General features: G+C 42.8%; 3 protein-coding genes, 1 long non-coding RNA gene and 10 other non-coding genes across 14 annotated transcripts; 3 read left to right on the top strand and 11 right to left on the bottom strand.

Annotated features, from left to right (window-relative positions):
• Positions 1-34,990: 34,990 nt before the first annotated feature.
• On the top strand, positions 34,991-82,269 carry CEP295 (centrosomal protein 295). Its single transcript, XM_065407725.1, has 29 exons — positions 34,991-35,027; positions 36,134-36,267; positions 38,016-38,216; positions 40,062-40,186; positions 41,013-41,106; positions 45,249-45,362; positions 46,542-46,682; positions 49,921-50,104; positions 50,382-50,555; positions 51,865-52,089; positions 53,609-53,715; positions 57,436-57,645; positions 58,476-58,573; positions 58,702-59,836; positions 61,615-61,795; positions 61,942-62,094; positions 64,194-64,412; positions 67,496-67,605; positions 68,641-68,782; positions 69,974-70,216; positions 71,026-71,180; positions 71,471-71,636; positions 73,404-74,083; positions 74,702-74,875; positions 76,634-76,754; positions 78,343-78,546; positions 79,315-79,414; positions 80,988-81,087; positions 82,208-82,269. The coding sequence occupies exons 1-29, from the start codon at positions 34,991-34,993 to the stop codon at positions 82,244-82,246; spliced, it is 5,766 nt and encodes a 1,921-aa protein (XP_065263797.1). The 3' UTR covers positions 82,247-82,269.
• On the top strand, positions 68,306-68,388 carry LOC135873177 (small nucleolar RNA U2-19). The gene has a single exon (XR_010561112.1). It is a non-coding gene; the product is annotated as a small nucleolar RNA U2-19 (small nucleolar RNA).
• Positions 82,270-85,843: 3,574 nt separating the features above from the next.
• Positions 85,844-92,528, bottom strand: LOC135895661 (uncharacterized). Its single transcript, XR_010562474.1, has 4 exons — positions 92,445-92,528; positions 91,181-91,272; positions 88,246-88,339; positions 85,844-86,125 (listed from the first exon to the last, which is right to left on the bottom strand). It is a non-coding gene; the product is annotated as an uncharacterized LOC135895661 (long non-coding RNA).
• On the bottom strand, positions 88,065-88,195 carry LOC135873169 (small nucleolar RNA SNORA25). The gene has a single exon (XR_010561105.1). It is a non-coding gene; the product is annotated as a small nucleolar RNA SNORA25 (small nucleolar RNA).
• On the bottom strand, positions 88,783-88,903 carry LOC135873171 (small nucleolar RNA SNORA32). Its single transcript, XR_010561107.1, has one exon. It is a non-coding gene; the product is annotated as a small nucleolar RNA SNORA32 (small nucleolar RNA).
• On the bottom strand, positions 91,386-91,526 carry LOC135873167 (small nucleolar RNA SNORA8). Its single transcript, XR_010561103.1, has one exon. It is a non-coding gene; the product is annotated as a small nucleolar RNA SNORA8 (small nucleolar RNA).
• A 52-nt stretch (positions 92,529-92,580) lies between the features above and the next one.
• On the bottom strand, positions 92,581-92,712 carry LOC135873175 (small nucleolar RNA SNORA18). The gene has a single exon (XR_010561110.1). It is a non-coding gene; the product is annotated as a small nucleolar RNA SNORA18 (small nucleolar RNA).
• A 1,420-nt stretch (positions 92,713-94,132) lies between these two features.
• On the bottom strand, positions 94,133-94,205 carry LOC135873165 (small nucleolar RNA Z40). The gene has a single exon (XR_010561101.1). It is a non-coding gene; the product is annotated as a small nucleolar RNA Z40 (small nucleolar RNA).
• Positions 94,206-96,105: 1,900 nt separating this feature from the next.
• LOC135873170 (small nucleolar RNA SNORA1) lies at positions 96,106-96,241 on the bottom strand. The gene has a single exon (XR_010561106.1). It is a non-coding gene; the product is annotated as a small nucleolar RNA SNORA1 (small nucleolar RNA).
• A 1,100-nt stretch (positions 96,242-97,341) lies between these two features.
• Positions 97,342-97,481, bottom strand: LOC135873168 (small nucleolar RNA SNORA8). Its single transcript, XR_010561104.1, has one exon. It is a non-coding gene; the product is annotated as a small nucleolar RNA SNORA8 (small nucleolar RNA).
• A 797-nt stretch (positions 97,482-98,278) lies between these two features.
• Positions 98,279-98,405, bottom strand: LOC135873178 (small nucleolar RNA SNORA40). Its single transcript, XR_010561113.1, has one exon. It is a non-coding gene; the product is annotated as a small nucleolar RNA SNORA40 (small nucleolar RNA).
• A 2,767-nt stretch (positions 98,406-101,172) lies between these two features.
• Positions 101,173-101,245, bottom strand: LOC135873128 (small nucleolar RNA SNORD5). The gene has a single exon (XR_010561078.1). It is a non-coding gene; the product is annotated as a small nucleolar RNA SNORD5 (small nucleolar RNA).
• Positions 101,246-102,927: 1,682 nt separating this feature from the next.
• TAF1D (TATA-box binding protein associated factor, RNA polymerase I subunit D) lies at positions 102,928-111,866 on the bottom strand. The gene is made up of 6 exons (XM_065423844.1): positions 111,782-111,866; positions 108,881-109,162; positions 105,858-106,302; positions 105,271-105,446; positions 103,467-103,521; positions 102,928-103,089 (listed from the first exon to the last, which is right to left on the bottom strand). The coding sequence occupies exons 2-6, from the start codon at positions 109,141-109,143 to the stop codon at positions 102,928-102,930; spliced, it is 1,101 nt and encodes a 366-aa protein (XP_065279916.1). The 5' UTR covers positions 109,144-109,162; positions 111,782-111,866.
• Positions 111,867-111,939: 73 nt separating this feature from the next.
• C1H11orf54 (chromosome 1 C11orf54 homolog) lies at positions 111,940-141,573 on the top strand. Its single transcript, XM_065405939.1, has 9 exons — positions 111,940-112,074; positions 121,888-122,033; positions 124,927-125,025; positions 126,174-126,247; positions 127,107-127,208; positions 128,558-128,734; positions 129,465-129,614; positions 131,754-131,870; positions 141,152-141,573. The coding sequence occupies exons 2-9, from the start codon at positions 121,976-121,978 to the stop codon at positions 141,323-141,325; spliced, it is 951 nt and encodes a 316-aa protein (XP_065262011.1). The 5' UTR covers positions 111,940-112,074; positions 121,888-121,975; the 3' UTR covers positions 141,326-141,573.
• The last annotated feature ends 1,500 nt before the right edge of the window (positions 141,574-143,073 follow it).

Below are 143,073 nucleotides of genomic sequence, written 5' to 3'. Positions count from 1 at the left end.
AACTTTCTACTGATAACTAACTGCATACAATTGATAGTGTTCTTATGGTATGTTAATGCCAGGGATGTTAAGGATGAGTGCTTATTCTCTGCACAACTTGAAACAACCATAATAGAACAGGACATTTTCAATAAGGCGAATGCCTTTTTAGAAAGCAATGGCATTGAGTGGAAAAATCTTTGTGGTATATGTACTAACGGTGCTCCAGCCATGATGGGTGTGCAGTCTGGCTTTCAGAAGAAGATAAAGTGCATGTCACCTAATGTGATTGTCACTCATTGCAGAATCCATTATCAAGTCCTAGCTGCAAAGACATTGCCAATATGCCTGAATGCTGCAGTGGACGTTGTTATACTAGTAGTAAACTTCATTAAAGTGTATGCTCTGAATATTTATCTCTTTCGAGAGCTCTGCAGTGAAATGAGGTGTAGGGGGAAACAAAGTTCTGCTTTTCAACAATCAAGTCCAATGGCTTTCTAGAGGACATGCCTTAAAGCACGTTTTTATACTTCATGAAAAGATGGTGGAGTTTGTCCTGCAATATAGTTGGGGATTGGTCCTGCTTTGAGCAGGGGGTTGGACTAGATGACCTTCTGTGGTCCCTTCCAACCCTGATATTCTATGATTCTATGAAAAAGAAAAACAAGAGCTGAACAAAAAGTTTAGTGACAAAAAATGGCTTCTCTGCTTGGCATATCTAGTCAATATCTTTGATAGACTTAATGACCTCAATCTGTCGCTTCAGGGAAAACGTTCAACATTAATAGACCTGACTAATAAAATCAGAGCCTTCCAGATGAAGTTGGATCTGTGGTGCAGTAAGTTGGACACAGACAGATACGGCATATTTCCAACACTTTCCTCATTCAGCCAGGAGAAGGAAGTCAACCTTGATAGTGCTCTCATGTCAGCTATCAGTGAACATCTGAGAGACCTTCACAAAGAGTTCCTGCACTATTTCCCAATGCTACCAGAAGCACTTCATTCCCTGGTGAAGAACGCTTTCAGTGTGACGGCTGAGCAGTTACCTACTGAGGATATTCACGCACAGGAACAGTTTATCAACCATGATAAAGTGAAAGCACAATGATGAAGTGTAAGCAAAACTCACACAGCTGCCTCCAAACCAGTTCTGGTGCTCAGTTGCAAGTGAGTACCCACCGGTGTCTGAAATGGCCCTGAGAGTCCTTCTGCCATTTTCCCACTACCTATGAATGCGAGAGTGGATTGCTGTCATGTTTTCAAATGAAATTTTACTTAAAGGTAACTATTTAAAAAATAACTTTTCTGCTTATGACAATAATTCAGTAAAAATGTGTTTTGTCTTAATTTAAAAGCGGTGAGAAAAGATAAATTCATTGTAAACAATAGGGTTATAAATTTAGCATTTAAAATAGTGTTAAATATAAAAAGTGTGTTTTTAATTTATATAGGGAGTTGCACTCAGAGGATTGCTGTGTGAAAGGGGGCGCCAAAACAAAAAGTTGGAGAATCACTGCCTCATATGCTTTCTCCATGGTCAACATCATCATGGTGGTTTGTGTCAACAAAGAGGGAGGGGCAAGATCTTGTCCCCTCTGCTCAGAGGGAGTCAGACTACAGAACTGGTGTCTTAGGAACCAGGTTGTCATACAGGCCGCATACCTCCCAGGTGCTCAGAACTGCCTAGAGACAGACTGAGCAGAACGCTCTGCACAGACCACAAATGGGAAATACACGACAGTTCTGACCAATCTTTTTGCACAGTGGGTGCTTCCCTCAGGGATTTTTTTTGCATCCCAGACAAACAGAGAGCTCCCCATGTACTGCTCGAGGGGGGCCGCAGGCAGTGACACGCAGGGCAATGCTCTCCTGCTCCCCTGGACTGGCCACCCTTGATACTCTTTCCCCCCATTCCTCTTACACCTCAAGTTCTTCAGAAAGTTTGTTGGGACAGAACCACCGTCATCCTCCTCGCGCCCAATTGGCCTGGAGGCTGTCCAACCGCCGAACCATCAGGATCCACCCATTCCCGAATCTCCCCACACAGGACCATGTGAGGCTCAGACACCCCAACCCAAGCTTCCTCCAGCTCACGGACTGGTGTTTGGATGGGCGTCAGACATAGAATGTGCACGTCCTACCTCAGTCCAAGAAATCCATACCCCGAGCAGGAAAGAGGTCAATGACAGAGCCTGCTACCAGGGTAAGTGGCGCCGCTTCTCAGCGTGGGCACACTGCCACCATCATTCTATTGACACGGTGACCATTCCAATTATCCTCAACTATCTCCTCACCCTAAAGACATCCGCTTTAGCCCAGAGTTCCCTCCATGCTCTCAGTGCCTTTCTTCCCCCAGGGGAGGAACACTATCTTCATGCACCCAATATGAAAGGCTTTGTCAGAACCTTCCCACCAGTCATCAGACCCCAGTGGGATCTTAACCTCATCCTGTCAGCTCTCACAGGGCTGCCCTTCAAACCTATGGCAACCTGTGCCATGACCCACCTCTCCATGAAAGTGGCATTCTTAGTAGCCATCACTTTGGCCACATGGGTCAGTGAGCTAGCGGCCATGATGGTTGACCTTCCCTGCACGGTTTTCCTTTCCTTTACAAGATCTCCTTGCGGTTACACCCCAAATTCCTCCCCAAGATTGTGTCCAAATTCCATATCAACCAATCAATTCACTTATCTGCAATCTTTCCAAAACCCCATGCCTCTCTTGAAGACAAGAAACTACACTCCCTCGACGTCAGACGTGCCCTGGCATTCTACCTGCAAAGAACCAAGCCCATTAGAAAGTCTCAGAGACACTTTGTTGCCATGGCAGAAAGATCAACAGGCCAAGCCATATCTTCACAGAGAATTTCTAAGTGGGTTTTGGGATGCATACTTGAATGCTACAAGATAGCAAACCTTTCCAATCCCAGGGGGTGTTACAGCTCATGCTACATGGGTGCAGGCCGCCTCCACAGCATCCTTGTCCAATGTGCTGTTGCAAGACATTTGCAAAGCTGCAAATTGGCGATCTGTCCACGCATTTACAGCGCACTACACCCTGACTCAAATGGCAGCCATAGATGCAGGCGTAGGAAGAGCCGTATTGCAAACTGGTCTGCCACTAGCCTCCTTGCACTTGCCTGTACAATGATTGCTGATCGCATGTTACCCATGTGTGGAATACACATTGAGACCATGACTTGAAGAAGAAACGGAGCCCTCCTTTTCCTCTGCTTCAGACTCGATTACATTGTGGTAAGAGGAGAAACTGGAGAGGTGTCAACTTGCACCGCCCCTTATACCCTTGGTCGGGAGCACAAGGGGAGACACTGTGTATGTGAGAAAACTTCCAGACTCAGGCACAGAGCATGCACACATGCCCATGTGTGGAATACAGATAGGCACCACACATCTTGTACACTGCCAAACTCAATGGGGTATTGGACTCTAAAATAAAAACAGGTATTATTTCTCCTTGAAAAAGTCTAAAATGATTCCCCCAAACACACTTGATGCACGTTATTGCCCAAATTCTCTTCAAGCTTGGGTGCAAAATCTGAATGTGTAAAAAAAATAGCATTTGAACATACAAACTATTTAATGAAATTGTAGAATTTTTAGATTGTATAAGACAGAGGGCTACAAACTTTTGCAAAAAACTGCCTTCCATTAATTCTTATGGGTCATGATAGTTAGAGTTCTATAATGGGGTACTAAAGGAAGATTTAAAAGTTCGGGGGGATAGAAAGAGAATGACAGAACAAAATAACATGAACCAAAACATTTAAAGCAATATGATGTCCCATGTTATTTGCAAGGACCTGTTGTCATTACTATTGAGAAAGACTAGATGCATGCAGGAGGCATCAGCACCTGCCCACTTGATGTGAAGGACCTCCTCTCATCCCAGCAGAGGGCTGTATGTGGCGGCCACTGTTGACCCAGCAGAAGGGCTTCCACACACTGCAAACTGTTTTGAGGTGGTGAAGCTGATGCTGCTCTGAGAAACCAACAGTTCTGAAGATGTAAGCTACAGTTGGCCTGAATACCACTGATGCATCATCACCACGTCACCTCCAACAGTGTTCCAGGGGCGGTGAATTTCATCCTATCCTACCAACAGCTCTGTTTCAGGTGATGGCAGCACCCCCTTCCTGACAGTGCTCAAACAGGGACACACCTCGGGAATTTCTCTACAAGCTATTGCAATCTTTAGCCACAAGCTTGCTAGTGAGGAGGGCCTAAATTGCTTATTGCTAGAGGATGGCAGATGACATACAGCTCTTCCTTCTATACTACAACCCCAGTTCAACAAACTTGCACTGCAAGGAGAGTTTCACTCCCCACATTTGAACAGGCCTGCCGTTTTTGGAAGGAAAGGAATGTAGCCTTTTATTTTATTTAATGTGAATTTTGTTTTAATGTGAATTCACTGTAGCCACCATGGGTTTGGCTCTGGTGGCTACAGTTTCAAGCTTAACAGAGTGAAAGTTGCCTCTGCTACTTGCTTCGCACTTAGAGTCTCTAGGACACATAAAGACCAAGGGTAGTGACCACACAGACATTCACAAGAACAAGGTCTAGTCTATTTTACAAGTTTTATTAAAGTTACAATTAAAGTTATGATTACCCAAGCATATAGAAATTCTATACAGACCTATGCACAAGTTACAAACATAGTTATACTCACATCCTCCTAGAGCGTGTTAGGCTCTGACGGGTCTCTCATGGATTGAGCATCAGTAGACAGGGCCGGCTCTAACTTTTTTGCCGCCCCAGGCAAAAAAAAAGAGCGCCGCCCCGGCGTAACACCCCCCCCCAGTGCCGCGCCGCCGAAACCCCTGCCCCCCAGCGCCGGGCCGGGCCGGGCCGCCGAAACCCCCGCCTCCCATCCCGAGCGCTGCGCCGGGATGCGCCGCCGAAACCCCCACCCCCCGCAGCGCTGCGCCGGGCCTCTGAAACCCTCGCCCCCCATCCCGAGTGGCGCGCCGCGCCGGGCCGCCAAACCCCCCCCCCAGCGCCGCGCCGGGCCACCGAAACCTCCGGCCCCCCGAGCGCCACGCCGGGCTGGGCAGCTGAAACCCCCACCCCCGAGCGCTGCGCCGGGCTGCCGAATCCCCCCCAGCGCCGGGCCGCCCAAACCCCCGAGCGCCGCGCCACCGAAGCCCCTGCCTCCCCGAGCGCCGCGCCAGCCCCCGCCACCCCCGTGCCATGCCGCTGGGAAAAAAAACCAAAAACCCTGAGCGCCCCCCGCCACCCCAAGATTGGCCGCCCCTTCCGAGGTGCCGCCCCAAGCACATGCTTTGTTGGCTGGTGCCTGGAGCCGGCCCTGCAGTAGAGGGATGATTCCTGCTGGAGTTTCCCACAAGGAGCTCAATTTTCCCACTCTGTGCAGCCCCTTTTTATAATGCGATTCTGACTATGCTGTATTAGCATTTATGCACATTGTGTACCCTGTGGTTAGGGCATGTGTTAGAAAAATCTGTCTACCGGGTATCTTGCAAGCAAAAAATACTCTTACTATTAATTTTTCACAATATCACCCATTAGTACATCTTTTCTCATAATCTTAGGGCATTGGGTTATTCTTCGGTCACTTACTTATATCAGCATTTCTTATCTCCAAGGCCTGAAATAGCTAAGCTAAAATCTTGCAGGCCTCAGCCTACAGGCCTTGCGTTTCAACCCTACTTACTTAGATACCTAATACATGACTATTCCCTCTACATACTGATCAATCTTATACTTCTATAATGCTACAACTTAACTCTATTTAGCATACAATTATTATATACAACATAACATGTTAGTGAATTATAACATCACACAATAAATGAACAATAAACTGAAATCATTGGCTACAGGAAGTAGTTCCATCACTTATCAGATATTACTTTTCTGTGCTTGAGCTAGTTTTGGGACATCCAGAGAGACTGTAATAACTAAAAAGGCAAAGTGCTGTAGCTGGTGATTCTTCAGTAAACCGTTGACAATGTATATAATTTACATACAATATATTCCATGTTTTAAATGCATTTGGTACTCATTTAAAAAATAAATTATTGAATGATTTAATTATTTTCAGTTTTATTATAGGAATCTGTTGCCTTTAGACATGATTCCACCCCACTCTGATTGGTCCTCCCAGAGCCTTTTGGCTGAGGATTTGATCTTGCAAGGCAACAAGCATCCTCAACTCTCATTGAAATCCAAATGAGGTTCAGGACTTAACACCTCTGAAAATCAAAACACTTTTTATTCAGGTGACTGAGTATAGTTAAGTTTTGCTTTAATCAGCCAAGTTTGAAAATTTTGGCCAAGTTTTCATTTTAGATGCAGGGTTTTGTCACTAAGTGCTTCAGCTAGCCCAGCGTTTCTCAAACTGAGGGTACTCCAGGGGGTCCGTGGGCCCCGCTGACAACTCCTCCCCCTCCCTCCCAGCACCTCCTGCATGCCGGAGAACAGCTGTTCTTGGGGGAAGGGGTGGAGGGGGTGAAATGGGGGCAGGGCCTGGGGCTAAGCAGGAGGTTTGGGGGTCCGCGAAAAAAATTAAATCAAAATGGGGGTCCTCGGGTTGCTAACGTTTCAGAACCACTGAGCTAGCCCATGATTTAAAAAGACTTGAAAACCCAAACCAGAACAAATAAAAAAAATCAAATAAAGTTTCAAATATTTTTATTTGTAAAGTCATTGTAAGTTTCTGGAAAAAGTAATTAAAGTAATAAAGCAATAAAGTTTTTAAAACATTCAGAGTTTCAATGTGTGCTATTCTTACAACATCTTTATTGCTACAAATACTAAACACGAAATTTCCTAACATATATTGAAGCTCAGGGCTGAAAAAAAATGACTTTATAGCTTATTTAAAAAATATATATATATTTTTTTATATAGTAGGATTACCACTATCTCTGTGGTCCAGTTTGATTAAGCAATTAATGGATCATCCTGAATTGCAAAAACAATTACAAAAATCTCAGAAAAATGCCCAAAGGGTTATGATTACTTTTCACCACTCTACTAAACAAATGGAACAAGTGATGGAGCATATAAAAAGTGACACCAAACATAGTTGGTGGGAAGTCTTTCGGGGATGGTCTCTCACAGCAACAGGATTCTTTAACGTAATTTTACATTCTATTGTGATAGTCTTAGCAGAATAAATTAAGCTAGTATTGGAGTGCCTTGGGTCCAAATTTTGGGGTAACAGCTAATGAAACAAGCCATGATGTTGTTATGAAGCAAGGGCAGAAGATAGCAGACCTCTGAGTCCAAAACCATTGTGAGACCCCAGTGTGAAACTGAAGTTCTAGCAATAGATCCTGCAAAGTTTGACATCGGAGATTCACCATTGTCTGAGGAGTGGAAGGATCGCCTGAGGAAGAAATTTTCTGAAAGATCCAAGGTATTCTCACTGCATGAGTGGGATGTGCAAAAGGAGTGAAACCCATCAGACTACAAGACTCCTGACCCTTTAGGGAGAGATCTAGGAAGATTGCTCTCTCAGAGATGGAAGATGTGCGAGCTTCAAGAGCTGATTGTGAATTGCAACATTACAGAGTCTCGCAGGCCGTACGCCTCAACCAGTGTGGTGATCCATAAAATGAATGGGAAAATCTGGATGTGTATTGACTACCGCACCTTAACAGCTGCACTGTAGTTGACCAGTACACTATGCCTTGAGTACAAGATGCCTTGGATTGTTTGCTGGGGAGCCAGTTGTTCTCAGTATTGGATCTCCAAAGTGGATACTACCAGATCCCGCTGGGAGCAAAATATAACGAGAAGAGAGCCTTCATCTGCCCAATTAGGGTTTTATCAGTTTTAACGCATGCCTCAAGGGATTTCTGGAGCACCTGCCACATTTCAATGTCTTATGGAGAAAGTTGTGGGAGACATGAAGTCTTAGTTTATTTGGATGACCTGAATGTATTTGGAAGAACCTTGAGGGAACATGAAGAAAGAGTTCTTAAAGTGCTTGACAGGTTGGAGGCCTATGGACTGAAGCTTTCAATTGATAAATGCCAGTTTTGCAGAACATCGGTGAAGTATGTGGGTCACATCGTGTCCCAAGAGGGTGTGAGTACTGATCCGGATAAAATAGAAGCACTCATTACGTGGCTGTGCCCAAGTAATTACGTGAAAGGGCTTTTTGAGAAATCATTAACTGCCTTACTCATGTTTCAGTCCTAGTCTTTGCTGACCAAAGCAAGCCATTTATCCTTATATACTGATGCCAGTTTGGAAGGTTTAGGAGCGGTCCTATATCAGGAAGTTGAAGGCAAACGTAAACCTGTGGCCTTTGCCAGCTGAGGGTGTCTGATACTGAGACTTGCTACCCCATCCACAAGCTGGAGTTCTTGGCCTTGAAATGGGCCATCACTGAGAAGTTTTGTGACTACACCTCTACCCCGATATAACGCGGTCGTGGGGAGCCAAAAATCCCTACCGCGTTATAGCTGAAATCACGTTATATCGGGGTAGGGGCGGCAGGGCTCCAGCGGTGATTTAAAGAGCTCCGGGCTCCAGGCGCTACCGGGATCCCCAGGCCCTTTAAATCGCTGGTGGAGCCCCGCTGCCACAGCCCCGAGGTAGGGGCGGCAAGGCTCCAGCAGTGATTTAAAGGGCCCGGGGCTCCCCGCAGCAGCCGGAGCCCCTTTAAAGTGCTGCCGGAGCCCCGCTGCTACCGCGCTATACGCGAACCCGTGTTATATCAGGTCGCGTTATAGCGGGGTAGAGGTGTACTTGTATGGTGCTCAGTTTCAAGTGTGGACAGACAATTCGCCTACTTACCTGCTAATAAGTGCTAAGCTGGATGCCACAGGGCAGCGATGGGTGCCACCTTGGCTAGCTACAAGTTCAGCATTCAGTACCGATCAGGGAGAAAGTAATTTAGATGTGTTGCATTGTCCTAGCATCTGCAGGCATCAGAAGTTGCTCTGATTCCAATGGATGGAGTGAGAGCTATTTGCAGTGGGAGTTGTCAAGAGCCAGAGGCCCAGAAGAGTCTTTATGGTTGTGTTGCTGAAATTCTGGGCCTACCCCTTGAAAGTGTGCCACCTGCCTCAGTGAACTATATTGTGTTGGACCAATCTCTGTTGCCCGGCAATGCGGCAAAAACTGGCAAAAAGCCCAACTGCAAGATACTGACATTTGTGACATGTGACTTGCAAAAAGGAAGTGGCGAAATCCTGCTGCAATTATTCCATCGACCTCTGAGGATAAACTTTTGTTGAGGGAAATGGAGAAACTAAAACTGATATGGTGAGCGCTACACTGAATCACAGCACATCCTTTACAAAATCAACGAACGCAACTAGTGCTACCAAAAGAGTACAGAGCCCTGGCCATGAGGGCCCTGCATGACGACTTTGGACATTAGGGAGTGGAGAGAACACTGGAACTTATTCGTAGTAGTTCTATTGGCCCCAGATGTCTGAGGACGTTTGCAAGAAATATGAGTCATGCGCTCGATGTGTTCAAAGAAAAAACTCTGCCCACTAGAGTGGCGTATCTGAAGAATATCACCAGCAGCAAACTTTTGGAGCTGGTATGCATTGATTTCTTGTCTTTAGAAGTGGACAGGAGGAATGTTGGGAACCTTTTAGTAGTGACTGACCATTTTACCTGGTATGCGCAGGCAAAACCCACACGGGGCCAGAAGGCCAGCGCCATTGCTCAAGTGTTGTGGGAGAAATACTTTTCACGGTGTATGGATTCCCGGCTCGGATACTCTCTGACCAGGGACGGGACATTGAGAATCACCTTCTGAAGGAGGTGCTGATGTTACCAGAGGGTTTTTTTTCACTTACTTGACGCCTGTGTAAATTGCAGCACCCTGGATAGGGATACTGACAGCGGGGGAGTGGGGGAACATTGTGAGTAATTTACCTCTCCCAATTAGCATTTCAAAGGTAGTGTTAGCATCAGAGTGCTTTAGTTTGTAGGGGACAGTAGTTAGTTTTAGGCTAGATGCTTTAGGTAAGTTATAAAATGGTGAACACATTAACTTTCTATTAGGAATTCCCAAGATGGAGGTCACAGACTAAACTGACCAATAGCATGCAAGGAATAAAGGTTGAACAAAATTCAGGAGTATGGCTCAAAACACCTGCAGGGAGGGGGGCAGGTGGAGGAGTAGCTATGACAGGGGTGGCCAACCTGTGGCTCCAGAGCCACAGGCGGCTCTTCAGAAGTTAATATGCGGCTCCTTGTATAGGCGCCAACTCCGGGGCTGGAGCTACAGGTGCCAACTTTCCAATGTGCTACTGGGTGCTCACTGCTCAACCCCTGGCTCTGCCCCACCCCCACTCCACTCCTTCCCCCAAGGCCCCCGCCCCTTCCCTTGAGTCTGCTGTACCCTTGCTCCTCCTCCTCCCCCCCCCCCCCAGCCTCCTGCACACCACAAAACAGCTGATCACGGAGGGCAGGAGGCGCAGGGATGGAAGGTTAGGTGCTGATCGGTGGTGCTGCTGGCAGGTGGGAGACACTGGGGGCAGGGGGGCAGGAGCTGACAGGGGGGCTGCTGATGTGTTACAGTGGCTCTTTGGCAATGCACATTGGTAAATTCTGGCTCCTTCTCAGGCTCAGGTTGGCCACCCCTGAGCTATGATGTCAGCATGAAGCTGATTGGCTGAATGAGTTGCCACCCACGAAGGGAACAGGCAGCTTGAATGGTCAACCAATCAGAGAGGCCAGAAAACTGAATATAAGGAGACAGTTAGCAAGCTAGTGTGTGTGGTTGGAGAGAGAACCGAGAAGAAAGGAGATCAGAAGGTGAAGATCAGCAATAGACCAGCAGTAGCAGAGGCAGAAGATCATGAACAGCAATAGAATAGACAGACCCGAAGGACCATCATGATCAGAGGGAGTGAAAGAAGGAGTGTATGTCTGATTTCTGTGTATTTTAAAAGGCTGTGTGTGTGTGTGTGTGTGTGTGTGTGTGTGTGTGTGTGTGAATAAAGCTGGATGCCTGCTGCTGAGTGAGAACTGCTCCACCCCATCTTGTGAGCAGCTGGCCACTGCTTGCAGAATGGTAATTGTTAATTGTTTCATGTTTCTTTAATGCTATATTGTAGCACTGTTTTATGCATATGCATTGGGTACTTGTATGTTACACTTAATGAGTCTAAGTTTATTGTATTATAGGCCATATGCATATGTATGAAAGGTTCAGTGTATGCCGATATTACAACATGGTATTTGTTTTACAGTCTCTGTAGTCTCTTGTACCATTTAAATGCATGATCTTTAAAAAATAATCCAATTTTGCCTTATTGCCTACTATACATTTTAATTTTTTTCCTTTCTTTTTCTTTTCTTGCTTTACTAGATATATTGTAACCACCTAACTTTCTCTTAATAAATAAGGCTTTGTTTTCGAAGCTTTACTGCTTGTGTGCCTATTCTTGATCGGAGGGCTGTATCCGTGTCCTTTCCAGGGTTAGCAGGATTAACCTACTGTGGGGAGTCCTCTGCAGATCAGAGGCAAACTTCCTGGCAATATCCTGGAAATTCCCTTAGGGCGGGTCACTACCTTTCTCCCCATTTGGGAAGAATAAATTAACAAATCAATTTATAATTATAGGCAGACCAATACTGAAGTGCCTTGGGTCCAAATTTTGGGGTAACACTGAGGATTTCAGGAATTAAGAAGTCCAGGACAACGCCTTATCACCCACAAGGTGATCCTAAACCAGAGTGGTTTAATCGAACTCTGTTGGATATGCTGGGGACTTTATGTCCAGAGCAGAAAGCAATTGGAGCCATCATGTTGCGTTTTTGGTGCATGCCTACAATGCCACAAAGAATGATGCTACAGGAGTCACCCCTTACCTCTTGATGTTTGGGCAAGAATCAAGATTACCCATAGACTTGTGCTTTGGCATTTCAGAGGATGGAGATAGGTACAAGATGCATCAGCAGTATGTTTCCCGACTAAAAGAAAAGCTGCTGGATGCTTATCGCTAAGCTACGGCTGCTGCCCACAAGAACTCAGATCGTAACAAGCACTGATATGATGCTAGGGTGTATTTGCAGGATCTCCAACCAGGAAACGGAGTTTTGCTGCGAAATTTGGGTGTTGCTGGCAAACAGAAGATTGCTGACAGATGGAAGACAATATCTTACCTGCTGGTGAAAAAGCTGGGAGATCTGCCAGTCTACAAGATTAAACCTGAGATGGGGCCAGGGCAAATAAATACATTACATAGAAACCTCTTGCTACCTGTGGGGGAACAGGTAGGCACCTCTTATGGAATGGACCATGATATGGTACCTGGACGGAAAAGAGGTGCTAGACCAAATCCACCACCCAACATGTGCAGTAGGTCCCCTGGGGCTAACCTACCCCTATTTAGTGCATATGAGAGTGAGTCTGAAGAGGAGGACACTACCATGGTGTACCCTAAATTGGAGACCAGATTCTGGCCTTAAAGGAACGAACTGGGGGTGGTTGGGGACTCCTATGATTGGTGCAGCAGGGAGTCAACCTCCCATTCTTATAGCCAACCTTAACCCTCCTACGAGGATGGTGGATGGTAATAAGGTCCCGGCAATGGATTTGCTGGAGGGACCTGGATGGAAAAAGAGGGGGAGCTGCATGGAAGTAGCATTTAAGCCTGTTGCTGGCACACCCATACCAACAATGAGACCAGCTTGGGATAATGAGCTTGTTCCACCAACATTCCCAGACCTCCTGGAAGAAAAACAAGCCTGTGATGACACACCTAGGCTGTTGGACACTGGGGACATACAGATGGAAGGTGTCCATGGTGCCCTGGACCTTCCAGTCAGAACAGCAGATGCGCATTTGATCAAAATGTTCACAAAAGGATCAATTTGAGAGATAACCTTCTTAACCTGGCTGCAGTATGATCAGGTAGGATCTGATAAATACCTGTAACAAGCCTGGTTCTTTTCTACAGTGTAACAAACAAGTGATGTCAGATTTATTGTTGCTATCTTAGCTAAAAAAACAGGTTTTGGTTGGTTTGGGTCACTACTGGTGCAACATGCATAATCCTTCCTATTGTTTGAACTAGTTAGAACTGTCCTTGATAATTGCGGCCTTTTTTCCCCAAGAACTTTTCCTCTTACCTTATCAGTTATCTTTCAGGTCCAGTTTCTCCAAATAGGCCACATCCCAAGCCCAGTATTCCAATCAAGCATACCATCTTTCAAAGGCCTTCCGACTGCTAACTGCAAACCATATTTTTTCCCCCAAGCTAATTTAATCCTCTATATACCTATTTAATCCTACAATATACATAAAGGAAAGGGAGTAGAAAATCTTCAGAACTTTGAATGAGACAGACCCTTTAATTGAAACATCTTACCCAGCAGCACCAATTTCCTTATCTCAAAAATTGGACTCGATTGTGACCAGTTTCCTATAATATAATTCTAGAGCATAGCTTTGACCTCTTACATATATTTTTCAGTGAAGAGAGTTCCAAAAAAATCTATAATCTCAATTACTTCCTTAATAAATTATTCTCTGTTTATACCTGCTGAATTGCCGGAAGCAAGCTATTTAGAGAGGATAGATTAAGTGGAGAGCATGTCATAATGAGGAGTTTAAAGGACAAAAAAACCACTAAGATCTAAGGAGATTGGAAAACAGACAGCCATTTAAAAAAACACACTGTTCAAGTTTAATTTATAAAACATGCATATTGAACATCTGGTATCCTCAATGCACAATTAAGTATTAATAGCCAGCAGTTTGCACACAAGCCCCAAACACTCAATTCACAGTAAGACTCTCGCAAGTCACTGCACCTCATGAATTTTAATCCACAAATAAAGCAACATAGCCTGGTAGTAGTAAAAATAGGGAGGTAGCAACAGCTCCTCCACCTTTTTTATTATTCAATCCCAAGCAGCCTATCCTTCATCCTTCTCAGGCCTAACTATCTTACTTACATCTAAGATTTTGCAGGCCTATGTAATTCCAAGGCCTAACCAAGGACTGCAGCCCCATACAGGCTACTGCACAAGGATACAACCTCAAGTCCTTTTGCAGGAAAGTGGATAGCAACCCAGACTTCCCCTGGGGCAGGTGGGTGAAAGGCTCAGGCTGCTGGTGCAGGGTCAGTGGATCCACCAGTTAGAGGCTGGCTAGTAGCCTTCTGATGCAAGGATGATGTGCAGGAGCTGCAGGGCAAGCAGGTCTGCTGAGCCCTGCAGAGAGGAGCACGTCCGCACTTCATCTCCTGTGACTTCTCAGATCAGTGCAAGGAGAGCAGTGGTCAGCACAGAAATAACTTTTGCTACAAGAGGTATGATAAAAAGAACTAGCATTTTCCAAGAGGGGGAAACTAGGGTTCTTCCCAAGGACTGGGCCCCCACTCCAATTACACCTGGCTTACTCTGGGACCAGTACTACCCTGTTTTGTTTTGTTTTTATTGGTGGGCATGCGGCAGAGGGCTTCCGAGAACTCGGCCAGAGTGAGAGGCAGCTCTAGCTGGTCTTGGTCACCTGCACTGACCGTCGGGAGTCCGTCCCAGAGCACTCTGCAAGTGTCAGGATCGGTTAGATCCGGGGAGAAAAGGCCTGCGTAGAAGGCCCTGGCCCTCTCGCACATCTCTGCCGGATCCATGAGGGGGGGTGCCGGCTTCCACCAGGAGGCAGGTGACGTGCTTCTTGGCCCCCCTCTTTTTCTCCAGGGCATAGAAGAAGCGGGAGCCGCGATCCATCTCCCGAAGGAGGCGGATGCGGGATCGAACAAAGGCACCCCGGGCCCGATGGTCCTGTTTTGTTGATAGGCAATGACTTTTGTTTTAAGTTTTTTTGGAAAGAGTTCACAATACCATACAATGGCCCCAAGATTCATGTGGCTCAGAATGTTTGCACATTTACAGTTGGCAAGAGCTTGTGGGAACAGAGCACTGCTGGCAAAGAATGTATCCTGGGACCCAGGACTGATTGTAGAAGTGAGACGCCTCTGGGGACACTAGGATCAATGTAGTGGCTTCCTTCAAGCGGTTTTGGGGAAAAACTTCAGTGAGGATCCAGCCAGATTCCAGCTGGTAGGAGCAACTGCAGAAGCAAGCAAAGCAGGGACCTTTGGATGCTGATTAAGTCAGTTCTTTCTGCACGACGTCCCCTAATTAAACCTATCCAAAAACAAAAAAAGGAGGAAGTGGAACTAACATTCCATTTGCTGCCATTGATACTGGAGAAATTTTCTAGCCTTCATTTTGTGTGCCTAGTCTCTATTCTGAATATGCAGGAGTCACTCCACCCTACAATGGAAGCTGTAGATCATGAGCATGCTCGCTACAAATTTGGAGCATATGCCCAGTAGTAAAATTGCATAAAATGAGGTATGGCCACGAAATAAATGGCCTGAAGCATGAGCAGTAGGGTCAGATGAGGTAATCATGGCTCTGAAGTAAAAAACAACGTGAGTGAACATGTACAGAATGAGATAATGTATAGCGATGAGCATGTGCAGTCTGAAGATGAGGTAATGTGTGTAGGGTTGCCAATTTTGGTTGGACGAATTCCTGGAGATTTAATCACATGACATAATCTTTAATTAAAGATTAATCTTTAATTCCTGGATACTCCAGGGCAATCCTGGAGGGTTGGCAACCCTAAATGTGTGTTAGTGAGCATGCTCAACAGGGGTTAAGAATAGCACTATAAAAGAACACTCAAATAAAACAGTATATAAGGCAAACGATAGGCAGGCAGTTGTCCAGTTGGGAGCCAGTGAGAAGAGCTGCTGGAAAGGACTTACCAAGAAGACAGAAGAGTAGCTGAGAGAGAGAGAGAGAGAGAGAGAGAGTAATGGATTAGAATCCTAAGGAGAGCACTGCTGAGAAAAGACACTTCAGCAAGCAGCAACATTTGTGACAACACAACAGAATCAACAGATAGTGTAAGCCTGTTAATTCTAATTATAGTTAGCATAAAGTATAGTTTAGTATTAGTATGCGTGAGTATGTGAATGAATGGTTAATTGTAATTTTCTTATGTAAAACTTAAAATATAAGTTAAGAATTGCTGTCCAGGGCCAGCCTTTGGGATGGGCTGTCTGGGCCCCCGCCCAGGGCAGCCTGCCAAAGAAGGTGCCGTGCACAGGGTTTGGATTCCCACCTGACCTACTGAGGTTCAGCTGGACTGAGGGAGGCAGCAGGCAGGCAGGCGAGCAGCAGCGTTGGAGAGGAGGTCAGGGGGAGAGACCTGAGCTGCAGGGAGCAGTTGGACGACCAGCCTTCCGAGCCAGGTGACTCCTCCGGAACAGGGGTTCCCCTCCTCCCCCCTGCTCCACGTGTGCAACCGCTGCTGTTCCTGTCCACTGCCTGCTTCCTCCCCGGAGCCACCCCTGGCCACTCCGTGCTGGGAGCATCCTCCTGTCTGCTGGGGCAGGGGGGCTGATGTCGGGGCATCCTCCTCACCTGTGCACCCGATTTTCATTGAGCTGGGGTGACGGGACAGGGGGAATCTGTGTGTGTGTGCTGCTGCCTCTCTGGGTCCGGAGCTGCTGGCAGCTGCTTGTGTCTGAACACAAGACTTCAGGTTCCTGACCCTGAGTGCTTTCTTAAAGAGACAGCACACTCATACACTCAGGCACACACACATTCCCCTCAACACAACACACTGGGGTGATCACAGCCAAATACCTTAAGATGGCAGTCTTGGAGCAATCTGGCCTATGGCAAGCATGCAGGCTGAGGTTAGACAAAGGTCACTACAAAACCTGAAGGAGGGGTCAGTCAGGCAAGGCACAAGTTTACCGTTAGGTCCGGCTGATTGACAGACAGATCTAGCAGCTATGATTGGTTTATAAGAACGGATCAGTCAGAGAGGGTGTCAAGGTTCCTTCCCTACTCTGAACTTTAGGGTACAGATGTGGGGACCTGCATGAAAACTTCTAAGCTTAACTACCAGCTTAGATCTGGTTTTGCTGCCACCACTCCCAAGTGCTAACTCCCTTCCCTGGGTAGCCTTGAGAGACTCCTCCACCAATTCCCTGGTGAACACCAATCCAAAACGCCTTGGATCTTAAAACAAGGAGGAATTAATCATTTTCCTCCTTCCCTTTCCCCCCACCAATTCCTGGTGAGTCCAGATCCAATCCCCTTGGATCTTAAAACAAGGAAAAATCAATCAGGTTCTTAAAAAGAAGGCTTTTAATTAAAGAAAGAAAGGTAAAAATCATCTCTGTAAAATCAGGATGGAAAACAACTTTACAGGGTAATCAACTTCAAAGAGCCCAGAGGAACCCCCTCTAGCCTTAGGTTCAAAGTTAGAGCAAACAGAGGTAAACACTCTAGCAAAAGGAACATTTACAAGTTGAGAAAACAAAGATAAACCTAACACACCTTGCCTGGCTGTTACTTACAAGTTTGAAATATGAGAGACTTGTTCAGAAGATTTGAAGAGCATGGATTGAGGTCTGGTCCCTCTTAGTCCCAAGAGCGAACAACCCCCAAAACAAAAAGCACAAACAAAAGCCTTCTCCCCCACTAAGATTTGAAAGTATCTTGTCCCCTTATTGGTCCTTTGGGTCAGGTGTCAGCCAGGTTACCTGAGCTTCTTAACTCTTTACAGGTAAAATGATTTTGGAGTCTCTGGCCAGGAGGGATTTTATAGTATTGTACACAGGAGGGCTGTTACTCTTCCCTTTATAGTTATGACAGAGGGTTTGAAGATGATTGGAGGAAAGGTATGCCAGTGATGAGGATTGAGGGAATAACCAACCAGAATAGACCAAAACACGTATATAAGGCAGAGAGCTGACAGGCTTGGGTCAGCAGAAGGAAGAGGCCTGGAGTAGAAGGATGAAGTCAGCAGAAGTCAGAAGAGTTGGGGTCAGGAGCAGGAGAAGAAGAGGAAGATCAGAAGAAAAAGTGAAATCACTGAAGAGGGTGGAAGAGGGTTAGGTTTTGCAATGGACCAAGAAACCAGTGGCAGTAGCTGCAGTAGCCAAGAAGCAGCAGAACCACAACAAACAGAGCGGAAGGACCCTTCTGACAGACAAGAGGACAAGAAGACTACAAAAGTGAGCATGTCAACTATAGTATAAGATATAAAGAATAGGGGGGTTGAATGTGTATGTTTGGGATAATAAAGTTGGATGTCTGTGTATGTATATCTAACCAGGGTCTGAATAATCTCTCCCCTGATGGCTAGCTGGGGAGAGGAAAGGCTTCAGGAGCAGACTATATTCACATGAGCACACCCACTCTGCCTAGGTATCCAGCAGATAGAGCTGTGTTGCCAAATTGGTAAACTTTGGCTGGTGTTGGGTTACAGATCACTTTAGTACTGAATGCAGGGGGAGTGAAATGTTGTTATCAGTGTTATCTTTATTGTATGAGTAAAGAGCAGCAGAATTGTGCTTAGCCTGTCCTGTTTGAGGGGGTCACGCTCAACTGAAATGAACTCGCTAAGCTGGGGGCTCGAATGCCAGACCCCTATGAAAGTAAGAAGGGGTGGGAACAAGTGTCCCCGCTGGGAGGTGTGGACTCTACCAAAGAGTCCTAGGTATGGTTCAACCTGCCCCTCCCCACTGTTCAAAGATAGAGCTAATTAAGGCTCCTTGTGGAGTTTTTTGTTTTCTTAAGTGATCACTAAGGCTGAAATCACTTGCTATGGGACATGGTTTCTGCCCAGCCTTCTTCATCAAGGCAGTTCCCCCACTAAGAGCTGACAATCACAGAGAGCTGAAAATCACTAAGAACTGGGTGGAACCTCAAGAGACTGACCTACAGAGGTCACAGCAAAGAGGCAGGTGTTGGCAGAAGGTGACAGATGGCGGGCGGAGCAGAGCGGCGGGTGGAATAGAGCAGAGCAGCGACTGGCAGGGCAGCCAGCGGAATGAAGCGGAGGCTGGCCAGCGGAATGAAGCGGAGGCTGGCCAGCGGAATGAAGCGGAGGCTGGCCAGCGGAATGAAGCGGTGGCTGGCCAGCGGAATGAAGCGGAGGCTGGCCAGCGGAATGAAGCGGTGGCTGGCCAGCGGAATGAAGCGGAGGCTGGCCAGCGGAATGAAGCGGAGGCTGGCCAGCGGAATGAAGCGGTGGCTGGCCAGCGGAATGAAGCGGTGGCTGGCCAGCGGAATGAAGCGGAGGCTGGCCAGCGGAATGAAGCGGAGGCTGGCCAGCGGAATGAAGCGGAGGCTGCCCAGTGGAACAATGATGCTAGATCGAGTGCTCAGATGTCAGAGCAAGCAAGGTGCGTTCTTCCCTCCCACTCCGGGTGGGAGGTGAACACCGACAGATGCACCTCTGAACCATGGAGTCCTCACTGACCAAGGACAACCACTGTGAGTGGGGTGTGGTGAGGGAGCAGAAAGGAACATGGTAAAGGACCTTTTGGTTGTAGAACTCAAGAACCTGAGGCAGAAGACTCTGCCCCGTGCACTCTGGGGTGGTGTTCTGCTCACGGTGTTGTGTTTATGAATCCTGCTTGTGGCATTTTTCCTAATTAATGTCAGCTGACTTCCCTGCTTTCATTAAAAGTTTATTTTCTACACTCAGACTCTGTGCTTGCAAGAGGAAGCATTGCCTCTTAGAGGTCCCCAGAATGGTGTGTAATTTTCCCAGGTTACTGGGTGGAGGCTCGAGCCGGTTCTGTGTTGTATTGTTGAAAAGGGACTCCTAGATATTGAACCCAGCCCCGGTTGCTGCCGACTCCACCTGGCAGAAGGGTTACATGTGTTTGTTGCCATGCATAAAGTTAAGTGTTTAATCAGAATTGCTGTCAGCATCTACATGTGATTGATCACCACTTGTAGAACGTAATCACTTAAGCCACCTCTAACGGTATGACCAGTGGTGCAAGTAAGCCGGTACGGTCAGGCACGCCGTACCATTCAGGCATTTATTGCCGGTACACCATACTGGAAAGACACATTTTCAAGAATGAATAATAAATACTGTTTTTGTAAATTAACCATTGTCATGGACTATTTTTGTGTAATGTGCCAGGTGTCGTAGCCATCCCAGTACGCACTTCATGCAGTGTTTTAGGGCAGCTGCACAAGACTAGTCCGTGGACTAGTTTCTCTTGTTATCCACATAAGGATATCGGAAGAGTGCGCTGGCATATGTATATAATTGTGGGAGGGTCCCTTGCTAAAATAAGTCCCTTGTACGTGTTGTGTTGTGTATTAGGATGTGTTGATGTCAGTTAGGGCTAGTTGCTATGGGGATAGGTAGGAACTGACTGGGGGATTGGGTCAGCGGTTACCATGTGGGGTTAGAATATTTAGGTGTGGAGTGGAAGCTGCAGCACAGTTTAAGTTTAGTTTTGGAGTTGGGACTGAGGGTGAGTGAGAGAGCAGACGGCAGAACATGTCGGCGCTGCAGCCCTTCCCCCCACTGTGCGGCTGTATAATTTGTGTGTCGTACAATAAAAACCCATTCTCTGCACTGCTGTTTTCATGCTCCTGTGTCTTTGCTCCGGCCAGAAATCCCCTTTCCTTACATTTTCTTTTGTTTTTGTTTGAATTTTTTTTTTAAATATCCGTTTATTACTTCAAACATGTTCCGATGAAAACTAAAATGATGAAAAATAGTGCTCCTGAAAGGGAATGCCCCTTTAAATTTTGATGTCTTCTTGCATCACTGTGTATGACACTACAGTATTACAGTATTGAGTACTTTAATGTGTATACTTGTGCTAATAGGATTTGTGTTTCTGTTTCTTAATATATGCTTTTAAGATCCTATTCAGGCTCATTGCCTACTGTCTGGTGGGTGTTCCCCCAAGTACGCAAAAAATTGTAATTGTTACATAGTCAATATTCCTAACTTCAGATACAGAACTGAAACATGCATACAAATTGGACAAACACATTCAGCAAATCATAACCTTTGCAGTGATTCCTCACATAACCCATCTTGCATAAAACATATCTTAATTATGCCACATTTATATTATAACAATATTTTTATGAAGAATATGGGGTGCAGCGTCACAGTGGTGGACAAACAAAAATGGAGGCTCAGTCTCTTCTCCAACAAATTCAAAAGAAAAAGTTCTTGTTTTTATTAGTAACTTTGGGGAAATTGTTTGAAATGAGTGACTTTGCTACTAAAGGATTGCAGAGCGCAACTCTGTCCATTACTGACTGCATTGATCCGATAGAGAGGCTGAAAGAGTTTCTCTGATTTAAGAAGCAACAAAATAAATGGCTTCAGTCAGGTGCTGACGTTAACTGATGAACTAATGAAGAAATGTGGTATTGAGAACTAGGATGTAGCTTTTTCTCGAAAGAGAAAATTACCAAGCCATCTGGAAGATTCAGTTGTGAATTCATTTCTGGGAAAATCAATCAGGGTACGTTCTGACAAAGATTTGAGAGCAATGTGCCTGCCGCTTTCAAAATGTTACATGTGGCATCAGTGGCGTAGCCAGCTTCTCAGTGCAGGGGGAGCAAACATAAAAAAGGCGCCCCCCCCATGGCTTCTCCTCTGGCCACGCCCCCCCTTGGCTCCTCCTCCGGCCGCTCCACGCCCCCCCCTTGGCTCCTCTGGCCACGCTGTGGCCATGCTGCGCTCCCCCTCAGAGGGGCGCGGGGGCAGGGGTGGCGGGCGGGCGCTGCTCGCTTCTCCCGGGGGATTGGGGGGAGCAGAGCAGTGGAGCGGGCAGCAGCTGGCGGACAGATCCCCTCTCCCTGGCAGCTTCCTGGTTCCCCTTGGCCTGGGCAGCCCAGCATTTTTTTCAAAAGCGGAGCCTGCCAGGCCGCTGCTGGGCTCCTGCAGGCAAGGGGGCGGGCAGCACGGCCGGACTCCGGAGGAGCCATTTGGGGGGGCGGCGGGCGCGGCCGGAGGAGCGAAGCGGCTGGGCTCCTCGGCCATCGCGCCCCACGCTCAGCGCGGCCGCCGCCTGCGGCGGCTCAGGGCTCGGCGGCCGAGCGCTCTGCAGCTGGCGGGCAGATCCCCTCTCCCCGGCAGCTTCCTGCTTCCCTCAGCCCAGAAGCAGGAAGCTGCCGGGGAGAGGGGATCTGCCTGCCAACTGCGGAGTGCTCGGCTGCCGAGCCCTGAGCCGCCGCAGGAGGCGGCCACAGCGGCGATGTTGGGGCCGCGTGGGGCATGATGGCCGAGGAGCCGGCCCCTTCGCTCCTCTGGCCGCGCCCGCCGCCCCCCGCAATGGCTCCTCCAGAGTCCGGCCGTGCTGCCCCCCCACTTGCCTGCAGGACCCCAGTGGCGGCCCGGCAGGCTCCGCTTTTGAAAAATGTACGGAGGGGAAGCGGCTGCTTCCCCTGAACCCCCCTAGCTACGCTACTGCGTGGCATCATGAAAGCCGTGGGTGCATGCTTGCCAAAATCGGACACATTCGGCCATAGAGAAAGCCTCAGGGGTCGGCAACGTGTCCGTACACAGACACAAGTGTCTGTCGTAAAAATTTTGAGGTCTGTGGTGTGGGGGGTGCTCACCTCAGGCGGTGCTCACCTCAGGCGGCACAGCTCTCCGCAAACGGCTCCCCGTCCCTGCCATTGCTGGTGAACGGGAGGTGCAGCCAGGCAGCATGCTGCCTCCGTCTCCCCTCCCAGAGTGCTGACTCTTACTCCCAGCCCATTGGCTGGGAACCGCAGCCAATGGGAGCTGGGGGGGGGGGGCTGCGCCTGCAGACAAATGCAGCGTGCCTGCAGAGCTGCCTGGCCGTGCTGCCACCAGCAACAGCAGGGATGGGAAACTGCTTGCGGGGATGAGGAGCCGCCCGAGGTGCTAGAAGAAGCTGAAGAAAGAGGTTGTTTGTAGCTGTTGGCACTGCAGGTCTCTGTAATGAAATGGGTCCCTACACAATTATCCACTTTTACCCACTGTCCCATGTTGGTAGGCTATGTGGAACAGGCCATCTCAGCAGGAGCACCAGGAGGCACTGAACCTGATGGGAGCATAATTAATCCCAAACACACAGGGTTAAAACTCCCACTGCCCCATCCCTCCAGGGTAGTAGCTATGCTCTTCACCTCCTGCATCTGACCAGAGGGCAGGCCACCCATGACCCTGCCTCCTCTTCGGCCCCTTTTGTGCCCAAGGAGTCCCACAAGGCTCTACTGTCGCTGAACATGGAGTGTGTGAAAGTGGAACTACGTCGCGGTAAACCTTGTAAAAAGTAGTTATTTTTAAAAAGTATTCATAATTCAAAAGCATTTCTTCCATATTTAATAAGTGTATAAACAGTTTCTAATAATTGCAAGCCCAATAAAATGCAGTTGGGGTACCTTTTATTTTGCACGATGCTTTGATCTACCTACCTACCTATCCACACAACAATTTACTACACATGGGATACATTTCTGAGCGCCATCAACTTCAGCTGAAGTTAGTTAGCCCAGTCCTGAAAGGTCCTGAGTATCTTGAACTCACACTGCAGTCAATGGCTGTTGAGGGCCCTCAGAAGCTCAAAGCAGCTGCTCAGCCCCTTGCAGTATCAGGGCTTCATTTTCTTTCCAAACATCTCCCTCAGTACTTATATGGAACTCAGTAACATAGTATTTGAGTGCATCATAAACAATGAATTTAGCCTCATGCAACCTTTATGAGATTTCCTTATGTCTGCCTATACATATGCTATTATAGCCCAAATCTATAACAAGGAGCAGACCTGGCAACCACTTACATGGCACTGTTTCACATTTTCAATCTAAGCTTCTCTCATTGTCTCTGAATCTTTGATTACCCCTCCTCCCCTTTTTTTTGTTACTTATCCATTAGTGCTATATTATAGAAGCAGAACAGAACTAAAGCTAAAGAACTGCATTTATAATGAATTCCCAGCACTTGAAGTTTTCCACTTAACTTGTCTGGGTTATTTTCCCTACATTATGAAAGTAAGTATTCCACAGTAAGGGCCAAAATCTGTCCTTAGAGATGTGTGTAGGCAGAATTGTACATCAGCAGCAGCTATATGAAAAGGATGGCTGTAATAAAGAATAAATACAGAACACTGGGAAAGTCTGATTAACATAGTGTTAAACTGTTTTATATTGAGATGACTGAAGACATGGGAATAGGGCATCCATTTCTGATGCCTGTTTGCTGTATGTATGTACTATGTTAGGTCAATCAATCCCACCACGACAAGTTTTCCCTTCTTAGGGTCTTTTACTAGTATGGTACTTCCTGATCATAGTTTGTGAATATGGAATTTACATTACATGAAATTGGTTCTGCCTTTTCTTAGTGGAATCTAAATGTCCTCCTGTAGCAGGGTGGTCACCCGCTCCTGCCCTGAAGGGCTTAAAACAGCCCTTGGCAAGGACTAGGGTAGGGGAAACCTGGGCTGATTGGGGAAGTAGCCACAGCTGGCCCTTATAAGAGGGCAGTGGACCAGGAGCAGTCAGTCTCTCTCTACAACCCCAGTACCTGCTTTGGCCTTTAGCAAGGCCCGCAGCCTGGGGATTTGCCAGGCTGGAGCTCCCCAGCTCCTCTTGCCTTTCCCCAGCACTGCTCTACTCCCAGTACCCTGAGTTCCCAGGCAGCCTGTGGGGGTGCCATGCGGGTCGGATAAAGCACACGACCAATGTGGTTGCAAGCTGACTCAAGCTCTGTTTATTACAAGCTTTCTTTTATAGTCTTTCTTAACATTACATAACACAATTAGGCTATAATTACACATCTACCGATTGGACAAGAAGGAGAATCATGTGTTTATCACATGTACAGCCCCACACTGATTGGTTCAATTGTTCCTTACATAAGGCCTCATCTTATGTAACCACCAGGGGGCCTTACATAAGGCCATGATTTATTGCCAGGCAAGTGTCCCATCGTGACCCTTACCCTCTCATGGAACTTTACATCCCCACAGCAGCCAGGTCTGTCTCGCTCCACTGCTAGAGAGAGAGAGAGACTCTGACACAGCTCCTCCCTGAGCCCTTATAACATGGCCAGGTGTGGCCTGATTGGGGCATAGCCCCAGCTGTGGCTGCTTCCCCAATCAGCCTAGCCTTTTCCCACCAGAGTGGGGTAACTGTCCCGCTACAGTGACCATGTCACCTAGTACCGGAATCCATCTTAAACCTGCTGTTTTTCCATTTAGAAGGAAGGGTGGGGACCCAGAGAGACAATGGATTCCTGCCTTGTGCCAAAGCTATAAAAGGGGGTGGAACAGAACAAAGGGGTCTGCAGTCATGAGAAATCCCCTAGTTATCACCTGAGCTGGAACTAACAAGTATTGTACCAGGGGAAAGGATTGGGTCCAGACTAAGAAGGAGTCTAGTCTGTGAAAGAAGCTTATTAGAACATCTCTAAGGGTGAGATTTACCTGTATTCAGTTTCTTAAATGTATTCGGCTTAGACTTGTGTGTTTTGTTTTATTTTGCTTGGTAACTTACTTTGTTCTGTCTGTTATTACTTGAAACCACTTAAATCCTACTTTTTAATGCTTAATAAAATCCCTTTTGTTTATTAATTAACTCAGAGTCAGTGATTAATATGTGGGGGGAGCAAACAGCTGTGCATATCTCTCTATCACTGTTATAGAGGGTGGATAATTTATGAGTTTACCCTGTATAAGCTTTATACGGAGTAAAATGGATTTATTTGGGGTTTGGATCCCATTGGGGTCTGGGTGCTGGAGACAGGAGTATCTGTTGAGTGGTTTTCAGTTTAAGTCTGCAGATCTGGGGGCGTGGTTCAGACCCTGGGTCTGTGTTGCAGCCAGCAAGTGTGTCTGGCTCAACAAGACAGGGTTCTGAAGTCCCAAACTAGAAGAGAAAACAGGCTCAGGCACATCAGATAACAGGCCCAAGGGGGTCTCTGTGACCCAACCTGTCACAATATGTTTTTGACATTTCCTTGGCCTTAGTACTCAATAAGCCTAGGGAAGTGATCACTTCCCATTCCGTCATCTTTATAAATTTCCCACCTGCATTTACTAACTATAGTAATTGTTGCAGTTCCCAGATCCAAAACAGAAAAGGATTTCTTTGTTGAATTAAATTTAGTAGATGATCTTGTATTCAATATTAGGTTATGCATATCAATAAATTGTACTAAGCGTTTACCATTTCGGTCACCTTTCTTAGTACCCCATAGCTCATTATGATTATTAAAGTCTCCACAAATTATGAATGGGTTTTTGACTGTATTAATTTTTTTAGTTCTATCCCCCCCCTCCCCATTTTTACATAGAGCATAAACATTATAAGTAAGGCTAAAACTTTGTCACAGAGGTCATGGAAGTCATGGACAGCCGTGGGGAGCAGGGGGACCCCCGCTGCTCCAGCTGCCCGCTGCTGCCACTGTGGGGCTGCAGTGGAACTCCTGCAGCTCCTGACCCTTCTGGATGGCAGGGGGCACCCCGAAGCTCCAGCCGCCATGGGCGGCAGGGTGGCCACGGGGGGCTCCGAGCCACCGCAGGGGGGGACCCTGCAGCTCCCCTCTGCCTTGGGCAGTAGGAGACTCTGCAGTTCCCAGATACAGGCAGAGGGGGACCCTGGACCTCTGAGCCCCTGCCCCCACCCCCACAGCTGCCCAGCGGCTTCCCATTTTGTCATGGATATTTTTAGTAAAAGTCAAGGACAGGAGAGATTCCAGAGGACTGGAAAAGGCCAAATATAGTGTCAATCTATAAAAAGGGGAATAAGGACAACCCAGGAAATTACAGACCAGTCAACTTAAGTTCAGTATCCGGAAAGCTCGATTGGCCACACATGCTTAATGTTGCCCCTGTTTCCACAAGGGAGGTTAAACACATAGTTGCAGGAGCCGATCTTCCCACAACAGAGCTGGTCATGGACGTAGTAAAGTGGTCTCCTAGTCAAGCCAAGGCTATTGCTGAGAGACTGGGGCCACTGAACTGTGATACAGCTGTTGCATGGCTGGCCCATGTTTGGCAAATGTAGCCCTCTGCTGATGGCATGGACTTCACCCAATTGGCACAGTTATGTGCCTCTCCTTGTGATGCAGATGCTCTAGACATAGGCATAGGTTCTTGGGAGCGGACTGCCACTGGACCCCAGGAATGGATAAGTGCTCTTAAAATATTACTGCCTGCGTCTTCCCTTAAGAAACTGTATATAATGGAAGAGCAGAAACCAGGAGAGGCCCCAGAAGCTTACCTAATTCGAAAGAAAATGCTGGCAGCTCTCTCTGATTCATTACCCCAGACAGAAGAGAATGGGATTAGCACTTTCCAGTATCAGGGACACGAATCAGTACAGAGCATTTATGCAGGATTAAATTCGCAGACAAAGATGACCATGGGGACTGTTGATTTAGAACACCTAACCTGGAGTGAACTAGTGGCAAAAATCAAACAAGCAGGAGATTTGCTGCGAGAAACTGGTGTCTTAAAAAGACAGGTCAGCAAAAAGACTACCTCAGAGCCCGTGCAGGCTATCACATTTACAAATAATGGTCCTCACTCTGCCAGGCGCCCTCCCAATTCTAATCCCCCTACCTCCCACAACCCTCGGCAGCGCTGACCCAAAGAGACCCGTAGGAACATGATTTGGAAGGAGCTGTTGAATTTAGGGGAGGATATGGGAAAATATGATGATCAGCCCCTCAGCATCCTGATTAATGCTTTGTTTCAGGTCATGCGGAGAACGGAGTTAATACAGGGAGCTCCCTCACAATCCACTGCCCCGGTACGGAGTGCATCCCCCATGCCCACTCCCTGTCAAAGCCAGATCCCTGCCCCCTCTTCTGAGTGGAGGCGCTCAAGGGAGTCTGACAATCATTAGGGGTGCCCAGTTCCCCGTGGGCCTCCCCAACTGATCACAAGACTTCATTGCAACGTATGGGGGAGACCCACTGTGAGGGCTACAGTGGGAAACCCTGGGATATTAGCCCAATTACTAGTAGACACCAGAGCATCAGTAAATATTCTAAGTCCCCGGTGCGTCTCCGGAGGGAAACCCATCACTAAACGGGTTCAGCTCAGCAGGTATGGAGGAGAAATCCAGGAAGCTCCGGTTTGGCAGAATGTTCCCTTGCAGATTGACAGACTAAAGGGACAAGTAGAATGCTGTGCTCATGAGGGAAATGAGAAGAGAATCCTAAGTGTTCCTTTCCTCCAAGTATTTCAGCTAACTGTGGATCTCGCTAACGAGTGTTATGGAAATTGGAAGGAGGGCCTGCAGAAATCTCTGCTGTGCATCGTTGTGCTGCTACAAAGGCACCCACAGCCACTCTAACCTCCGTTAATGATCCCTGGGTACAAGAATTTCCCGGTGTATGGACTAAAAATAAGGCAGAGTGTGGGAAAATAAACGCTGAGGTTTTAATTGAGGGAAAAGATCCCCTTCCTCAAAGGCAATATAAATACCCAGCTGCAGCAGAGGAAGGCATTAAAAATACTGTAGACTGTCTCATGGAACAAGGGGTGCTCGTGCCTATGAAAAGTATTGGCAATTCACCAGTGTGGCCAATCCTTAAGGCAGATGGGGTCACTTACAGAACGACAATAGACTTCCGTGCATTAAATGCGGCCACCCCTGCAGCAGCCTTGGTAATAGCTAAATACAATGAAATCATAGCAGCGGTAGCAGCTGGCTCAAAATGGTTCTCTGTGATCGATTTGGCTAAAGCTTTCATGGCTATCCCCCTCCATCCTTCATGTTGGTATAAGTTTTCTTTTACCTATAGGGGACAACAATATGCCTTCACCCGGACCCCCCAAGGTTTCCATTCTTCCCCTAGTATTTGTCAGGCCCACGTCACTAAGATGTGGAACCAGTTGCGCCCTGACCACCACTCTCACGTAATTTCATACGTGGATGACATTTTAATACACACCTCCACTTCAGAAATGAACAGGGAAATCACCAGGGAGGTGTTGACTCTAGTGCAGGAAACTGGATTTAAGGTAAATAGAGAAAAGGCTCAGTTAGTACAGCAACAAGTAAAATACCTGGGTGTGTGTCTTGGGGAGGATGGCCGGAATCCTGATCAACAAAGGGTAGAAACGATAGGAAAGCTACCTGCTCCCACAGACACACAAGCCTTACGAGCTCTCTTGGGAACTTTTAATTTCTCCAGAGAGTTCATTGAAATGTTCTCTGACAAATCCAAGCCTCTGTACCAATTATTAAAGAAAAACAGGATTTAGGAATGGGGACCAGACCAACAAACTGCCCTGGCCACCTTGAAATGAGATTTGGCTAGTGCTCCTGCCCTGGCTTATCCTGACCTTGCCCTGCCCTTTGTGATTCAATTGGCCTCCTCAGAGACAAGCATTGGAGCCACTCTCAATCAAAGGCAATGTGACAAGTTCAGAGTTATCGCATATGCCTCCAGGCTCCTGGATCAAACAGAGCAAGGCTTTACCCCCTGTGAAAAGGAGTGTCTTGCATTGGTGTGGAGCCTCACGCATTGGGAATTTATTATTGGAGGGTCGAAGGTCATTGTTCAGACTGTGCACTCTCTGCTCAAGTACATCATATCAGGGAAAATACAGGACGGCCAGGTCTCTAACTCCCCCCCCCCCATTGCTCAATGGACCCTCGCCCTAATAAACTGAGGAGTCGAGTTTAGAACAGAACAAGCCGTTTCACCAGCCCCATGTGGGCTAATTATAGAAGGAGAGGAGCATACCAGCCCCCTCCCCCTGGTAAAATACCTTAAGTGGCCAGTCAAGGGAGGCATGAGGCTTGCAGATGCTAAACAGAAGGGGTTTGTAATTTGGTTTATAGATGGCTCAAATTTCTACCATATGGGTCATCCGCGAACAGGGTATAGAGCCATCCGCGTAAATGATGGGGAGATGCTCCAAGGACCAGCTGGCCCCCATTCTGCCCAAGCAGAGGTGGAGGCAGTTAGAGCTGTCCTTGCTTATGAATCTCGGGACACTTCTGTTGCTATTTACACTGACTCTGACTGGACAGCCAGAGCAATCACTGTGTGGCTCCCCCTTTGGTTGAATAGAGAGATGGTAGCCAAAGATGAGCGCTCCATCTCTCATTCAGACAAATGGAGACAAATTGCAAATCTGATCAAGGAAAGAACTGGAGACACCTGGGTGATTCACACAAAGGGGCATCAAAAAATCACTCAGAAGAAGCACACTGGAACAATAGAGCTGATGCCTTAGCCAAAGCTGCTGCTACTAGTAACCACACTGAAGACACAGACCAGGTAGAGCAAACAGAGGCAGTGTCCACCCAGGGAAAAACTTCAGGCCAAGAAATAAGAGTAATCCACCCAGTAGTTCCACTGGGATTACAGATTAACGATAACTCAGTAATGTACTGCAGAGATCCTAACACTTGGGCCTGGCAGAAAGATAATGTGTGGAACACAATAAATGTAAAAGGGTGTAAAAGAAAAGAAGGATTGGGCTATATCTGTGAAGACCAAGCATTGGAGGAACATGATGAATGCTTCTTCCCACAATCTGGGAATAAGTCTCACTGTTCCTTCGATGTTATCGAGGAAGAGGGGTCTGTTATTGTCTATGTTGGTAAAGCATGTGTGTGTGTGTAAGGACAAGATGTAATATTGTATTGATTAATGGACATTGGATCCAACCCATGGTGCTTTACATTAATCGCTGTTTCCGTAATGTAACCACCATTGTTAGTTGTGATATTAAGTTTACTGTGCCTATATGGACTGTACAATATTTAAATGCCTATCCTGAGCTCTACAAGAAGGTTTCCCCCATTTCAGCCAGTTAAAAACACAGGCCATCACTCCTGGTGGGAGACTTTGCTTGGGTGGAGCCCCAGTGCAACAGGTCTTTTGAATATCATGCTTCACCCCATTGTGATGATCATTGGTTTCCAAATTATACTAGCAATTGGTCTGGTTCTGCTGGTTTGTTGGATACAACGACTGATGTGGCGGCTGCAATGGATGGAAGATCAGACCCAGTACCACGGAGTAAGGATGTGATGGGGATACTCGCTCAGCGCAAGCACCCCATCAACGGGGGGACTTGATACCAGTCAGGTCTGTGTTTATGGGGAACCAGGGTGCAGTATCTAGCCTGTCTGACTCATGGAAGACACCCCGCCCCCAAGTCTCTGTTTGAACCAAAACAATCAAGAGAAAAGGCTTGCAGAGAGCAGTGAAGGGCATTGGGAGACACACCTAGACCCCTCCTGACAAAGGTGACCAGATTAAGACATCTCCATTAGTTACAGAATGGAGAACAGAGGCAACTCCCTTAGCCTCATCTGCATGAAAGATGGGACAGGGAGACATATCCATTAGCATACAGAATGGAGAACAGAGAACTGCACTGAACTCTGGGACCAGAAAAGCAGGGAAGCACTGCATCATGGGGGATCTCTGCTCCAGATGTTAATGAACCTACGCCTGCACACACCCAGCTCAGCAGTTATCAGACCAATTCTAGGAATGAATCCTTGATTGATATCCAAAGTACTGAAGCAGCCTAATTGCATTGTAAGCTCCCTGGAAGAAACCACCACCCATAGCCAAGAGTGATCAGCTCCTATTGTCTAGCCTAAAGAAAACCTTGAGTCATCACTTTACCCATAAACAAATCTAGTGTTCTCCCTTGAACCCTTGTTGTTTCCCTACAAAAACCCCTACCTATGTTCAAGTAAGTGTTCTGATGCATGGACCCAAACTCTGCATCAGTTGCACTTGGATTTCATCTTCTCTTGACTGATCATGCTGGGGGCTCTGCCAGTCTCCAGCACTCAGGACTCTGAGCTACCACCATCACCTGGGAACCCCGACCAGTTCAAGATTCAGCTAGCGGTGAGATCCTTCTCTCTCTCTCTCTCTCTTCTTTTCTACCTTGACCCAGTCCGCTGAGTACAGGGGCATATAATGGTGGCAGCCTGGAAGAGCTGTTCGACCCAGCCTGCTCAGGTTTACTCTATTCCGGTGCGGTACCTTTGGCACATAAAGGTGGCAGCTTGAAAGTGCTGATTGACCCGGTCTGCTCAGACTTGCTCTGTTAATGTATGTGTGTGTGTTCATCCGGTGCTGGGGCTGGAGGAACCCAGCCTTAGGGAACCTAGGTCCTGAAGGATAGCTCCATTGGGAGGGGACTTGCATCAGGCAGAAGTAGCGCTCCATATGAAAACATGCACGACACAAACAGTACATTGATAGAATTACAGAACACCCTCCCCCCCCGAAGAGTAACCCTAATAAATGAGCATACCCCAAAGTAACGGGCAAATCTGGTAACACCCACTTTTCCTAAGAGTGTCATTATTCTCTTCTCCGTTATTTCCTGGTTCCTCTTTTTATGGTGTGGTATCTGCAAACAAGGAAATACCTATTCCTGCACTCATCCTTTTTTGGAGGTCGTTTATCATGTTGAATAAAGTAGGGTTGATTACACTCCCCTGTGGAGTATTGTTTGTGATTATATATATGCTAGAGTAGGCTTTCCCTACTTTAACCTGCATAGTTTTTACTTAAGAAATCCTTTGTTTACCTATATATTCTTCTTTTTTATGTCCATGGATGCTATTTTATGCAATAAGCCCTCTCTCCAGAATACATCCGATGCTTTTTCAATATCTAGGAAAGCTACTTATTTCTCATACTTTTTTGTGTTTGTCTGAAGTCTACTATATAATCAGCTGTACTCCTTCCTCTCCTGAACCCACTTCGTATGTTCTCTGTAAGTACATTTCTCTTTATATATGTTGTTAATCTTTCATTCTTTCCATGGCTTTACCCATACATGATGTAAGGGCAATTGGCCCGTAAGCATCAAGTCTTGTTTGAAGCTTATGAGGTTTCCACACTGGGACTACAAACGCATGTTTCCACTCCATTGGTAGCTCACCTTTCCCCCAAAAACTGTTGTACAGTTTTAGCAGTATTTTCAGACTCCATCCAGATGTTTTACCATTTCATTACATATGCTATCCTCGTCTGGTGCAGACTTTTTGCTTTTAGCTATAACTTTTTGAAGTTCTCCCATACAGAAGTTTTCATGTTAATATCATAACCTCATCTTCCTCCCACCTCTTCTAGTTCTCATGATTCTCTTTCATGATCTCACCTCAGTCCCCCCCAGATTTCTATACTCTGATTTTCACCATTACTAACATTGTAGAATATTTCTACTAAGGCTCCCATTTTTTTTCATTGGAGCTTTTAATTCCTTGGCCTTCTACAATAAGCCCTAGTATAGTATTACTTATTCTATGCTCAGCTCTGCCCACTGCACTAGTGCAACCAGGGTCAGCTGCCGGTGAGCCTGGTGCCTGCCCCAGTGGGCAGGGTTGGGAGTGGTACAGCTACACTGGATTCAGAGTAGCAGCCGTGTTAGTCTGTATCCGCAAAAAGAACAGGAGTATTTGTGGCACCTTAGAGACTAACACATTTATTTAAGCATAAGCTTTCGTGGGCTACAGCCCACTTCATCGGATGCAACTACTGGAGAGCTACACTGGAGAAGCTGCCGGCGTAAACTCCTGGGAGCAGCCCCCCTAGGCTGCTGCTTTTGCCACTGTGATTCCTGGTAGAGCCCTGCAGCTCCATGGATACTGATTTATAACCACAGATATCCACATCCACAGATATAAATTTTGTACCTGCACAGGGCTCTATTGACCTGGGGGACCAGTTGAAATTGGGAAGCAGAAATTGGCTCTGCCTATTTCCTATTATTTGAAAAATGTACGAGGACCGAGGTGCGAAAAGAAGAATTGTTCTGGAAAACCAAGACAGATGGTAACCCTTTCTATCCTCTATCGCCACAGCCTTCCTTGACTAATGAGCGCATTGTTATAACCGATGACTCTTTCCTGCCTTTCTGCCCCTTGTTTCTTTTCTAGCTCTGCCACAGCCACACATTTATTTTTCCTAACTCTGACCGGCCCCTGCCCCTGGGCTAGCTCCTAGGAGTCCGTAGTCTCCCTCAGCGCTTCCACCGCCACACAACGCATAGCTCAGCCTCAGCCCACCGTCCTCCAGCCCAGCCTTGCCCCACTGGACCCCATCCCTGGAACACCCCAACCGGCCCCCCACCACTCAGCCTCTCCATTCACTCTCACACACCCTCCCCCCCTCCCCGGCCTTTTACACTGGCGCCAGCGCCTTCTTTTCCCGCCGGTGAAAAAGTGTCTCGACTACACCGGCCAGTCACCGCCCTTCTTAGCTACCATTGGCCAACAGGAGCCATGATGCTACCCCAGGGGCGTGGCTTATTCTCCTGGTCACCAGCCTGCAAAAAAAAATCCTCTGATTGGCACGTGAGCGGAACCAGCGACAGAGCTTCCCCCGCGCATGCGTAATGTAGGTTCATGGCCTAGGCTGCTGGGGTGGCTTCGCGCTGCTCTCTTAGCCATTGGCGGGCGGTTCGAACGACAGCGGATGTGACGACGTGGGCTCCTTACCCGGTGACCGGAAGGAGCCGTTTGAAACGACGGAGGCCGGGCGCGGGCAGGTCGGTAACTAGCGGGGTTATGGGGGAGCCTTTGTTGTGACTGCGGGGTGGGGAGCGGCGCGAGTCGGCGCCCGGCAGATTCGCCCCTTTCCCCAGCCTCGCCCCGCTCCCGTGCTGCTGTTGCGGCGGCAGCGGGGTGTTGTGTTCGGCGTGGGTCGGTCCCCCCTCCCCCCCAGCAATATGCGGAGCCCAGACTCCGCCCGCAGCTGGCAGAGCTGCGCCGCTGGGGAAAGGGAGTGGGCTGGCAGGGGGAGGCCCCTGGGGTGCCCGGCGGGCCGGCCTGCCTCGCTATAGACTTGGGGGGGGGTGTTTCCGGGCCTCAGGTGGCGGCCCGGACCCCGCTCTTCTGGGCTCCCAGTTTTTTGGGGGGGGCGGCTGCCCTATCTGTGAACCACTTTTAAGGGGAGGCAGGATAATTCTGGAGAGACGCTAATCCCTCCGCACCCCTCCGTGTGCTTTGGGGCCCCATCCTGAGAGAATCCGGACATGCAGGTGTAGGCTGAGCCATGGGGTAAAGCACAAACGCTGCCAGCCTGGAACAAATGTTTGGGGAGTGCCCCCTTCCCTTGTCTTCCCACGTGCACTAACTACCCTGCGCTGAGGGTCAGCTAGTGACCTCAAAGTCAAAAAGGCCAATGTAGACAGACCATGTGGGTAGACTGTATACCCATGGCGGATGTAAACTGGGCAGTTGGGAGAAAGACAATGAAGTCGGGTTTTAGAGGGCTTGTGTGGGGAAATGGTAAGACACAGAACACTAGAAACTGCCTCTCCCAAATAAGAGTGTGTGGTGCTCCCTCATTATAGTGAGTGGTTGGTTACTCCAGTGATGCCTACAATGCAGAATTCTACTGAATAGATGAATCTAGTTTATTTTCAACCTTCTTGCACTCACTTCTTGCACTACATTGTACCAAAAGCTGAAATATCAAACATTTAGAAGTGGCTTCTGCTTTACCGATTTAGTTTATGCTTCTTCCTCCTCCTGAAATTTCAGTTCTTCAGTTTTTGCACGGAAATTATCCTTTCCTATTTCAGTAGGAAATAGAATGTGTCACTCTCTTCTTCTCAGTGTTTTTCTCCCTCACTGCCTATGTCAGACTTTTGATTTATAATTTATTAGCATTGATGAGGGACAGATACCAGTAGCACATAAAAAAAAAAAATTTGTAGTTAAAAGGTCACTGAAAAACTGGTTATTTTCTAGTCATTTTTACAAGCAGACTGTTGCTGATCTGGCTCACAACTTCATACGGTAGAGATTCCCCATCTGGTCTGTGGAGAATTTACAGGTCATATAATCCTCACTCTCCTTGTTTCCAGTTGCTGAATTACATTAAAAGACAGTTTAAAATACTTTTTTTTGTAATATTACTTTTTCTTGAAAGTAATTGTGAAAGAGTGGGTAAGGTGGTCTGCATGAGGAGGAGGTAAGGGCCATGACGCGCCATTTAGTCCATCCACCGTTTGAAATATTCTTCCACAGCAGGAGGTCTCAGACTTTCAGTCCAAATAACCAGTACAATGACCTTTTATTGATATGTTTCATAAATTGAATGGAGTTGTAGCATGCATGCTTTCTGAGGCCCCAATCTCTCAGTGATTGCCATGTGAATGGAGTTGTCGTCCATGGAGAGCTTATTGCAGGTTTAGTGGCTAAGTGATAAATGCGTTTGATTGTAAGCTTGTAGCAAAGACTTATGCTTAATGCCATTGAGTTTTTTGGCAAAGTGCAATGAGCATGAGTATCTTTATAGATTTTTAGGATTGTGCCGAGATTTTTGATTTCCTGTAAGTATTTTTAAATACAGTATGTTTACTTCATTCTCTAATGTTGTTTTGATACAGAAGTCAAATATTCAATGTATGCAAAGATGAAAAGAAAAGTGGCAAAAGGTGGGAGACTGAGGCTTAGTCCTAATGAAGAAGCTTTACTTTTGAAAGAAGAATATGAAAGACGACGAAGACTAAGGCTGCAGCAGGTATGTCTGCATTATCAACAGTAGTTTTCATTTAGATGGTTGAAGAAAAGAACATCTGCAGTTTAGGAATACACTTCTTTAAACAGCGACAAAGAGTCCCGTGGCACCTTATAGACTAACAGAAGTATTGGAGCATAAGTCTATAAGGTTAGTCTATAAGATGCCACCGGACTCTGTCGCTTTTTACAGATCCAGACTAACACGGCTACCCCTCTGATACTTTTTTAAACGATACTGTCACACAGCAAAATTTTCAGTTTGGTAACATACTGTGTTGTGTTTTGCAGAGTAAGTTTGTGAAACGCTTTCATTGTCAATTAATTGTACCTTTTGTGGTGGCTTCTCTCTTCAGTGCTCTTTGCCCACGCCCCATGGAGCTCTGTCCTTGCTCCTTTTCTTCCTCTACACCTTACTCCTGAACAATCACATCTGAATGTCTCTCTTCAACTACCACCATTCTATGTTGACAATGACCACTTGGATATATTTTTCTACTCTTGAGGTATCACTTCCATACAGACTCACATTCTTGATTGCCTTTTAGGCATTCCTTCTAGATGATGCATTGCCAAATCGAACTAAACATGATTAAAACTGAACTTCTCCACTTTCCGCTTAAACTTCCTTTTTCTCCGTGGTCACCTTTGGGGAAATTCTATGATTCTCCATGTACTACAGCTTGGTGCCTTAATATAAAATTGAACTCTTCTCCCCTCTCTTTGCATCCATGTGGCTGATAAGTTCTGTAATTTTTTCCTAGGTAACATACTTAAAATCTATCTCTTTCTCTCCGTATCTACTACTCTTACTCTTATTTCATCCCTCATCTACTGCAACTTTCCTCTCGTTGGTTTTCTGGATACTCATTTTGTCTTCCTTCAATCTATCCAAAATGCTGCCATTAAATTGTCTACTTTAGCTACTGCTGTGTCTGGCCCATCTTTTAATGCCATTATTGGCTCCTCCTGGTACAAAGGAAATGTAAGCACCTTGCCTTTAAAGTTCTTCAGAGCCTGGCTTCTAATTGCCTTTCCACCCTTGTAACTTTCTGAAAAAAATGCTGCATTTCCTACTTCCTTGTACATTCTCTGTTTAGATTGTGTGGTCTTTTGGGCAGAGACTTTCTACAACTAGTAAATCTTTCATTCAGCAGTACTCACTGATTTGGCAGGAGTATGTTGTAACAACATGTGAGACTTGTTTGCTAGCCTCTTCTTAACTCTCTCTGTTGACAGGTGACTTTTGTCTTGTATGGAGAGAAGGATATTAAATTGAAATTAATGGAGATATCCCATCTCCTAGAACTGGAAGGGACCTTGAAAGGTCATCGAGTCCAGCCCCCTGCCTTCACTAGCAGGACCAAGTACTGATTTTGCCCCAGATCCCCAAGTGGCCCCCTCAAGGATTGAACTCACAACCCTGGGTTTAGCAGGCCAATGCTCAAACCACTGAGCTATCCCTCCCCCCTAATAATAATGCATAATGCATAATTCAATGCATCATTGAATTATGGCTGTTAATGGTTGATGAACTGTAGCTCATTATGAATAGTCTTACACATTTATTTAAGCTTTTTAGTTTGGAAAAGAGAGAAAATGGCAACTTAGGTATGCTCAGAACCCAATTAGGTTGATCTGAGTAGTCAGTAAGGTGGATGAGACTGAAAGAGTCACCAGTAAGTTGGTTAAGGGTCTGCGACAAAAATAAACTCTGGTAAGTCACTAATAAAATGTAATTTACTTGCTCAGGTTAGAGAGCAGGAGAGGTACATTGCCGTGCAGATAAGACAAGAAGTGAAGCAGAGGAGAGATGAGCAGCTACATCAGTTGGCAGAGGAACTGAAAGCAGAGTGGTGGAAAGCACAAAATCAGAAGATTAAAGCCTTGGAAAAACTTTATCTGTCAAGTTTAAGAGCTGTGGGAGATGGACACAGACAGGCAAAGGAAAATGTAAGTAAGCAAGTCACTTGATGTTGTGTCATCATCAAGGCTAACAGAAAATATTTACTGAACTAAAATTATAAAGATTATGGCTTACAAGTTTCTGTGACGCTTCTGACCTTGCACTTCTAATGCCTGAAGTGATATGTTTTAAAAAAAAGCCAATTTTGAAAACTTTGCAAAAATATTGACATACACCTTTATACACAAACATGTTTCCATGAGATAAGGCATGGTGTGTGGTACTATAAAAGTTTTTTATTGGTGTTTATAAAGCAATGCAAATGTAAATAAAGGATGAAAATCTTCAGGCCTCAGAGTGCAAAACAGCCTCTAATTGATACGTTTTAGGAAGAAACAGGGTTTCTCATGACTTCCTCTAAAGAATCTGGTACAGGTCACGGTCAGACAGGATGGACAACTGGTCTGATTCAGAAATGTAATCTTTTAGGCAAACTTCAGAAGAAACCTGTTTAAAACTCAGCATAAACAAAATACATGATGGTGTATGAGAGTATAAGTTTTATTGGTATGTGTTTGGGATGACTTGTTTGCTTCTTGTGTAAATAGTTATCCCAGACACATACCAAAAAAACTGTTATATAGTTATACACGATCACATCTTTTCTGAAACATACATGTGAATGTACGTGAACATCTTTACAAAAATCCTGTGCAGAGCCCATCACATAGCTCCTGTTATGGGCTGCAAAGGGCTTTATCTGGGCTTTCTGCGCTGTCACAGTCCCATCAGTGGTTGTAAACTGTTTGCACAAAAACTCGATTGTTTTTCCTCTGACTTACACTGGGCCAGATTCAGAGCTCATTGAAATAAAGGAAAATCTCTCCAATGACTTCTGCGGACTTCGGGTCAGGTTTGTAGAGAGGAAGGATTGTCATGCCCCTAGCTCCATGCATTAATTGTATGTCTAAACAGCAACTAGACACCTGTGGCTAGCCTGTGCTAGCCAACTCTGGCTTGCAGGGCTTGGGCTGCTGGGCTGTTCAATTGCTATGTAGACTTGTGGGCTCAAACAGCCCGAGCCCAGTGAGCGCAGGCCAGCTGCAAATGTCTAGTTGCTGTGTAGACCTACCCTAGAAGTCAGGAGACCTAGCTCTGCTACAGATTTCCTGCATGACATTTGGTAAGTCACTTAACCCTTGCCTCGGTTTCTCCATCTATAAAAAGGGGATTGTGCTACTTCACCTGGTGTTGAGACTTAATTATTACTGAACAGCTTTAATATCCTAGGATGGAATGTGCTGTAGAATTGCATATTGGTACTATAATCAGAGGAGGCAATTAATTACAAAGGATAGAGTTACTGTTGATGTATCCTAGGAATTGGCAACAGTGGAAAAGGAGGTACAAAAAGGATGTGGCGTTGTAAGGAGCTTTTGCTAAAATATTCCATTGTTGATAAATTGTGGTAATGGTTCTTTGAAATGCTAGTATCACTTTGGTATGAAATTGGTATTTTGAAAAATTCTTCTTGCTTCCAATAGATGAAGTTAGCAGTCAGTGAGTAGATGCAGAGGGAAGCTAAGCTTTTCAAACTGTTCCAATGAATGACATGGGGAGAGGAAAGGGAGAAGAGGGAGGGCACGGCAAATTTGTTACTATTGGTACAGTACCATACAAAGAGCAAATAAGAAAGGCAATAGAGTAAGGGAAAGTGATTATCCAGAATATTTAGATTCTTGCCGCATAGGATTAAACACAGTGGTGCATTTCTATCATATGAGTTGATATTTGTTAGCAGTAATACTTGAATTGTCATGTTGATAGTATTATAAGTAATTAGAATCTGGGTGAAGTGTTTATTATAACATTAATTGCATTTCATTGTAAAGGAACCTGATTTGGTGGCTCTGGCAAAGGAAGCAGAGGAAAGGAAACAAAGAGCAGAGAAGAGACATAAGGAAGCCCTGAAAGAACAGAAAAATCAAAAAGAAAAATTGTTGAAAGAACAAACATGGTATATAGCGGTAATTTATTTGTCTTTAAAATGCAGATTATAGTGTATAAAGAGTGAAATGCAGGACTTCTTGTTTGGTACATTTTTAGTTTAGGAATTCCATGTAGTGCTTGATGAAGTTATGGAGTTTGGTAAGAATTCTAGCTTGAGAAACAAGGGGATAAAATGGTCAAATGAACTAGATGGCTCAGGGAGCTCTCAGTGCGATGAAGGGCTTTTCACCCTCATCACTGGTTTCAGCCCACTTGGGTAGTTGACAGCTGTTCAATGACATATTAAATGAATTGATCTCGGTTCTGTTCCTGAGGGACAGATATCCACTTCATAAAATCCACCATCATATTTTTCACTGGCTGTCATGCTTCTTAGTGTTCTCAGCAGATGAGTTCAAATTTGAACAGGTGTGAAAAAATAAATGTGTTAAAAGATAGTATTACTAGAGGAGAGATGAGGCACTATAGGTAAGTTTGTGTACATTTGAAAAATTAAAGTGGGCTGACCAAAGTGACACATGCAGCCCAGTGATATTCAGGAAGCTTATTTGAAAAGAGGGGTTGATTTTGTTCAGAAGCTTGTGCACTCTGCAATTCTGATCACTTTTTGACCATCTGCATTATTTCAAGATATTGATTCTTCAGTGTTGCCTTTCATTTTCAGTTGCCTGTTCACTGATCAAATTACGTCTGTTCACTCACCCCTTGAGAGTTATTATAAGGGTACATACAAAGATTAATTAAAATAAATTTTTAGGTTTATCTTTGATTTTTACAGTGCTAGTATTCCTGTTTGAACACTTTTTCCCAACCATTCTTTGTTCTTGCCTAAGGCGAACAAATGCACGTAAGCATGCAATGTATGTGGAAAAAGAGAGAGCTGCCAAAATTGCAAGCCTGCCACCACCTCCACCCCATCCTTTTGAGGTGAGTATCCAATGTGTGGGGATGGTGATAATTTCAGGGTAAAATATAAGCATTACTGTGGCTTTATTCTGTCTTCTGGAAGCATAACATCTGAATTCACTATTTGCATGTTGTAAGTTGCAATAGTTCACCAAAGACTATTCAAGGGCAAATTAAAGAATTAATTTTTATGCACAAACATATTCCTTGTCATTAGGTTTTTTATATTTAATTTGGTTTGTGGTGGTGGTGGGTTTTTTTGTTTTGTGAGACTAATATGATTTTTCTTGATTAATGAGCTCTTTCAGTCTTTATTACCATTGAGGCAATTAAACAAAAGTTTAAATGCCCTTCCCCCAAAATACATATACAGCCCCAATCCCCTGTTTTAATGATTTAATAATATACTTTGGTTTGCATGTGTAACTGAGAGCTTTAAGATTCTGTTAGCTTTTCTTCTTGAGCTGTTTTTGCATTTTCTTTGTTATGCTTGTGGAATATGGAGTACAGAATATATGCTAGAACAATTCTGTGACGGTTTGGGCCCTTTGGGGTGTCACCTGATGTGCTGAGACATCACTGAGCCTGTCTATTATGCCAGCCTGGGTTCCCTTTACCTGGCCTTGCTGGGTTATGCTCACAAGCCTCTTCCAGCCAAGCACACAGGCAGGGTCACACCCAGCTGCACAGAGAGAGAGAGATCCAGTCTGGAAAGATTCAGCCTTAGGGGCTTGCTCCAGCCCTCTGATGCCCACTCCTTTTAAGAGGTACAAACACAAAGGTTTTATGAAATTCGCCCCCTGCCTCAGTGTGGAGGGAGATATGCACAACTTCTTGCCTCTTCCCGCCCTCCCCCTGTTAGAAATTACATAAACTGGGTTATATTATAAACAAGCAATAAGTTTATTAACTACAAAAGGTGAATTTTAAGTGAATATAAGGGATAACAGACAGAACAAAGCAGATTACTGAGCAAATAAACCAAAGTACGCAAGCTAAGCTCAATATACTTAAACAGGTTACACAATGTAATTTCTTACCCTGAATGTTGTTTTAGGCAGGTTGCAAAGTTTCCGTGGTTCAGAGTTTGTTATATTTCTTTTCAGACTGGACCCCTGTCTCAGTCTGAACTCCTCCCTTGCCTTCCCTTCAGGTGGCTTTTGCAGTCTTTCATCTTGGGCAGACAGGCCATGGAGAGGAGTCGTCCCATTTGCCTTCCTTCCCACCCTTAAATAGGATTTACATAAGGCAGGAATCCTTTGTTTCCCCAACTTGACCCTCTTCCTTTCCAATCATATCTCACATGAGCCATCTTGCATAAAGTACATCTCAGTTATGTCATATTCATATCATATGCATATTTTCATAAATAATAGGTAATGACACGTCACAAATTCATTTTGTTAAAACCAGTGGTCTAGAAAAGTGAATGAAAACTAAGATCCTGATCCTGCAGTAATTTTGCATGCACAGACATGTACATCCACTTGAAGTTCCATTGTCTGCTTTTGTGGGGCTTTTGTGCACCACAAAGGTCCATCTATTGTAGAATTGGGGCCTAAGGTTGAAAAATAACATGAGACATACTTTAATATTAGAGAAAGAAGTCTTTCAAAACTGTCCCTACCGTTAGCTCACTTAATATACCTGTTGACAGTATATCCACTTCTAATATTGAAGGATCACAGTATATTATCGTAAAGTGTATGAAAGCCTAAGAAATTACTCTCATGGCAGTGGCTTTTAGATGTGAATAATTTGGGCCTTGATCCTACAAAGCAGTTATGCACATGCTTGACTGTGAGCACACAGCTCAATTGACTTCATTGGGAATACTTACATAATTTAAATTGAGCAAGTGCTGTGCTGGATTGAAATCTTAGTAACTGGGGGTGGGGGGGGAAACTGCTGGGACCCATAATTTTTCCTTTGAAAAATTGTTATGGTTCTTATAGAAGCACAACAAATTGTTTTAAATTGGTAAACTCTTCTTGATTTCAGCACTCTTAAAAATAGCTTAAACTGTGTTTTGTTTTGTTAAAGTGCAGAAAAAATTGCTGCCTCTAAGATCAGTGTGCTGGAGTAGAGTGAATTTTTTTCAGGCTGGATTGTAAACCCCTAATAGAAACTCTGACAGATTCTTAACTCCAGAAGCAGTAATAACATTGATCACAAATGGAGAAATAGGCCACTAATTGTTTTTGCATCCTAAAGAGATTTTTTTGTAGCATTAATTGGAAAATTACAGCCTTGTGACATAACTTTCTCATCTTTGCAACAAATATTATTTGCAACTCTTGCATAAAATACTGGAGATTTGATTAAAATGTAATCTGTTAATGTTAAATTTTCAAATATTTCAAAAGAACTATATCTCATTATATTCCTAAAGTTGTAGGGAATAGGGCTAGCAATAGGTAATCTATCTAATTAAGTATAGTTATGGGAATTGTCTATTTTCAAAGCTATAATTAGTATCTATAAATATTTTAGTTTATGTGGGTTTGTTATAATTACTTCCATTTATTGTCCCAGATAATTCTGATAGCTCTTATTTTTATATTGTTTGACATTTAAAATAGTTAAATTGTCAGTGGGGCTATATTATTGATGCAACACCAATATTTCTAGACTAGAAAGCATGTGTTTTCAATACTTAGAGTAGTGGTAGTCTCATTCCATTGGGAAGGTTGAAACTGGCTCCCCAGTATAGCCAATCATCTCCCCACGCCTTAATACAAAAACAAAAAAACCTTGAAATTCTGCATGCTACATCTTACCCCGGGGTAGAAGTTTTTCTGGGAAACCTAGTAAAAAGCAGACAGCTTTGAAGTTATTGATATTTTGAAAACTTAGCTCTATTTTCTGAATTTTTTTAACCCTCTATTATTCATGATCTATCAGAAGTGGTTTGGCCTAGAAATTCCACATTTATTTTGTTGGCCTTGTGAGAAGTCTTTTTTTGGGGGGGGATGGGGGCATCTTGGAGGGTGGGAGAGCTGAGGGGAAACAAATAGAAGGGAGATGGGGGGGGGGGGGTTAAAAAGATAGGGTTTAAAGGGCCAACACTTATAGTGGAATATATATTGGCCACCTTGATGTTCAAAGTGCTGGGCTGTGCCAGAGGCATTGGAAAATATAAAAAGGTGTAGAGATGGGAGTAGAGGACTGGGGAAGGCATATGAAGGGGTGGCATGGAGTCTTGGAATGGGGGCCTCTGAAGGAGACATGAGATAGATGCACATGAAGGAGACAGAACACTGATGGGGCATGAGTGTGGATGGGGAGTACAGAGGACCGCAGGAGTAGAGGTACAGGGTATATATGCATGAGACATGGGGAGAATATGTTGAAGTTTTCAATGGGGATAAAGGCCAACCGTCGCCTCTGCTGCATTTGTTTGCATCATACCCTACTCAGGTATGACTCGCATCCTCTCACACACCATCTGTGGGCCCCTAACATCTGCAGGAGAGAAACCTTGCTTTGGTGGGCTGAGACCCCCTCCTGCAGATGTTATACACCAACCCAATTTAAACCTTTAGGCACTCATTTTAAAAAGCCCAGGGAAATTCAGAAACGAAGTTTGAAGATTTGTTTCAATTAAGTGTTGCTAACTCATCTGTTTCCCTTCCCTCCTCCCAATTGCACACATTTTGTAGGAACAGCGTAGACATTTGCTAATATAAGGAATGTCTTTTCTTGAACAGAACTTCTAGTAATTCTGACACCATCATAAGACATTTAGGCATTTGTAAACGTAGTCTGCAGTTGAGTGTATTTGAGAGATTTTATTTTTGCTTTGTTATTTGAAAGTATATTGTGTAATTATGGTTGTCCTACATTGTGACAGCTGCTATAATTGGGATCTGTATTAGTACATTAAAAACAAAGCACTTTTAAATTAAGGTAATACTGCTGAAAATTGGAACCATATCCTTAAGATTAATGACAGTTGGCAGGGAGGAGTTTGCCTTGGGCTGTTAGACCCTGTCAGTCATTAAACCCTCTCGATATGCCTCATATTGAATGTGGTTTGTTAGTTAATATATACATAAAGTTTGAAAATGCATGCAAATCATTTATTTATGTTCCATTTAGCTCATAATGGAAAACAGTGCCGCTGGTAAAGTAACTGATTATTTGTACTTTCTGCTTTTTAGAACTTTGAAGTGAAAAGACTGCCTACGGTGAAGGTCTATAATGCTGACAATTTTTCTGTTACTCATCACCATCTTTCTGAACCTTATGTGGATAGAGAAATGGACACACAGCAGGTGACTGATATCAAATATGCCTATGGTGTATGCTCCCTTATTTCAGTACTATTGTATTGTATCTATGGATTTTAAATCTGCTGCAACAAATATTCGTTTCACAGTACTTGTTTAAAATCTAGGAGTTGGTATCACATAATTAAAATGAAAACATGTCAGCTAATTTGGATTTCAAATGGTGAAGACTGTAACAGTGTACATTGTGCGTATGTATTCGGGCCCCAGTCCTGCAAATACTTACTTGAGTAGTCCCATTATGTTCATGTTTGCCTGAAATTACCTAGGATTGTTAAATGTTTGAAGGATCGTGGCCTAAAGACTGAGGGTATGTCTACACTACCTGCCGGATCGGCGGGCAGCGATCGATCCAGCGGGGGTCGATTTAGTCTAGACGCGATAAATCAACCCCCGAGCGCTCTCCCGTCGACTCCTGTACTCCCCCACCACAAGAGGCTCAGGGAGAGTTGATGGGGGAGCAGCAGCAGTCGACTCACTGCGGTGAAGACTCCACAGTAAGTCGTTCTAAGTTACGTTGCGTAACTTAGATCGATTTCTCCCCCCCCCCCCCCCCCCCCCACCTTCCCAAGGACTAGGGCTAAGAGCAGATGCATCAGAGTGTTTCATATGTGAAACTTGGAAAATGTTTTCTCCTTGTTTACAGGCCATGAGTTTTCACATTAACTTTTTTCAACTCTCAGTGGCCAGATTTCAAAAGGCTCTTACTTTGCAAAACTCACAGAATGTGTTTATTTTCCATATGAATCTGGGAAGACTTCTGTTTTTTCTGTTGTGTAAAAAAAATAATAATAATAATTCTGCAGCCTGGTATGAAATCAAATGTATAGCACTGTCTGTATTCAGCATTATACCTTGTATTGAATGAAAAATCCTGGGTGTTTTTTGGTGTAGCCAAGCTATTATAAACGTATAAGGGATCTTCCACAGTAGCACTTGAAACTAGAACAATTTGACATCTCAAAATGAGAGGATTATAGATGTCACTATGTACATGTTCAGTTGAGAGCTGTATACATTACAAGTTGTGTATAGCCACTCATAACTACTTTTTAAAGTAGTTTGGCTGAATAATTGAATACAGAATTACTCATTTATTGTCAACTGTATTTTGAGTCTGCACAATTCTTTGTGATATTTGAACTGTTACTAATTGACTACCAGCCAGATGCTCGGTTAGTAGCTGAAGAGGAAGCAAAGCGGTTGGACGAACTACAAAAAGAGGGAGAGAGAGATAGGAGAGAACAGCTTGAAAAAGCACATCTGAGAGGAAGTCATGCCTTGAAGATGGTCCATTTGGCACAAGTAAGCAAAGTAGAAAATGTTTTCACCCCTCAGCTCACACTGTAATTCTTCATAAATGTCAAAATGACCAGCAATTAAAAAAACAAACAATAGTAAACTGGATTCTAAATTAATTGGTTTGAATTAGAACATGCTGACTTCAGGAAAGACCTTGGAATAATGGATGTTTTCAAAATGCATATCCTTAAAAGAAAACTGTTCTCATTTTGCTCAGCCCTGCAATCAGAAAGTTCAGAAGGTAAGAAGCAATTCTCTGTCATTAAAACGAAAGGGATTTGAAAATTAAAGGAATGCTGCAGATAGTTCAGGTTTTGTGGCTAATGCCCAAATTTTACAAAACCTGATATAGCAAATTTTCAAAATACTTGAAAACAATAAATAAAAAGGTTTTTGGTTAGGTATGGGTTCTGAGTTGCAAACACTGGAAAAGGAATATTGAAATAAGTGCATAAGAAGTGGGAATGTACATTTTGGCTTTTAAATTGACTTATTTTTTTACCAAAATTGCGCACATACAAACATATACATAGTAAATAATGCCTGAGACTGATTTAAAAAAAAAAGTGGTGTGAATTTGAGCTATTAATTTTGCAAAGCTTGCGAACTCTGCTGGTATGCTTCTAAGTTCTTTGCTTCTGAACTATTTGGCTTGATCTTGAACACTGCTGCCCCTTTAATGTAAGGGTTTTTAACTGAAGTCCTGCAGTGTGAATAAACTGCTTAAAGTGGTCTAAATCAATAAAGTGGTCAAACAGCAGGTACAATTTAGGCAGATTCAAAGCTTAAGCATTTCAGAACCCCCATCTCTCGCAGTGTTCTAAGAACTGTAGTGATTCCTTTAGTGACCTTCAAAAATGTTCATAAAACTATTATACTGATTTTCTTCAACTCCGGATTAAGTTTTAATGAAGGGTAAAGTTTTCAAAAGTGCGTGAGTGAAAATCAATGGGACATAGGGTTTATAATTACTTAGGCATGTTTCACATTTTTACTTGACATCTACAAAAGCCTTATTTAATACGCTATAATCAGACTTTCTTCCTACTTTAATTCTTGCTTCAATGCTAAATGAACATTAAAAACTGAATATTGAAACATTTAATTTTAGGCAAAATACAGTTCTTTTAAACATTTAAAAATGAACTATGCTTTATATTAAGTAATAGTGAAATTCCTGACTTTGGAAGTTGAACTCTAATTCTGATAGTCCCTCTCATCCCCATTTAGGTATTTAACTGTGTTATTACATAATGATGACACAGCGCTCAGCAATACCCAGAAGTGAGTGTGAATAACTAGGCTGTTCTAAAGTTAAAACATATTCTGAATTTAGCTACTCTGCTCCCTTCCTTTCCTAATGTTATAAGAGATGGCAGAGTGATTTTTAATTCTGCATAGTAAAGGTGATTGCAAACTATGTACATTTTAACCCAGCATTCTTTAGAGGCAGCAAGACTGATAAGACTTAATCCACAAAATATTAGCTGGGAGGAAGGTAATTATCCTCACTTTCCAGGTGGGGTAATCTGAAGCAGCAGCTACCTTTTAGTAGGAATGCACGAACTTTACCTCCAAAAGCTTACGTTTAAATTAACTTTAGTGACAAGTTAAATGAGTTTGTTCTCAATCTAGCCCATGTCCCATACTGCCATAGTTCAGCCCCAAGCATCTCTGCTTGTCTTGAGTCTGATACAAATGAAAAAGCGCTGTTGGCTGGGTGTTTCCAGTGATCGTCCTACCACTTTTTGGAATTCACATCTCCCTGGATACAAAATACCCTGATCTTTTGAGTACATTGTGGAGCTCATCTTCCCCCCCCCCCAAGTTGTTTGAATATGGGGGGAACTTTAAAGATGACAAACTGTTGTATGGGGAGAAGGATTTAATTTCTGAAATTAACTTACTTACTAGTGGTGGGTTATGTTTGTGATATAATTAAGTTATATCTAGGATGCCTAGATCACATACTACTTTTTCCCCCACAGAATCCCTGTGCCTCATTAAGTATAGGGATGAGGCAGAAGTTTGATATTTTATCATCTTTCAGTAAATGGACCCAGGCCTTATTTATTGTACACCGTCTACACCTTGCAGTGAACACAGAATTGTTAATTGCCTTATGGCTGTTCTGTGGTGCTTATCACCAAAGTATCTGAGTACTTCAGAAAGATTAAAGAAGTTATCTTTATAACAACCCCTTAAGGGGAGAGAGATTATTTTCATTTTACAAATGACAAGTGAAGGCACAGATTCAGCCCAACATTTGCAGAAGTGTCCACTAATTTTTGGAGCCATGGTGATTGGCTACCCAACTTGAGTCATATAAGGTGTGATTTTTTTTTTCTTAGGTTCTATGTAACTGCATCTCTTATTGACTTCAGTTGGAAATGAGAAAAATGGGACTTTTGCCTCTTTTGTTTTTTTATAATTTAAGAAGGCTGAAACGTTTTTTTAAAACCTATATTTCTGCCTTTTTAATTTTACATAAGCAATTCTGCTTCTGTTTAGCACAAAGGTCTTGATGGCAACTAGAGAATTAGAAAAATTATATCACAAGAGATGAGTGAAAGTTGAGCTTTGAAGAAAAGAATGGATTTTAGTCACTGTTAAAACAAAAACCAGGGAGTTACAACACTTGTTTAACTTGACTAACAGTTTGGAGAAAAGAAGTCTTCCTTAAATATTCAGTATCCCCAATCTGTCAGGTACAGTTTGCGAGCTAATGATATATATAATCTCCTCCAAGACTCCAGCCAGTCATCCAGCAAAACTAGGGAAGACCAAAATTGACTGCTGATATTTCTAAGGTATAAAATAGAAGGAAAAATATTTAAAACAGACTTTCAGAGCTTTTATACATCATGACAATGCAAGGAGAGTACTAGCCCAATCTTTAAAAAAAAATCCTTTGCAGGTCAGCAATTTAACAAGGACCGAATGTTTTGTTCTATAAAATAGAAAATGTGGAGTTCTCCTATATTTAGGAAAGTTGGCCTACGGGTATATTTTCTGATCTTTAACATTGTAGCGGATCCTTCAGTGCTATTATGACTCTTCATGCCAATAAATGAGTGTAGGATATTCTAGATTGATATATTTTAAGAGGTGTGTGTGTATTTAAGCTCAGGAATTTTGTATTCCAGTATGAAGCAAGCATTAAACAAATTTTGTGGTAGCTAATATCAGACTGTCTGGATGTGACTGCTAAACTGTTAATTGATTACTTTGCTACTTGAAGGACCGGGAAAGGCTAATGAAAGAACTTGAACAGATGCAGAATATGGACCTGGCACGCAGAAGACAGATTGTGGCACAGATGCCACCACAGCTGTTCGAACCTGCATACAGACGCATGGAAATTAAAGAAGACTGGCAGAGGGAACTGGAGTTTGCCTTTGAAGATATGTACAGTGGAGATAGGAGTAAGCTATTTTGAAAGATTTTGAGCCACTGTCAGCATACAATATTAAAAAAAAAAAATCTTTGTAGTAGAAGATGTAAATTAGATATGTGTTGAAAGCCTCAAACAACTTTCTTAGTTTCTTTGAAACACATTTTTGGAGTAAGATTGACTTTTGAATTTTGGAACTCTTGAGGAGCTTCTTGTGTGGTGGTCTTAATCCTGCAATTTAAAGTGGTTTTATTCAGATTACAGATAGAATATATATGACTTTCACGTGGTTTCATTTCTTTATTTAGAAATGAAAGGAGACATGATTTTGCACCTAGAGCCACAGCCTTTGCCAATTCCCTCTGATCGGTCTCAAGATGAGGACTTGGATATCTCCCTGGAGCCAGATTTTGCATGTGAGACTCAACCAAAAATGGATGAGGTGACAGAAAAGAGAGCCCAGCACCCTAGTGAACCAGAGAGTAAGAAACTTTCAAGTTTAACTCTTGTATTGGATGTACTTCATTATTTAATGTGATAGACCCAGACCAGTTGGGAACAGCAGAGTAGCAGAAGGGAGATATACTGGCCACTGGATAAGTAGTTTTCTGTTCCCTGAGTGACCAGAGCAGGGGCTGCTCCAGACTAATAGACCACCTGACTCCAATTAACCTGCTAAGAGTCAGGTGAGGCAGTTAAGCACCTGACTCTAATTAAGGCCCCTCTGATGCTATAAAAGGGCTCACTCCACTCAAGCCAGGGGGGAGCCAGAGGAGAGGAAGTGTGTGTGAGGAACTGGGAGCAAGAGGAGTGCAAGAAGCTGAGAGTGAGTAGGCGTACTGCTGGAGGACTGAGAAGTACAAGCGTTATCAGACATCAGGAGGAAGGTCCGGTGGTGAGGACAAAGAAGGTGTTGGGAGGAGGCCATGGGGAAGTAGCCCAGGGAGTAGTAGGTGTCGTGCAACTGTACCAGGAGGCACTCTAAACAGCTGCAGTCCACAGGGCCCTGGGCTGGAACCCGGAGTAGAGGGCGGGCCCGGGTTCCCCCCATACCTCCCAACTCCTGATCAAACACAGGAGGAATTGGCCTGGACTATAGCTTCTACCAGAGGGGAAGGTCTCTGGACTGTTTCCTGACCCACAGGGTGAATCTGTGAAGCGAGCAAATCCGCCAATAAGCGCAGGACCCACCAAGGTAGAGGAGGAACTTTGTCACATTAAGCTATTTGGATGTACCAGAGGGAAAAGAGAGTTGTGTTTTGTTTTTTTTTGGTACAGGAATTTTGGAAAATGTAGTAGTGAGTTAAAAAAAAATAAAAATAGAAAGTACACTAAATACCAGAGATCATGGTATCTTCATCTTTTTAATTAATTTTAACATCTAGAAACAATTTATTGGAGTGTAATAAATACAAACTTCAAATGAAAAAAGTGAACTCTTGTTTTTTTGTCTCAGTCCTATGAATTGTGTTGAGTAGTAGTGAGGACTATCCTAAGCAGTTGTAGGATTTGTAAATGTAACTAGTGAAATTGCATGTTGACTAATACATGCATATTATAAATATTTTGAAAAGGTACTTTAAGATTCTGTTGAGAACCTGTCTCTATTCCATGTCAGAAAGTTGTTGTATTTCCTTAATCCATTTGTATAAGCAGTTAATGAAAACAAATTTTGCCAAGGTAAATATCTTACTAGGATGATTTTGTTTACAATCAATGACGTACATAATGTGTACCTTGTTTTGTCTTGTTCTTATACCTTTAAGAGTTTGAGGTCTGTGTTCCTCCTAGATCATGAAATGAGAGTGGCTCCCCAACCACAATCAAAACTGGTCTTAAAAAAATTGCTAAATAAGATCCGGAGCCAAAAAGACCAGTGGACTTCAAAATGTGAAGCAGAGATTCAAAGTGAAATTGAGACAATTGAGTCAGGAACACTTGCTAGTGAAGAGAGACGATTATGTGATTCAGATCCTGGTCATGAACAACATACTGATTCAGTCTCTGAAGCCATAGGTAAGTATTGTGTAGCTCCCCAACTAAAATTAGGTGTGCTTTTAGAGCAAAGAGGGCCTGGCTGGGCAGAGCTGTAAATACTACTTTACCCATAAGAACTCTTTAGTGAACAGCCTAAAGTTGGTGCTTTGTTCTGGTCATTTTGTAGACGTGGGGTAAAAAGTGGCTACGTGACTTGGCCTAAGTCCTTTTGACTTTCAATGAGACTTACGTTTTTGAAAATTTTACCATTGGTCCATTTCTGAATTTTTTTAAAGGAATTTAAAGGGAGGCTGAAATCACTTTCTCCCATATTTCTTGACATATTGGATATCAAGTACCAATAAATTGGAAGGACATCTGTTCCTGGATTCAGTAGCTCTTTTGAATTATCTTTAACATGAAATAGATCGGGTTTACTGCTTGATTTGTAATTACTTTGCAGCCATTTGTTTATCTCCCATTTGCTTCTGGGATGTCATTGGATTAGTGCATGTGATTGGTTTTTAGAGTAACTATTAGGCAGTTCAGTACTGTAATTATTTAATAAGTAAATGATCAAGTAACTAACATTAGCATTTTACTTATACTTGTGAATGCATTTGCTGTAATGTCATTGTTAAATTGAACAGGCATTCAAATTTTGGGGATGGCTTTGCCTTTAAGGTGTGTGTATGTGTGTGTGGTGATTTATTACTTCGTCAATAAGGTGTGAGAAATACACTTGCTAGAGGAAAGCAGGAAACCTTTTCTCATGAATATGGAGAGCTAGTGGTAACAGTGACCATTCTCCATTTAAATGCTCCATTGAAGCTGACTGGTATTCATGGGGATGCTGAGAAGGCAGAAGGAGAGGCTCAAAACTCTTCTGCTTGAGGGTGCCTGAGGAGAGTCTGTCTTTATCTAGCAGTGCTGCCTCTACACTTTATCCTTCTGGCAGCAGAGATCTGAGTCGCTGCTGTTGCTTTTTCAGTAGCTCATTGAAGACTTAGAGAATTTTGACAGAAGCTGTGAAAACAAATCATGATCAGATTTCATTGGTCTGTTCCAGAAAGCTATGAATGAATTTGGGGGAGGAAAAAAAATGAAAGAAGCTTGCTGCTCTTTTTTAGCAGCTAGGAAGATGGTGGATTGGAAAGTGTAAATACTGCTTCAGGAGGGTGTATGTACGAAGAGAAGCCCCCTCCCCATCTCCCTGCATCTGGGAGAATAGTGAAAAGGAGAAAGATGAAGCTTATCTATCTTAGAAGTTGCCACTAAACCACAACCAGTATAAAAGATGGGGCCCCTCCGCTTGATCCAGGGACAGAACTCTAGGTGGTGGGAAGTGCCAATTCCCAGGAGCCAGTGGGGATGTTGGAAGAGGAACTTCTCATTAGGGTGTTTTCCTTAGACTCAATTAGGGAAACCTGCCCCCAGATGAAACATTGGGTTGACCTGTAATAGGTAAGTTTTTAATGTTCTGGCTAGTAGTTCCCAAGCCCTGACATAAGTAATATTCCTGATTGTGCTATCTGTTAAATATATACATATGTTTCAGAATCTCCAGAAACGTTGGACCATACTGTTATAGCTGGAAATTCAGTCCTAATCCACACTCAAGAACAAGCAGCCAAAATTAGAATGGATGTAGAGAGACAAAAACAGGTATGTGGGTTTTTTTAAACTTCTCAGGATCCTTTAAAATGTGCTTTACATTATAGTTGCTGTATTTCAAATCTAAGAATGGCCATATTGGGTCAGATCAATGGTCCATCTAGCCCAGTATCTTGTCTTCCAAGGGTGGCCAGTGCCAGGTGCTTCAGAGGGAATGAACCAAACAGGGTAATTTATCGAGTGATCAATCCCCGTGTCATCCAGTCCCAGCTTCTTGCAGTCAGAGGTTTAGGAACACCCAGGGCATAGGGTTGTCCTTGACCATCTTGGCTAACAACCATTGATTGACCTATCCTCTGTGAATTTACCTACTTCTTTTTAACCCAGTTACACTTTTGGATTTCACAACATCCCATAGCAACAAATTCTATAGGTTGACTGTCCATTATGTGAAGTACTTCCTTATCTTTGTTTTTAAACCTGCTGCCTATTTCATTGGATGACTCCTGCTTCTTGTGTTATGTGAAGGGGTAAATAACACTTATTCCCATTCTCCACACCATTCATGATTTTACAGACCTCTATCGTATCCTCCGTCCCTCTTACTTATCTCTTTTCTAAGCTGAACAGTCCCAGTCTTTCTTCTCATATGGAAGCTGTTCATGCTCATCATTTTCGTTACCCCTTTTTTGTACCTTTTCGATTTCTAATATATCTTTTGTGAGATGGGACAACCAGAACTGCATGCAGTATTCAAGGTATGGATGTACCATGGATTTATATAGTGGAATTATATTTTCTGTCATTTTATCTATCCCTTTCCTAATGATTCCTAACATTGTCAGCTTTTTTTGACTGCTGCTGCGGATTGAGCTGATGTTTTCAGACAACTTTCTTGAGTGGTAATAGCTAATTTAAATCCTATCATTTTATATGTATACTTGTGATTATGTTTTCCAGTTGTCATTACTTTGCCTTTACCAGCATTGACTATAATCTGCCATTTTGTTGCCCAATCACCCAGTTTTGTGAGATCGCATTGTAACTCTTCGCAGTCGTCTTTGGACTTAACTATCCTGAGAAATTTTATATCATCTGCCAACTTTGCCACCTCACTGTTTACCACTTTTCCAGATCATTTATGAAGATGTTGAACAGCACGGTCCTGGTACAGATCCCTGGGGGACACCAATATTTATCTCTCTCCATTCTAGAAAACTGGCCATTTATTCCTACCCTTTGTTTCTTGTCTTTTAATCAGTTACTGATCCATGAGAAGACCTTCCCTCTTATTTCATGGCTGCTTACTTTGCTTAAGAGCCTTCAGTAAGGGATCTTGTCAAAGGCTTTTGAAAATCTAAGTGCAGTATATCTACTGGATCATCCTTGTCCATATGTTTATTGACCCCCTCAAAGAATTCTGAGAGATTTGTGAGGTGTGCTTTCCCTTTACAAAAACTGTTGACTCTTTCCCCCAACAAATTGTGTTCATCTATGTGTCTGATTATTTTATTCTTTACTATAGTTTAAACCAGTTTGCCTGTAATTGCCAGGATTGCCTTTGGAGCCTTTTTAAAAAATTGGTGTCACATTGCCATCTTCCAGTCATCTGGTACAGAAGCTGATAAAAGTGATAAGTTACATACACTTAGTTCTGCAAAGTGCCCTTGTGTTCACACTGTATACACTAGTAATAGGCTTTGTAAAAAATATGCCTTGTGAAGTATCATTTGAAAACCAACAACTTGCTGGTCAATAATATCATGGTGAAATGTATGTAGCAACATTATATGTGAAGTTATATATGATGATGATAGCACATGTTCAAACCCACACAGACCTGATTAGGCAAAAGTTGTTAAACAGGTCTGTCCTAAACAAAGGAATGTGTGTTTACCTCAGTTTACATATAAGTAGTAAACAGGGTCCATGAGATAGCAGGAGGAGGTAAACTGGTTTCTCAAAGACAAAGGAAAAACTGACTCCTCTAGCCAGGAGTCATCAAAGTTGATGGGCAATCATCGGTCAAGTGGCCATTCTTTGGCAAGGAAGGGGAGCAGGAACATATTAATCTGCATTTTAGCAAGCAACAACATGGAACCTCTTTCACCATGAGACTCCACAGCTGGAAGGAACTTTATTTAGGGGTACCCTCAGGAAAATGCATTTCAAAGGGTGACTGGACTATAAAAGTGGTGAGAGGCAAAAACACCCCAGGTTATTTTTCTTTCTTTCCCTATCTCTCTTTAACCTAAGATGACAAAGGATCTAGCCCTTGGGGAGAGGGGCAGTCCTGACCTGAGAATTTGGTCAGCAATGGGAACATGTGGGATTTTACCTTGAACCAAGTTTTATTTAAGGTTTAGCTGCTATAAAGAGTTTTATCTTTAGTTCTCTTGTAACAATTGCTGACTTTAATACCCTATGCTTGTACTCATTTAAAATCTCTTTGTAGTTAAATAAACTTGTTTTATTTTTTTAATCAAAATTAATCCAGTGTTTGTGTTTAAATTGAACTGTTAGGGTAACTCGAGTTAAGGTGGCAAACTGTTGCATATTGACCCCTGATGGAGAAAACAGACCTTTAATATCTGAATTGCCCAGGAGAGGGCTGGACAGTGCAGAACACACGTTTTGGGGAAATTTTAGAGCTGGAAGTTGTTGGGGCCACCCTGCAAGTAATAACCAAAGTTGCTGGAAGCCAGAGCATGGCAGATGTTTTGCTGACAGGCTGCTGGGGTCAGAGTTGCTGTACTGGGGTTGTAGCTATACACAGATATTCAGGGTGTGATTTGCATGTTGTTTGTGAGCTACAACAGCAAAGTATTGTGCGGTGCCCAAGGTTGCAGTGCACGTGGTGACATACCCCATCACTGGTCTAGAGCAGTGGTCTCCAAAGTGGGGTGCACAAGAGGATCCTTGGGGGTGCGCAGCAGGAGGAGCGTATTTTTTTTTTTTTTTTTTTTTTTTGCTCCGGCACAGCCGGGGGTGCGTGTTCGAAAAATTTTTACTGATAGGGGTGCGCGATCCAAAAAGTTTGGAGACCACTGGTCTAGAGTGCACCCCGGAATGTGACAGTGACCATTAAAGATCTTGTGGAATGTTGTGTAAGAGTATGTGTTAACCTCTGTGTTCTGGCAACAATTTCAAATAGATTCTGTATTCTTCACTACCTATCCCAAGGGGTTTTGAGCTGCTATTGTGCTCAGGTACTTCAGCGACTGGTGCATAACACATCTCTAGACAAAAAAATAAGCCACTTCAGAGGTTTGTGAAGTGCAATTTATGCTGTGTACCTTTTAGCTACTTCAGAGGTATTGTGAGACTTACATCAATGTTAGCAAAATGTGTTGAGAATCTTTGAAAAGCACTATAGAATTGCAAAGTACACTTATTCTGAATTCAGTTGCAAGATAGGGACTTTGTTCCCCCCGTCCCATCCCTGAAAATTGTCAGTAGAACTGAAATGAATAGATGACTTTTATTTTATCAGTTTAATAGCAACTATTGTAAGCAATATGTAATATAGCTCTATACAGTGAAATTTTACTTAAAGCAACTACCACACGGACAGTAAGAATCTGTTCTCTAGTCAAAATCAAGTAAAATTATACTGTAAACTTTAGGGCTACTTTTAGAGGTCTCTTGCAATAAGGATTGCCTATTGTAGTGTAGGTTTCGCTGCAAGTGATTTGGGACATAAGAATTAACTATGTTTTATGTTTCTGTCATTTAATTCTGGAGAATCACTGTAGTATTTCTCTGTGATAGATAGAGCGAATAGAGCAACAAAAACAGCAGCAGCTAATTTTGCTTAAGCAAATTGAAGAAAAGAGAATATGCTTAGAGGCAGAGTTCCTAAAGGTCCAAATGCAGGCTCAGCTGGAGGAAATAAAGAAAAAAGAGCAAGAGGAGAAAGCTGCGAGTGTTGAGCTGAGTCCTGATCCACTTGTGAGCCAACAGCGGGAAGTGGAACACAAGGTAAAGTAAGAACACTTTGTATCACAATTCAAAGAGCTGATTCCATTACTAAATTGGAATAACTGTTTAAACTTTATTTTTAACTTGTGTGCCATGAGGCAGGATTTCCTGGCTCCAAAATGTATTTGTGCTAATGTGTAAGTACTGGTTCACTTGACATCCACAGGCTTTGGGTATTGATTTATTTCTGCAGGATTTTAGGACATTTATCATGGAGGCTAGAAAATTTTTATGCACAAAAACCAAGGTCATGTGGCTGACTTGTGCAGTGAGTTGTATCATTATCTTCTGTGCAGAAATGCATGGGAAAGGAGAAACCTTTTTTTTTTTAATCTGCCTTTTTGACTACATAGAAGCCACAACATGATCACCTCAGGGGGAGGGGGAGATGAGTGAGGATATGGAAAGAGTATGGTCTAATGGTTGCTCTTAAGTGATCTTGAGGCATCTTCTTTCTAGACCCCATTCCCCCCCTTAAATGCAGCCATCTTGGATCATTGGTCCCCTAGTCTGTGGCTGGACCCTTGTACCTCTCCTCTGAAATAAGCTGCAGATCAACTGTGAGCATCATTAACTTCCACAGTATGTGCTAGTGTAGAATACCAATTTGGCAGGAGAGAATGTAGCCTTAGACCAGCTGCTCTAGGAACTGCACCCCAGCTCCACTGCCTCAGGCTGAAATTTCATGGACTCCAAACAAGCACTAACTAGTGCAGAGTGGCTTCTGCTGGCTTGAGAGTAAGAGTGAACATGCTGCCTAGCATTAATCTTATTTAATATGTTTTATACTTATTTGAATTTTCCCACCTAAACAATTCGTTTCCTGTTAGACTGAAACTGCTGCAGTGCCAGGAACTAGCAGTTCTAATGAAGAAAATCGTATACAGATGATTCGTAACTATCAACAATGTCTTCTACTGCAAAACAGGTATTTTCCCCCTGTAAAATTAATATCTTGGGTGGATTGTTTGAGAATTATTTTGTAATTGAAATCTGTTCCAATAATGAAAACTGTCTTCATGCTACACAGGAAAGAAATGTTTTTGTTCTGTTTAGATTGCACAAACAGTCAGTTGAAGAAGCCAGAAAACAGTTGCAGGAATATCAGAATAAGTTGAAGCAAAGATATCCATCTATTTCTATGCCATTAGGCTCTGCGGTTACATTGCAGTCCAGATTTATTAACTTAAAACCTACTACCTGTGAATCAGTTTTACAAATGTGTGGACCCACAGTGCTTCATAGAGATTATCCATCAGCTAGCCAGTCATCTGTACATGTTCATGTACAAGAATATGCTCCGCCATTAACCACACATTCAAGAACGCATTTTGTGTTGGAAAAGCCATTTGAACAGAGAGATGACGAGCAAAGGCATAACATGGGCTCTAGTAGACAGATACAATCTATAGAGGCCTCACAGTTGGAGCAAAGGCAGTTTCATTTGCCACAACAGAATTACCCTTCACAAGAACAGATGGAAATATTGGGTCCTTCTGATAATCAGGTGAGAGACTTGTCAGAATCCCAGAAGCTGCCTGGGTCAGTCATGATGACTTCACAAGATGCTTCAGTTATGATGCAAACAGAGGCGCATATACAACGGGACAGTTCAGCTTTGCCCACAGAAGAGTCATCTGAGTCTTCAAGAACCCTGGATCTTGATAAAAAGTCAGTAATGTCTCAGAAGATGCCAAACCTACTAATAGAGACAGAAGCACAAAAACAGCCTCAGCTTATAGTACTTGATACGCCAGCAGCAGAGGGGTCTCTGATAGCTCAGGCTGCGTCATTTGATTCTTCAGAATACCAGCAGGTACCTACAGAGAGCAGCATAAAAACAACCTTTGAACAAACTATCCCCCAGCCTTTTCAACATCTTCCTTCATTATCTCCTGATGAATCTGAGACTGGGGCAACCCTGGAGTCCTTGGCATCCAAAAATGGAGGTGCATCTTTGTTAAATTATTCCAGTATACTAAAGTTAAGAGAGAGAGTGCTAGCTTCTTCAGAGAGCATCCAAGCTCAGCAAGACCATTTGAAAGAACTGCAAGAGCAACTGGATGTACAAAGAGAAGCTCTTCTTTCTAGGCAGAGAATGCAGGAAGAACTGCTTTTATGTAAGCAGGCTAAATTGAAGGAACAGATGCAGAGACAACAAGAGGCTTTGAAGGATTTTCTTAATAAGCAGGTATGTTTTGTAAATGTAGTATAATGAGCTGTCTGCTAGTAAGTGTCCAGGCTACAGAGTGGACTTTGCCAATTAGCAGAGTTCCCCATGTAGTGTGCAGACTTTGAGGATGTGCATTTGTCCTTTACTGAAACCAAGACTCAAACCAGTGATCTGTGACCTTTCTGATCTGTAATCAGTGGTTCTGTTACACGAACCATGAGAGCCTCTCTGCCCAACCATACGGGAACTGTGCTAAGCTTGTCTTAAATTGAACTCGGAACGTAGTGCTCATTGAAGTAGTTAGTTTTTGAAATATTTGCAGGCATCATTATTCAGCTTTACAACCTTTGAATGATCGCTCTAACCTTAAGGGTATAATGAACACTTCTGTCCGGTAAACCGTTTTAAAAAAATGGAGCTGTGCTTTTTATACCTGCAAACAGGAAAATTGGTTTTAAAATTGTTTATATTGGCTGCCTTCTGTTTTGTTAAATTGTTTATGAATAGCAGTAACACTCTCAGACTTTGAATTGTTTTTTAATCACTTAGCTATATAAAATAACCCCTGTTCATTTTACAAAGGAATTTAAAAAATGAAATTCACATTTGTAAAGGCTGATCTGTTTCAAAAGGCAACTTTCCTGTTCTGCATCTCCATTCCAACCTTGTTTGAATTTGCGGCTTCTCCTGAGCAGGCAATATGCTATAGTGTGATATTTGAGATTCAGACAAATATCCATTAAGGATTAGGTTGGGGCACTCCTAATTGTCACTTGTAATCTAAAAAACTTTTCTAAAGCTTTTTCTTTGCTGAATTTTCCTTTTTTGGGGAGGTTGAGCAGGAGGGGGGGAAGAGGGTGGTAGCAAAGATCAAATTGTCTATGAACTAAGCTACCATTGATGATTGAAATTTATTCGAATTTACAGGATCAAGTTCATGTACTAAAAATTCCCAGGCTGCCTATTTTTTCCAGTATAAAACTTGTCCATAAAGTCACCTAAGGGATCTCTTTAGTTACCATTCTAAGATTAGAATTGGATGAACATTTTTCAGTAGATAGTAAATTTGCTGAAAACCACAGGTTCAAGGTAACTAAAACTATTCAAGGTAGGATTGAATTCAGCTAATAGTTCATCGGAATAAAAAGAGTGACTTTTTTTTTTTTTAAATGAGCTGGTTTGACATTTCAGTTTGAAACAACCCATTTTATTTAAGCAAGAAACCAAAATAATTCAGTTTTGGTTCAAAATGAACTCTTTTTTTTCCCCTACATAGTTTGGTTCAGCCACTGAACCAAAAACTCAGTTAGTTATTTGCTCAGCTCTATCCAATATAGTCCACAATATCTTGAGTTAAGCAAGTCTCTTTATAGAAGCTAGCTATACAGAAACTCTTTTTTGCCTTATTTTATTTAAACTGGTCTAGTACAGTAGGCATCATAAAGAATGACTTCACACTGCTTTGTCTCTCTGCCTTTCATTTGTGCAGTTTTCAGAGAAGTAAAATCCCTGTCACTGGTAACTGAGATGTAAGTAGAAATATTATTTCAGGACTCGATCCTGCAAGAAACAAAGTATTTTGGCCCAATTCAGCAAAACACTTAAACACACAAGTAATTAACTTTTAACAAGTACTCACATGCTTAGATATTTTGCTGGGTTGAGCTCTTAGAACCTTTCTCTTTTCATCTTCTGGAAAGTGCTGATGTATAGTGTATTTGGCACACATGAAAAAATAGAGGTTTAGTAAAATGGGTGTGAAAATTATCTTAGCCACTATTACTTCCTCTTTTAAGGCAGAAGAATCTGTCACGTACAGAGAGATGACAGAAACACAGAAGTCTGACCACTTCAATCTGATGACTTACCTTTTCAAAGATGCAGAAAATAAATCTCAAGACATTAATTGTGGTGATGTGAACAAATATGATGAAAATAGATTGCTTTCACAAAGCATCAGTCAAGCTGAGCAAATCGGTGAGGCCATATATCATATTATAATGCTGCTACTCACTTTTTCAATTATAACTGGTTTCTTTTTTCCCTTCCCTCAAATTGGATCTTCAACTGCTTATAGTCTGTTACAAATATGTAAATTGCAGAATATTATTTTTATGTTACAGAGCAGTCTCAAAGAATTCTGGGAAGAGAACAGAGATGGCGAACTTCAAAACCACCTCTGGCTAAAATCAAGTTAGGGCTAGATTTGGAACAACATGAATTAAGTGTAATACCAGAGCTAGACACGCCAAGGAGTGGCAAAGTTTCTTTTACAGGTAAAAAAAAAACAACTTACTAGATGTTCTGGTTTGCTTGAAATATAATTCCTGAAGTAAGAAATGAACATTTTTTCTTTGACTTTGAGGTGGTTGAGGGTGAAGCAGTGGTCTCAGCTGTAGCTTTATTGAGGTTCAGGTATTTATTTTGTATTTATATAGCAACAAAAAGCATACTGTATTATTTACAGTTAACCGGTGCCTTTCTTGGAGAAATTACAATCTAAATACAGATTTACAAGGGAAATTGCATGGAATTTAATTTCAGGGGCTTGGTTATCCTGTTGGTTATTTGCATGCCCCTCCCAGTGCAGTATGGTTGGATGATCAGGCCCTATATTTTTATATTAAGGGATTCCTTTCAGAATGAAGGTTAGTGACTTTAAAAATAAAATATGGACTATCTTAAAATCTTTCAACTGTTCATTTTTTGAGATTTCATCTGAAACATGCAGCTTCAGTGTAAGTGTTCCCTTATGAATTGTCTTTGAGGTAGTTTTGCTGCATAGAAATTGTTAGGTGCTGTACAGCAGCGGTGGGTTGCTAGAACATACATAGAATATGCAACAGCAACAAAATTAAGGGATGGTGTCAAATTGCTACAGAACTTCTAATAAGCTTGTTGTAAGGTTCATTTAAGAAATACTGTAATATAGTAACAATTAAGGGGAACATGTCAACTTACATTTTCAGACTGTAGTGTGAATACCTTCTATAGTTATAAGTAACACCCTAGAGGACTAATACTGAAAGAACAGGTGGATGAGGCTTTTTTTTTTTAAACAATTAACAAAATCGTCCAAATCACAAGACTTGGTAGTGACAGGGGACTTCAACTACTCATACATCTGTTGGGAAAATAATAAGTCAGGGCACAGATTATCCAACAAATTCTTGGAATGCATTAGAGACAACTATACAGAAGGCGAAGAAAGCAACTAGGGAAGAGGCTAGTCTTGATTTGATTCTGACAAACAGGGAGGAACTAGTTCAGAATTTGAAGGTGAAAGGCAGCTTGGGTGCAAATGGAATCATTAACTCCTCATTTCATGATCAAGGAACGATAGGAGGGAAAACATCAGAATAAAGAAAATGGATTTTAAGAAGGCAGACTTCAGCAAACTCAGAGAATTGGTAGATAAGATCCCATGGGAAGCATGTCTAAGGGAAGTTGGCAGTATTTTAAAGAAACATTATTAAAGGCACAAGAGCGAAGTATCCCAGTGAATAGGAAAGATAGGGAAACTACTGTGATTTAACCAGGAGGTCATCAATGACCTCAAATGCAAAAAAGTCATACAAAAAATGGAAATTAGGTCAAATTACGGAGGCTGAATATAAAATAACACAAGCATGTAGGAACAAAATTAAAAGCAAGAAGACCACCAAGGACAGGGTAGGCCCATTCCTCAATGAGGAGGGAAAGACGACACCAGGAAACGCAGCAACATATTATGTTTTTTGTTTTGGTTTTCACCAAGAAAGTTAGCAGCATTGGATGATTAACATAGTGAACATCAGTGTAAATGGGGTCAGATCTGAGGCTAAAATAGGAAGAGAACAAGTTAAGAATGACTTAGCCATAGTCTACACTACAGAGAGAGCTGTCTTGCATTGACCAAATGTCGACCTAACTCTGTATGTGTCAGCGCTAGAATTTCGTCCTCACCGTCGTAACTCACCTGCTACAATGACTTTATGCCACTCATGGAGGTGAAGTTATTGAGTCAATGTCGATGTAGTTAGGTCGACGCAGTGTCAGTGTAGACACTGGATTGCTTGCATCAGTCAACTGTTGCTAGCTTAGGTCTTTCAAAACTAGGAAAACCTGGTTCTAAAACTACACAAATGGGCAGAGGGACTCAGTAAATTAGTTTTAATTTTTTTAATTGACTAGAGTTCAAGTTCACAGTATCGCTTTAAATTAAACCTAGAAATTAAATGCATTTTAGCAAGTGCTAAACATTGTAATTGAAATAGAACACTTTACAACTTCAGTACTGTATTTCTGTAGTACAAAATATACATTTCAACACAACATGTCTTTTTATGAAACATTACCTCTTACCTCTAATAAATAAAAATTCTTTCAAATTCAGATAAGACAGATTCCGTTAGTGGAGAAGCTTCTCTCATTTCATCTGTGGAAGAGCTAGTGTCTGGCGTGTGCAACAGTGAATCGGTTCATGAAGAAAGAGACTTATCCATAGCCAACTGCAAAGAACAAGGTTCTAGTGAGAACCCAAGATACACTAACCAACTAAGTAGTTCATGGCATGAAAGACTGATGGTGGATGCTAGTAGTTCACATGAGCCAGGTGGGAGAATCCATCTTTTTTTAAGGTATATGTAGTTACTTTAACATTGTAAAATATACAGCTCTTTAACTATGTCTGGCCTGATTTGTTAGAGGATGTACAATGGGTCTGAAGTGTGTGTGAGAGAGAGAGAAGCTTGACTCTACATACATTTAAATGTAATACTCAGTTTTATGGATCGTATTTTAGGGAGTTTTCCTTGTATTTATTGTATGGTGACTTCCTCAAGGAACCGAACAATTTACCATACGGGAGGTAATTGTGGTCTTTGATGCTTTCATCCCTGTGGTTCTGGATTTCAGGACTGAGTTTGGTACTCCTGCCAACCATATATTTTCCTTTGACTAACTCTGGTTTTAATAAGATATTGACTAAAGACTCTTTTTAAAAAAAAAAAAAAAAAAAAAAAAATCTGAATGTGTATGGGGTAGGCAATTTATAGATAGCTGTGTTATATAGTATTTTGGCTTAAAATAGTAACTAGATTTTATATAAAAACACCTTAAATTTTCCAGCCTTAAGCACCATTCCATGTTCATCTGCTCAGCCCCCAATCACCCTGCTAGCATTGTTCCAGGTGTGATTTTTACTTCCACATTGTTATCCCAGTCAGAGCTGCTAACCGAACATTGTTCCTTTTCTGATCCATTTTCATTTTGCCTAGCTATCCACTTTAATCCAAAATACCTGCCCGTAAAGGCATTATTGCAGGTTGGATTGTCACATTTGTCTCAGTTTAGGAACCTAGCTTGAAACATGCCCCTTGACTTCACTTTGAAGTGTTTGCCTCCCTGCTTGTCCCAGCCAATCTTGGGATTCTTTTTCATGTTTCTCATGGAGCAGCTTCTTGATTAGGGCTTTGTCTTAGAAATGTTTATTCAAATCCTTATTACTAGTTTACAACAACAGTACTTTGTGAATAAATAAGATGTATTCTAGCTTTAATTTTGCAAAAATACTTACATTCATTGCCACAGTGTAATAGCCAGCATATTGAAGTATAAGAATCCCTTACAGGATGCTGGAGGCTGTGGGAGACAATTGGTTTTTGAGTGGGTTAAACCAAGAAAACTAGTGCTTTTGCAGTTTCTGTTGCCATCCTCCAAATACTATGTTCTTAATGATACTACTGTAACTAAGCAATGAGATCAGGATAAACGTCTCTTTGCTAACTCCACGGAGATCAGCAATTCATTTGGCCTAGGATGTGAAATTGTGATGTATTCATCCCTATGTTAATATCACAAGAATAAACATACATTAGTGCTATACACTAATACAACACATTTTTTTCAATTATAGCATAGTTTTTTAATAGTCTAAAGTTAGAAGGCAATATTAGATCACCTAGTCTAACTTCCTGTATATCAGAGGCTGTTAAATTTCACCCCATCACTCCTGCATTGAGCCCAACAATTTGTGTTTGACTACAGCAGTGGTTCTCAACCTGCGGCCAATGTGACATCCTCAGGGCCATAGAGATAGCATTAGATGCGGCCCACGTAACACATTGTGGGCCACATACGTGGCCCACGATAGTAAATAGGTTGAGAACCACGGGACTACAGCATAACTTGTGTTTAGCTAAAGCATGTCTTCCAGGAAGGCATCCTGTCTTAATCTGAAGACCTCAAGAGATGGAGACTCCATCACTTTCCTTGGTAGTTTGTTCCAGTGGCTAATTGCCCTCACTGTTAAAATTGTTTTTGCCTGGTTTCTAGTTTGAAATTTGTCTGGCTTCAGCTTTGGTCTTTATTATGCCTTTCTACACTAGATTGAAGAATTCTTCAGCACCTGGTATTTTCTCCTTGTGAAGGACACATACACTGTAATCAAATCATGTCTCACTCTTCTTTTTGATTAAACTAAACAGTTTGAGCTCTGTCTCTCTGTAAGGCATTTTGAATAATGTTTGTGTCTCTTTTCTGCACCCTGTTCAATTTTTCAACATCTTGTTTAAAGTATTGTGCACAGTCTTTTGGTATCAGTCTCGCCAATGCCATATACACAAGTAAAATCACCTCCCTACTACTACTTCCCTGCTTGCATTAGTCCTTTTTGCCACAGCATCACACTGGGAACTCATTTTGAGTTACTTGTCCACTCTGATCCCTAAATCCTTTTCAGAGTCCCTGCTTTTCAGAATATAGTCCTTCATTCTATAGATCTGTCCTGTATTCCTTGTTCCTAGATGTAGAACTCTGCATTTGACTGTATTAAATCACATTTTGTCTAAATGGGCCCACATTACCAAGCGATCCAGATCACTATGTATTACTGCCCTTTCCTCATTATTTATCACTCCACCAATCTTTGTGTTATCTGCACTAGTCTGTGTTTCTATTTCGAAGATTGAGAGGTGAGATCTGAGAGTCTGTTCTCTAGTTTGCCTCTAAGGGAGCTCTTGGCCTTCTAGGTCAGTGGTTCTCAACCTTTCCAGACTACTGTACCTCTTTCAGGAGGCTAATTTGGCTTGCCATACCCCCAAGTTTCACCTCACTTAAAAACTGCTGGCTTACATAATCAGACCTAATACGAAAGTGTCACAGCACACGATTACTGAAAAATTGCTTCCTTTCTCATTTTTACCATGTAATTTATAAAATAAAATGAGATTTTAGTTTGTACTGACTTCGCTAATGCTTTTCATATAGCCTGTTGTGAAACTAGGCAAATATCTAGATGAGTTGATGGACCTCTGCGTACCCCTACAGGTACACATACCCCTGGTTGAGAACCACTGTTCTAGGTAACAGTTTTCTTTCTCTAACTTTTGATTGCATACCTCCCCCACTGATTAAGTTCTTCAGATAATATTTTGCAAAAAAGAGTGTATCCTTGGCATTTGTAAATTGTAGAAAAGCCAACTAAGGAGAAGCACTCTGTATTTACCAGTGCAATTGCTGTTCTTGGAAGTAACCTAGTGGAGCAGATAGTCTTTTATAGGTGATAAAGAAAAGGTAAACATAGACAGAAGTCAACAAGTTGTATAGGAACTGAGGTAAAAGGATTAAGTATGGTTGCCATCTAGTGTTCAGAATTTGGTAACGGACTTTTATCTGTTTCCTGTTTTTGATTTACAGGCAACTCCAAGGATTCTGTTGTCATGGGTCAAGATTTACCAATTTATGCTGCTGACATTGGAAGGAGAGTAATTACAGATTCTGGGCCATCATTTAGACCTGATAGTATGGTTAGTTATATTGAAAATTAATATATCATGTCTTTTAAAATAACCATACTACTTAAATTCAGCTGACTGTTTTAGTATTTCCTAAACCTTTTTTATTAACTTGAAATATGAATTTGAAGGTGACCTGCAAAGTGTTTTGTTGGGGGCGGGGAGAGTTATTTTTACCATAATTTTGTTCTTTATGATGTGTAAAACACACATGCAATTCTGCTTCTTTTTTCAGTAGAAATTCAGTCTTGTTTACCCTTTATTTCTTGCAAGTTTTCATAGACTACTAGAGAAGTGGTGTGACTATTATGAGTTTCTGAGCAACTGGTGGATAAAAGGGTTTTAAGTCATTTAAACCTGTTTTGTTAACACTTTAAAAAAGATAGCAGCAAAATCTTTGAAATATTCAAATATCTTGTCCCTTTCCGTTCAGGACTAAGAAAGCACTTATTCCAGCTTTCCTGGTCTTCTAAGGATTTGTCCAGTAAAAACAGGGGAGAGAACTTTGTATCCCTGATATTTTTACAATTTAAAACCAAGCAAAATTTCTAAAAAATAAAATCTTTTCAGGCCCCATTTATATGACATAAAGAAGCAAAAAAGGGCACAAACCCAGCAATCTTCCTTTGCATGTCACCTATAAAATAAGCATGGAGGCTTTCCTATACTGCAGTTCTGTTCCTCTGAGATCTGCTCTTTTATTATTGAAGTGGATCTGTGATGAGAAATAGCCAAATCTGAGCACCAGTAGATCACCTGGTTTACATGGTGTATGATCTATATACAGTTCTGGGAAGCAATATAATGGTTCCTGAGAATGTGGTTGTGTGCAGTGTGGGGGGTTGTGTGTGGGGGAGGGGTGTGTGTGTGTGTATGCATGCATGTGAGGGAAATTTTTGTACTGAGCAATGATGAACCTTTATTTTGTCTGACTCTTCAAATAATGAAGGTTTCTACACTTGAACTGAGCTCAAAATTAAATATTTGTATTTTAAATAATTTGTCTTGTCCATACGCAATACTATAGTCCTATTTTCTTGACCCTAGGTAGCACTTTCTAAAGGATGGACAACCAGTTTTGCTCCACAGGCTTGTGCACGAGAGGCAGCCTGTGATTATTTGTCTTCAACAATTTCCACTGGCAGTTTTTTAACCAGTGAAAAGTTGGACCTAAGCCCTGCTAACACTGGTAAATATTTTTTTTCTTATAAACTGGATTTTATTTACAATATTATAAAGGAAAATGAATCTAATACTTTGACATTAGTGAGTTCTTCTCAAAGAAGATTGATTAATGTGAAACTTGACTTAAGCCTTGTTAATGTTGTCCTCTGAAATAGAGCATAAATAAAATGTAATGCATGTTCTATGGTTGTAGCTTTATTTGACTTTCAAGTAAGCTAAACATATTAGCATGTTAACTACAACTACAGTAGTTTTGGCAAATGGCAACTGATGTTACAAGTACTGTTGTCTGAAATACCTCAGGTTTTCAAGTTGGCAAAATTGAAAAAAGAAAATTAAACTATAAATTGTTGGTTTTTTTTTTCTGAATAAACATTTCAAACATGGCCAATCAGCACATACAGTAAGTCTTTGCTCTTCTACAACTATCTATGAGTTTCAGTATTGCCTGTTTGAACAGTGATCACAAACTTCAGATGTTTTTTCATAGCATACACTTTGTAGCAAGCCTTAAAGGTATGGTTTTATCAGGTCTGATACAGAATTTTAATTCCTCGTTTTATATGTTCTTAATTTTCTGGGAAAATCTCATTTGGGGAAGAAATTCCATGGTCTTCAGTTAATGTGAATGTGAACGATATACGTCAGATATTTTCCTCAATATTCTAGATATGACAAGTTAGGAAACATAAAACATGCACATGGGTGTGACCAAGTTAGCATTATGACTAACTTTTCTTTACTCTTTTTGAATACACTCTTCTGATTAAAGATTTCTCAAATATTTAACGCTTTTACCTGTCACGTTATGTAAATTTTTTAAATGGCAAACTGGCACTGCCCTACATAATGAGTGTTTAAGGATACATTAAAAAAATTGAGAGGCGCTCAGATGCTGCGGACCATATATGTAGCTGAGAGAGAGGGTAAAGATCTTCATCCTTTAAAGTTGCTAAGCTGCATCGAGCATTGCTGCATCGAGCATTATTTAATTAGGTATTGTCAATGTAGATTTATAGAAATTGCTGTTAAGTTTTGTATGGGAGAGAATTGTGATAGAAGATGTTTTTAAAAAAAATCTTCAGTTTACATTGTTTCAAGGTTTATGCTGTCAAACAAAAGTTTATTTTCAGACAAGTTCACTTAAGTGGCTTATTTGCAAAACTGGGTGTCAGACTTATGGTTTATCTTCCAGAGTTGTCTTCAAATAGTGCCGAGGATAGGATATTGAGAGAAACAGCAAGCAGCCCTAGGGACTCTTCAGCATCTCCAACACCTACCACTGCTCACCAGAGGCAAGAGAATTCTTCTGAAGTTTCTGAATTTCATCTGCCTGCAGAAGAGAATTCTATCTCTAATAGAAGTCAAATTCAGCAGATCATAGACAAATATACGAAAGATTTGAACTGGTTACCTGAAAACACTATATCTTTCCATGGTAATAACCTGTTTAGAATATGGAGACTGAATACAAGAACTAGAAGTATACTGTGAAAAGGAGTTTAACAAGAACATGCATTTAATCTGTATTCAAATTTTAATTACATTTTGTTAATCACTAGATAATATACATGTTGATGTTCCCTGTTCTGCTGATTATTCTGCACCCTGTGGCCAAATGCCAAAAAGATCAGAGGCCCAATTATATAGTCAGTTGCATATGTGTGACTCCCATTGGCTTCAGAGGAAGTTGTACCAGTGAAGCTGGTAGGATAATTGGGTGGTTTCAAGATATTTTTTACCATTGATTTATCTCAGTCTGTAGTGGAAAACACACACATGCACAGCTAACAGTAAATAATAAATAAATATTAGCATTTTAAACCAAATCTGTTAAAGAAAATGAGATGTAATTTATATAGCATTTATTTATATACCCTTGACATTTTTGTTAATACTCTTTGCCTTCAAATTAGAAGACTGTGCATGAAAGTATAACAATATGGTCACGAATTACTACTTAGTGTTTAGCTTCAGCATTTTAGTTTGTCACTGTCCTGGAATACTTGAAAACAATTTTAGTTTTTACTTTGAGTTGACTCAGCACAACCTGTTTGGGTATTGTATACACATGCATCACTTCAGAGATACAGTGATGTAGATAGCCTGTTTTAACACACAATACTTGCAAAAACTATTTATAAACTTTTTAAGTCTTATGCATTACATTTATAGCACCTGAGCTGTAGATGCCAGGTTTGCATTTTTTAAAAATAAATTTTCCACTTTTTTTTTTTTTTTTTAAAGCTCCAGCAGTTGGACTCGATTTTTCTGATATGGAAAGAAATTTCCCTAACTTTCAACCTCAGCTTTTTCAGCCTTTGGAACCAAGTCCTGACTTTGATATCTCATCATCCCTTTCTCAACATAGGATTTCTGAAGACAGCAAAGATTTTAGCAAGGTATTACACAAAGTTTTGAAATAAGGGAACGCATGCAATTTATGTAAGGTTACAATGTTGTGTGATTAGAAACTTAATCTTTTGACATTTACAGAAAATATAATGGCAAGTTTGTGTGTTTAATCTAGAACTGACCATAGTTCACTTCACAATAATTTGCTTTTTGTGATAGAAATGGATCTGAAAGAAAAGTTAAAAATTACTGTTGCAGTTTTTCTCTTGTATTATATTTGAGAATATTTAACCATGATCAATAACTAAACTCTTTGCCATGATTCTTCTGCCACTAGAGTTTCGCTTTCTCAATCCAAAGTCAAGACACATCTGTATTTCCTGAAGCCACAACCTCTAGCTTGAAAGCGAGAAGTTACAATCTGCATTCTTTTCTTAATACAAAGAAGCTAAACAATACTACATCACAAGCAGAGGAGTCAATTAAGGAAAATGTTACTCTGGGTATGGATCTGTTTTTAATGTCTAAACGTGAAGATTTATAGTTGTTTGGTCCCCTGCAATTGTGTTCTCTTGAAGTTAGTGAGACACTGCTAGCTGTTCGTTATATACTCTGTCTTCTCTGCAATGTCATAGCTTAGCTCTTACTTTGTGCCCCCACTGCTATTGAACAAGACTGTGTCCACAGACCTGGTTCCTTAGTTTTTCTGCTGTTGGGTGACATTCCCAGGAATTACACAATCCAGTTCTTTGCCTTCCCAATTATTAAAATAGACTGTTGACTTTGGTATACATTTCCTTTGAGAGCACATGTAATTTTAATATTCGGGCCACTCTGTAATGTATAGATACTGCTTATTTATTGATGGTGCTTTCAACCAAAAGGAAAAAATATGCTGTTCACTTTTTAAAGCTGTGGGCACCGATTCTGTCAAACCTCCCCTTGCTGTCTCTGGGTATTGCAGAGATCCAAATGCAGAATGTATGATGCTCAATATCTAGACATAATAGTGATTTAAGGGTAGAATTTAAATTTGTAATTTTAGCTTAAATCATTAATTTTTCTTAATCCTTGTAAATTCCCTCTCTCCAAAACCAATTATTTCATGTACTGAAAATACAATAAATAAAATTGTGACATGCATTACTGTGGGCACTTTTAAGATAGATCAAATTTTAGGTCTGTCATCTGAAGTCTTTTTTAAGCAGTGACTAATCTCAAAGTATGAGTTGTTCCTGTGGACTTCAATTTTTTTGCTGCTGCTGTTCACCATGGGATGACGCCTTAGTCAAGTAAAAACTACAGATGTTTTGCTTGTGTTAAGGTTTGCAGGATTTGGCTATAGGGAAATATTTTGAAAGTTGTCTGCATATCACAAAGTCTATATTTGTGTGTGACATGAGCCTGCTTATCAATGATATCTTATCATTACCATATTTAGAGACATGTATATTTGGAAGAACGCTTATCTGCTAACTTCCAAATATTGTCAGTTAAAAAAAACCCTAGAATCAAAACCTCTTATTAGATAGATATAATCCCATTGCTGTAGTATCTGAGTGCCTCCTAAGTATAACTTGTTTTGTATGTGTAGATCTTAAGGGAAATCCAAGTGAGAATAACCACCTGCTGTAATTGGCCTTTATAAGAAAGAACAGGCTGTGTTCTGATTTTTTTTCTACTATTAATGTATACAGCACCAGTAATGATTTTTTTTTTTTTTTTTTTTTTGCTTTTGCTTCCTTTAGAGACGCTGTCAGAGAGGCGTTTGAAATGCTAAGGCTTTCTACCTGAGAATGGTTTCCAAGGGCCAAATTCTCTGCTTGGTATAAATTGGTGCAGCTCTATTGACTTCAGTGTAGTTTTGCCAGCTTACACCAGCAGAGAATATGGTCCTAAACATTAAAGAAAAAGACAAGTTACTATGTCAAGAAATATAAAGCTATTCGAGATTGTGTTTAAAAGAAGCCAAAATTATTTTGTGTAAAATAACTATTTTTAAATGAAGATACTTTCCTGATTAATACTCAGTTTTTTATGATTTGGATATTTGGCTATCTAGGAAGAATTTCATTCTAATTCACCAAATTGACATAAAAAACACCATCATATCTTAATAAATGTGAATGTACTGGAATTAAATTACTGTATTTAAAACATTGTTGCCTATTTTACTATGCTTTTCTTAAATGCATGAATAATTACTTCCTTTTTGTAAACGCTATGGTATGTATTTAGACTTTTCTGACAGTCTGACTTTTTTCAAGCAGGTTCTGAAGCATCTTTTCACCCTCTTCAGTTGGAATCTACCCTGAATGAGCACAGCCAGAGTACTGAACAACCAATAGGTCTTCGCACTGTATTTGAATACAATTCTAAAATTAAAAAATCAGAGAATGAGAACTATGTTTCACCTGTTGGAGACCAATATGAGGGGCTGGCGAGAAATATGGAGAATACTAATCTCCAGTCTTCAGTGGAAAACCTGCGGAGTCCAACGCTGAGTTCATCGGAAGAACTGGGTTCATTTTATCAGCTAATTACAACACAGATTACAGAAAATGAGACTCTCCTGACTGAACATTCAGTAAAAGAAGTTGTGGAACTGAGAAAAGAGAACTTGTGCTTTGAAGAATTACCTGTTGTGACACCAAATAAGCACAGGGAGCTTACTGAAACCCCAGTTCTTAGCAATGAAGCAAATAGGATTGTGGAAGGAGACCATTCACAGTGCAGTACAAATATATTGGAGGAAGAACAAAGCATTCTAGAAGTACAGATGTCCTCTAGAATGCCTAGAGCAGTAGACTCAGAAATCTACGTCAACCCTTCACAAGCAACTAGACAACAAAATGGTGGTTTGCCAGAAATACCCCAAAACCAAAATTCTAATTCAGTGCTCACAATAAGTTCAGGGTCACATTCCTTACAAAGCCGTGTGCCAGTCTGGGTGAGTGAAATAAAGGTTTCACAAGGTAATTGTTAGTGAGTTAAATGCCATTCAGATTTCAACCAATTGCTCCAAGCTATTTTAGACCTTTTGTAATTGGAAAATTTAGCAAAGTTCAGTTTTAGTTGGAGACTTCTCAAAACTTGTGTAATTTAATCTGAAATTATACTGATTCTCGTCATTTTAGGTCTAGATTTTAATTGAGAAAAGGCTAGCCATTATGGTAAAGGAAGATACAGTTAAAATGCTTAATTTAGGAAAACAACAAAGCTGTGTTATAAATGCTGTTCCCTTAAGGATCAAACAAAAGCTACTATTGTTTGCCAGGAATTAGCTTTCAGGTTGTGACTAGAATTCCGGTTTAGAGGAGGGGTGGAAGGGAGGTTTTGTACAATGGCAAATTAAATATTTAGGTTGGACTGAGCTCCTTTGGAGGAGTTCTAAGTACATCAATAAATGTGGGAAGAGCACTTTGCCTGAGGTATTTCTTTCACTGCCTGGGGCACATTTTCTTTATCTGTATGTTGAACAATTCTTTCCTTTGTAACAGGCTAACAAATGTTGCTGTTGCTAGAAATATTGATTTTTTACCTTGATGTTGTCTTCTCTGTTTTCTAGGAGACAGAGTCAGGGCATGGGATTATGGAAGAACCTGAACTGACTCTGATAAGCTCAAATGACATCAGTGTTGCAGAATCAGACTCGGAACACATTAGCCAAGAGAAAAAAAGAAAAAATAAGTTTGATAGCCTGGCATATGCTGGCCAGTCTGAACTTAAAAGTTGTTCTGAGGTAAATCTTGATGATCTCTCATCATTTTGAGCCTGGTACTGCTGATTTTTTGCTTTAGTAAGAATAAGAAGAAACTTGGTAATTTTAAAGCATGTAATACAATATTGTAGATCACTAGCATGTTTTGGGTTCTCCAGATTTGCAAATATTTGAGCCATTTGGTGGTAATGCCATGTCTGGTAGGTTGGGCTGATGCAGAGAACTGAAATCCATCCTGCTTCCTTCACTCTGTCCTTTGCCTTACCCCAGCAGCTTAGTTGAGATGGAGTACTCCAAAGTTCACACTGTCAGAAGAACAGAAATGTCCTGCTGTTGTTAGTAAGGCAGAGCAATAACTCATTCCTGGAAGACTCAATGGGAAAGGCAAAAATCCTATTACCTTACTAGAGAGAGGGCATCCAGGTATTGGATAGAGGCACACTTCAGAGCCATCTGCAGTTCTCAGAATAGACAGAAGAGGGTGGGCTCATTGCATTACTGCACTAGTCATTTATTATAGTATCCTTTTGTGTCTATTTTGCTCAAATTAAACTAATGAGGTCCCCAACCCCCCTAAGGTACTGAATGACTAAGTCAGTGGGTGTGAGTATGCTATTTAAGTTCTGACTGCAGGCTTTCTTATTCTAATGTAGGAAACTTGCCCCAGGGTATTTTGTAGTAGACTTTTAATGAGACTTCTGGAACTGAAATTCAGACAGTGTTTAGGGGTCTCTCTCTGTCCAATCCTCCCTTTTCCTTCTCAGTGGATAAACTATAGCTTATCCTTAGCATTGCATGACTCAAGCTAGAGTAGCAACTGTTCCATCCTAAGGATATTTCAACAGCTCTGGAAAGGTCCATGAGGATGCTAATGATAAAACTTTAAAATCAGGTTGTGAATCATTATTTCCTCATCTGAGGACTGCCAGTTTTCCAGGCATTTCCTTGGTTGGATTCTCTTTGACCTAGATCATTCTGTCCCTATTCAGATGCTCATATGTTGTCCACAAACTCCCTGACCAGTTCCAAACTCTACAGATAATGCCAGTTAGGATTAAACCATTCTGACAGTGGATGATCACAGGGTAGTTTATTCAAAGAAGATACATTTTCTCAAGACTATGTGGATGACTGTAATATAGTTGATGCCAGCCAATGTTATGAAGGAACATGCTAACATAGCTGTTATCTTGGGAAGATGCTCACATACATTCAAATGAATAATTCAATTGGAAGAGGGCATAGAGACACTGAAGAGCTCCAAGGGCATGAAGGTGGCTTTTAAGAAGCAATTAGACCGTGGAGGAAATTGAGAATAGACAGTTGGAGGCTGTTGTAAACATTGGGGCAGCATTGGGGAATAACATTTATCTGAGAATAGGAGAAGGAGACAGAACTGTGTGAGAGTGGATGTGGGAGCTAGAGATGGAACAGGAAGAAAAGCAATCAGATGTAAGTGGGGGCAAAACTGGGTCCTGAAGCAAAAATGAGAAGTTTGAACTTGATGGGGAAAAGGGGCTTTATGGGTAAGGATCTGATTTTTTGTTTTGTTTTAAGAGAAATTTTTATAAAATGGCTTTTAGTGCCAGGAGTCTGGATTCCCTGCTGCTGTGTGCTAACTACATTTTTCTTGCATCTGTGCTAATGAAGAAAGAGCTCATTCCGTTGGCTCCTTAATTGTTTGTTCCTTGACAACAATGGAGATGGATTAATATTACTTCACTAAAATGTGTAGCCTGTTCTAAGTACATTATACCAATCGATTCTTCTGTCTTGCAGCAGGGGAGAGAATTTTTACCTTTAGACCCAGAAGCAGATTACTCTGTTTTCACGCTTCCTGACTACTCTGCAATAGCTCAGAGTCCTAATGAGGATCAGTCTCCGTTACATCAATCTGCAGGTACTCGTGTGTAACTTCAGTGTACTCATTAGAACTGAAACAGAGAATCTCCAAAATATTAAAACACTGGTAAAATACAGCTCCACTTACGCTAGACTTATAATTATATAAGTATATGCCACCATTCATTACAGCATTATACTAGATATGGTCCAGGTCCAATGTATGCCACTGTACCATGGAAACAGCTTTTTTTTGCCTGTTCCTATTGAAAAGTCTGTTTCAGCATTGCCTGTCTTGAAGACTTACTCCAACCAGAAGCTTATTAACTCCTCTCATTACACATTCTATCCTTTTCACTAATTAGAAAATAGTCTTTGGCTCCATCATAATGTACCACCAGCTTTGCTGAGTCATTGCGTAATATGTAATGTTCTCCATCTTTCCTAATTTCTTGTTGATCTCCTGCCCCTTAGTACACCTCTACCCCGATATAATGCAGTCCGATATAACACGAATTCGGATATAACGCGGTAAAGCAGCGCTCCGGGGGACGGGGCTGTTTTACCTCGTTATATCCAAATTCATGTTACCGCAAGCAGTTCCTCTGTGCCTGCCCATTACTTGCTGCGGCCTTCCCCAGGACAGGACCGCCCTGCTCCAGCTCACCTCCGCTCCGCTTCTCCTCCCTCCCAGGCTTGCTGCGCCAATCAGCTGTTTGGCGCAGCAACCCTGAACAAGCTAGATCTGCTCGGTGGTTTGAGAATGTCTGTCTGTTTGGCGCAGCAAGCCTGGGAGGGAGGAGAAGCGGAGCTGTGGTGTGCTCATGGGAGGAGGCGGAGTGGAGGTGAGCTGAGGTAGGGGGGCCCCGGGGAGGGCCGCAGCAAGTAACGGGGGGCGCAGAGGAACTGCTCCAGCTCATCTTCACCTCCTCCCCTGAACGTGCCGCTGCTCCGCTTCTCTCTCTCTCTCTCTCTTCCCCTCCCCCCCCCCCTCCAGGCTTGCCGGGCCAACAGCTGACTGGTGCAGCAAGCCTGGAAGGGGGAGGGGGGGAGAGAAGCGGAGTGGCGGCACACTCAGGGGAGGCGGAGGCAGGACGGAGGTGAGCTGGGGCGTGGAGCGGTTCCTCTCCCTACCCTGATGTAACGCGGTCTCACCTATAACACGGTGAGATTTTTTGGCTCCCGAGGACCGCGTTATATCGGGGTAGAGGTGTATTAATTTGTAAGATCCTCAGACCAAAGTTCTGAGGATCGGCATGGAGGAGTGCCTAGTACACTTTGGAGCATTCTTAAAATAAGAAGTACTCCTCTGACAAGCTAGATCTGATCGGTGGTTTGAGAATGTCTGTCTGTAATTTGGACCCTATTGTTTACAGTATGTTTTATGGTATTAAGATTTAGTAACATGTATAGCAAATACAAAATGCTATATACGTGCACTCTAGCTTTAAAATAACTGTAGGAAGCATAAATCTGAATTGCTGTTTAGTAAATTTCCTAATTCTCTTCAAATCAAACCCTGGTACAATCCATGAAAACAGTAAAGCTCAGTTTTAGGACCATTATTTAAATTCATAGGTTACTACGCTGATTATCCTATCAGTGATAAAATCAAAAGTACTGAGACCTTCCTTCTTTCTTCACAGTCATGTTGCTAGAGTTCACTTCCACACCAGGTAGTTTACAAGAATCATTTTTAAGGAGAAAGAAAAACTTCATCCAGAAGTCCTCTAAAAGAGTGGAGGAAATAAAAAACAGAGAGAGAAGTTCTGAAAAGCCTCAAGCTAAGCTGTTTCAAAGAGACAAGACTGAAAGATTTAACATGCCAAAGGAGGATTCTCCTACTTCTGGTAAATTTCATTTGGAAATAGGGATTAGGCATATGGGATTCTTCTAGTAATTATTCTATAAAGCAGGATAGATTCTGCTACTTTTGGATCTTTGCTCTTGCAGATCAGAATATTCTGTAACAGGGGTTCTCAAACTCTTTCACTGCCTGGATCGCATCTTCAGAAAGAGCGGTTCAGAGATACCTCACCCTCTTTCATAATCCTAGGATCACCTCTTCATCTGCTTAGTTATATAAAATCCCTGGAAAAACAGTAATTGCTTACATAAAAAAGCAGTATTGAGAATGTAACATATTTTTAGCTTCTTTTAATGGGAATTAAAAGCTGGAAATAAAGAGCATAACTAGCACCATTATAACAGGCTAGCTCTCTGGCCCACTATAGACAATAATCTAAAAACTGAGATCGCCTTACAACTTGCTGGTGTTTCTCTGTATGAGATAAGATCGTTACTATTGTCCTTGGCTGAGATTTGGAGATTTACTCTCAAAAGAAAAAATTCTGCTCCATGGAGTCCATTCTACCAGCCTGTTTCTTTTCAGATGTGTTTTCTCCAAAATAGGAAACTTGATTGTTTTTTGTTTCAGACCTTACTGCCTTTTGAGGCGTGTTCAGCTGCTGTCTGTAAAAGGTGTAAACTTGTCCTGGTAAAGATTATATAGTGGATACTTCTCCAGTTCACTTTGTTGTCACTGATCTGTATGAGCCCACTTTTGGATTGGCCTCAGTTGCATTTCTTTTTTAAAACATATTTTGTTTAAAACAAAGGTGCAGTTGTCAGTCAGTTGAAGAAAGTGGGGGAAGTGAAAGTGTGCTCTCCAGAGGACAAAAGGTCTGCAGATGTTCAAATGCAGCAGCGCACTTTAAGGTATTGTGTGAATATAGTTGGGAGAAATTAGACTAATTAAACTACTTTTGTTTCTGAAATAATACGTGTTGCAGTAATAGAGTCTTAATTTTAGCAATGGTTTCTGATCTCCCATTTATTTCAGCCCCTTAGACTTAAATTAGAGGAGTACTTGTGGAGACTAATATTTTGTGCTTTTTGTTGGAAGTGCAAGGTAGGAAACGGGTAGGGAAGCAATTTTTCTCCAGGTCAGATTGGCAGAGACCCTGTTTTTTTTTTTTTTTTTTTGGGGGGGGGGGGGGGGTCTTGCCTTACTCTGCAGTGTGGGGCATGGGTCACCTGCTGGTTTGAACTAGAGTAAATGGTGGCTTCTCTGTAACTTGAAGTGTTTACATCAAGATTTGAGGACTTCAGTAACTCAGCCAGGGGATATGGGCCTATTACAGGAGTGGGTGGGTGAGGTTCTGTGGCCTGCGATGGTGCAGTAGGTCTGACTAGATGATCGTGCTGGTCTCTTCTGGCCTTAAAATGTGAGTCTGAATCCACCCAATTCAGGCTTAATCATTTTCACCTTTATTTATAAAACTTCAGACATAGATGGATAGATAAGATGAAATAGAGGCCCAAGTTACTGAATTCTGGCCTATCAGGAAGTTCTCCTGTATTTTGTGATCATCGCCACCTCTGATCCCTGGTCTGGTCCGTCAGACTTATTTCTCCAGTTTGGTTCTACTAACCTTCACTTGCATATGTAATGTGAACAAGTATAAGAATCTATTAATTTAATTTTTATCCCATCAGCATTAAGCATTGTTTTATGTAACCCCTACAGTACACATGTGCAAGCTTCAATTTACACAACTTTTGCTGCTTATACAGTTTTCATGTCATCTTGTCCTTATTTTTCCCCACTAAAAGACACTTTTAGGATTACAGGGTTGTATATTTATTACACGGATTAACTTTTCCTTTTATCAAAAATCTAATGGAACACGTTCTATGAACAAAACATCACCTTTGTCCAGCCAGCAGTAGCATTATTTAAGCAGATCTATGTAAGGGGGGAATTGGCAAAACAACACTCATGCCAGGCAAAGCTAGGCTGAGACCTTGGCCTAAGTCTTGCTGCATCTAAACTCATTCGCTATCCATAATTATAAATTATGATATAAAGAGTTTTTTCACTCTTTAGTGAAAAGACTTTTGACATACAGAGTTCCAAGCAAACAGTTTTTTCCCTTTTGGTGACCTCAGTTTGAGGAGTTATAGCTGAAATAATTACTCATGCCAGTGTGTTTACTATTTAAATCGAACTTCACGATTTTAGATCAGTAAAACGTTGGGAAAATTGCCAATCACATTCTGTCAAATGTCAAGGTGATAATATATAGTAAAACAAATATAAACCTCAAAACTCTGGGTAATAAACTTACTGGATATAAATACTAATAAGGATTTTTGGCATACTAGAGAAATAAACCAAAGTGGCATTTTTAATCGTTTCCAGTTTATTAACCCTGTATACGTAATACAAACACTTTAATTTTAAGTTGAGTCCCCATTAAGAAGTATACACGTTTTTACTGTTTGGCAGACTTTATAATCAACTAACCGAAGTGAAAATCAGAAAGGAAGAGAAATCAAGACAAGAAACCTATGCTAAAAACAGAGAAAAGGCTAAAGAGTTTCAAAAGGTAACTGCATGTGGTACAGTATCTTAAACCCCTTGGCCTAGCATTTCTCTATTTTAATGCCTGTTGTTCTGCGCAGTTCTAATTCCATTTACCTGTCGGTGCAGTCCCTTTTTAATGAGACTGCTACCTACGTATTAAAAACTGGAGCTCATCTGAAGCAAATGGGGGTGAGCCATTCTTGCAGTAATGATGAAATTCTACCACCCTATCTCATGGTGACGAATTACAGCCACGTGACGTGTTTATGGGCTTTCAGCTACTAACTTGTAAATTATTTGACATACTAAAATTTTGCATTTTTCAGTGAAGACCAGGTTGAAAAATAGCAACAGAGAGCTATGGTCTCTAAGGTGTATCATTAAATTATGAACACTGGCCTGGGGCAAAATCAGTACTTGGTCCTGCTAGTGAAGGCAGGGGGTTGGACTTGATGACCTCTTGGGGTCCCTTCCATGTCTCATCAGAAACAAAACTATCTAAACTTTTCCCTACAAATTAAATCTGATTTAGCATCATTATCTGATCCTGATTTTCCCCCTCATATAACTGTTGGAAAGAGTGCATAGATAAAAACATCCAAAATTAGGAGTCAGTGTTTGAAATCTTGATGCCTCTGTAGTCCAAGTGTTCCTCTTCTAGTTACTAAGAGGTTACACTAGTTGTTTTTGAAATGGAACTGCTCACTTGATTTAAACCAAACCCTAAGATCAGGATTTAAACTTCTGGCTGCTGTTTGCACACTATTCCATTCATTGCAACAAATTTAGGGTTAGCCTGAGAAAATCCCTTCAGAGTGATGTAGTTAGAACATCCACTGCATGACTTTCTGGAATAGGAGGAAATGTAATAGTTACTGTGCTTGTTCTGTTATTTACATAGGGTTGCCTTGTGCCAAATACACTGATGTATTTGAACACACTGCATACCATTTTTTTGGAATATATCATTGTCTGCATAATCCAAGCTGCTGTTGTGGCAAGTATTCAAATAGTACATTGAAGCTTAGCTAATGCCCTTCCTATAGAGCATTTAACTATTTATAACACTGCCAGCCTGTTATTTAAGAACTTCAAATCTAAATCAATCTGCTGGATATTCAAACATCTATTTTTACTTACAGAAAACATTGGAAAAACTACGAGCCAAAAAGACATATTGAACACTACATCCTTTAAGAGACTTCTGCCAATACGAAGTGCTTGACTCCTTTCTCAGTTCAATCCAAGGAATGTATGAGAAGGCCAAAGTCACATTAAGCAATATCATTATGTAACTCTGAAGTACTGAGCTTTGATCTAGGTCAAAAAATCATAATTTAAATAATGTAGCAACTTAATTTATTCCCAAGATTTGAATGATAACCACCACCAAAGCTTGCCTAATTACAGATTTGGTCTGCCAGTTTATGCTCCATTTCTGCTTGTATTATGATTCAGATTATTGTACAAAGGCTTTTTTACATTGAGGATGGTCTGCATTTAAAAGTGAAGGGTCAGCTGAATCTTTTTAATAAAGTTTTGTAATGAAACCTGGGCTTTATGTGCAAGTGTCAATGTATTGGAAAATCAAAGGATAAGAGGTAAAATATTCAAATTTGCCTAATTCCTATTGATTTAAAATGATGCAAACATCCTTTCAATGATTTTTTTTTTTTTTTTTTTTTGAAGGTGCAAATGGTGGTTAGGCCTATTACTATTACTTTCAAAGAGAATTAAACCCCTGCCATTTTTATCTTTGAAAATTTCATCCTATGCTCTGTAGTGCCTGTTGATTTTTTTTGAAAATTATACCCAATGTATTTTACTGAAACTCTTGAGTCCCTCTAAGATACAGATGGTAAACTACCCTGGAAAGGCTTTAGGGAGTCGTACTTAACAACATGAGGTCTTTGAATGATTAAACAAAAGTAGTGAGGTGATTTTACCCTCTGTATACTACATTGGTGAGATGGATATTGGAGTACTGTATCTAGTTCTAGTGTCAACATTTACAAATGTTAAAAATAGGGAAGCTGAAGAACATGCCTCAGGCTGTCTCTGTGCTACACTAAGTAGCATTAGTAGAACTTGAATTAGCAGCTGCTGGGTTTAACCTGGAGTTACAAATGTGTAGATCAGGGGTCTCAAAGTCCTGGCCTGTGGGCCAGCTGGGGCCATAGAACCTCCCCACTGCAGCCTATGGAGGAGACATGTAGACATGCTGCTGACAATGTCTGCTGCAGGTGCTATGCCTGCAGCTCCCATTGGCTGGAGGAGAGGGACAGAGATACCATCATTAGTTGCTGGGCAGAGTCTTTTCCCCACAATTAATATAAACAAATCAAAATACTGAACACAGCTATCTAATGCACACACCGCTCTATCACTGAGGCCAAACAACAAACTGACAGAACTGAAGCATTGCCACGTGTTGGGCAAACACTAAAAACACTTTGGCAGGTGAAAAGTTGTATAACAATTTTATTAAGAAATTTGAAATAAAAAATACAATATAAATGGTTTTTTTCTGAACACCATCTTCAGTGACATTATTGGCCTGCTGGGAGGATTTGAGTTTGAGACCCCTGATGTAGATGCTCAAGCAAACTACCATCTTGATCTATTGAAGTCAGGACAGTGCTTTTCAGGAAGATATGCTTCAGCCAAACAAGCTATTGGCTCAGTATAGGCATAAGTGAGTGAAAACCAATATCTTCTATTAGACCAGTTGGAGTAGATGACCCACTTGGATGTTCTTGGTTTTAAACAGATAACATTTTGAAGGTAATGCATTTAAGAAAAGGTAAGTAGTACTTGATATTAGGTGAAGTTTATGGGCAAGGGAATATCAGCTATGCTTAAGTATATTAGAGCTGAATTTAGACACCACTTCAAATAGTTATGAACCAACATGGAAAACTTAAATTGTTTTTGAGCAGGGGAAAAAGATATTCACATTGGATATCAGTGGTTCTCAAACTTGTACTGGTGCCCCCCTTCCCATAGCAAGCCTCTGAGTGTGACCCCCCTTATAAAAACCACATTTTTATATAACACCATTATAAATGCTGGAGGAAAAGCAGGGTTTGGGGTGGAGGTTGACTGCTCCTGACCCCTTCATGTTATTATTACCCTGAGGGGTGAGAACCCCTGGATTATATGATAGTTCCAGAAGGGTGACTTAGACAAGGCCAGCTCTAGGTTTTTTGCCACCCCAAGCAAAAAAAATTTTTGCTGCCCCCACCCCAGCCCTGGGCTCCCCCACCTGCACTCTCCTCCTGCCCCAGCCCTGGGTCACTGGTAACTTGCTCTCAGGGTGGGTCATTCAGCAGGAATTTTGGATGTGCAGAGAACACAGACAGGATTGGTTCCCATATGGTTACAGAACTGCAGTAAAGTGGAACAATTTTCAGCTTGTGTGACTGGAGGATATCTGGATGCATATAAGACTGTCTTCCATAAATGAGGAGCCTTTATTATTTTTGTTCCACTCTCTTTCTATGGGGAATTTGCTAATGCAATATCACAGTCTTCCTTTTAAACAAATAAAACAAAACAAGGCAATGGCTATTGAAAATAGCCATTCCAGTCCTAAAAACCACTGGGAAGCATTTCTTGCTCAATTTTATCCTACTTTTTCCTATAGCAAGTTAGTGGATCCATATATTTGATTTGGGAGAAATGAAGTAACAGCTGCCCAAATTGAGCTTGAGCACTCCTGAATTTTGAGGTGTTCAAATCTGGAAGGCAGATGCTAGATTCCCTTTCTGAATATTGCTAAATCTGGAAAGGAAAGTCAATTTCTGCTTCCATGGCTCAGAAGTCAAAATCCTCCTACATGCCTGGTACTGTATCTAAAGCTGCCCAGGTCCAGTAGAGCCTCCCCTCCCTTACTTTTCATTTTAAGTTCTAAGGGGATCCACATACCTCCCTTGCTAGGCTTCAGATAGAGAGGGGTACTGTCTATTTAGTCCACCCATTCTTTCTTTGGGGGCTGCAAGGTGAGGTCACACAAGTATCCCTAATCCAGTCTGGGGATGTCATCTGAAGGGGATATCTGGGCCAAAGCCTTCTACTCCATGGGCATACTTGTTCCCCGTTCACAGTGCCACCCTGTTCTAGCAGTGAGCTCTCCATTCACAGCAAGCTGCAGCATGAGGTTTCAGCTACCATACTCCCTCCCTTTCCTGTTGATAGTGGCCAAGGGAATGCTGGGAAATTTAGTTCTTTCCCTGCTCCAGGGCTGGCTCTATAGGCAGGGAGCTAACCAAGGAACTACAGCTCCCAGGGCCCCCTGTTGGTTCTCAGCTCCCACACTGGATCCCTGCTTTGCTGGTGCCTAGAGCTGCCCCTGGACTTGGAACACAAGTGTTCCTCACTGGTTTTCTCCAATCAAAGGGGAAACATGATAGTGCAGCCTCCATTTTCTAGCTACTAAACATCCCCTTTGACAAGCTGCAGTGTGGGGTTCAAAACAAGGTATAGAGTAAAAAAACTAAACTTTTTATGGAGAATGTAGCTGGTCTAGTTCAAACTATAATCCACACCACTCTTCCCCCAGCTAAGCAAGTTGATGCTTGACAGAATTCCACCCTTGCCAGCCACTACTACCTACAGACTCAAAAATCAACTTTAGTTCCCTGAGTCAATACTAGACCAGTAGTAAAAGGAGGTAGCAAGTAAGCCAAGTACTTCATCACTTTAGAGATGTTTCTCATTTCAGTGCATACAGCTGATTATAAAAAACTAGCCTTTGTACATAGTATGGGATTTATTGAATGACTGTCAAAGTTCTCAAATAACTTCAGAAGGTATTTTCCAGGGCTCCTAGTATACAATTGAGTCAATCATGAAGCCAATGTAGCAGTTCACCCTGAAGTTTCCTGTTGATTAGAAGTTGACTCATTCCATTAAATCCTCCAAAACAGATTTTTAAAAATACATGTGAATCAAGTTTAGGTTAAAGGATTCAATAATCAAGTTTACTACAGAAGCATCCAGTGAAGCAGTGCAAACTCAAGACACTAAATTGTCCACAGCTTGGTAGGTGTCTCACTGGCCTAAAAAAAATTAAGCATATATTCAGGTAACATTGCTGAGCTTCTGGTGATTAAAATCAGTGTACACAATTAGTCATGTCCACTATTGATATTTAACCATGCAAGAAAACATTATGGTAACATGGCCATACCACTTCCTAAAATAAAGCATTATACTGTTTATATTAGTCTGGGAGCATGCATAATTCCATGAGCTAGTTAATGATAAAGAGATAAGGGAGGCATTTGATTCCCAAGTCTTACAGAATCATAATTTAAATGCTGTCACCCTCTACAGTGTTGCAGCAGAGACTCACTGCCCTTCCAGCGCCACTGGTTGGTGGAAATATTCATACGTCATCAGAAACTGGACAAGTTGGGTATCATTTGAAAGCCCTTTCTCCCACTAACAATGGTGTCAAACATGAAAAATGAAGAGAAACATTTTCTTGAATACATAAAATCCAATTTTTAAAAATAGTTTCACAGGCACGTGAAACATGCAGCCCTTACAAAGTTAAATCATGGCCCCTGACTGACAGTACTGTGTTATCAGTTAATGCTCAGATTGTTTTTTAAGGGTTACAGATACTATAAGTATTGCATTGGCAAAGAAACAGTCCAATGGTACTGAGTACCAGCTTTGTTTATGCCAGTGTTGTAATGAAGTACTGGTTAAGACATCAGCTTTCAACCAGAAATTACTGGAATGCATCAGCAAATGGTAAGCACATAACATACATTGTTATGTACATTGCATAAGTAATTTTTATTAAGTCCTTGTGTTTAACAAGGGCCTCCCTAGTGGTATTCAAAAATTCAGCTACTAGTTGGTACTGTCTCCCCACTGATACCTAAAAATGATCAAAACAAATAAAAACCAATACTTTGTGGCAGTTCACTGATGTAAGAAGTGCACCCATAAACTGAATTTAAGGTTGGAGAGGAAATTGATCAGGAAAAAGTTGAAGATTCTGGGTCAAGTGCCAGGTGTGGCCAATGCTCACCGTATACTAGGTCCCATGGCACACGTGTCAAGAACACCAGCTTCTTCTGTTATAAACCAGAACCCTGCTATTTAACAAGGTTAATTCTGATACTGCAGCTTTACATAGCTGACCTTTCCTTGCTATTATATTTGAGGACATGGTTCTGGAGTTTCCCCTCTTGACCTCACCCCCTTATCTTCTCCCTTCTTGACAAAAGGATGGCTCAATCTGCATCCTGGATACAGCTCCCTCAACAAAAACAAAAAGTCACACTACAGCTCCTATGTTGGAGGTAGGGTTAGTCAAGTTACAAGATGGTATGCTCTATCCCTTCCCCAGCCTATGGATGCTACCTCCATAGTGCTACACATTTGAGGTTCCCACAATCAGTGACTAGTGGATTAAAAATGAACATTCCCTGGGTTTGGTTCAAACTTCACCCTCATCTGCAAGTCTGCTTTTGCTTCATTAAAAGTATAGGGTTTTGTTACCTAGAGCTGGCTTTTGGTTGATCAGCCATTTATGAACAGATTGCTGTTGGAAGTGAAGTATGTGAAGGTAAGGTAATACAAGTAAACTTCCAAGGTTTTTTGGTTCCATACACCACCTTTTTTGGGGGTCTAGCGTTAGTCCTCAACTAGCAAGAGGAAATCTCCCAAAGACAAAAGGGCTTAGAAATTGTTACAATTGTTATTTGTTTTAAATGCCAATACTTAGGGCCAGACCGACTGAAGTGACACAAAGTATGGGACTCCGCATCAAGCCGCTTTCCATCATACATTAAATATTTGTTTAAACCATTTCTTCCAGTTCTGAGGTCAGAAGCTTGGTTGAAGAACTTAAAAATGTAACCTAAATTCTGAAGCCAGCGTAAATTTTCCCATGAATTGGCACAGTGACATTGGACCTGTAATTTGGAGTGTTTAATGACATCCCTTTTTCTTACACTTGATCAACAGCCTAGCTGCACTATGTCTATCTCCTCAGAAATAGGCCACATAGCACACTAAGTGCTCATGGCATCCTGCAGAGGATTTCAATATTAGGTCATCGCGTTAAGAGCTGCTGGTTTCAGCCATGCAAACCCTCTTTGAAATGACCTTTAGTAAGTGGCTGCTGTTGCTTATCAGAATTGCTAGCAGACATCCTTACCTTTGCAATACAGCTAGAAAGGTCTTTTCCATATCCATGTTTGTTCCTGGTCTTCATTTGGGATTTGCGGTCAGTGATTTGTCAGCAATAGACACTAAAGGGTTAAAGTGAGAGTCAGATTTGGTTAGTATCAAGCAATAAATTACCAAGGTGAGAGTTGCCTGAAGACAAGCCAGGAAAAGCACTCTATTCAGAGGCAGTTTAGCTAATGTTGTCAGTTTTCTTTAGTTACATTTAAATGTAGGAGTCCTGTGATAAATTGCTCTTCAGTGAACCATCTGAGGCGCTTCAAACAAAATCAAAACAGATCTTTATTACAAATATTCCACACAGTCAGGGATTTTTGCCTATAATCCTAATAAAGAATGTACAAAGTGCTAATTCTTCCATAGTTACTATTTTTAAACATTTTTAGACAGCTTTAGCTGAAATCTGGCTATACTGAACAGAACAAACTTATGTAAAAAGGTTCTCTGAGGATTTAAGCAAAAACAGACATGGTGACATGAAAGAGAGCTCTCTTTGATCCCTTACATTACTTGTTTCCAACAGATTTAGTGCTACTAAAGTAGCAATGCCAAAATCTGATGGAGTTACTTTATGGTCATGTCCACAGCACACCAGAAATGGTATTTCCTAGTATCCTTGGTAATGACCATTGATTGGGGTTTTAAGTAATACTTGAACACTAAAACCTTTAGTGGAAAAGGCCAGAGTTGTTATATGATGCAGATGGCAACTTAAAGCTCTAAAAATTAAGCTGAACCAAGCTGTGTATCAAAACAGTTATCCCAAAGCATTACAAGTGCTTACACCTCATAGTAGACATCAGTTCTAGCTTCACACAGCCTGGAACTTCAGGTTACTTTTTACCTTCAAAACTGTTTGAGGCACTAAATCAACACCCACACAAGGTACATATGTAAGAATTATCCTAATTTCAGATATGGGTCACAATTCAAAATTAAGTGATTATTTTGCCCGAGTCAAAAATGTTATCACAATTCAAAATGAGGATTGCCTTAGTCTTTGAGGTTTAGACCACACTTCAGCAGTGTTTCTACTTTATTCTAGCACTGTCTGCTGCAGTTTCAGCATATCAGATGTTCTCAAAATCTTAATTGTATTTTGAATTATTTCATACTGCAATTATATACTGTGACAGGTTCAGTCACAGAGACCCCCTTGGGACTGTCACCGGATGTGCTGAGATTACCTCTGAGCCCATTTTCCCTGCCAGCTTGGGGCTCCAGAAACTGGTCTTGAGCCAGATACGCTAACCTGCTGCAACACAGACCCAGGTTCTGAACCACACCCCCAGAGCTGCAGACTTAACTGAAAACCGCTCAGCAAGTACTCTTGTCTCCAGCACCCAGCTCCCAATGGGATCCAAACCCCAAATAAATCCATTTTACTCAGTATAAAGCTTATACAGGGTAAACGCAAATTGTCTGCCCTCTATAACACTGATAGAGAAATATGCACAGCTGTTTGCTCCCCCAGGTCTTACTTACTCTGGGTTAAATAAACATCTTACTTTTTATACTTAAACTCACTTTTAAGTGGTTCCAAGTAATAACAAAGAACTAAGTAAGTTACCAAGCAAAATAAAGCAAAAAACATGCAAGTCTAAGCCTAATACATTAAGAAACTGAATACAGGTAAATCTCACCCTTAGAGATGTTCCAATAAGCTTTTCACAGACTAGAATCCTTTCTAGTCTGGGCCCAATCCTTTCCCCAGTACAGTCTTTATTAGTTCCAGCTTAGGTGGTACCTCTGGGCCCCCACCCCTCCTTGTAAATGGAAAAGTACCAGATTTAAGATGGGTTCCAGTTCAGGTGACATGATCATGTCGCTGTAAGACAGGGGTCTCAAACATGCGGCCCACAGGGTTTTCTGTGGCCTGCGAGCTCCTCGTGCCCCCCCCCCCCCAGCGTTTACCTAGAGCGCCTCCAGCCCGACATGCACCCGGGGAAGGGCAGGCAGGGAAGCAGCCGGAACATGGGGAATGGGGGGGGAACAGGGCTCTGTGTGTTGCTCTTGCTTCAGGCAGTGCCCCCAGCAGCTCCCATTGGCTGCAGTTCCCCGTTCCCGGCCAATGGGAGCTGCTGGGGGTGATGCTTGAAGCAACAGCAACACACAGACCCCTGTGCCCCTCCTCCCCCAGGTTCCGGCCACTTCCTGGAGTGGTGCGGGGACAGGCAGGCAGGTGGCCGGCCCTGCCCCTGGTGTGTGTCAGGCCGGAGCCCGCCCCCCAAGGCCCCCCCTGCAGCCCAACCCCCTGCTGTACCCTACACCCCAACTCCCTGCCCTGAGCCCCCACCACACCCCACACCCCTCCTGCCCTCTCTGGGGGCAGGAAGGGGGCAGAGTTGGGGTGGGGATTTCAGGGAAGGGGTTGGAATGGCAGCAGGGGCTCATGGAAGGGGTGGAGTGGGGGCGGGACCAAGGGTGGCAGGGGGAGGTGTCAGTAATGCAGCCCTCAGCCAATGTACTAGTCCTCATGTGGCCCTCGTGGTCATTTGAGTTTGAGACTCCTGCTGTAAGACCCTCATTCTTCTGACAATGACACAGGAAGGCTTGCAGGTAAACAAACCATTTATAACCAATTGTCCTGGTCAACGGGAGCCCTCAAGATTCTAATCCACCATTAATGGCCCACACTTTGCATAATTACAATAGGACCTCAGAGTTATGCTTCATATTTCTAGTTTTAGATACAAGAATGATACATACAGACAAATAGGATGAACACACTCAGTAGATTATAAGCTTTGTAATGATACTTTACAAGAGACTTTTTGCATAAAGCATATTCCAGTTACATTATATTTACACTCAAGCATATTTCCATAAATCATTATGTAGTACAATGTCACATACCTTCCAAATTGAAAGATGAATAAATGTTTCAGCTGTTGTAAGTATATTACCTGTCAAACAAGTTGGTGTCATGATACGGTCTTCCAAACAATTCTTTCATCATAATGAAATCTGGTCTGTCTAGTAGTGTAGTGAAGTCCCTCTAAAAAGAATAAAGCAGTGAGTGCAACTCTGATAGTCTTCTACAGCTGGTCAATGGCGGACATACTATATGGATAAATTAAAAGCAGATAAACTTCAGTCTTTATGGATTGAACATGTGTCAACAGAAATACCAGGTTTAACAAGCACACGGCAGCATGAAAACCAACGATGCCAAATGCTGAATTACTGTAGCACTGGTTTTTGAGCATCCCATCAGAAGAACACTGTTGGATGCAGATACCTTGCAGTGCACAGTTAAAAAAAAGTGTTTGTAACAGCTTCCACCATCCTGAAGTATCAGCCCATTTTAAAGTTACATTTCTGTAAGTGTTGAATTAGAAGTTAAATGATCTAACAGTAGTAAACTCAGAGCAAAATTCCATTTTGCAAGCTGTGAAGTAACCAGAAGCATAAGAGGAGTCCTTATTTAATGAAGCTAGTAAAACTCAGTTTCTAGGATTATAAGAGATTTGTACTCCAGTTAATGCATTTTTTAAAATGGAACATTTAGCTAGTTTTAGACAAGACACTAATCTGCAGTGATTCTGTGGCAAGATCCCTGGATTCTTCAACACTCCAGCACAGTGAATTGGAATTTCTGCAGCAATTTCATTTTTTATTTAATGAAAATACATCTGTTATCTGACACAGATTTTATGCTGCCTCTACCCTGTTTTCAATGTGTTGTACATTTTTGTTCTGAGTGCTTACAGCACTTCAGAAGATGGAGTTTGGCAACTGGAGAAGGGACAGGTGACTTTTGGCACAGCCATGGAGAGTTCAGTTTGGTATACACAAATTCTGCTAAAGTTTACTAAATCCATTAATGTTGCTTTACTTTCATTTGGATTTCAGCATTAGCAGCCCAGCAAAATGAGTGAGATTCACACCTCAAAGCTATTGTTTCAAATTGTCGACTGACTTAATATATTTGTTTATACACGGTCTCGTCTTGACAACCATGAAGGTTAGAAACAATCTGTTAAAAAGAAAACGTAGTTTCTCCAGCAAAGGCTGGGTGAAGGATTTATTTCACAATTTCTGAAGCTGCAGAAACAGAACACGAGATCCTAGTTTTAGTTTGTCACCCTTCAGCTTAAACAATGTGATGCGACAAGTTAATTACAATGAGAAGTCAAAGCACAGTGCAAGTCACTCACTAAATCTTACCCAGCAATTTGCCCATTTCCTTTTGTGACAAGATTTTCAGTCCATGTTGAGTGTTAACTAAGCTAGTGCCTACAGGACAGAAAATATATTGCTCAGTGTCCATGCAGAAAGAGTTAAATAGTTACACACAATTAAAATCTGTCTTGCAGTTTTATCCCACAGAGCTAACAAATAGTTCAATGGGTAAAGCGAAACCACAAGTTTGCTCTATGAGGTATTTCCAACGACATGAACCTACAGGAGAGGCTCCATCGGGATAGACCTCAACAGTTATGTGGTACTGTAATACGAAATACAGGGGTGAGATCTTACAGCTTCTGTAATTACCAATATAGGACTTTGTCAGCATCAACTAGCCTAAACAATAACTTCAACAGGAACACCTACTGAAGAGGTAAAGGCCTGCTTTTTCCATGATTTATAATGGATTTCCGATCTTGTCCTGCCATTTGATATAAAGTCTTCATCGGACGATGACTACGAGAATCAACAGGGTCAATCTGGTGTTCAGCTTTCCTCAATCCATTTCACTGCCAGAGTTGATATAACTGTGGCTGTATAAATCAGAAGCTTTGTAGAAAACCGGATATCACAGCATCCCCACAGGCTGCTGAAGGGCCCAAAAACTGCAGCAGCACTAGCTTCTGCTATACACGTGTCCACAGCTTTTGAGGATCCTTCAGTACAGTCTATGATGCTGCCCAAATATTTAACAGCTGCCATCTGCTCTATGTCCCATCCAGACAGGTTAATACTGAACTGGTTATAATCTAGAACTGGAGACTGCTTGATGGTAATGGCCAGTGATTTAGTTTTAGCCAGATTATTAATCTGGACAGGGAAACTGACTATACACAAACTACTATCAATTGCACAAAGTGACTGAAAAAGGCAAAAAAAATTCCCTCCTATTTCTTCAGTTAGCCATCTCAGGTTTTATTTGTAACAATAGCAATTAAGTTTTCAGGGGGAAGTGTAGTTCTGTATGTTAATATTTAGGTGGATATTTTTGTATACGTCTGTTGGAGCTGCCAGTGAAGTTAAAAAGTCCTTCACTTATGTGCAGAGATAACTGATAAAACTAAGTGTTCATTCTATATTTACAATTAAATTATTATTTACCAAGACTGAAATGCTTCTCAAATTGAATACATTTGATAGAAGATAAGTTCTTACTTAAAACCAAAAGCCACCAGACACTGAATTTTTAATAAAAAGGGCAAGGGGTAGAATTTCCTACCTCGTGAACAGGCATCTCCTAATTTCTGGTTGACAAAGCTTCTTTGTAATCACTTCACTTGGCTTGCTTTTTAAACGTGCTCCACCTGAAAGAGGTCAGTTTACAGCAACACAAAAACACCAACACATAAGCAGCACCAATTTTTAACAATGGGGTTGTACCACCATACAATTCCTGAAGCACCTGTGTTCTTCCTGAAAAAAATCACCCATGCAACTACTGGCCACAACCCTACTTTTGGAGAGCTAAACACTAGAACCCAGAAGGTAAAGTTTTAAAAAACAAAACAAAAAAACACTTGCTCTATACACAGAGCAGTGGCAATAGACAAACATGGTAGTCCTGATTCTAACATTTTCCCTTTAGTCTGACACTAAGGTAAGCTTAAACCATTAAATGGCAAGTGTGTACCTGAACTAGAGCACGATAGACAAAAGCCACATAACCCAAGTGTTCAGAAAGGCTGTCATCATTCACTCTCTTCAGAGCAGTTGAACATTTTGCCAATCATCATAACATTTCCTCACAACATCCTCTATATTCTGGAGCAGAATAAATGTTTACCATTTATGAAACATCTCCACCTATTTCTTCCAGTATAAAAACAGATGCCAGTTAAATGAAAATAAAGCTCTAATTCTTCCTGTACCAAAAAAAATCTGATGGCAAGTTTAATAGGACTGAGTTTTATATGGCTCTTCAAAACAGCAAACTACAGGAATACAGGTCTGTACATAATCCTCACTATGAAGCCTTTTGCTTTCCAACAAACAGCGCAGATTCTACTCTGATGCTGCACACCCTGGTATAATCCAATCCTATAGCATGCAAATCAATTTTGAGTTAATGAGGCATGCAACGCCCTTTAACCAGGAAGTTTATAGCCCTTTTAGGATACCACGACAAAGTCCTGTGGCACCTTATAGGCTAACAGACGTATTGGAGCATAAGCTTTTGTGGGTGAATACCCACTTCGTCAGACGCATGCATATTCACCCACAAAAGCTTATGCTCCAATACATCTGTTAATCTATGAGGTGCCACAGGACTGTCGCTTTTTACAGATCCAGACTAACACGGCTACTCGGATACTTAGGATACCACAAAATTCATTCAAGGAGTCACACCAGAATTTCTTACCAAGACACTAGAAGAAAATACGATTGGTGACCAAGTGTTCCACAGTTATTTGGACTGCCTGAAAACAAAGGGAGAGGATTCAGTTTGTTATACTCAATGCCAGTTAAGTGGCCTCTACAGTTTAAATTTACCTTTTCCCTGGAATTGTTATAGAAGTAGTTTTATTACTCAATTTGTATTAGGCAGGATGTGGTTCACAATTTTCCATTTTCATTACTTCCAAACTACAGTTCAAATGCTGACAAGTATTTAAAGAGACAACATGGGTGAGGTAATCTTTTATTGGTTCAACTTCTGTTGGAAAAGACAAGCTTTTCAGCTTACATGGAGCTCTCTTGTTCAGGTCTTGTGTAAACTCAAAAGCTTGTCTTTCACCAACAGCCAAGTTGGTCCCATAAAAGATATTACCTCACCCACCCTGTCCTCCTAGTATCCTGGAACAAAACTGGCTACAGTAACCCTAAAAAATACATTGTTATCAAGTCTTTTGAAGGTATGGGATCCCCCCTGCCGTTCACTATAGAACCAAACCTTGCTAACATAAACCTCTTTAAATCCTCCAACAGGACTCCACAAATACAGATAAATGGCCCTAAGTATGAAAAGCCCAATTTCCAAGAAAGTGATATGAAGAAACAAGTGGTCTTGTAATCCCCATCTTCAATTTCTTTGACAAAATACATGCTGCACCATATGTATCTAGATATTAACCTGCACTAGGATGTAAATAACATTTAAAAACCAATAACCATGTAACAGATTAAAATTCTATTGGTTACCCAGTTAAATGTTTAATCAGGGAACTAAGGGTGCGGGGAACAGCAGCTGGGATCCTGGGTGGAGTTTAATAGTTATTGGTTAACTGGGTTTTACATCCCTAACCTGCACCTAACTGGATTTCTTATAGAAAGTATATGGTTAAACCACATCTAAATCACAGATCTTGTTTTGCTGCCCAGGGCAGGGGTTCTCAACCTTTTTCTTGGCCCCCTCAACATGCTATAAAACCTCCAGGACGCACCACGACTCCACTCCCAGTTTCAACCAAATGGGGGTTGAAGGGCTCGTGCTTCAGCCACGGGGCCCTGCAGCCCGCTGAAACTGGGGGTCATGGCCCCCTGGTTGAGAACTGCTCGCCTAGCAGACAAAAACCCAAGTGTCAGAATAAACTGAAGCAGGTGATATTTTATGATAATCTCAATAGAGTGGACCACTTTTCAGAACCTATGTTTGAATTTACCCTTCTATCTGGACAAAAAGTTCAAAATAATTTTAAGACAAGTTTGTTACAGGTCTCATTGTCACCACTGTAATTCATTTTACAGTGATGGAAGCACAACCTGTTACTTCTGTAGCCACGTTGCTCAATTCAGACACACACAGTTAATTGTGCCTATTCTTGGTGTGTAACGAGGCAGTTTCACCCAACTATCAAATTCTTCATCTTTTTAAAGATAGTCAACTATATTACAAAAAAAACCCACCCAAACTATTCACCTAAATTAGTAGTCTGTACACTACTGGCTTTCTTCCCCTATTAGATTTAGCTTTAAAAGGCTCTGTCTGCACAAGAAAGATGTGTAACCTTGGCACCTCTGCAGAAAGTTCACCACCTTTGAATTTGTTTGAGCTGGTCATACTGTACACTAGGAGGCAGCTAGTTCAAATGTGTCTACACAGATGCTAAAGGAAGGTTTTCAATAAAAACTTTAAAAACCAACATCTTTTTTACCCAAGTAGACAGGGCCAAATTACTGCAGGCCAGAAGTAAAAAGATTAAGATGAACTGCAAGTACCTTGACAAAAATTGAAGTAACGTAATGTGTTCAATGATCCAGATAGAGGAAAAGGGACATTTTAAAAGCTTCAAAATTAGTTGTCAACCTCAGAGCCTGCAGCTTGCTCAAATTGGCTCGGGTCTGCGAGAAGTCATTCTAGGGCACTGGATACCAGGATCTTCAGTGGAACCAGCACCCAAGTTTGCAGAAATGCATAGCATACGGAAAGATGTAGGAAAAGGTCATTAGATGACACCTACTTAAGTGAAACTTGTGGGAGGGCTTCCAACTCTTCTCATATAGTGGCTTTATAGTTAAAAAAAAAAAAAGATAGTGTCCCTTTTCAAAATAAGGGTTTACTTCTGCTTTAAACAAAAAAATGCAGCTTTAAGTCCAGTTTAAGGCTTGAGCATGACCTTCAACTGACCTATCCCTACCTTGACACTAGCTATTTTTTCTTAGTTTCCTTCACGATTACAAATATGTACATTTCTTCTGTACATACCATCTTGGTATGAAGATGATCTTCCTGACAGTGACTGCAGTCAGGTCGTGTGTCTCTACAGTCAGAATGCCATAGGAAATGCTTTAAAAAAAAGCAAAGATATTCTGATGCAAAATTCATAGTAGAAAAATGTAAGTGATTTATAAAATACTGTATTGGCACTTCCACAATATTTTAATGGCAACATTATTTCACCAGCTTCTGAATAAAACAGCCTACAATTTAATTAAACCTACATGTTCCAACAGATATACCAGGTTTAACAAGCATAACAGCATGAAAACCAACGATGCCAGATGCTGGATTACTGTGGCACTGTTTTTTGAACACCCCATCAGGAGAATACTGCTGGATGCAGATACCAAAACAGTGCAACAGTTCACTTGGTAACTACTTTCTCCAAAAAGCCATGCATTCAAAATTTTAATTTCCCTAAAGAATATTAGTGTACTCGAATGCGGTAATTTAATATGAATGCATCACAGCTTACCCTTTTCACCAACCAGCTACGTATTTCCATCTTGATTTCAATGTATTTTGGAAATTCCAGAAACTAAAATGGAAAAAAACAAAAACAAAAAACTTTTCTAGAAGTTACCATTGTTCTGTTCAGCACAGCTTACATTAGTCAAGCATGAATTTGTTTATTTTTGAAATCAACACAATATTCAATATTGACTCACCTAATGTAAGAGTTTATATATTTTGCCATTGTTTCTCATACTGGTAGATTAACAAATGCTAGTCACTTGTTTAAAACTGCATTTGAGGGGCACCTAGAAATAGATTGGCTGGCCAACCTACTCAGAACTGATGTTTTATTCAATTCCCCTTGAAATGGTAGATACTATGCCTTTTCTAGCAGGAAAAAAGTTCCCACGGTCCAGCTGCTAAAGGAAACAGACTGACATAAGAGACAGGCCAACAGGCAAGACTATGGAATTATCAATCCAACAAGTTGGCTGGCTGTAGACATTTATGGTATTTGAGCAACTACATGTCTCCTCAGACTTTACAGTAGGATGGCCTAAAACAAAGTCAGTGTAACTGGGACTAAGTGCAAACACTGAATATTTATATTATCCATTTTAGAGACTGAACTTGATGCAAGCAGAGATTGGAGTTCTCCAGTGTTCATAGAAATTCTGTTCTACTGGAAGCACATTCAAAGATTGTCCCTTCTGAAAAGTAACACAGCTCATATATTGATGAGTTGTGGGTTGCAAGAGAAGGGTTTATTCTTAGCACTTACTCCAAGATTTTGTCCACAGCAAAAAAACAAAACCTGGAGATGTGCTGGGAAAACAAACTTTTTAAACACCGTCCATGAGACTTCTCACTTTAATTGAAAGTAGAATATTTATGCACTGTTCAAATGCAGCTGGTTCTAATAAGTAGTTGGTTATATATTTGGCAGTATTTACTTCAGCTACAAACCTGCATTTCCAATGTAATAGCAAGAGACTACATTAGCACAGAGTTAGGGTTGCTTGGTGGTAAGTCATCCCCGTGCAGAACAGTGAGTTGAGCAAAAAGCTCAAAACTTCTGAAAACCAAGAAATGCAGCTATAGTTGCCCATGCAATAATTCAACAACTGGGGGGTTGTCAGAATAGGTGTTTTAATGAGGCATATTGGGGCATTGCTGAAAGAGGGCAGTGTTAAGGATGCATGAACACACCTTAACTGTGCATTTCCTGGTTTTCAGAAGTTTGAGTGTTAATCAGCTCAACATTCTGCAGGGGACAACATACCACCACTCTGTTAACAGTTTTGGTATTGAATTTCTTACATTATTTTTTTTTAAGACAGGAAAATGTGATTTGGGAGTAGTTGTGGAACATGACATGCACTGTTAGGGGATGCAGAGGGTTGGGGTGCCATGCCTCCCCCACCTGAGCTGCCACCCCCCCTCCATTTATCCCCCTCACCTCACTGCTGCCCCAAACCCCTCTTCCTCCCCCTGCTTTATAACCCTCCCAGGAAGCATTCACTTTTCTAGCCCCCTTTACCCACAAATATTTTGATTATAAAAACAAAACTGTCACCTCTGACTTACAAATTGTGGCAAACTTAAGACAAAAGAAGTTTTGAAGTGAGTGGCTGAAGTGGGGACTTGTGATGAACTTATCCTATTTACTGAAGGTAAGCTCACAGCAATCAAAAGTAAGTATCAGGGGGCAGCCGTGTTAGTCTGTATACACAAAAACAACAAGGAGTCCGGTGGCACCTTAAAGACTAAGAGATTTATTTGGGCATAAGCTTTATGCCCAAAGCAATCAAAAGGTTTATGGATTCTTCCAGTCTGCCCCTCTCAGTTTAACAGTACACAAACTGAAGGAATTCATATTCTTAAATACTGTTCTCAATTTGGGTTCCCCAAGATTTAGTGGGTGCAATATATTATCTTGGGTAAAACTCAGATTGAGAATATTTTGACCCACATCACATCTATAGTTTACTCTATCTATAGGCAAAAGCCCTCCTACATATTTCTCTAAGGGGCTATTTTTTCCTTAGGGTTTCTCTCCAGAACCCCTGGCTCAAATGCCTGCAAATTCAGGTCACTAACCCTACTCTGCATCCTCCTGAAGCACACCAGCTTTAAGAGAAATCCAACTAAGCATGTCAAATTTAGGTCATTAGAACAAATGTCATGACTAACTTTACAGTGGCACTGCCCCACTACTATATCTGCTTCCCATTTCCATAACATGGCATTATGTTACTCCTGAGGGAATTCTGCACCACTGTGCATGCAGAATTTGCACAAAAAATAATGTTTTGTACAGAATTTCTTTTTTCTCCACAGAAATGGGCTGCAAAGCTGCTGGCCACCACGAGGGGCTGTTGGACCCAGAGTACAGCTTGCAAGTGGAAGACACTGCTGCAGGGAGAGGGGGGAGCTGCAGTTCTCAACATGCCCTGAAAGAAGGAGGCGGCATACAGGAATCTCCACAAATGTCTGGGAACTAGCATCAGTCTGTTTCTCACTCTGGGATGCCAGGGTGTGGGTATCTGGCCTCACTACTGTGCTGGGGGGGGGGGGGGGGGGGGGGGGGCACAGGGGAGAGAAGAGGAGGAGGAGGGAGGGAGGGAGGGAGTGGCAGAGAAACAGGAACTGGGTTGTCATAGGTGTTTCCTTAATACTCTACTCCTGGGGGAATGTGTGTCTACTGTTACAGACAGTTGCTGATAGATATTTTGAAATAAATTACCAAAATAATTGAAACTGGCATGATTACATAGTGTTATTTTGACAAAAAATATGCAGAATTTTACAATATTATGCACAGAATTTTTAATTTGGGGGGCAGAATTCCTCCAGGAGTATTATATGGACCAAATAAGCCTTCACAAGCACTTGAATACTGATATTACAGTCAACAAGACACCTGCACAGGGGCAGAATTATATCCTACATGTAATTAGAAGTCAACACTGTGAATGTAGGGCATAAGCTAATATTAGTCTGAGGGAACAGAACAGGAGGACAAGAAAGATTTTAGAAGATAGTAAGTTTACAAGAAATCTTAAGCTGAGAAAGCAAGGTATCAGGTTGAACAAGCACAGCAGCACGATAACTAACTCCAGATGCCAAGTTATTGTAGTATTGCTTTCTGAGTGTAAGAGTAGCTGCATCTAACTGTCTGACCACTACTGTAATCAAGAGTTCCGAGTTCTAGTTCCATCTCAGACAGACTAATTTTAGCCAAGTCATTTCATCTGTTTCCATTACTCAAACTCCTACCAAATCAAGTATCAAGCGAGCAAGATTAGAATACATGTGATTTGTATCTTTTCAAAGAGCTATTCAGACAGTTTATTTCAATTTATTGAAAGAAAATCATGAAAAGGAATACAAAGAAAAAAGCAACTTACCTCTTGCAGTAGCAATAAACTAAAATGGTTCCTTTTTTTCTCTCTCCAAAAAAGGTCAATTGAACTAAAATGCAGAGATGGAAAAGAGCCAGATGAAGTCTCAGGTTTTCAACATTAAAGATTAATATTTCTCTAACCAATACTACATTTGTTATAAGCGGTTTTTCATGGGATATTTAATCAGTTCTGTTCAGAATTAGAATTTAGTTCATTTGTGAATCACCCAGCAGTTGAACAGAGAAATTCATCATGCGAACTGCAATGTGAAGTCAGGTGGATCAAGTACTATATATGGCACCTGCAATACCTTACCCAGCAACAACTCCATTCCCAGATCCAGCATAAATTTTTTCAAACCACGCTGAGGGGATGTTTGTCACGTTCATGCCTAAAAAAAGTTAAGCAGTTATCTCAGACCAGCATTAGAGATAGTTTGATACTACAGTCTAAAAATCTGTCTTGCAGTTTTATTCTACATTGCTTTTATCTACTGAATTAGCTAAGTCACAAATGGTTATTCTGAACACCACAAACCAGCAGGGAAGTTCCTACCACGATTGAAATGATTCAACATGAGATTATTTAAGAAGCCCAGATATGAAGCCTACAAACTGTACACATAGAACACAAGCTTGTATATTTTAGCTATTATTGTCAATATCTCACCATGTCCCCATTTGGGATTTTGTTTGTACAATCTCACTCCAGATTGGGGCCCCTGAATACCACTATAACAACTTAATAACTATGTCCTACATGTGCTCTAACTGCTAAAACCCTTATTCACACCTTTTGGGTAGATTCACCAGTACTGAGGAAGTCATGTATTTTTTTTTATTATTATTATTATTATTAAAGATAAGACGTTTGGGGTCATTTAGCACTAGAATTTGAATGGATTGTGGGAGGATAGATTCATTTCTTCTTTATGAAGTCTCAAAGAAAAAAGGTATAATATTCTCTACTCAGCATTTCTACCACCATTAATATATGTGCTCCAATTGCTGTCCATGCTTACAAGTAGCACAACTCATATGGTTATCAGTTGTGGGTTGCAAAAAAGAGTCATTTTATTATCAGCACAGAATTCTAAGTTTCTGTCCAAGTTAGACAAAAAACAAAAGAATGGAGTGCTTTTGAAAGTGACGTGCTGTATGGAATATATGCATTAAGTTTCAATCTCACTTTTCAATTTATATTACTATTTTCTATGGAGGCAGAAGACTGTTCAGACATGATCTTTTTAAACTAAGGTTAGGGTGACAGAAGGCAATGTTAACCTCTGAACCAAGTTAGGTAAGTTAATTTGATATTTTACCTTCCTTTTCCACAAAGGCTTGGTCTACACTAACCCCCCAAATCGAACTAAGGTACGCAACTTCAGCTACGTGAATAACGTAGCTGAAGTTCGAAGTACCTTAGTTCGAACTTACCTCGGTCCAGACGCGGCAGGCAGGCTCCCCCGTCGACTCTGCAGTACTCCTCTCGCCGAGCAGGAGTACCGCAGTCGACGGCGAGCACTTCCGGGTTCGACTTATCGCGTCCAGACAAGACGCGATAAGTCGAACCCAGAAGTTCAATTGCCAGCCGCCGAACTAGCGGCTGGGTATAGACGTACCCAAATAGTACTGAGCAAATTAAAACCTCAAAGCTTTATAAGAGCAGCTCCTTTACTACTCTATTTTTATTGCAACATTTACAATTTTATCTCTAGACACTGCCAAACAAATCATACTCACCCAAAGGAAACTGAAGTTATACATTTACAACCTAGCCGATGCTAGATTAATCACTTGCAATAACTGAAAGTTTAAGTTGAATGCTGAACATAGTCACTTCAAACAAAAACTGTTTTGTTGCCAAGTGGAGCAGCATATTAAGATATGTATGCTCAGAGTCAGGGTTACAGCAACCAGCATTTACAGGATTCCATGATGTACTAGTTTTCTGATCTGTGTAGTATCTCCTGTACAGGCCCAGGCCCATCAGCAGCATGTTCTTCCTCCGCTTCATCTTCTCTGATCAGTTTTGCATGCTTTGCTTTTGTCTTTGATTTTTTCTTGCTTGGAAGTTTGCTGCTTAATATGAAACAGCTGTTCTCCTAAGTCAATAGAAGATATAAACCTGATCAGAATAAGAGCCAATTATAATAAAGACAAGATTTGAAGTGGGATTTTGCCAATAATTTTGGGAGATGCAGAACAATATTTCCCAAGAACTACCCATGAGTAATTCTCAGAACTGTATTCCTCAATTTAGGATTGTTTGGGGGTGGTAAACAAGTCAGAACCATGAATTTTCAAATAATTTTTTTTAATATCAAGAAGCAGGGTCAGAGATGGCATATAGTCCACAGCTACAGTCTAATTCCAGGAACAAATATTTAATCCACAAATTTTAATTTTGCTTGATTGTTCTTTTGGTTCATTTGCTTCAAAATGCTACACCGGGGAGTGAAGTTAACTCAGGTTTACTCACAACTATTGTGGCACCAAATTCTTCTTGATCAGGATCCAAGCTGTGGTCATCTCCACTGAAATAAAAATGGTACAGAGTTTGGTTAGGTTTATGTAATAGCACAAAATACGAAGACTACAAGTGGTCTTTGACTTTTACCTCCACAAAATCTTGAGTTTCTCTTGGCTTCAATGCTACTACTTGCACCTACATGAGGAAGCCACTCCTGCAAAAGTCTGATCTCAAATGACACCTCCCAAGACAATTAGAAATTAGGTAGGACAAGCTTTCAATGATATTGCAAAGAAGAGGATAATTAGGAAGAGGTAGAGAGAAGGCCTTCAGAGTAGATATGAGAGAGTGGACAGGGCAACCATGAAGAAAAGCCAACTGGCATACTGAGGAGATTAAGAGGACAGGTCTGTATTAGGGTAGAGCAGAGAAAGCCAAATAGCACTGCTGTTACAGTCAAACATGGGCCAAAAGAGGTAGGGGGATTTGGTTTGCCTGATATTACATCTGTGAGTGAACCATAGCTGAGCAACATGTGCAAGGGGTAGTTGTAACCTTTACCCAAGAATCTTTAACATGCATAGTCTGATTGCTCTCTGGTTCTCCTTATTTTGAGCAGGGTAGTCAGTCTGCACAAAGTTTTCCACTCTTCAGCTTTCCACTTCTCTAAATGGAATTTTCTCTGAAAATTTAGTCAGAGCCACAACCATTACACAGTTTATGCTTGTACACATTGGAGACCAAGGCAAATCCTGCAGCCTTTATTCACAAAACTAGGCCTCCGTCAGTCAGTCACACTACCACTGTCATCAAGGGCAGAAGGATTGGGTTTTTATTCTTATGAAGAAGTTTTTCCAATCTTCAGCCATTGTAAATTACCTTGACACTTAAAGGAACATGCCAACTTGAAACATACTCAGTTTGAGAAGAGTTAGGAATAGATTTGATTATTGATCCCCAAGCATCCTTGCTAATTGTTATGGTTTTACATCTTCCCCTCATGGCTATGTGAAACACCCATGTAAATGGGGGGAAAATGACTGATCACATATGAGAACAGCAAAACTTTACATAATAATTTAACTGACTATGCATTAAAAAGACTAAGTCTCTGATCTTTCAGCTATAGAAAGCTCAGCTATTATTTGCAATAAGTGTAGACAAATTTCAGACAAGAATGATTTTAAGTTGACTATTTCCCATTCCACTTCGTTCACTGAATCAAACATAAAATGCAAGGAAAAAAAGACAGTCCTCAGACTTGACAGGTTGCACTCCATGAACTCCCAATCCAATCCCTATGCCACAAGATACCAAGGCGTTTTTTTGTTTTGTTTTGTTTTTGTTTTAAACGGGGGTTGGATCTTATGGCCTCCCACACAAAGTGATACTGCATGAAATTAAGGTGTGAACAGTTTCTCAAAACAAGAATTACTTTTAGTAATTCCCAATCCAGATTTAAACTCAATTAAATTTAAAATTACCAGAGTTGAAAGTTCATAGATCAAGTCTCATAGAAACATGCACACAGTGGATGATGGTCTCGCACTGCAGTGAGACTTAGATGACCTGAGTTGAATGTGCAGCTCAGCCACAAGCTTTCTATGTGACCTTGAGAAACTAATTCACTGATTCCTCAGTTCCTGATCTGTATGGGGATTTACTTCCCTGCCTCAAAGAGATATTGCAAGGATAAATTTCCCTAATGATTATGTAGTACACAGATAGCATTCATCATAACTTCAATGCCAGTTAAGGAAATAGATGGAAGGTGTTACAAATTTCAAAAAAAAGTATTTAAGTGTCAACTTACTCTGTCTCCTGAATAGGAGAAATGGGTCCTTCGTCATCTATGTATTTGTGTTTCCGCATCGCCATACATTCATTTTCTAAATCCTCACTAGCATTCAGGTTTTTTAAAGCCTTTTTGAGATGTTCTTCATATTTGAGCATCTTAATGTATTGGAAATATCCCTTTAAAGCTGCTTGCTAAGAAAAACAGATTTCTTGTTACGTTATGCAAGACCTTGAAAATCAATGCCATTATTAAGACAGACTACATCTGTTTATTTCTGACTTCTAATACCAAAGAGAGACCCTTCAGCATATATTTAAAATGTGCTATACAGCAAATCAGTTTCAAGGATTTAGTACTAACTGATAAATTATGCTGTCAAGTAATCTGCATACAATCTCATCTATAGTGTTGTACTGAAAGTGTGAATTTAATTCACTGTACTCTGACCAAATTAGTCAGTGGTTCTTAAGTACAAAGCACAATAGTTACCTTTTGGCAACTAGTTTGTTTGCAAAGACTGAAGTTTGTTCTGCTTCTAGAAACTACTCTAATAAAAAATAAATAAATAAATAAAAAATAAAAAAAAAAAGACAAAACCTCACCTCATATTCAAAAATCATTTTCATGGGGATATGTTTCCTTCCATATTCTTTTTCCACAAAAGGAAACTGAAAGCCTCTGTCTAGAAGTCTTTTTTTCTGCTCTTCTTGTGGAGCAGTTAGCCGCGGTCTCCCTCTAGGTTTTCCTGTGCTCTTGTACCTCTTTTCTCTCTCTTTTGGTTTCTCCTTACATCTTTGATGTGCTTGTCTCCTATACTTCCTCCTCAAGTGATAGTCAAAACTGGCTTTCAAATTGAGTGCAGATCTAGACAGCCCTGGGGATTTAGCCAACTTAAATGGAGACCCAGGGTCCAGAGAGAGGTCAGTCGAAGTGTCTCTGTCTAATGTATTTGCTGGAGAGTTTGCCAAATGCCTTGTTGAACTTCGAGCTGCCGGTGTAATGTTACACTCGTGTTGGATCAAGCTGCTAGTAGAATCAGAAAGGTCACTATGATAACAAAACAAGAGCAAATGGTTAACTTTTTTGAAAGGACAGCTGATGTTTCTGATACATTACACACTGACTACACAGAACTCTCCTAGTATCAAACAAAATTATCTTCTCTGCTCTAGTAGCTTTGGAGTGATTAGGTGTTCATGGTGATTACTATTAAAAAATTTGACTAAGTATGGCCCTTAGATACCTAATGCACTAGATCAGTAAACATGCATGTTAATTTCAGGTGAAGCCACAAGGGAGTTAAGTAGAAAGCTGGCTACAAGCTACGCAAGATTCTTTATTAAAAAAAAAAAAAAAAAAAAATCACTTGTTCTATTCTCAAAAGGGTGGTAGGTAAAACTTCAAATATTTAGAAGCTGGGACTGGACAACAGGATAGATCTTTCAATTGTCGTCCTCTTCTGTTCATTCCCTCTGAAGCATCTGGCACCGGCCACTGGGCTAGATGGACCACTGGTCCGGCCTACTATGGCCACTCTTATGTTCATATTCTTTGTATGAATACAGAGCCTTTCAGAGATTTCAAAGCTTTATGCATACAGCTTTATAGGTGTGAATTAAGCCTCCATGCCACTGAGGCAGGGAAATGTATTACAGATGGAAAAACCTATTAAGGCGTAGAGTGGGTTCACAACTTGGCTATGGTCACATAGGAAATCTGACAGAGCCACAAAAAACACTTACTTTCCATACCCATGCTTTAACCACAAGACTGCTATCCTTCCTTGGAAAGTCTGTTTAGTACCAGTTTGACTTCATATGGATTGGAAATTGCATGGCAACTTGCTGTAACAGGTGTCTGCTTGAAATGAAAGCCAATCTAGCAAAGGTTCTCAAATGTTGTCATAGTGAGCCATCTTAAGGGGGGAGGGGAGGAGAACCAACTGCACCTCCCTATAGGTGCATAGGCAGGGAGCAGGCCCCTACCCCTTGACCAGCTTCAGGGACCCCACATCACCTCCTCCTTAGCATGGGCAAACAAGCTGTTCCCAGGGAGGAAGGCAGCATCAAGAGCTCCTGCAGAGCTCAAGAGCCTGCTTTAGTGACCTGTGTGAAATGAGTTGGTCCCAATCTAGTTCCAAGGCCCAGGAGAGTTGGAGCAAAGAGTATGTCCCATGGAGGAAATTGGGTTCTCTTATTCTTTTTGTATAGGATACCTATATACCACAATGGACGGAGATTGAGGGGCTGGCAGGTGTTTTACACAAGCAAGAAAGTACTGTGTGTGGGGAAGGTCACTTTGTGCATATGCATAGGGGCACTGTTGGGGTCAGGGCAGCAGTGCAACTGAATGTCAAGCTGGAGGAGGTGTGTGCCCCTTTCCCTTCCAGTGGGCAGCGCATGTTGGCCTTCCTCCCCACCATATACATGCTGCCGGAGTTCAGGCAATGGCCATGCAACTGGAGAGGGGCTGGTGTAATTCTGGCCCATAGCAAGGGACACAGTGTGCATGGCTGAGCAGGACAACTGCTCCAGGCTAGTTTCTGCAGCCCCTCTGTGTGGGAGGGGCATTACAGCTGCCAGGAGTCCGGGCCACAAGTGGCATGTGTGCTTTGGTCCAACCTAAAGGGAGCTGTGCAGGAATGAAGGGGGAAAGATGCTGCTGGGGGCGGCATGTACAATGGAAGCACAGTGGGGAGGCAGCCCCTGCCTGCTCCATCAGCAAGTGCACAACCCTTTCCCCAGTAAGGAGGGTTCAGCACTGCTGCACCAAGCCACTAGTGAATGTTAGAGTGTGCAAAAGGGGGAGATGCAGTTGGAGAGCTAGCTCCTCCCCAGGTGCACACTTACCTCCCTCAAGGTACACTGCAATTTGGTTTGAGAACCTCTTCACCACGTTCTAAAAGTTTATAAGGCAAGGCTTCTTGGCACAATCAAGCTTCTGCTTGTACCTTAAAAAGTCTATATAATGGCTCTCCTTAGCTTTATGTTGATTGCTACCACCCTGCAGAGAAAGGCTATAATACTAGGGCACCTTCATTTCTGTAACTGTTAAAATTGGTTTAACCTGATTACACACAAAATTTTGTTCAGTAGTAAAAGCCCACTGTAAAGTTACTTTGAAATAATCCTTTGAATAGTGGTTTGGAAGAAGCTGGTAGCCCAGGCTCCTGGGTTATACTCCATACTTGCAGCTTTGCCAGTGACTGACCTTGGGTAAGCCATCCTGTTCTTCACTTAACCCAGCTGGAGAACAGCCACACTTCTCTATCTCACAAGCCTATAACAGATTTCTTTGCTGAATTCTCTTACCCAGAACCTTGTGTAGTCAATCTGCACAATGACAAGTGCTACCAAATGCAGAGTTTTACTCCCACTTTTGCACTAGGATTACCTACACAAGATACAGGGTGACAGAATCAGACCCACTGTTTATGGAAGACTCTGGATGAAAGGAACTACAGAGGAACTGAAAGTCACTTCCTTGTTACTCAAGTACAGGCACTGGATTGTTATTGGAAAGTTTAAAAGTAAGATTACAAGCCTTTAAAAATTTTTTATACCAAATTGAAAAAAAGCCAGATGGAATTTTAGAAGAAGAAAAAGAAGAAGAAGAGAGAACTCACATCTCTGAACCGCTGTCATCCAGCAAAGCATTGGTTGGAACAGTGGTGGTCAAGTAGGTGAAATATTTGGGAGATCTACCACGGATGTAGGATTCCTGTGAAGATTTTTCACATACAGAATCTTTCTGTGCAGAGCCTAAACATGAATTCCTTGCAGCTACATGTTCATGCACATTAGACTGTTCTTGCGGCGTATATATTAGATCTTGGGAATCTTCAAAGTGGTCAAAAGCTGAAGTCTTGGCTTCATCAGTATCAGTCATTCTGATCTTTCAATTTGTTCTAAAATAAAAAATATTCAATAAAAGATCAATCACCAGGGTTGGTTTTTTTGGGTTACAATTAGGTTACCTTAAGTCAGCAGTTCTCAACCCATGGCCCAATTAGCACAAGGCGGGCCCATGTGCCGGGTCCCTCCAGGTTCCCAGCTGGCCTCATGCAGACAAGGCCGAGTGAGCAGCCAGCCAACCCAGCACTGCAGGGGTCCAGGCTGCCCTGCCCAGTCAGTCCCCACAGCTCAGGTAATACACTGCAGGCCACATATGCAGCCCACAATGTGTAATCAGTTGAGAACCACTGCCTTAACTATTTTGAGAGACTGAGGAAAAACAGGCCCATCCGAAAGGCTTGATCAGTATCTTTTCTTCTATTAATGTCAAACTACTTTGTATTAGAGTTCAGAATAACCATCAACTTTCAGCTGTGTAGGGTATGGCACTCATTTTCTTCATCTGCAGCCAAATAACTGCAACATGCATAGTGTATGCAGTGACAAGTAGTCTGAAAAACATTAGCATGAAGATAAGAAGGTGGACATAACCCATCCTTTAGGATTCTGCAAAATTACTACAAATACCTCAGTTCTAAGACATTTTTGTCCAACAAATATTTTGTTATTAAAAATCTTCAGGGTGTAGTATAAAATATCCTTCCTGCCCCAATATTGAGCATTCAGGCTTTTTGGAGCAGTAAATAAAAGTCTTTGCAGATAATCACCTATTATATTGCCCAGTGATATTTCAAAAACAGTTGTAATGTTTAAAAGTGTGCACTTTTAACAATATTTAGTTGTGTCCAGAAGAGTGCTTTGCAAACACCCAATCAGTCTCACAACACTGATGTAGGAAAGTATTCTTGTCTTATGGATGAAAAAACTGAGGCAGAGGTGAGACATACCCAAAACAATGGACAAGGTGTGTTGAAAGCCGGGATTAAAATTCAAGAGTTGGGTTTTCCAAAGCACCTGATGGCATATGGGGTACACACATCCCATTGATTTGTTCACTCTTTCCCTCCACCAGGCATACTGGAAAACCCCATCCCCACTAGATCAAACTCCTACAATTTAACCCAATAAGCTAGATAAGTAGTCGTGAACCTTGACACATGTACAGATCTCAGGCTAACATCAGCAGTTGACACTAGCAAAGTGTGCCAGCCTTCAGCATCTGGTGTTAACGGCTAACTATTGAAAAAAACAATGTTAGGAGTGCAGGGTTGTGATGTCAAAGGGGGAGCCAAACATGAGTTTGCAATCCCTGCAGATAAAGGGGAAAGGTGATGTAGGGAGTAGGATCTGCTTTGGCTAGTTTAAGACATTTAAGGAATTGTATTAAGTCTTAAGGCTTTTCCCTGCCAAGAGACAATAGTAGAAAAGTGATCTGTACAAGAAAAGTAAACAGTATATCAGTTAAGGTCAAAAGGTGCTTTTTCTTCTGTGAAGGTTCTTTTAACTTTCGCTTGTGATAGCTCAGATAATTTGTAACAATACTAAAGTTTAATACTGGCAGTGTTTGCTACTACATGAACAAAGTTGGGAAGTGAGATAGTACAGTTTAGGGGGTCACAAGGTAACAGAGAAATAAGCACACCAGCTGCTTAACTATGGTGCTTTCAAACTTAGATGTGTATACAAATATGCAGAAACAAGACTTTCATGCAGTTCCACACCACTTTTCTCCCTATCCTAGCTTGGCAAGGCCTGATCCCTGCTGCAGCAGCAGCAGCACCACCTCTCCTGGCCGAGAAATAATAGTTAGCGTTAAAAATTGAACATTTGAAAGGAGTTTTCCTAGGGTACCAGATGTCCCAATTTTACAGGGACAGTCCTGATTTTGGGATCTTTTTCTTATATAGGCTCCTATTACCCCCAACCCTGTCCCAATTTTTCACACTTGCTGTCTGGTCACCCTAAATTTTCCCCAAAACCCTGGTGTTGCTGTAACAAGGTTTGTGTTTCCTCCCACAAATTGATTAAAAAAAAGACACTCCTTCTAAAAACTGCTGCTGTCTATTTCTATCACTCTCCCCACTTCTACAGCACCGTGCAGCCAGCCAGGCTCTCACCATACACAGTACTAATTACACCCACATGCTGTCCGAAGCATTTTACACCTGAGTCAGTCAAGCAGGTACAGCAGGATGAAGGACTTGCCCCACGTCACAGTGAGCCCACGGCAAAGCAGGGAACGGAGGAACCCGACACCCGCCCCTGCCCCATGCTCTGGTCACTCGGCGGGGCCGGGCCGTTTTCCAGGTTACACTAGCTCCAAGGCACCTCGCCAGGGGAGGGGAAGCCCCTCTCAAGGGGTGAGCCGTACCATTAGCAAGGGAGCGGGCCATACCATTAGCCCATGATGCTGCCGAGCCAATGGGGGGCGCCCGCCCCCCGCCGGCCCTGGGGCAGGGAAGGACAAGGCCATAGAGACCGGCCAGGCCCCCCAGCCCTTAGAGGGGAGCGGGGCTGCATTTAGACCCCCATAACTTACCGCAGCTAATCGATGACCTCCCACCAACAAAGCCCCGGATCCTCCCCAGCCCCCCCCGAGGGTCCCCGCCCAGCCCAGGGGCCCAGCGCCGCGGATGGCACCGGATAGCGCAAGCGACCCCCACACGACTCACCCTCTGTCCTCGTCACCCTCTCTAGGAGGCCAAGGCAAGGGCTGCTCAACGGCTGTGTGGCTTCTTAAATAGCGCACTTGCTCTCGCGAGAGCTGGCTGACTGGCCTGATGGGAAGAAGGGAGCAGAAGGGGCTGTCCGCGAGCGCCATCTTGGGAGAGGCACTGAGGGTCCCTGCCCCTCTCTCCCCAGCGTTGTAAGGGTGGTGGCAGCAGCAGAGGCACGGGAGACTGGTGCGCTCGCGCAGGCGGAGCCCAGCTGCGGGCCAGCAGAGCCCCTCCCCAGCGGTACTCTAGTAAGTAGAATAGCGGCTGCTGAACACACAGCTGATCACCCTACGCGCTGGCTACGGTGGCACAGTTACCGTGTGCTGGGCGATTCCTTACACCCGCTGGGCCAAGGGGTCTGTGTGTGTCCGAAAGCGGTGGATTTGGGGAAAAGGGCAAGGCTAGTGTAGGGAAGTGACAGCGTTAGTGGTTGTACTACAGGAAAAGCCTTGCTAATGCGCTGCTCCCCTTCCTACATCCTGCTTTACAACCTTGTCCCTATAACGGGAGCTCCCCACTTGGCAAAGGTTTAAATTTATGGAGATATCCTATCTCCTAGAACTGGAAGGGACCTGAAAGGTCATTGAGTCCAGCCCCCTGCCTTCACTAGCAGGACCAAGTACTGATTTTGCCCCAGATCCCTAAGTGGCCCCCTCAAGGATTGAGCTCACAACCCTGGGTTTAGGAGGCCAATGCTCAAACCACTGAGCTATCCCTCCCCTTTAAAAGAGTGTGTGTGAGGCTGTGATTGTTACTAAGGGTTTGTTATTTCTCAGAAGTAGGCGTGCCACAGTAGGCTTATTAGCAGAGGATGAAATGGAACCAGGAGACCACAGATGTTAATATACAGTGAACAGAGTAAGTACACCTCTACCCCGGTTTCACCTATAACGCGGTAAGATTTTTTGGCTCCCGAGGACAGCGTTATATCGAGGTAGAGGTGTACATCATATGAGTCATTAACCTTATTGTCTGGGCATGTTTATTCACCTATCCACTCACTTTCAGAACTGTAATTCTCATTTGAAACTTTGCTTTTGTGTTTTGAAAGGGACCTCACAAAACTGGGTGACTGGGCAACAAAATGGCATATGAAATTCAATGTTGATAAATCCAAAGTAATGCATATTGGAAAACATAGTCCCAACTATATGTAAGGGGACTGTTGCCCCCTTACTAACATTCAGTGGGGGTGTTTTGGTAGGCTAGCTCCCAGCACTAAAAGGGGAGGGAAAGGTCGATGGGAAATCAGGACCCTGAGACTGACAGTCCCCAGGAACAATGGCGAGAGGCCAATGCTCCAGGTCAGCCTGATTGACAGGGCGGGCAGGCTAATCAGCATGACAGGAGGCCAGGGTGGGTCCCGTCCTCCCTGTGAGTTGGAATTGCCTGGGTCAGACTGAGTGGGGCCGAGCTAAGGAGAAAGCAGGGGCCCAAGCTGAGCTGGAGAGCAGAACCGTGCCAGATCCAGAGGGGCCAGAGCCGCAGCCACACAGCCAGAGACGCAGCCCAGGGAGAGCAGATCCTGTGCTGGGAGCAGAGCCGCAGCCACAGAGCCAGGTGTGGTGAGCAAGTGGGGCCAGCCAAGGGGGGACCTTGGGCAAAGGGCCCAGCACAGAAAGACACCCCTAGCCAAGGGCCCTTGCAGGCCAGACCGGGAGGGGGACCGTAACCTGACGGGGGGCTGACGCTGGGAAGAAGGGTCCCACCACTCAAAGCCCGGAGGTGTGTGGCCGCCATCATTGCAAGTGTCCAACCCGCAGCATCCCTGCAGCACAGCCAGGGCCTGAGAAGGAAATCTGGGACCTACAAGGAACAGACTGCGAACTGCCCTGACGTTCCAGAGACACTGCTTGTGATGTTCCCTGCCACAGAGCAGGGTGATGGGTTTTCCTTTAACCTTTCCCATTTTTCCTTATTCTTTTTTAAAAGTAATTGTTAATTAAACAACTTGTATTTGCTTTAAATTGTATGAAATGATCAGTGGGTCAGGGAGGTGCCCAGTGCAGAGAGAGTACCCCGGAGTGGGGACACCCTAGCCCCTGTCCTAGGTGACCACAGCAGGGTTGGGGGTCAAGCCCCCCAGGAATCCTGGGCCCAGCCTTGTCGGAGTTTACGAGGACTCTGCCAGACAGGAGAGTGGAAGGGGAGTCCTCAAGGGCAGGGAGGCCTCTTGGTAAAGGAAGTGGGAGCGAGGACTTGGATCCTTTCGCTAGCCCACTTCACCGGGGTAGTGCAGAAGCCAGGAAAGTTCCCCACAATAGCGGGACCATTCCCCCGCTTACATAATCATATAAAATGATGGGGTCTAAATTAGCTGTTACCACACAAGAAAGAGATCTTGGAGTCATTGTGGACATCCACTCAATGTGCAATGGCAGTCAAAAAAGCTAACAGAACGTTGGGAAATAATTAGGAAAGGGATAAATAATTTGGCCAAAAATATCATATTGCCTCTAAAGTACACCCACATCTTGTATACTGCATGCAGATTTGGTTCCCCCATCTAAAAAAAAAAAAAAGATATATTGGAAATGGTACAGAAAAGGGTAACTAATATGATTAGGGTATGGAACAGCTTCCATATGAAAAGACGTTAATAAGACTCGGATTTTCAGCTTGGAAAAGAGACGATCAAGGGCGATATGAAAATCATGATTGGTGTGGAGAAAGTAAATAAGGAAGTGTTATTTACTCCTTATCATAACACAATAATTAGGGGTCACCAAATTAAATTAATAGGCAGCAGGTTTAAAACAAACTAAAGGAAGTATTTTTTCACATGGCGCAGAGTCAACCTGTGGAACTCTTTGCCAGAGGATGTTGTGAAGGCCAAGACTATAACAGGGTTCAAAAAAGAACTAGATAAGTTCATGGAGGATAGGTCTATCAATGGTTATTTGCCAGGATGGGCAGGGATGCAAAACCATGCTCTGAAGTGTCCCTAACCTCTGTTTGCCAGAAGCTGGGAATGGGCAATAGGGGATGGATCAGTTGATGATTACCTGTTCTGTTCATTCCCTTTGAAGCACCTGGGATTGGCCAATTTCAGAAGACAGGATACTGGGCTAGATGGACCATTGGTCTGACCCAGTATGGCCGTTCTGATGTTTTGTAGAGAAGGGGCTGTTGCTTTCCTGGCTCTGATGAGTTTATTAATTACTTTTTTAAATGCCCTTTAAGTTATTGCTTCCTTTTAATTGTTTCCTTTGCACCATAACTACTCTGGATTTGTCTTTTAGGCCCCAGTCCGCAAATGAATCCACATGGGTAGACCATAACCCCCTTACACTGAGCCCTATTGGAGTCAATTAACTAAAATCACCAGCCCATAACAATTCCCCCAAAAACTCTAGCCAAGACCATTCCAATTCTACTGCTGCTCCATGGTGGAAGTTACTACATAGGGCATGTCTCATTTGTGCACAAAAATATTCCAATGAGGGAGGAAAGAAAGGAAGAGCCCATCAAAGACACTAACTTGTACTTTGAATTGGAATGCGTTACTGTGTTTTATTTGTACTAACAATTGACTGAAATGGTAAGTATATGTATATTTTATGGAAAAATTCACTCATTAGTATTCTTTGTGGATTACTGTTAATCCTGTACTAACAAGGTGTGGAAAAAAAATTACATTTACTAGCCAGAGGATTAAACCTGCTAGTCAGACATAGTTGTGAGGGGTTTTCATAGAATATCAGGGTTGGAAGGGACTTCAGGAGATCATCTAGTCTAACCCGCTGCTCAAAGCAGGACCAATCCCCAATTAAATCATCCAACAGATTTTTGCCCTATATCACTAAATGGCCCCCTCAAAGATTGAACTCACACCCCTTGGTTTAACAGGCCAATGCTCAAACCACTGAGCTATCCCTCCTCCCTCAAGAGAAGCCCTGCTCCTTTGTAACCCTGTATTGCTGGAGTGTCTACTAGTGACACTGACACACACACACACACACACACCTACCTCTCCCCCCCCCCCCAATTTAACTACAGATATAAGCTATACCAACATGAAGGTGTTTATTGGTGGAAAGGCATCCAAACTAGGGCTTTACACTAATTTAATTATATTGGTTTCTAAAGTGATATAGTTAATAGGAACAAAAACTATGTAGGTAGTTGCCCCTGCACCTTTTAAAGCAACCTGTGACTTGCTCTGATGAAGTAAGAGCTTCAAATTTATCTCTTCCCGAGGCTTCTTTTCCCACAGGGGTGATTCTCCACTACTCTCCCCATCCCCAGCCTCTGTTTTATCCTCTTCACTATTCCATAACAACAGAGCCTGCCTTTGCTCGTGATGATACATTTGGATCGTGTACCTGGCACGGTTCACCCCTCTCCCTGCCACCTGCCCCTTCTGAAGCGTGAGAGACCCCAGTGCACAGCTACCTAGAGTTGCAGCCTCTTTTCCGGCTCCTCCAGAACCTTCTCCTTAGGTTCTGCCTGCACTTTTCCCCACACCTGCTAATTTATGCACCCCTCATCCATGGTCCCATGAAGTCAGGAGACCTCCTCATCAACCTCCTTCTGGCACTAGCCCAGGTGGCCATTCATCATACCAGTAGGAAGATATTGGAAGGGGAGGCACTTTGCGATTGTGAGGCCTATTTCCGCTCCTCCCTTCGATCGCGCATTCGGACAGAGTTTCTCTGGGCTGTGTATGCTAGCTCCTAGACACCTTCGAGGAGCAGTGGGTGCTCTCCAGGGTTCTCTGCTCAATGTCTCCTTCTGGATCCCTGATTTTGGCCCTATGACCTCACTCCTGTCCCTGTTTTTCATTTGTTGTCCCCTGAACTTGCTTGAGCCCCAGGTTAAGTAGCTCATCCCCTTAGGCTCGGGTGGGGCCTTCAGATGTGGGCAGGCTTGTGCCCGGCCACGCCTGGAACTCAGTAGATGCTCATACATTTGGAAAAGCAGCAATAGCATAAAATTGACATGATTCTTGCTCCTTTCTCTGCTAGCCTTACAGTTCTGAATGGCAGTAGTGGTACTGCCTAGTGCATAATTAGCTGCATTCTATTACTGCTTGGCAAAGTTGTCTGTCCACAGGCATAGCTGTGAAGGGATGGGAAGCATCGCACACCTTCAGCTGTAGATTTGGCAGCACATCAATGACTGTGCTGAGATACGGAGAAACCCTGCAATCAGGCAGGTGGGTAAATTTAAACAGGACTGTACATTTCAGAGTTTTGTATTTTGCTTTGGAGAATCACTACCCTGAAGTGGATCTTTTTTGTGTCCCCGTCTCTCTGCATAGCAGATCTGTGTTAACACACAGATTGTCTCTAACATACAGAAACTTATCAATCAATGGAACAAAAACAAAGTTTCTGTTCTGTCAGGGATCTTATGAAGGCAGGATGGAAACTGCATAATTGAGAACATTTGTACAGATAAAATTTCTGCCTGACCCTTTAACTTCCTGTCTCCTTATCCTCATGTCCTCCTTTGACCGGCAGCTTCAGATCAGCTCATTCTACATCACAAAATTCCTTATCTAGCCACTACCTGGTCTCCTTCAGTACTACTCACTGTCGCTTGGCCCCTCTTCCTTCCCTACTTCCTTGTTTCCCAGTCCATCAACCTATTCTCTTCTCTAAGTCCTCTTCTCCCTCTTCTCCATTGTGTCAACCACTGACTGTCTCCACCCCACACTTTCCACCATCCTGGACTTGTTCGACCATCTTCCCCCCTTGCAAAGTTCATCCATTCAAGCAACCTCAAACCCTGACTCACCCCCCAGCATCTGTTTCTTCTTTTCCTGCTCTCCACCAGCTGATCATCTTCACAGAAGTCCTGCTGTGACCAGGGCCGGCTCCAGGCACCAGGCAACCAAGCACATGCTTGGGGCGGCACCTGGTAAGGGGCGGCCAATCTTGGGGTGGCGGGGGGGGGGGCAGCGCGGCGTGGCATTCCGCGGGGGGGGGGCGCTCTGGCAGCGCGGTGCTCGGCGGCACTCGGGGGGGGTTTCCAGCGGCGCGGCGGGGGGGGCGGGCTCCGGCGGCGTGGCGCTCGGCGGGGGGGGGCAGCGCGGGGCGCGGCGCTCGGGGGGGTCCGGCGGGGGGGCAGGCGGCGCGGCGCTCGGCGGGGGGGGGCGGCGCAGGGCGCGGCGCTCGGGGGGGGGTGTTCCAGCGGTGCAGCGCTCGGCGGGGGGAGGGGGCTTGGCGGGGCGGCGCTTTTTTTTGCTGCTTGGGGCAGCAAAAAAGTTAGAGCCGGCCCTAGCTGTGACCATGCAGACTTCCTCCACTACAAAATGTACTGTCTCCTTCTACAGCTCTGCCATCTCCCTAGCCACCCAGTAGTACTTCTGCACCCTCACTGAATCCTACATTTCTGAGATCTGACCTAGTCTCTCAATCCACACTGCTAAAGCTCTTGTCCAGGCCCTGTCACTTTGTGTCTTGACTATTGCCACAGCCTCCTTTCTGTTCTTGATAAATGCAATCTTGCCCCCTTTTAAATCCATTCAAAATGTTGCTACTAAAAGTCATCTTCTTGGTTAATTGCTCTGACTAAATAGCCCCTCACACTTTTTCATTCCGCCACTGGATTTCCCCCCCACCACCACCTCAAATACAAGCTACATATTTTTTTTACCTTTTGAGTGCCTTCCTGGCTTTGTATTACTCTGCCTATCAACTCTAATAATTACACCTCAACCCTGATATAACGCGGTCCTCGGAAGCCAAAAAATCTCACCGCATTATAGGTCAGACTGTGTTATATTGGGTTCGGTCCGGTACGCCGTGCTGGACTGGACCGGCTTCCCTGGCAGTGATTTAAAGGGCCTGGTGCTCCAGCCGCTGCGGAGAGTCCCAGGCACTTTAAATCACCGCCGGAGCTCCGGCAGCGGGGCTCGGGCGGGGATTTAAAGGGCCCCAGGGCTCCCCGCAGCGGCCAGAGCCTCTGGCCCTTTAAATCACTGCCCGAGCCTGGCTCGGGCAGTGATTTAAAGGGCCCGGGCTCCACACGAATTCGGATATAACACGGTAAAGCAGTGGGACTTGGGTGGCACTTTAAAGGGCCCTGGGCTCCCCACTGCTTTACCGTGTTATATCCAAATTCGTGTTATATCAGGTCGCGTTCTATCGGTGTAGAGGTGTATTGAGCTGTCAACTCCTGACCTGAGACGGTAAGGGAATCATCCACCGGCGGAAGAAGATACAGCTCCTCCTGAGTTGCTTTCTGCAGCGTAGGAGAGAAAAACATTTCAACTGGCTTTTCAGCAGAAGCCCAGTCAGTCAGACACATCCAGCTTCCCAAGGGTTGTGCCCCCTCAGCTAGCCATCCCCCAAACAGCTTGGCTACTGAAGGCATTGGTCAGGAAGAGAAAGTTTTTAAAAAGTGAGTAACTTTATTTTTGCTGTTTTTATTGGGGTGAAGAATACAGTTTTTTCATAGGGATGGTGGGGAAGCACTGTTCCGCTTCCTTCCAATTTCCTTGTTCTGTGATGAAAAGTCATATGATCTAAAGCCTAGTGAAGTGAAGTCAATGGGAGTCTTTCATTGACTTCACTGAGCCTTGGATCAGCCCTTAGTAAGCAGCTTTTTCCTTTCACTTGGGAAATGTTTGCTATAAAGTATGCTCACCTCCCTCTCCCCACTCTTTGATCTTTGGTGTGCCCCTGTGTGTCTGCAGACTCAGGAAGACTATGGGCTCACTTTTGAAAAGTAATATTAGTAAACCATAAAGACTGGAAACATGTTTTTTTTAATTAAAACTTGCATCGTGCAGAAGTGGATGTTTAATGTGTGACGGGTTATGCCCCTTAGAAAGCTACCTGATATGTTGAGATACCACTGAGTCTACCTGTTCTGCCAGCATGGGCCCCCTTTAACCTGAGCCAGGCTATTGAAGTGTCCTCTAACACACACGCACAGAGGCAGGTCCACATCCCGCTGCAGATCAGCTCTGGGAAGACTCATCTTAAGGGACTTGCTCCAACACTCTGGTGCTCACTTCTTTTAAGGGGTACAAACCCAAAGGTTTTATGAAATTTGCCCTCTCCCTCAATGTGGAGAGAGATGTGCACACATCTTGCCCCCCCGTTAGAAATTACAGAAACTGGGTTTAATAAAATCTGCCTTTTATAGTTAATAAAATTTGTTTTGTTTGTTAATTGGTAAAAGGGGTAACAAACCGAACAAAGCAGATTACTAAGCAAATTAAATCAAACATGCAAACTAAGCTAGTTTCACTAAAGAAATTGGTTACAAATAGTATTTCTCACTCTAGATATTGTTGCAGACAGTTTGCAAAGTTTCTGTGGTTCAGAGTTCCAGTTATATTTCTTTTCAGACTAGACCCCAGTCTCAGTCTGTACTCCCCCTTTGCCTTCCCTTCAGGTGGCTTTTGCAGTCTTCCTTCTTGGGCAGACAGGCCATGGAGAGGAGGAGTCCCATTTGCCTTCCTCCTTACCCTTAAATAGGATTTACATAAGGCGGGAATCCTTTGTTTCCCAAATTTGACCCACCTTCCCTAATAGTGGAAAGTTACAAGAAGTCCCAGGTAATGTTTTAGTATCAGGTGACAAGAACACCTGACTAAACAAGGAGTAATGGTCTCAAGTTGCAGTGGGGGAGGTTTAGATTGGATATTAGGAAATACTTTTTCACTAGTAGGGTGGTGAAGCACTGGAATGGGTTACCTAGGGAGGTGGTGGAATCGCCTTCCTTGGAGGTTTTTAAGATCAGGCTTGACAAAGCCCTGGCTGGGATGATTTAGTTGCGGATTGGTCCTGCTTTGAGCAGGGGGTTGAACTAGATGACCTCCTGAGGTCCCCTCCAGCCCTGATATTCTATGATTCTATGACTTTTTGGTATCAGAGTCCATGAGTCAGTGGCAGTATGGAGTGTCCACAGGAAGGCCAATCTTTTCACAGTCCATTGTCCTCACTGATGGGTCGTCTGCCCTGTCTGGCTTATCCAGTGTTGTACCTGAAGTGTTAGCAGTGGGTGTCACCCAAAGTAGCATAATTGAAATACAGATACACAGTCTATATTCCTAACTTCAGATACAGACATGATACAGGCATACAGATTAATCACATTCAGTAAATCATAACCTTTCCAGTGATATCTCACATGAGCCATCTTGCATAAAAGTATATCTTAGTTATGTCATTCATATCATAAGCATATTTTAAAGAATATGGAATGACATGTCACATAATGCCCCTGTACTCACTTGGAAAAACTTCTTCTTCCCTATTGGTGAGTAGGCAAGTAGACTTTTTCCAAGCCCCACTGAATGGATAGCTGGGACTTGTTTCCTTTTTGTGGGCAATAAGGCAGATGTGACTAAAGAGTTAATGATTGGTGTTATTGACTTATGAGCTGGATCCAACCAGCTCTTCCTGGTGGCCTGCTCCAATCACCTGATTGTGTGTTGTAGTAGAACTGACTAAACTATAGCTACTTTGAACTTGTGAACTGTGAGCAATAAACTTTTTTGAAAACTTAGTTTCAGGTAGTTGCTAACAAAACAATTGTTACATATGAGGTTACTGTAGGAGAGGTACATCCATCTCTGCTGCTGTTCTCCATCAACAGAAATACTGCAACCCCTCTTCTCTTTTGTAGGGGAAAGTCTTGGTTTCATACCTGCCCAGAAGTCAAATTGGGCCTCCTAGTGAACCAGTACTGTACTTCTTTGGTGCAGGTGGAAGACTGCCTTTTTGAGTTCATGACTCTCAGCTTTCATAGAAAAACAAATTAAAGCGCCACCAGGGCAAACACCTGCATGTGTGCAGAGTCCTTTGAAGTCAGGGGCTTGATTGCACAGACCGAGTTGGAGGCTTGGGGCTAAGTCCTTATGGATACAGTGCTCTGAATCCTCTCTAGAATTGCATGCTATGCATGTTGTCATTCCAAAACATATGAGGAAATTAGCATTATAAGCACATACATCACAATTTGTCACTTGAAGCAAAAAGTCCAGTCTACTATAGTTTGTATTCTTAAATGAAATTGGAAAAAAAACCCTTACATATCAAAAAGTAGAATGCAGCTGTGCAAGCCCTTTTTAATCAGTAAACCATTCTGTTTGTTCACAGATCAGTAAGTCTCAATGCCTGGTGTACTCTGATCTCTTCAGCAGAGAATTTATAAATCAGTTGTCCAGTTTGCTGAAAGAAATAGAAAATGGCCAAAGTTGAAAAGCTTGCTCTTCATGTCCCAAGTCTAGAGGAACTTTCTGGGGGTAAGTAATGCAATTTATAGTGTTATGGAAGTTGTTGCAATAAGAAATGACAAAAAACTAAATTTTGTATTCAACTCTTTGCCCCTGTGTCCTAAATAGAGCTGGGTAGAGGCTGGCTTTGACCTGATAAAGTTTTTCCCATCTGAATTATTCTAAAACAGCAAACTGTGTCTGTGCATCCATCCCATTTATAACCTTCAGCCCAATGATTGGACACTTGTTTGGGAAATGGGAGACCCCATAATTGAATCCCTTCTCTGCAGCAGAGACTTGAACTCGGATCCCTCCACCTGGGGAAGTATCCTGGCCACTAGGCTACAGACTGTTTTGGAGTGGGTTGCTCATAATCTCTCCTGTTGAAGCTGTTCCACTTTATAAAAATACTTAATATCCTACATGAGAGGCAAGTGCCATAACCACTGGGCTAAAGGTTATAAGATGAATGGATAGCCACCACAGTGAACATTTTTGGACATGTACCCAACGGTTCTCAGTTGCTTTTCTTCCAACTGAGACCCAAAATCTATCTGTAGTTTCTTGCTAGTCCCACTCGCATCCCACATTACTTTGCAGCTTCAAAAGATTGCAAGATTGGGATATTGGCAAGAACCTCTGGTTGAGTGGGAGTGAGACTTTTACCCACTACGTGTTCTGATTGGAGCAGTGCCGGGATCACAGCCTCTTGAACCAGTGCTGCCCACAGAGCTGAATGCTTGGCAGGGAGGGGTGAGGAGTTGCAATAGGATTGGGTTGGGGGTGAGATGGGGTGGAGCACTTGGAGAACAACCATGATAGGATCAGGAGGCTGAATTTGTCCCTACATCAGCAGCAGGAGAAGTAGAGTGGAAAGCAGAGTTTCCCCTTCCTGGCTGGGCCATCAGACCCAAAGCTTTGTCTTGCTTTTTATTTTCTTTCTCTCTCATCAACCTTTGGGGAATGACTCAGTGGAGATCCTTTCAGAGCCTCCTTACTGACCCACTCACCTAGCAGGAGCTAAAACCTCACATAACGCTGCTAAGTAAATTTTGCTGACTCATTATGGCAAATGGCTTTAACTGCACCCAGCTAGAAGACAGGTGGGTATGTGTGACGCTGCACTCCATATGTTTATGGTAATATACTTATGAGTGTAAATATGATGTAACTGGAATATGCTTTATGCAAAAGGTCTCTTGTAAGGTATAATTACAAAGCTTATAATCTACTGAGTGTATTCATCCTATTTGTATGAATGTATCATTCTTGTATCTGAAGCTAGAAATTTGAAGTGTTACTCTGAACTCCTATTGTAACTATGCAAAGTTTGGGCCATTAATGATAGTTTGGAATCTTGATGGCGCCCATCATAGGACAATTGGTTGTAAATGGCTCTGTTTACTTGCAAGCCTTCCTGTGAGTCAGGCCAGGAAGAATGAAGGCTTGGGGTCTCATAAGACATGGGACCATGTCACCTGGTACTGGAATCCATCTTAAACCGGGTGCTTTTCCATTTAGAAGGAGGGGTGGGGACCCAGAGAGACAAAAGATTTCCGCCTTGTGCCAAAGCTATATAAGGGGGTGGACCAGAACAAAGGAGGCTGCAGTCATGAGAAATCCCCTAGCTACCACCTGAGCTGGAACAAGGACTGTACTGGGGAAAGGATTAGGTCCAGACTAAGAAGGAGTCTAGTCTGTGAAAGAAGCTTATTGGAAATCTCTAAGGGTGAGATTTACCTGTATTCAGTTTCTTAAATGTATTAGGCTTAGACTTGCGTGTTTTGTTTTATTTTGCTTGGTAACTTACTTTGTTCTGTTTGTTATTACTTGGAACCACTTACACCCTAGCTCAGTGGTTTGAGCATTGGCCTGCTAATCCCAGGGTTGTGAGTTCAATCCTTGAGGGGACCAGTTAGGGATCTGGGGCAAAATCAGTATTTGGTTCTGCTAGTGAAGGCAGGGGGCTGGACTTGATGACCTTTCAAGGTACCTTCCAGTTCTATGAGATAGGTATATCTCCATTAATTTAATTTAATTTAATTTAATATGCCCTAAACCAGATTCATCCCTACTTTTACTCCAGTGGAACAATCCATTGTTTATTCCTATGTGGGATTTGTTTTTGAGTGACTTTGTTTTACTTTGGCATGTAGTGGACCTAATGTTGATACAAAACAAAATGAAATGTTATATCAAGGGTTGTTCAGCAATATTTCTTCCCTCTGTTCTGTATAGGAGGGGTATCTTGTTCAGACATCTGACAAAAAAAGTTCCTTCTCTTTTTTCCCCCTGTAGTCACCAATTTGAATCCAGCTCAAGTCACAGTGAGGGAAAATTTGTGGCACCTTAGAGACTAACAAATTTATTAGAGCATAAGCTTTCGTGGGCTACCCACGAAAGCTTATGCTCTAATAAATTTGTTAGTCTCTAAGGTGCCACAAGTACTCCTGTTCTTTTTGCGGATACAGACTAACACGGCTGCTACTCTGAAACCTGAGGGAAAATTGTTATCCTATGATATCTGTTGGGTGTGTGGCACTTTTGAAAATCAGGCATGTGCCTAAATGTGGATTTATTTAGGAGTGTAGTTTTAGGCCTCTTTCTGAAAATCGTTTGTGTGTGTGTGTGTGTGTATTGTAAAAAGAAAAAATAAAACCTTCTGTCCTTCAGCAATATGACAGGATAGCAGAGAAGGATTTATTCCTCTCTGAGGCCCTGATTCAGTGAGGTAATTAACATATGCATGCTGAGCTTGTGACTAGCCTTATTTAAGTTAATGGAATTGCTCATGTGCTTAAAGTGACACGTGTGCTTACGTATCTTGCTGAATTGACACCTTAAAATATGTGTTTTATGTGGTGTGTTACTTGCCAAACTAGCTAATTTCTCACTAATAATTTTTTTTACTCTATTCTAGTCCTGCAGAATGGGCTGAAAGAGAACTTTGCTGATGTCCAGGTCTCTGTAGTAGAATGCCCTGATCTGACTCATGATCCCTTCAACTTTCCTGTTAAAGGTAACATACTGTTCTAACCATAAGCTATGACTCTGCCAATATTTCATAGCTGATTCTTCATAATTAGAAACTCTTGAAGATGATGGCAGAGGAAGAGTGGTCTTGTGGATAAGCTACAAGGCTGGGAGGTAGGAGAGCTGTGTGTTATTCTTGGCTCTGCCACTGGCTTGATGTGACCTGACTAGGACAAATCACTCAAGTGCTCTGCATCACTATTCCTCATCTGTAAAATGAGTTTAACAAACAGGTTTAATTCTCTATTGTATGTTAAGGGTTTTGACATCCTCAGATTGAAGGGGCTATGTAGATACCAAGTTCTGTCTTGCTATTCAACTTCATTCTAATAATGAGCTCAGTCTCTGTTTATTTAAACTCCCACCATTGCCCCTACACAAGATAGGTGAAAGCATTTATATCTGTACCTTCTGCTGTCTTTGCATGATGACACTATGAACTATGCCTCATTAGAGCACCGGTGTTCCTCAATTGTTGCCTAGTAGATTTTGTGTGTGCTTGTAGAGCAGTACTACTTTTGAAACAGGCTGGCTAGCTTTCAGAAGTGAACCAATACCTTATGCATGTTTTTCTTCCAATTCAGGCCTACTTTACATGGATTTGTAGAACCCCTAACTTATCTTAGTACTCAGAAAAAAATGGTGATTTAAAACAGAGGTTCTTAACCAGGGGTCCAGGGCCCCCTGGGGGGCTGCGAGCAGGTTTCAGGAGGTCCTCTAAAATAAACCAAAGAGCAAGGCCAACATTAGACTCACAGGGGCCCAGGCAGAAAACAGAAGCCCAAGCCCTACCATGCGAGGCTGACGCCCAAGCAACTTCGCTTCACAGGGGCCCCTGTGGCTTGGGGCCCCAAGTAGTTGCCCTGCTTGCTACCCCTAACACCAGCCCTGGCTTTTAATCTACTGGATATGCAGAAAAACAGTTGCCGTGGCACAGGTGGGCCACGGAGTTTTTAAAGCATGGGGAGGAGGGGCTCAGAAAGAAAAAGGGTAAGGACCCGATTTAAAAGACTTTCTGAAAACTTAAAGGACGCTTTTGAGGAACAAATTCTCTGTCTTATTATACTTCAAGTGCACAGAGAGAATTTTAGACAGATTCTCTTGACAAGCTAACTTGCCTTATTCCTGTTCCAGGAATCTGTGGGAAGCCTAGAATAGCAGATGTGGGAGGTCCTCCTTACCTTGTGCCTCTTGTACAAAAAGATAAAGTGAGTTAATTTATAGTCATGGCTTTTTAGTGCACTTGCCAAAGAAAGAAGCATATGTAGTCATATTTTAAAATACTATCCTGGCGAACACTGACTAATGAATGCTGCAGGATTCCACTTATAAAAAGAGGCTTGCATTGTGAAAGCATTATGGGCCAAGCATCTTGGCCTGTGCTGAGCATAAGAACATGTCAGAAATCCAACAGCTGAAGCTGCATGCAAAAGTTGTCCCTCTTCTGGTACCTACTAAATACTGTGTGGCTGTTTCTTCAAAAGCTGTCTGAGAGAAGCCACAGAGGGATGTTGGAGGGAATTACTTTATAGTCCATGGCATGGTCTGTATGTTTATGTATTGTATGCTACCTGTCCCTCGCATCTAGCCATGGCCCTCCATTCTGATTATTACTATTGTTTGTAAAAACAGACTGTGTATGGGGCCGGTATAGGCCAAAGTAGAGTTCACATTAATACTTGCTAATGCATTGTCTTTTGGTAGAGCATGGGACCTACCAGAATCTGATTCTATGTGACATCACTTAAGGATATTTTCATTTTTTGCTTTAAACAATGTCACTTGCACAGAGATCAGTAATTTGGCCCTTAGACAGGATGGGGCCAAGCTTGTGCAAGAAGACACTGCAGTCCAGCAAATAAGTGGATATGTGCCCAAGTCATTACCTTTGAACTTGACCAGATGCCAGTGCTGTTCGGATTTGAGGATTGTGCTCAAACCAATCTGTACAAATAAATAATAATGATATTTGGATAAAATCATCAAGAAATTGCAGTGGAATGTAACTGAGATGAGAATTACAAGGCAGGAAAGTCAAAGGTACATAAATGTCTGTCTCTTGTGCAGGTTTATGACCTGAACACCGTTGCAAAGCAAATAGAGTTGCCTGGAGCTTTCATTCTTGGAGCTGGAGCTGTGTCCTCTAGGATTCTTGGAGTAAATGCTGAGGTCAGTAAACATGTATAAATGTGCAGAAGTTCTCAAAAAATGATTTCATTGATAGAGCAAATATTTCTACACTGATAACTTGTATGTACCACCATAAGTTTGTATGACACTTTACAAAGATAATAAAGACAAGGTCTCTGCTAGGAGTTACTTATTACTTAGGTAATAAACCACATTTTGTGTTTATAAATTCTACAAGGAAGCATATGGTTACTATGGGGCTAACAGGAAGCAGCATCTAGTTGTTGCTATACTGAAATTTGCAATTAGCTGGCCACATTTTTAATACCAGAGAAGAGGGGGAAAATGTCAAAAATGGACTCCAAAGAACTGCATGGTAAATTGCTTTAAATACCCAGTGTTAGTCCTCATTTTAAATATCACAAGAGGAAAAAATAGTGTTATTCAAGATGCTATTGTTTTAAGACTTAAGCTTTAAGATCAGGTAAGGATCAGAAGTTAAAACATGATTTAGTTGGTCTGTCCTACATGGTGAAATAGATAAAGAAAGCAGTTTTGATTTGAGGTGAAGGGAAAACTCCAGTGTAATATGAAAAATGTTCTAACTGCTACATCTAATTACAAAGAAGAGTACATGACTAAACATGTTCCTAAGTGAGTGAAATACAGTCAAAGAAGAAAACTAAATCAATTGAAAGCTGGCATCTTAACAGCCTGATGCACAATAGGAGTGAGAGAATTTTGCTCTTGGTAGTAAATATGATAACTCAGAGACTTTCAAAGTCACTGCACGTTTTTATTATTTAAATAAAATAGGAAAATATTTTTATTTTAAAAGTAAGTAGTCAAATTAACCATTTAAATTATTATAGGCCTTTCAAGAGCACTCAAAGTTGGTCTAGCTTTGCTTCTATTGAAGTCTATGGAAGTTTTTCTATTGAATGCAGTGAGAGCACAGTTAAGCTAATAGTATGAACGCTTTTGAAAATGCCACCTGAAAACTCTTTCATTTCAATACTTTGTAACGGAAGTTGAATGCTCAGTCCTGGTCATCATCACTAAGCTAGGCCTCCTGCAGAGATATATTAAGTTGGTTACCTCATTGAGAAACTGTCCCATTTAGTGTTCTGTTATTTATACAGGGACTTGAATCCAAGTCCCTAGATAAGAGAAAATTCCTTAATACATGTGTTTTACACTTAGTCAATTTTAAATTAAGAGTTTTCCTTTAAAATAGTTATGTGTTTTGCTAATCTATATGGACCTAATCCTGAGAGGTGAAAATTCTATTGTAGTTCTCAGGATTGGGCCCTAACTTGGGATGCTATCTACCTAGTAATAAAATCAACTGACTAGAACTAAGCAATGTTACATGCTCTTCTTTTCAGTTTATCCCAGTTGCTCAAGCTGAGAGTGAACAAAAGCCTGCTGTAAATGCGAGTTACACTGCTCAGATTAATCCTGCAGATGGAGGGTGCCTTCTGGAGAAGTACAGCAACAAATATAGTGACTGTGAATTTGGACTGCTGGCCAACCTGTATGCCAGTCAGGGCCAACCTGGCAAGGTGCGTATTTGGATAAAATGTCACTTCTTCAGTAGGTGATAGCTAAAGTTAAACTTCTTTCTTTCAGGCCTGCCTTTTCTTTCAGGGAATGCTGATGTTAATATTAATCCCAAAAATCACATAAGAGAAATAATGTCCTTCACAAGAAAATGAAGTTGATGTGAGGGAGTGGATTCCCCAGGGGATTGGTACTGGGATATGGTACTTTTCACCCTTAAATCACCCATTGTAATTCAGCCCAGGTTGGTAGTGACTGAAAGTTATTGTCATCTGATGCTTGATTGGCCTGTGTAAACTGAGGTTTCTGGTCTTAGTTCAGTTCCTGGTGGATGAGTGTCTCCCTCAACACAACTGGCACTAGGTGGTCTCAGCAGAGAAGCAAGAACTGAATGGTGCATGAAAATTGAACAACCTTTTTATCCCTAGAGAGTGTTCTTTCATGACAGGTTTGAGGCCTGTTGGGTGGGAGAAGGAAGCTTACATCTCTACTTCATGTGCTGTGCCTGTTGTGTGACTAAATAAAGAACTTCAGAAAAGCAAATTCTTACATGCAAAAAACAAAACCTGTTGAATATTTTAAGGATACAAAGGAAGCAGCACCTGTGAGAGAACTTACTTTAACAAAGATGATAGGATACGTAGCAGCATTGAAATACATGATGTAAATAGCAAATATTCACAAAACATTACAGCATGTGATAGGCATGATAAATGTATGTCTACTCTCCAGGTTATTGAAGTGAAAGCCAATGGAAGAACTGGACAGCATAACTTTGTGACCTGTATGAGACAAATTATAGAAAAATGCTATGGAGATAAACCAGTTGGGATAGGAGGTACATTTGTTATTCAAAAGGGGAAAGCAAAGATTCATATTATGGTAAGTTGCTCTTGATTCAGGCTCTTTATCTTTCTAAAAGATAATGATGCAGGACAGTTCAGGATATAAAGACGTAAGTGCACTTAATTTTTTTTTTTTTTTTTTGCAATAATGTGCACTTTCTGAAAAGTGATAAACAGAAAGTACAAAAACGCCAAAATTGTATATCCCTTGACCCTAATACTCCCATCTTTTGTTGAGGCAAAGAAGCTGTAGAAACAAAAGGGGATGTATAAGGACTTGGTGAAACACATAGACAGTAGAATAGTGTGAAAAATAACTAAAAAATTAAAAAATCAGTTAAACCATATCTCTGATTGTTGTTTAACTTCGAGATTTATAATTTTTTTTTATAAATTTTATAAAATATTACAATTATTTAATATATTTATGCAATAGCTATACAGTTCTTACTGATTGTATTTGCTTGCATGCTTACCAGAATTCGCTTTCCATTTTACAAGCAGAACTTTCTGAAATGTTAAACTTTTACAAGTCTCCAGTGATTCTTGTCTCTGACAAACCTATCAAATGTCAAAGATGAAATTCCTGTCTTCTTGTCATGCTGCTTTCATCTACCTAAAATTCAAAGGGTAATTTTAAAAAATCTATTACTCTGAAGAATTCCCCACCCCCAGAAGTGGGTCTAAACATGATACCAATGGTGCTCCCCTTTGGAGAAAAGCACCATTCCTGAGTCCTCAGAGTCTATAACACTCCTGAAACAGATGTCTTGAATGTGTATGCCTTAGGCTGTATTCACATTGGGAACAGTATTCACAACACTTACTATCAAGGTTCTATTTAGGGCTGTCGATTAATCGCGATTAACTCAAAAAAATTAATCACGATTAATCTCACTGTTAAACAATAGAATACCAATTGAAATGTATTAAATATTTTTGGATGTTTACATTTTCAAATATATTGATTTCTATTGCAACACAAAATACAAAGTGTACAGTGCTCACTTTATATTATTTTTGATTACAAATATTTGCACTGTAAAAATGATAAACAAAAGAAACTATTTTTCAGTTCACCTCATACAAGGACTATAGTGCAATCTCTTTATTGTGAAAGTGTAACTTACAAATGTTCAGTCACAAATTTAATTAATGCATTATTTTTTTAACGAGCAACATCAGCATGGAAGCATGTCCTCTGGAATGGTGGCCGAAGCATGAAGGGGCATATAAATGTTTAGATATCTGGCATGTAAATACCTTGCAATGCCGGCTACAACAGTGCCATGCAAACGCCTGTTCTCACTTCCAGGTGACATTGTAAACAAGAAGTAGGCAGCATTATCTCCTGCAAATTGTAACCAGACTTGTTTGTCTGACCGATTGGCTGAACAAGAATTTGGACTGAGTGGACTTGTAGGTTCTGAAGTTTTACATTGTTTTTGTTTTTGAATGCAGTTATTTTTTTTTACATAATTCTACATTTGTAAGTTCAACTTTTATGATAAAGAGATTGCACTACAGTACTTGTATGAGGTGAATTGAAAAATACTATTTCTTTTGTTTTTTACAGTGCAGATATTTTTAATAAAAAATAAATTTAAAGTGAGCACTGTACACTTTGTATTGTGTTGTAATTGAAATCAATATATTTGAAAATGTAGAAAACATCCAAATATTTAAATAAATGGTATTCTATTATTGTTTAACAGCGCGATTAATCATGATTAATTTTTTTAATCACTTGACAGCCCTAGTTCTATTATGATTTCCATGACTAAAGTGGATAGGGATAATAAAATCATGGTCTAGATTGCTATTCCTGTTACAATTGTAATCACAGTTTGGCTAATGTTGTTCTCAGAAAAAAATCTGTCCACATCAAACACAGCTGAAACTGACATAGTTCTGATCCCAACATGATAGAACAAATGTAACATGTGGATACAGGTTACCTGATTCTAAGAATTCCCCATTTGGTACCCGAGGCAGTGGAGGCAGCCATTGGGTAAAAGCTTATGGTTCTGAATAGAGAAACAATCGTGGATACTGCTTTTGCTGGTTAAGAAGAAATAGGGAGCAGAAAAGAATTTAGGGCTAGTGAAGAAAAGTAGCTTAGAGAGAGAAGTTTTGGTCCTAGTATCTTCATTCAACTGATAATGCTTTTTTATAGCCCCCAGAATTTTCTGCCTGTCCTTTAAACACTGACGAGGAACTGAATAATTGGCTCAGTTTTTTTGAAATGAAGGCTCCGTTGATTTGTCAGCCAGTACTAATTTCAAGAGATCCAGTAAGTCTCTATTTTGTGTTTGTCTATGAGTAACTTGACGTGTAACGATTCTGTCTTGGATTTGTTTTTGTTGTTTTGTTTTGTTTTTTCTGTTCAAGAATGGGAATTGTTTATGGATTATATTAAAGTCTTTGAGGTGTTGGAATGGGTGGCTCAGGGGACTGGTAATAGAATATAACTAAGCCTTTCACTTTTCACTGGTTTGAATTAAACCCAGGTCAATAGTGACTGAATGCTGATGCATGTTCAGTAACAAGAGTGAAATGTTTGTTCCCAGTCCAGTTCCTAGTGTGTAAGTGTCTGCATCCCAAAACAACCAGCACAACTGCATTAATTTGGACATCTAGTTAGCAGTCTGAGAAGACAGACCAAGGAATGAATGGGGATGGAGACTGAATTATCCGTACTTCCATGTGGTCCATTCAGAAATGGGTTGGGACACTTTAGCAGTGCTATGTGGGGAAGCTGGTATTAGCACTGCACTGTATTTGTAGTATGGGCAAATCAAAGCCTGACAGCCTTGGGTATTAAAATATGGACTGAGCACATTTCACAAGCACTAAATTCAATAGCAAAAAATATTAAAGGTATGAGAAAATCCATAAGCATGACTAGTATCCCTATCATTAGGAATATTGTTACATTTACATTAAAGTATATACATTAACCAAGAGTCTTGGGAGGAAAACTAATTACCAGCTTTATTTTGTATATCTTTTTAAAAAATGTATAACAATTTAAAAAATACTTATGCCAAGTAGTGGGCACAGTAGTGGGACATGGTGTTGGTTTGCACATGCTCAAGTGCCTTACTCCATTGGGTCTCTATTTAGCAGTGTCCTAACTATAAAGGGAAGGGAACCGCCCTCCTGTGTACAATACTATAAAATCCCTCCTGGCCAGAGACACAAAAATCCTTTTACCTGTAAAGGGTTAAGAAGTTCAGGTAACCTGGCTGACACCTGGCCCAAAGGACCAATAAGGGGACAAGATACTTTCAAATCTTGGTGGGGGGGAGGCTTTTGTTTGTGCTCTTTGTTTTGGGGGTTGTTCGCTCTTGGGACTAAGAGGGACCAGACCTCAATCCATGGTCTCCAAATCTTTCTGAACAAGTCTCTCATATTTCAAACTTGTAAGTAACAGCCAGGCAAGGCGTATTAGTTTTATCTTTGTTTTCTCAACTTGTAAATGTTCCTTTTGCTAGAGGGGTTACCTCTGTTTGCTGTAACTTTGAACCTAAGGCTAGAGGGGGTTCCTCTGCGCTCTTTGAATCTGATTACCCTGTAAAGTTATTTTCCATCCTGATTTTACAGAGATGATTTTTACCTTTCTTTCTTTAATTAAAAGCCTTCTTTTTAAGAACCTGATTGATTTTTCCTTGTTTTAAGATCCAAGGGTTTGGATCGGTGTTCACCAGGAAATTGGTGGAGAAGTCTCTCAAGGCTGCCCAGGGAAGGGTTATAGTACTTGGGAGGGAGATATTCTCGGGGGGAGGTAGACAGAGTTTCCCAAATAACTCATAAATAATTTGGGTGTTGGCAGCAAAACCAGATCTAAGCTGGTAGTTAAACTTAGAGGTTCTCATACAGGTCCCCACATCTGTACCCTAGAGTTCAGAGTGGGGAAGGAACCTTGACAGGCAGTCTTTGGGCCCAGTGCTCAATTGCCTATCGTTTCCCAAAAGCTAGTGATGAGTACTATAGGAATGGACATATATCAACAGCTGTTAATGGAATATTCTTCTGAATGAAAGCATCTGACATGTAAGTGCTGTTTTTTATATAATGATTGTTCTTCTTCGAGTGCTTGCTCATATCGATTCCAATTAGGTGTGCGCGCGCCGCGTGCACGATCGTCGGAGAAATTTTCTACCCTAGCAACACACGGTGGGTCGGCTGTGGAGCCCCCTGGAGTGGCACCTTCATGGCGCTGGATATATACCCCAGCCGACCCAGCGCCCCCATAGTTCCTTCTTACCGCCCCTGACGGTCGTTGGAACTGTGGAGCGTGGCATAGCTGTTCTCCACTCTCCCTAGCTTATCCTGTCAATTCTTGTAGATAGTTGTAGTTATAGTTGTTGTATAGTCTTTAGATAGTTATTCCTGTTCATTGTTAAATAGTTGTAAATAGTTAGCGGGGGTTAAGGGGGCTTCTTCTCCCCCCTTTCTCCCCAGCGCATAGCCGGGCTCATGCCCAAGGCTCCTGGCTTTAAGCCATGCGCGTCCTGTGCTAAGCCTATGCCAACGGGAGATCCGCACGACTCGTGTCTGAAGTGTCCAGGAGAGTCCCACCAGACAGATAAGTGCAAGATCTGTAAGGCTTTCAGACCGAGGACCAAAAAGGAGCGGGACTTTAGGCTTAGGCAGCTCCTCATGGAGGCGGCACTTAGCCCAGATCCTCCCTCGGCGCGCCAAGTTCCGGCACCGAGCGCCTCGGTGCGCAGCGCCCCTGCGGCACCGACCGGTACTACGCCGCGAGCAGACGCGGATAAGGCCTCACGGCACCGGCCTCCTTCGGCACCGCGGCCGCCACAAGGGCCCCGGCGCCGTTCCCTGTCTCCGGGGCATAAGAAATCCCGCAAGACGCAGGGGACTGCTGTCCTGCAGACGCCGGCTCCCCCGGTACCAGTGGTAGAGCCGCGTCCGACTTTAGAGCGCCAGAAGTCGCAGATATCGGCTACACCGTTGACTCCGGCACCAGGGCCGTTGAGTCCGGTGCGGACTGGCTCACCACCTCGATCAGTGGTGGAGCCCTGTCTCCCGTCGACTCCGGAGACATTTGCGACGGCAAAAGACCTTATTGCGCTCATGGAGCCGGCGCCATCTCAACCCGCGGCACCGCCCGCTCCTCGCACAGTGCAATCCAGGGGCAAGCCTGCCCTGGTACGCCCGCCGTCTCCGAGCGTGGACTCGCGGCACCGCTCCAGGTCTCGGAGCTGGTCCCGACGCCGCTCGCAGTCCCAGCGCCGACTTTCACCCCGGCACCGGTCGTACTCGCGGCCTAGGTCCTCTTCACGGCACCGATCTATGTCTCGGCACCGTCAGGATCATCGGTACCGATCAGAGTCACGACGTAGTTCTCGGCACCGGTATGAGCGCCGCTCCAGTTCGAGGGGCCGCTCCCGGTACCACGTCTACAGGCGGTCGTCCTCGTCCCGGTCCAGATCCGGGTCTCGGCACTGACAGGGCCAGCGGTACCGATCCCGATCACGGTACCGCTCACCGGCACCGCGCAGGGACCGATCGCCTATGGACCGGCACCGATCGGCACCGTATCACACCGAGCCCATTCAGCCGCGTTCGGCACTGCCTTGGCCTTCGAGATCAGTGTCTCGCTCCTCCGACGGGGCTTCGCGATCAGCATACCCTCCTCAGGGTCAGGCTGCCGCTGACTTGGGTCACTGGCAGGAGGCGACAGAGGACCCTGTGCAGGACCCTACGCATTGGTCTTTCTGGACCCCGTGGGCGTATCACCAGCCGCAAGGGGCTCCACCATCAGCCTCTCGCTCGGCACACTCTGAACCCAGAGTCTCGGAGGCCACCATCTCCCGCCCCCCCCCCCCAGGGGGCATGGAGGCTCCCGTGCCTACACCACCTCAGGCCATGGACCCCGGGGCAGGGGATCCTCCGCTTCAGGGACCCTTAGAACAGGACCCCCCTTTAGACCCCTTGCCCCCGGAGGCATCCTCCTCATCTTCCCCGGATGAGGCGGTGGCGGGCACAACAGCCTCGGGCCCGCCCCCAATAGATCTTCGTGCCCACCAGGACCTATTACGTAGGATGGCGCGTAATATGGACCTCCAGGCAGAGGAGATAGTAGAGGTGCAGGACCCGGTGGTGAGCATCCTGTCGGCTGATGCCCCATCCCGGGTGGCATTACCACTGATTTGGACGATTCAGGCTAATGCCACTACCATATGGCAAACCCCTGCCTCCATTCCACCCACAGCCAGGGGGTAGAGAGGAAGTACTTCGTCCGCTCCAAGGACTATGAGTACTTATATACTCATCCTCCACCGTACTCATTGGTTGTGTCTTCGGTGAACGCAAGAGAGCGTCATGGCCAGCAGGCGGCAGCGCCCAAATCGAAGGACGCTAAGCGCTTCGATTTGTTCGGGCGTAAGGTGTATTCGGCGGGGGGTCTGCAGCTCAGAGCCGCGAACCAACAGGCGCTCTTGAGCCGCTACAGTTACAACTCATGGAACTCCATGGGTAAATTCAAAGAGTTGGTTCCCCAGGACTCAAGGGAGGAGTTCGGGGCCTTAGTGGAGGAGGGTAAGAAGGTGGCTAGGACCTCCTTACAAGCCTCCTTGGACATAGCGGACTCGGCCGCCAGGACGCTAGCATCAGGCATCGCCATGCGACGCGTCTCCTGGCTCCAGGTTTCGGGCTTGCCACCAGAACTGCAGCAGACCCTGCAGGATTTACCTTTCGAGGGCCAGGGGTTGTTCTCAGAGAAGACGGACTCTCGATTACAGAGCCTCAAGGACTCGAGAACCATCATGCGCTCCCTGGGGATGCATGTCCCAGGGCCCCAGCACAGACCCTTTAGGCCCCAGCCTCAAAGGTTCTACCCTCCCCCGCCTCGTCCGAGACAGGACTTCGCCAGAAGGCGGGGACGAGGTGGTAGGCCAAGGTCGACCGCCCCTCAACCCGGTCAGAACCAGGGCCCGCCTAGGCCACCTTCAGGTCCTAGACAAAACTTTTGAAGGTGCGCTCGAGGACGGCGCCCCAGCCACTACCCAGGATCCATCTCCTTCCTTTCGGGATCGCCTCTCCCGTTTCCACCGTGCTTGGTCCCTCATAACATCAGACCATTGGGTCCTTCGCACGGTGGAGAGGGGATACGCTCTACAGTTTTCTTCGTTTCCCCCCCTCCCACCCCCCCTCCCCGTCCCTCTTCAGGGACCCTTCTCACGATCATCTCCTTATACAGGAGATTTTTGGCCTCCTCTCTATGGGAGCCATAGAGGAGGTGCCACCAGAGTTAAGGGGCAGGGGGGTTTATTCTCGCTATTTCCTGATCCCCAAGTCAAAAGGGGGTCTGCGACCCATTTTAGACTTACGCGGACTCAACAAATTCATAGTAAAGTTGAAGTTCCACATGGTCTCCTTGGGGACCATCATCCCTTCCCTGGATCCTGGAGACTGGTTCGCCGCCCTCGACATGAAGGACGCATATTTTCACATAGCAATCTACCCCCCACACAGGCGCTTCCTTCGATTTGTAGTAAACAAGGTGCACTACCAATTTGCCGTCCTTCCCTTCGGCTTGTCTGCTGCTCCGAGAGTGTTCACAAAATGTATGGCTGTCGTTGCAGCATACCATCGTCGGCAAAGGATACAGGTGTTCCCGTATCTAGACGATTGGCTGGTGCGCGGCCGCACCAGGGAGCAAGTTCAAGCCTACGTCCAGATAATACTACAAACATTCCATGAGTTAGGCATCCTATTCAACAAAGAGAAGTCCACTCTGGAGCCAACCCAGAGAATAGAGTTTATAGGGGCAGTCCTAGACTCCAGACTCGCCCGAGTTCTTCTACCAGACAATCGGTTTCACACCATCACAAGCATCATTCGAGGGCTCCAGGCCTTCCCGATTACCACAATAAGGACGTGCCTCGGCCTGTTGGGTCACATGGCCTCTTGTACTTACGTAACCAGGCATGCCAGACTTCGGCTTCGCCCACTTCAGGCCTGGGTATCATCGGTGTACCGTCCTTACCTGGACAACCTGAACATGGTGGTCACGGTTCCAAACTCGGTCTTGACCTCTGTCACCTGGTGGTTGGATCACAAGGCGGTTTGCGCAGGAGTGCCGTTTCACGCCCCACAACCCTCCCTGCACCTGGTCACCGACGCTTCATCTCTAGGTTGGGGCGCTCACCTCGGGGAGCACCATACCCAGGGCCTGTGGACCGCATCCCAACTAGCTCTGCACATCAATGTTCGAGAGCTGATGGCGGTGCGCCTAGCCTGTCAGGCATTTCTTGGTCTCCTACATGGCCGTTGCGTGTCAGTCCTCACCGACAACACCATGGCCATGTTCTACATCAACAAGCAAGGAGGAGCCCGATCGTCTCTCCTATGCCTAGAGGCTATCCGCCTGTGGGAGTTCTGCATTGTCCACTCGATACATCTCACGGCATCGTTCCTTCCTGGAGTCCAGAACACGCTAGCGGACCGTCTCAGCAGGTCCTTCCAGACACACGAGTGGTCGATTCGTCCAGACATCATCTATTCCGTCTTCCAGAGGTGGGGATTTCCCCAGGTCGACCTGTTCGCATCTCGAGCCAACAGGAAGTGCCACGCGTTCCGCTCCCTACAAGGGCGATCTCCGGGCTCCCTGTCGGACGCTTTCCTTCTAACGTGGAAGGACCAGCTGTTCTACGCTTTTCCTCCATTCCCACTGGTCCACAGGGTACTGCTCAAGCTACGCAGAGACCAGGCACGTGTGATTCTAGTCTCTCCAGCTTGGCCAAGACAGCACTGGTACACCACGCTTCTGGAGCTATCGGTTCAAACACCGATCACGCTTCCCCTGTGCCCAGATCTGATCTCTCAGGACCACGGCCGACTCTGTCACCCCGACCTGCAGTCGCTCCACCTCACGGCATGGATGCTCCATGGCTGAATCGGACAGAGCTGCAATGCTCGCATCCCGTGCAACAGATTCTGCTGGGAAGTAGAAAGCCCTCTACATGGACCACCTACTTAGCCAAATGGAAGCGTTTCTCCTGTTGGTGCGAGCAGCGAGCCACGCCCCCCTTGCAGGTGTCTATCCCCCTTGTGCTCGAATATCTCCTATCCCTGAAACAGCAGGGCTTGGCGATATCTTCAATCAGGGTTCACCTGGCCGCTATATCGGCATTCCACCCAGGAGGACCCGCTTCCTCGGTCTTCTCTAACCCAATGGTCGTCAGATTCCTTAAGGGCTTAGAGCGACTGTACCCACAGCAACGCCAACCCGTTCCGGCGTGGGATCTTAACCTGGTTCTCTCCAAGCTCACAGGGCCCCCGTTCGAGCCATTGGCTACCTGCTCACTCATGCACCTATCTTGGAAGACAGTCTTCCTTGTAGCCATCACTTCAGCACGGCGTGTTTCTGAAATCAGGGCCCTTACGTCTGAGCCTCCATATACAGTTTTCCATAAAGACAAGGTGCAGCTTCGCCCCCACCCTGCCTTTCTTCCCAAGGTAGTTTCACCTTTTCATGTGAACCAGGATATATTTCTCCCGGTCTTCCATCCTAAGCCGCATGCTACCCGTCAAGACCAGCGTATGCACTCCTTGGACGTACGCAGAGCCCTGGCTTTCTATATTGAGCGTACAAAGCCGTTTAGGAAGTCGACACAACTCTTCGTTGCAGTGGCCGACCGGATGAAAGGCTTACCGGTCTCCTCACAACGTCTCTCCTCTTGGATTACGTCCTGCATTCGTGCCTGCTACGACCTGGCCGGTGTCCCGACGCCGCACCTCACCGCCCATTCCGCGAGGGCCCAAGCCTCCTCGACTGCCTTCCTGGCTCATGTCCCGATCCAGGATATTTGTAGAGCGGCGGTTTGGTCATCGGTACACACCTTCGCCGCTCACTATGCGCTAGTACAGCAGTCCAGAGACGACGCTGCATTCGGATCAGCGGTTTTACACACAGCGATGTCTCTCTCCGACCCCACCGCCTAGGTAAGGCTTGGTAGTCACCTAATTGGAATCGATATGAGCAAGCACTCGAAGAAGAAAAAACGGTTACTCACCTTTGTAACTGTTGTTCTTCGAGATGTGTTGCTCATATCCATTCCAAACCCGCCCCCCTTCCCCTCTGTCGGAGTAGCCGGCAAGAAGGAACTGAGGGGGCGCTGGGTCGGCTGGGGTATATATCCAGCGCCCTGAAGGCGCCACTCCAGGGAGCTCCACAGCCGACCCACCGGGTGTTGCTAGGGTAGAAAATTTCTCCGACGATCGTGCACGCGGCGCGCGCACACCTAATTGGAATGGATATGAGCAACACATCTCGAAGAACAACAGTTACAAAGGTGAGTAACCGTTTTTTACTTATTATTTGTATTAAATTAGCGCCCAGAGAAATCAAGAACCAGGGCCTGTTGTGCTAAGCACTATTTGTTTGTGCAAAGACTGTCTCTGTTCCAGAGCTCACAATTTGAAAGTGACAAGATGCAAAAGAAAGGAAAAACAGACAAAAGGATGGAGTGTGTATTGCACAGTGCCTAGCAAAGTGGGGTCCTGGTGATGGGGGCTCCTGGGTACTATGGTAATACAAATAATTAATAATAAAGTGGATACAATTTGCTTAATAGTCTCAGTTTGCCCCCAAATTAGCTGTTAGGCCTAATCGCACTAATATTTTTGCAATATAATAACATATTATATCTCTAAAAGGCAAATACCATTGTGCCAATGGGAACCTCTTCATTTAGGCAGCTGGTGTGCAGAATCCAACACTTATCATATAGTTCATTATCATGTTACCTGTGCTTCCTCCTGTCAGTACCTACCTGTTATCTCTCAAAATTGGGCCAGACACTATCTTTTTGTTTTTGTACAGTGTGTGGCACAATGGGGCCCTAATGTCTGATTGTGGGCCCATGAACGACCCTACCTCAACACAAATACTAGAGCCTGACTTAGAACAACTTGATTGCATGGAAGAACTGTTGTGTGTTGTAGTGCAGAAAACCTTTTTGTTTGAGGCCCCTCCAACATGCTATGAAAACCTTCATGGCCCACCTGTGCCACAATAACTGTTTTTCTGCATGTCCAGTAGATTAAAAGCCAGGGCTAGCGTTAAGGGGTAGCAAGCAGAGCAATTGTCTGTGGCTCCACACCACAGGGGGCCCTGCAAAGCTGAGTTGCTTTGGCTTTAGCCCCACGTGGCTCGGGCTTCAGCTTTCTACCCTGAGCCCCAGGGAGTCTAATTCTGGCCCTGCTCTCTGGTTTATTTTAGCAGACCCTGAAACCTGCTTGCAGCCCCCCAGGGGGCCCCGGACCGCTGGTTGAGAACCGCTGGGTAGAGGACTGGGAGTCAGGACTTCTAGATTCTATTCCTAGTTCTATCACTGTCTCAGTGTGACCTCAGGAAGCGACTCTCTGCCTCAGTTTACCAATCTATAAAATAGAGAGAGTACTAGGTTACTTGAAAGTCTTTTAAATAATTAAATGTTTATAAAACACTTCGAGATCCATGGAAGAAAAGTACAATATTAACTGCAAAATACTGAAGCATTACTTAAATACTCACGTAACATAAACTTGTCTCTTTTCTAGGGGTTTGATCTGCGAGTGGAGCACACCCATTGTTTCAGTCACCATGGTGAAGGAGGACACTACCATGAGGACACGACACCAGATAGTGTGCAGTATCTGGGATATTTTTTACCTGCAGAACTTCTCTTTCGTATTGATAGACCCAAGGAGTCTCATATGGTTGGGAGAGATTAAATCCATGGATGCACACTTAGTTTTGAGTGTACGGATAGCAATTAATTTTTAAAAATGAAATATTGGATTTGATCATTCTTTTAATTGACATCAAGCACACATATGAAAAGCTGGCATTTTATTGCAGTCTTAGCCTTTTTTAAAGAATGGGACACGTTCAGAGTTTAGATAGTTATTTGAATTCAAACAAACAATTTCAATCACAATTTAATTTTTATCCAAACATCAAAGCCAAATAGTTTGTATTAATGATTTATTTTGTTCCATTTTGATTACGTTAGGCAGGCATTACTAGGTGATTTTCTCTGGCTATAGAAAGCCATCATTGAATTAATGAGAGCTCCACATTCTAAATGGAAGAGGAAAAGAGATGCAAATCAGGAACCATGTGGTAACTATACTACAATTCAGACTCTGATATTGACATGGCTGTGTGCCATTCTAGCCATATGTGCCCTAGTGGGTTATATGTGGGTAATGGGATTGGCCACTTATTTTAATCAGTGATTAGAAGAGACTTGTTTGAAATAAGAGGAAGGCACTTGTAGTTCCACTCATGTAACTTTTAGCTCAGCAGGACTACAGGGTGGTGCAATCCTACATCTACAGGAGTCAATGGCAATACCCCCATTGATTTCACTGAGAGCATAGAGGACCTACAGGTATGGAAATGCAAACTTGTCAAAGAGGCAGGGGTGAAAGTAACCCTTACAGGATTTACCAGTACTGCCGGAGTCCTGAGGGGGGCGGGGCCTCATCCAGGAGAGGCGGGGCCTCAACCGGAAGAGGCTGGGCCTCTCAAGATTTAAAGGCCCTGGGGCACCGACTGTGGCTGGGAGCCCCAGGGCCTCTAAATCAACCCGGGACTCCCAGCTGCAGAGGTGGCTGGGAGCCCCCGGGGCTCAGGGGCAAATTAAAGGACTCGGGGCTCCCCGCAGCTGCGGGAGCTCTGGGCCTTTTGAATCCCCGCCCGAGCCCGGCTGCCGGGCTGGGGCCGCGATTTAAAGGGCTCGGGGCTCCCGCCGCTGCGGGTCGCCCCGAGTCCCTTAAATCCCGGCCCCAGCCCGGCCGCCAGAGCTGCGGGGGGGAGTTAAAGGGCTCAGGGCTCTCCGCAACCGTGGGAGCTCCAAGCCCTTTAAATCCCCGCCCCAGCCCAGCTGCTGGAGCTGTAGGGGGGATTTAAAGGGCTTGAGGCTCCCTGCAGTGGCGGGGAGCCCCGAGCCCTTTAAATCCCCGCCGCGGAAGCTGGTGCGGTCTGGCACAGCGTACGGGCTCTTGCCGGTACGCCGGACCGGACCGGCTTACTTTCACCTCTGCAAAGAGGGACATTGTTACTGGTGCTTATGAGCTAGCTAACTACTTAACAAGCATAGGACCATTTCCAGGGTTTTAAATGTTCATGTTACTATCATGCCATGGGTGCTTGATTATTTTCTCATACCAGTGTAAATGAGGAGTAACTTTATTGAAGTGAGTGGAGTTACAGTGGGCTGACTGAAGGATCAGGCCCTGTTTGTTTCTAGTTTTGAATAAGGCTGAAGTACAGGAGCACTTTGTCAGCATTTTTTTTTCTTTACACTCTGATATTTGTGTCATTTGTTCTGCAAATAAAGTTTTACTTAATTGATTTGAAACCATCTTACTTGCTGTCAAGTGGGATATTTCTAGGCTGTGAATAAACCCTGATTAGGAGTTAAAGACTTAAATTTCTATGAGTCTTGTTATATTTTTCTTTGTGTTTTTTTTTT

The sequence above is a fragment of the Emys orbicularis genome, chromosome 1 (genome assembly GCF_028017835.1).
Source record: "Emys orbicularis isolate rEmyOrb1 chromosome 1, rEmyOrb1.hap1, whole genome shotgun sequence".
In the NCBI taxonomy this organism is placed as follows: domain Eukaryota; kingdom Metazoa; phylum Chordata; order Testudines; family Emydidae; genus Emys; species Emys orbicularis.
This window is presented reverse-complemented; position numbering and strand designations above follow the sequence as displayed.

What these genes read in the sequence shown, in the direction of transcription:
- CEP295 (XM_065407725.1), top strand. Translation starts at nt 34,991, where the DNA reads ATGAAGTCGGGTTTTAGAGGGCTTGTGTGGGGAAATG. An exon ending in TGTCTTCTACTGCAAAACAG is followed by an intron (nt 58,574 to 58,701) that starts GTATTTTCCCCC and finishes TGTTCTGTTTAG; the next exon opens with ATTGCACAAACAGTCAGTTG. An exon ending in AGGATTTTCTTAATAAGCAG is followed by an intron (nt 59,837 to 61,614) that starts GTATGTTTTGTA and finishes TCCTCTTTTAAG; the next exon opens with GCAGAAGAATCTGTCACGTA.
- TAF1D (XM_065423844.1), bottom strand. Translation starts at nt 109,143, where the DNA reads ATGACTGATACTGATGAAGCCAAGACTTCAGCTTTTGACCACTTTGAA. An exon ending in AAATGATTTTTGAATATGAG is followed by an intron (nt 105,447 to 105,857) that starts GTGAGGTTTTGT and finishes TGTTTTTCTTAG; the next exon opens with CAAGCAGCTTTAAAGGGATA. An exon ending in TCTCCTATTCAGGAGACAGA is followed by an intron (nt 103,522 to 105,270) that starts GTAAGTTGACAC and finishes TTTTTATTTCAG; the next exon opens with TGGAGATGACCACAGCTTGG.
- C1H11orf54 (XM_065405939.1), top strand. Translation starts at nt 121,976, where the DNA reads ATGGCCAAAGTTGAAAAGCTTGCTCTTCATGTCCCAAGTCTAGAGGAA. An exon ending in CTCTTGTACAAAAAGATAAA is followed by an intron (nt 126,248 to 127,106) that starts GTGAGTTAATTT and finishes TCTCTTGTGCAG; the next exon opens with GTTTATGACCTGAACACCGT. An exon ending in TTCTTGGAGTAAATGCTGAG is followed by an intron (nt 127,209 to 128,557) that starts GTCAGTAAACAT and finishes TCTTCTTTTCAG; the next exon opens with TTTATCCCAGTTGCTCAAGC.